This window comes from Diospyros lotus, chromosome 14 (assembly GCF_014633365.1).
Source record: "Diospyros lotus cultivar Yz01 chromosome 14, ASM1463336v1, whole genome shotgun sequence".
NCBI classification, from domain to species: domain Eukaryota; kingdom Viridiplantae; phylum Streptophyta; class Magnoliopsida; order Ericales; family Ebenaceae; genus Diospyros; species Diospyros lotus.
Genome location: NC_068351.1, coordinates 23,641,682 through 23,785,860, shown reverse-complemented (window position 1 = coordinate 23,785,860; position 144,179 = coordinate 23,641,682). Strand labels below are relative to the sequence as shown.

General features: G+C 36.2%; 6 protein-coding genes across 11 annotated transcripts in view; 5 read left to right on the top strand and 1 right to left on the bottom strand.

Annotated features, from left to right (window-relative positions):
- Window positions 1-2,987, top strand: part of LOC127790469 (3-isopropylmalate dehydrogenase 2, chloroplastic-like) — a 19,435-nt gene extending 16,448 nt beyond the window's left edge. Inside the window, exons 7-11 of the mRNA XM_052319998.1 lie at window positions 1,427-1,543; window positions 1,662-1,769; window positions 1,914-1,967; window positions 2,066-2,218; window positions 2,714-2,987. Coding sequence (XP_052175958.1) covers window positions 1,427-1,543; window positions 1,662-1,769; window positions 1,914-1,967; window positions 2,066-2,218; window positions 2,714-2,788 — 507 coding nt within the window. The 3' untranslated portion in view covers window positions 2,789-2,987. The remainder of the gene's footprint in view (window positions 1-1,426; window positions 1,544-1,661; window positions 1,770-1,913; window positions 1,968-2,065; window positions 2,219-2,713) is intronic.
- Window positions 2,988-27,814: 24,827 nt separating this feature from the next.
- Window positions 27,815-28,357, bottom strand: LOC127790951 (uncharacterized). The gene has a single exon (XM_052320687.1). It carries the CDS (start codon window positions 28,355-28,357, stop codon window positions 27,815-27,817), a length of 543 nt encoding a protein of 180 aa, XP_052176647.1.
- A 6,967-nt stretch (window positions 28,358-35,324) lies between these two features.
- On the top strand, window positions 35,325-51,007 carry LOC127790802 (BRAP2 RING ZnF UBP domain-containing protein 2). Its single transcript, XM_052320492.1, has 12 exons — window positions 35,325-35,608; window positions 40,479-40,594; window positions 40,695-40,803; window positions 40,915-41,029; window positions 44,516-44,613; window positions 47,844-47,950; window positions 48,033-48,279; window positions 48,372-48,425; window positions 48,673-48,822; window positions 49,566-49,630; window positions 50,272-50,326; window positions 50,428-51,007. The coding sequence occupies exons 1-12, from the start codon at window positions 35,372-35,374 to the stop codon at window positions 50,575-50,577; spliced, it is 1,503 nt and encodes a 500-aa protein (XP_052176452.1). The 5' UTR covers window positions 35,325-35,371; the 3' UTR covers window positions 50,578-51,007.
- Window positions 51,008-74,073: 23,066 nt separating this feature from the next.
- Window positions 74,074-90,070, top strand: LOC127790016 (F-box/LRR-repeat protein 14). 6 transcript variants are annotated; one of them, XM_052319222.1, is made up of 3 exons: window positions 74,074-74,378; window positions 74,547-74,621; window positions 88,332-90,070. In XM_052319222.1, exon 3 carries the CDS (start codon window positions 88,380-88,382, stop codon window positions 89,781-89,783), a length of 1,404 nt encoding a protein of 467 aa, XP_052175182.1. In that variant the 5' UTR covers window positions 74,074-74,378; window positions 74,547-74,621; window positions 88,332-88,379; the 3' UTR covers window positions 89,784-90,070. The 6 variants fall into 6 exon arrangements, with proteins under 6 accessions (XP_052175182.1, XP_052175180.1, XP_052175181.1 ...); XM_052319220.1 differs by having other exon boundaries at window positions 74,547-74,730; XM_052319221.1 differs by having other exon boundaries at window positions 74,074-74,621; window positions 88,335-90,070.
- A 34,938-nt stretch (window positions 90,071-125,008) lies between these two features.
- Window positions 125,009-131,122, top strand: LOC127790639 (acetylornithine aminotransferase, mitochondrial). The gene is made up of 3 exons (XM_052320223.1): window positions 125,009-125,728; window positions 126,091-126,525; window positions 130,362-131,122. Exons 1-3 carry the CDS (start codon window positions 125,327-125,329, stop codon window positions 130,884-130,886), a joined length of 1,362 nt encoding a protein of 453 aa, XP_052176183.1. The 5' UTR covers window positions 125,009-125,326; the 3' UTR covers window positions 130,887-131,122.
- A 10,327-nt stretch (window positions 131,123-141,449) lies between these two features.
- On the top strand, window positions 141,450-142,253 carry LOC127791069 (ethylene-responsive transcription factor ERF084). The gene has a single exon (XM_052320815.1). It carries the CDS (start codon window positions 141,468-141,470, stop codon window positions 142,158-142,160), a length of 693 nt encoding a protein of 230 aa, XP_052176775.1. The 5' UTR covers window positions 141,450-141,467; the 3' UTR covers window positions 142,161-142,253.
- Window positions 142,254-144,179: the final 1,926 nt, after the last annotated feature.

Sequence of the window (144,179 nt, the reverse complement as noted above, 5' to 3'; positions counted from 1 at the left end):
AAGGGAAATTTGGTTTTCATGTACTAAGCCCTCATCAGAGAGAAGCAAGGAGCTCTAAAAGATAGCGGTATAACAATTTTAGCTCATCTATGAGAATACCATTTATAATCCTTCAAATAACATGTAGTTAGTATGTCTACAGGCACGGGTCTACCTTTTTATTACTCAGGGATGCTTAATATCTTTGAGACATTAACAAATGACAAGTGGCTAACTGACCCTGGTTTTCTTGGAACCTATTTCTATGAGTTTCTCAAAGTAGATAAAATGGAGCCGTTGCACTCTGTCTATGATCCATTGTTTTATACTGGTTTAGCTTTGCATTAAAGAATCAAAGTCTCTCCTTACCTCCCTCTCAGCATCCAGTCAAACCAAAAGTCCTCAAGGAGAGCAGGTGAGCTCCTTGACAATACTATTGGCTCCATTGCTTCTGCACATCTCTATGGGGGAGAGGACATTCCTAGGCTTCTTCCCTTCTACTAGGTTGTCAGAGTGGTCACGTAATTGGAGATTCTGGTGGTCATGGTTGTGAGTTTTGGGTTGATAGCCCTGCAGAGCAGATCTCAAGAACTTAGAATAGCTCAAGGCAGGCAGGCTCAGGCTAGTGGGGAACTTGGATGAAGATTTTCATTTGCTTGGCAAAGGTGATGCAACCCTTAATTGTAGTGTGCACAATAGAAGAGCACTTGGGCATAGAGTCTATAGGCTTAGAGAAAGTAGTTGAATGAATGTTTGAAAGAGCTTTCAACAGGAAATTTCCATTAGTAGGAGAGGCAGAGATGCTGCAAGGAACTTTGTAGTGCTGGCTGATTAGTGGGCCATAGTGTGGCATCATCTGTAGTACTGTCATTCACAATTAAGTTGGGGGATAATTATGGAGACTGCATTTGGTCCTTGTGTCATATCACAAGATTGGATTGTGGAGCCAAACATTGGTGCCGTGGTGATATTTAAATGGGCATGATGAGGTATGCCATTTGGCTAGAGGGAAACATTTATGCACAGGTACCATCCAGTCTGTGACTCTGTGGTACTGACCAATCTACAGGGACGCTTGAGAGAATAGTATAATCCCTCTATGGAGACATAATCCCTGTGTGGAGCATAGAAATGCCTTTTATGGTGTTTCTATGCTCTTATTTGTATTTCTAAATATTAGATGTTACTTATTTCGACGTGCAATACCATATTCTCAGAATAATTTTGCCAAATACACACTAGATTTTTGTCCTTATAAAGAAGGGGGGAGACATGAGTTTTTGACTGCGCAAAATGCAACTGCATAATCCTATTTGTGCATTAATGATAATGTTCTTCAACTCTGCTTCTTTGGAATGTTTCACCTTACCATGAAGGTAAATGCAAAAGGCCAAATTTTAAAGTACATTGCCTTCTTGAAGTTCTTTACTTTTGTGATATTGACCAGGCATCAATGCTTTGGAGGAAAAGAGTGACAGCAATAGCCTCAGAGTACCCTGATGTTGAACTCTCTCACATGTATGTTGACAATGCTGCAATGCAGCTTGTTCGTAATCCAAAACAGGTTTGGCTTGTCTCTAGAAAAAAATTGTCCACAAGTTCTTCCCTCTATTTGTGGCTAATCACCAGCCCTGCAAAAAGTTTTTTGAGGCCTTATCTCCCTAAACTAAAAAATATTGCAGTTTGACACAATCGTGACAAACAACATATTTGGTGACATTTTATCAGACGAGGCTTCAATGATTACAGGAAGTATTGGCATGCTTCCATCTGCTAGTCTCAGCAAATCGGTATTGGAAATTTGTTTTCTGGATATTAGTTCTGGACGTTTGTCTCAAATGAATTCTTTGTGGAATTAGTCTTTTTGTCTTATTGGGACTTGTCATGTAGTTGAGTGATTGATTATTCTTTCCTGGTAAATTATTCATGTGAAGGGACCTGGACTGTTCGAGCCCATACATGGTTCTGCACCTGACATTGCTGGACAGGTTAATTCCTGATAGTTCCTGTTCTCTTCCTCTCAATTAGTGTGGCATTGTTGTTTATATATGTAAATACTTATAGAGCACATGGATCTGATGACCAGGATAAAGCAAACCCTTTAGCAACAGTTCTTAGTGCTGCTATGCTTTTGAGGTATGGTTTAGGAGAAGAGAAGGCTGCTCAGAGAATTGAGGCAGCAGTCTTGGATACTCTGGATAGGGGCTTCCGAACTGGTGACATATACTCAGGAGGAGAAGTACGTAGATTTTCTACATTTTTCTACATTAAATTTTCCTCATTTCCCTCTGGACTCTTTACTTGCCAAAGGTTTTTGGCCTTGATCTTGTTCAAGCCCCCATCACGCTACAACAAAAGATGCCTGGTGGTGTTATAACTTTGTTATTGAGGTGATTGATAAAGACCGTAAAACTTAATATTGAACAGTTGAACTTGAACAGAACAGTTGGGAGGTTCTATTTTTCTTTACTATTCGAGCATGACTTATTGATGATGGGGTGTCGGGTTGCTGTGAACCATATGACACCTTGATTGGTCCATTTGCTTGCCTTTTTGCATAAAGTTTCTTTTTTTAACCAGTAGAAGATAAAGCGCCATTTTTATTCCCCTCTGCTATAGTTTCATTTGAGTTTTTTCATCATCAAGACTTTGATGTTGCAGGGCAGTTCTTCATGCTCGCTGGTTATTGATTTGTTACTTCATTTGCTTTTCTTTTTTTTTTTTTTTTTATCAGAAACTGGTGGGATGCAAGGAGATGGGCTATGAGGTGGTGAAGTCGATAGATCCTAAAATTGCTGCTCCAGTATGAGTAACAAGAGAAGAAGATGATCCTTTAGCAAAAAAAAAAAAATTTGCCGATTTTGTACTTAGGATGAGTAAAATTGTTCTCCAAACTGTTGTATTTGCCGCATATGAATTTGATGATGACGTTAGGAAGGGGATGTTGACTGACTGTTGTTGTGTTAAAGTGGTGGTTGCAATAATATTTCTAATTTATTGGGAATAAAGTGGATCTTGTCTTATTGTGGGAATGTTAGATATCCCAATAGTTAAAGCGTGCAGTGGCAGGGATGAAAGGAGGGTTGATTTCTTACACAGCTTTTAACTGTTACTGCTACTTTTCCCCTTTTTAATAAAATTCCTTTTGTAATTTAAATTCAGGACAGGACCTATTAGATTTAAAGGAATTTTACCCTTATTATCATGACATAGTCACTTATTCCATGCCACTCTAATTGCTACAAGAATGTAATTTTTTAAGGGATAATAATTGAAGTGTTAACCAAATACCTATGACTGGGATTGATTCACCGTTTCACCCACTTTTATGCACCTTACCTTTTTAGACATCAGTACACTCTATCAGTGTATTGACCTTTTTTAAAAGTAGTTTATTTTAGGAGTTTACATAGTTTCCAGTATAAAAGTAAGTAAAAGAATTAATTTGACTTTCAAAATGAAATATATGGGCTAATTTGCCACCCTACCTTTTTTATATATAACATATTAAAAAGTACATTAGACACCACATTGACTCCACTTATGTGATTAACATGCCCTTAGTTTAAAAATAGGACTTAGTTGGCTCTTTTGAAATTAGAAAGAGCAATTATAGAGGTCATTTGACACTTGGCCCATAAAATAAATTTACCTGCCTTTGTGCTTGTGCATGTGCATAGTATTACTTATTTAAAGGAAAATGGCTTATTTCTACAAATTATCAAGTTCAAGATAATTATAATAAACATTAATCACTCTTGATAATTTGCATAATTACATGGATTTTTCTTCTAATTGAAAATTAAAAAAGAAAAAAAAAAACTTCCTATGTCTTTAAAAATCAAGGTAAAATTATTATTTTACCCCAAAATTTTTCTCTCATCTCTCTATTATTTCAATAAAATTCAAAAATGGAAACTAATTACCATTGGTTAGCCACCAATGGTCATTGCATCGATGGGTGAACCAGAATGATGTTAGGGATTTAAATCGAATACTGAAATTTGTTGGGGTTCTAGGGATAAAGAAATAGAGAAAATAGGAAGAAATACAAAAAAATAGATGAAGATGATTGGGTTCTTGTGTACAAAAAAATGAGGGGGAGAAAGAGAGGGGAGGGGGGATGAGAAGTTAGGTTCTTTGATTCGAATACTCAAAATTAGACTTGAGAGATTGCTTAGCAATAATTGGACAATTATCGGGACTAGAGGGAAATTTACAAGGATCAAAAGTTAATTTATAAAGAAATAGGGTTTTTGAGTACAATTGTCTAAAATTGTTTAAACAGGTGATACTAAGATAAGAAACCAACTTTGAGTTTTAAATGTTTTATCATTCATATTTTGATATACAATCTGATTGTTTGTTTTTTTTATAGAAATTGAGTTTCATTTATATTTATTTGAATTGAATTTAAATACTGTATATATTCTGTGGATTATCGTGTGGGTCAAGTTTATGTGGGTTGAGTTATGGGTCAAGCCCATATCCATATGTTCCATACGTGTTGTGCTAGCTGCTAGCCCAGCCCATTTCCAATCCCTTGACGCTGCTATAAAAGGGCTTTGTTGCTGACCTAATCTCCAGATTGTTCTCTCTCGCTCATTTTCTGAAACCTTAATCAACGCTTGAAAAGGGACACTTTTTCGTGAATCCTTCTCTTAATCGATCAGTGTTTTTCGGTACTACAGTAAGATCTTCTGGTAAGTAAGGTATTTTGTAATCTCTATTGAGTTTTAATCGCTTAAGGCGTGTGAGATTGGTAGAAATATGATAGAATGGATACTTGACTTGATCGCAAGATCGGTCTGAACAGAACTAGCACTTGTTCTTGTTTTGTATTCTGTTTCAGTTTTCTTTGTTTTACAATATTGTTTTTACTTCAAGTGAGATCTTGTAATCTGATTGTAATCTTGAGATATTAGTGGATTGACTAGAGGCAGGGCCTCTGCCATGAGTAGGATCTATTTTGAACCGAACACGTAACTCATTGTGTTGCTATTTTGTGTGTGAGTTGTGGTTGTACTCTTTCAATTTCTGTTTTCGTTTATTATGCTTGATCTGTTTTTTGGTCAAGAAGTAGGTTGAGTTATTAAACCTACAAGTGGTATTAGAGCCACGGGGATTCAAGATCTCAGTCAAGCAATATACGATTCGAAAGGTAAAACGAAGATCGAGTTAGATCTTCGATATAGTAAGGGTTTCTTTCTCAAGTCCTACTTTTTTCCCTAATTCCTGTTGAGAATATACCTATCTGTTCTAATCTGTTTTATGTTTGCTGCATGCTCTAATCTTTCGTAAGTTCTTGATCTTGATTTAATATTGTGTAGTTTATACTATCCTGTTAACTCTATATTATCTTGAGTTTTTGTTTGTTTTGAAAACCTAATTTAGGTTTAACTAATTTCTCAATTATAATTTTCAAATTTTTGGCCTCGTATACAAAATCTAAAATAAGATTTATATCTTATTTGTATCCTCAAAAGTTTCTGTTCATATTTCTACATTGAAATTTTTCTTGTTAGTCTCAGTTAAACTAAGTATCACTTGTGTTTATCATTCTGTTTTATAATTCATAATAAAATGGCTCCATCTAAATATGAATTAGAAACATTTGATGGTAGTGGTGATTTCTCTTTATGGCAAAAGAAAATTAGAGCCATCTTGGTTCAAAACTAGTGCTCTGAGCCACTGGATGAACCTCCTAAAACTAAGAAGGATAAAGCAGAACTTTCTCCTACCCCTGAAATGCGTAAGATAAATCAATTAACTTATAGCTTTATTATTTTAAATATTTCTGATAAAATACTTAGGCAAGTAAATAAGAAGGATACTGCCTTAAAGGTTTGGACCAAACTTGAATATCTTTATATGACTAGATCCTTGACTAGTAAGATTTATTTAAAAGGAAAACTATTTGATTTTAAAATGAATACTTCTAAATCTTTAGAAGAGAACTTAGATGACTTTAATGTTATCGTAATAGGCCTAGAAAATATTGATGAGAGTATTTCAGAAGAAAACCAGGCTGTAATCATTTTAAATGCTTTGCCCGAATCCTATAGAGATCTAAGGACAACCATGCAATATGGTAGATGTGACACCTATAACTTAAAAACATGCTTAATAACAATAATAATCATATGAACTTCAAGGTTTAGCGTAGACAAAAACTTGAGAAACAAAACTTCTGTAAACTTAAGTGAAGTTTCAAACATAATAAAATTCAGAGCATGTTTTGTGTAAATATAAAGTTTGATACCGAAAACATAGCTTCAATAGAAGAAAGAAAGACTTAGCAAATATGCTCTGTAATAACAGCATCCATACCGAGAAATCCAGAACTTAAAACGAGGCTCGGTAATTTCATAAACTTATATAAGCTTTAAGGACATACGATGCAGCAATAGTGTACATATATCATAAGAGTTTAACACTTAAAATCTTTCTAAAACAAAAAGAGAGAAAATAAGATTTCAATTATTGAAAATTCCTTTTAAAGAGCCACCACGCCTCGATCTCCTCATTCACGATCACTTGGGGGGGGGGGAAACATAAGGGGTGAGATTATGCAAATATTAGTAAGTACAAGAGAACTATTAAACGTATTTAAACATGACATGACATGAACGTATAACATGAGGGGACACGATAGGTTCTACCAATTTGTAGGGGTAAGAACCTCCGTGCGTAGCGCTACTAAACCCCGGTCCCGTAACTTGCTTGAAACATAACATGAGGGACCGCATAAACATGATTCATGAGCGTGCTTAAACATCATAGATGATTCATAGTGTACTTACCTCAACTTGGTTGGACGAGATTTGAATGTCTAAGGCTTCACACCTTACTGGGTTTTCTTTTTTGTAGAAAATATGTATTTTTGTGAACTAAACCTAAAATAATTTTACATAAGATTATAGGGAATTAAATAAGGCATTTATATGTGAAATTTCAGGGGAATAGGGTCTGTCACGCACCATCATGCGCCTAAGGAAGTGGAATCGCTCGCCTTCACGCGTAGCCCCTTCCCGGCACGTGAACTGCACGTTTCGCGATAGCTTTGCATGTTTTTGGTTTTTCGACCATATCTCCCTCGTTTTAACTCCGATTCTACCTTCATTTTTTCCTACGTACTCCTCTTTCATTCCTCTATAGGAATATAAAAAAATGGACTTACCTCATTGTTTTCCAGTGATTCAATCCCAAATTCTAGCGACGCTTTATTTCTCCAGCGAGCCTCGTATCTCCTTCGTTCCTTGGCCGATTTCCCTCATTTTTCTTGCAGAATCTCTCCCTCTCTCTCAAGAACACACTCTTCACCTTCACACCTCTCAATATGGTATAAACTTGGCTTCGAATGATTTGGAATGCCCAAAACTCGATCCAAATGTCCTATTTATAAAATTACCCGACAAATCATAACCTGCCATGTGTCACCGTAATTAGTTGGGACTCATCATGACTTTCATGTGTTCCCATCCAAGTGGTGCCATGTATCCTATATAATCATTTCTATCCATGTGTTCTTATCAAATGGTGTCATGTGTCCCATATAATCATTTCTATCCATGTGTTCTTATCAAATGGTGTCATATGTCCCATATAATCATGAGATCTCATTATTACCTTCCATGTGTGGCAAATAAAAGCTTGCCACATGTCCCAACCTTGGAGGCTAAGTAATCTTGGAGGCTAAGCAAAAGACTTGGACTTGGACTTTAAAATGATCCAAAGTTAGATTTGAAATCCATTTTAAATCCAAAGTTATATTTAATAAGATTTAAAATCCAAATCTAGATTTAAAATCTATTTAAAATCCAAAGCTAAAATGGATTGTTATTTGAGATTAGCAATCATGACTTTCAAATGGTTTGGTTGGCCCAATTCATTACCCCAATGGTCTAGCTACAAGATTCAAAAATACCACATTGGCCCAATTTTAAAATTTACTATTTTGCCCCTAGTTCAAAACTAAGCTCTTATCACAGGACTTTCATAATTCTTTGAAATATCTTATTTCCTCAAGTATTTGAATCTAAAAATCTTGACTATTACATCATATTTGAGTCTAAAAATCTCAGGTGTTACAATCTACCCTCCTAAAGAATTTTCGTCCTAAAAAATTTTACCTTTCTTCTCGTTATCAAACAGTTGGGGATATTTGGATCGCATCTCCTTCTTGCGCTCCCAAGTTGCTTCTTGGACTGAATGATGTTGCCATAATACCTTGACCAACGGTATTTCTTTATTGCAAAGTTTTTGTACCTCCCAAGTAATAATGCTTATTAGTACCTCTTTATATTTCAAGTCTTGCTGGATCTCTAATGGTTGATGTTTTATTACATGGGCTGGGTCAAGGATGTAGTTTTTGAGCATTGATACATGAAATACATCGTATACTATTGAAAGTTCTGGTGGTAAGGCTAGCTGGTAAGCAACACTCCCAACCCGTTTCAGGATCTCAAATGGGCCTATATACCTAGTTCTAAGCTTACCTTTCTTCCCAAATCGTAGTATTCCTTTTATGGGTGTAACTTTTAAGAATACCTTATGACCAATGGCGAACTCCAAATCCTTTCTCCTTTTATCAGCATAACTTTTCTGTTTATTTTGAGCCTTTTTCATACTATCCTTGATCTTTTCAATGGCTTGTACAATTTGTTCCACAACCCAAAATCTTTCGCTCACCAACTTCATTCCAATGAACAGGTGATCTGCATTAATGTTTCACCTTTTTGTACATTAGTTTTGATGATAAAAAACATTTATTGACTAAATCCCTAATTCATGAGTTTAGGTTGTGGTTTTCAACATATATCAATTTCAATATCAAGTATTACTTTTTGAAAATGAAAACCAAATGAATTCCAAGTATCGAGGTTTGCAAAACCTTATTTTTTCTAAGTTTGGAAGGTTAGCACCTTATAAGGAGACATATAAGAAAATGTTTTCTTTTTGAAAAACTATCTCCCAGTATTTTGATATCTAATATCCATTGGTATTAAAACAATTTTTAATGAATTTTTCATGAAATAGAAAGTATATATTTTGGAGGTAGTAATATTGCTAAATCTTGAGTTTGTACTAAAACCAAAATTCTACTTATTGTTTTGGATTTTGATTTTCTAGACATTTTTATTGAATTCAAATAGGGGGTACTTGCTTATTTATATTTATGTATTAAAGTAAATGAAAGATAAAATATAAATAAAAGAAAATGTGGACATTTACTTAAACTAAATAAATGTAAATATGTTCCAATGTATACATGCTGTGGATTGTGCTTTCAAGTAAATCCTTTTGAAACTCTGTCACGTTTCTGTGCATGTTCTGAAACCCCTTTGAAAAGGTTTTCAATATTTTCTAGTGTATATGCTATTTCGAAACATCTATGTAATGCATATGTTTTCAAAACAGGTTTTGGACTATGTTTCGAAACCTGCATTCTATGTTTCGAAACATCTAACATTTCTGTCAACAGAGATTTAAAATCCGAGATGCTTTTTTGTTTTGCATTTTAATATTTATCTAAAGGTTTCTCAAAACATTTTTTAATGCATTCTCCATGATTTGCAAAATTCAAATTCAAATTTGAAGTGGAGAAAATTTTTAATCATAGTGGGGAATAGATTATGTCTCCCAGTCATTGCTGTCTCTAAGTGCAAGACCAGTTGTAAAGGTTGTATGTTTCGAAACATGAGGAGTATGTTTCAAAACCTTAGTGTAAATTTGTGATGTTTCGAAACCTATTTTTCTGTCTTGTTTCTAACGGCTATAAAATGGCTAGATTTCTATCTCTTGATATAAATAGCAGGTGTTTGAAGATATGAATGATATACAACAAGAGAGCACACACTAGAGACACATACATAAGCACAAGTGATAATCTAAATCATTTTGACAAGCTTTCAAATAAGATCCATACATGCAATCCTTGATGTGCATTGTGGTGTAAAAAGGAAAAGCAAACTGAAATCCAAAATATCATTTTTCTAGCTCTCCTAACCTCAAACCAAGAGGTTTGTGTAGCCATTGGTAAGGCATTTCATTGCTATAAATTTCATTGGGCTGTAAAGATAAGTTTTATTTATCTTGTTAATGTTGTAAAGATTGAGTTTAACCTAAAACTCACTTGTTGTAAGGTTTGTGTTAAGCCCATAAAAACTCACTTGGTGAAAGGTTTGAGTTGAACCTTAAAAACTCATTATACCAGATTTTGGGGTGAACTATGGTAAAACCCTTATTGTGGTTGATCACTAAGTAAAAGTGATTGGGATTGAAAAATCCTTCAAGTGGGTAAGGTAGAAGTTAGTGGACTAGGCGGAGTGCCGAACCACTATATATCTTGTGTGCAATTGTTCTTTTGCTTTTGCCTATCGTTATTGCCTACTGCACATGCGAAAGTTTTGTTATCAAAGTCTAAAACAAAGTTTTCTTAAGCTTAATCATTTACATACATACAAACATATCTTTGATATACAAACTTCTTTGGTATACTCTTACCCAAGTAAATCATCTTTGCCAAAGATCATTTTTGGAAATACAAGTTTAGAGATTTCGAAACAAGCTAAAATAGAAAAGTATATTTTGAAACAAATGTAGTAGGTTTCGAAACCTACTTAACAGAAAGGTTTATTTCGAAACATATACCCTATTTTTTGAAACATAGTGTTTTGCTATCAATCAAAGTTTTAAATTGTCGAAAATCTATACGAATCCCAATTCATCACTCCCCTCTTGGGATATATTTTTCATCATTAGGACAAACATGCATTTCCTTCCATACAGCGCCTCATAGGGCGCCATGCCAATAGATGCATGGTGACTATTGTTGTATGTTAATTCAATTAATGGTAGATGTTCCTCCCAATGTCCACCAAATTCTAGGGCACAAATATGAAGCATATCTTCTAAAGTCTGAATTGTCCTTTCAGATTACCCATCTGTCTGAGGATGAAAAGCTGTACTAAAACTTAATTTGGTTCCCATGGCTCTATGTAAGCTCTTCCAAAAGTTTGATGTGAATCTCGGGTCCCTATCCGATACAATGGAAACTAGAACACCGTGCAGTCTTACTATTTCCTTAACATATAGTCGTGCAAACTGGTCCATTGTAAATGTCATCTGAATAGGTAAGAAGTGAGTTGATTTGGTAAGTCGGTCCATGATGATCCAAATAGCCTTGTGTCCCATTATTGATTTTGGAAAACCTACTACAAAATCCATCGTCACATGTTCCCATTTCCACTCTAGAACCTCCAATGATTGCAGCAACCCTAATTCGCTGATGCTCGACTTTCACCTACTGACATATCAAACACTTCTCAAAAAATTTAGCTATGTCTTCCTTCATATTCCTCCACCAAAACATTGCCTTTAGGTCACGATACATTTTTGTACTTCCAGGATGTACGGAATAAGGAGTGGAGTGGGCTTCTTCCAGAATTTCTTGCCTTAGTTCCTCAAAGTTTGGCACACACAGTCGCCCTTAGTAGAAGAGCATGTTATCGTTGACTATTGTGAAGTCCTTGCGCTTCTTAGTGTTAATCTCAGCTTTGATGTACTCAAAGAGTTGGTCTCTCTTTTGATGGCTCTTAATCCGATCATGGAGAGTTGGTCGAATAAAGAATGCTATCATTCGAGCATTAGATGGCGTAGCAACAATCTCGAGACTTAACCTCTCAAATTCTGTCCACAAAAGTTTCTGTGTTGTTAAAGATACTACTTGGGCCATTTTCTTTCTACTCAAGGCGTCAGCCACCACGTTTGCTTTGCCGAGGTGGTAGTGGATTTTGCAATCATAATCCTTTACCAATTTTAGCCATCTCATTTGCCTCATATTCAACTTTTTTTGTGTGAAGATGAACTTAAGACTCTTATGATCAGTATAGATATCGCATTTACCTCCGTACAGATAGTGTCTCCAGATCTTCAAAGCATGCACTACTGCTGCAAGTTCTAGGTCATGTGTAGGATAGTTTTGCTCATAAGGCTTCAACTACCTTGATGCATTAATACGCATCCAATTTCTTGCTTAGATGCATCACTATAAATAACAAAACCTTATGATCCTTCAGGAATAGTTAGTACTGACGCATTAACCAGCCTCTTCTTTAATTCTTCAAAACTAATTTCACATTTCTTTGTCCATTCAAACTTAGTACCTTTATGAGTCAGCTGCATCAAAGGCCTTGCCAGTTTGGAGAACCCTTTGATGAACCTCCTGTAATATCCAGCTAAACCCAAAAAGCTGTAGACCTCATTTACATTAGTTGGTCTTGACCAATTCAATATTGCTTCTACCTTGTTAGGGTCCACTTCTATTCCTTCAGCTGTGATGACATGCCCAAGCGGTGCCATGTGTCCTATATAATCATTTCTATCCATGTGTTCTTATCAAATGGTGTCATGTGTCCCATATAATCATTTCTATCCATGTGTTCTTATCAAATGGTGCCATGTGTTGAAATCAAAATTTAGATTTAAAATCTATTTAAAATCAAAAGTTGAAATGGATTGTTATTTGAGATCCGCAATCATGACTCTCAAATTGTTTAGTTAGCCTAGTTCATTACTCCAATGGTCTGGCTACAGGATTCAAGAATACCACCCTGGCCCAACTTTAATATTTACTATTTTGCCCCTAGTTCAAAACTGAGCTTTTATCACAAGACTTTCATAATCTTTTGAAATATCTTATTTCCTCAAGTATCTAAATTTAAAAATCTTGAGTATTACATCATATTTGAGTCTAAAAATCCTAGGTGTTACAGTAAAACTTAGCTATCCTTAGAGGATGTAGTATTTGCCCTAAGATCAAGAGATTTTGAAGACGATAAGAAAGATAAGAAAATAAATAATGCAGAAGGCTTAAGTGTAAAGGGTAATTGGGAGCAAAAATCAAAGCCTAAAGGAAAAGGCAATTCTAGGGGAAGAAGTAAGACGAGGTCTAATTCAAAATCTAGAGGAACAAGTAGAGGATCCTCAAAGACAAGAACATGCTGGTATTGTAAGAAATAGGGGCACTTAAAAAATAACTGTTTTAAAAGAAAGAAAGACTTAGAAAATGAGAATAATAATAATCAAGATGCAATAAATTTAACTGATGGGTATGATAGTGCAAAGGGTTTAATACTTTGAACATGCTTCAGGAGATGAGTGGATATTAGATTTAGGTTGCACATTTCACATGACACCTAGGAAAGACTGGTTGCTTAATTTTCAGCATATAGAGGGTGGGAAAGTCCTTATCAGTAATAACCAATCCTGTAACATAACTAGAATAGAGTCCATTAAATTTAAGATATGGGATGGAATGTATAGGACTTTAGATAATGTGAGATATGAGCCCAACCTTAGAAGAAATCTTATTTCCCTAGGTATGTTAGATTCAAATGGAGGGTCTTATAAGTTTGAAAATGGTATTCTTAGGGTTATGAAAGGATCCAAAGGAATCCTTAAGCAAGGGTTATATGTTCTGCAAGCAGAGTCTATCTTTGGTAATGCTGCAGTTTTATCTTCAGAAAATGATGACACTGCATTATGTCATAGGAGGCTAGGTTACATAGGAATGAAAGGTTTACAAGAATTAGGTAAACAGGGCATCCTAGATCCTAAGAGGATTAATGATTTAAACTTTTGTGAGACATGTGCCTGGGTAAGTCTCACAGGTTGCAGCTTGCACCTGCAACACATAAGTCCAAAGGTGTCCTAGATTATATTCATTCTGATCTTTAGGGAACTCCCCAAGTTCCTAGTTCCCTATTAGGTGCCTAGTATTTCCTTTCTCTTATAGATGACTATTCTAAGAAGGTATGGATTTATTTCCTTAGGCATAAAAATGAAGCCTTTGCAAAATTTAAGGAATGGAAGACCTATGTAGAACTCCAAACAGGCAAGAAAATAAAGACCCTAAGAACAAATAATGACCTGGAATTCTGTAATCATGAATTCACAAATTTGTATAAACAAGTAGGCATTGCAAGACATAGAACTTGCAGTGAAACACCTCAGCAAAATGGTGCTGCTGAGCGAATGAATAGGACAATCCTAAACAAGATTAGATGTCTTCTAAAAGACTCTAACTTGCCTAAGAAATTTTGGGCTGAAGCAGTTTCAACTACTTGCTATCAAATAAATAAATCCCTTTCCTTTGCCATAAACTTTAGGACTCCTAAACAATTGTGGAGTGGGAAATTACCTACATTAAGCCACCTTAGACCATTTGGATGTATTGCATATGTCCATAAGAAATAAGGGAAGTTAGACCCCAGAGCCAAAAAGGTTGTATTCTTAGGATACCCTCAAGGGGTAAAAGGATACAAGCTATGGCTCAGTGATGAAAAGAAGACATTCATCAGCTGGGATGTAGTATTCAAAGAATCAGAATACTATATACCCAATAAGGTGGAAAATGCCAAGGCAGACCAAACTAAAACTTTTCAGTTTAAGGTGGAAAGGAATAGTCCAAATGATATGATAGTGGAGCCTAATTTAGAAAGTTCTCAGCTTTCTAATCCTCCAAAAAATGCTGAATCTGAAATAGAGATTGAAGAGAATGAGGGTTCAGCTGAAGCTATTCCTGAGTTGGATGATTATATCCTATCTAGGGATAGAGTGAGGAGAGAAATAAAACCACCTGCTAGGTATGCCCATGCAGATGTTATTTCCTATGCTCTTAACATTGGAGATTCAATTGAGCATAATGAACCTGTTAGCTATCAAGAAGCTTGCTCTAGCAAGTATAGAGCTAACCGGCTAAGGGCAATGAAGGAAGAGATGGAATCTCTTGAAAAGAATAATACCTGGATACTTGTAAATAAACCTAAGGACCAAAAGGTTATAGGCTGCAAGTGGATATGTAGAAGGAAGCCAGGTATTCTAAGAGTAGAACCAATCAGATTTAAGGCAAGGGTAGTAGCTAAGGGGTTTTCCCAAAGAAAGGGCATAAACTACCATGAAGTGTTATCCCCTGTAGTAAAGCATACCTCAATAAGATTAGTCTTGGCCTTAGTAGCCTTACATGACTTAGAGCTTGAGCAATTAGATGTCAAGACTATCTTTCTACATGGAAACCTAGAAGAAAAGATATATATGGACCAACCTGTAGGTTTCATAGAAAAGGGAAAGGAGAACAAAGTTTGTTTGTTGCAAAGGTCCCTCTATAGTCTAAAGCAGTCTCCTAAACAATGGTATAGGAGGTTTGATGAGCTTATGCTCAAAGAAAATTACACACAATGTAATTTTGACCATTGTGTTTACTTTAAACAACTTAGAGGGAAGTTGTTTATATACCTCCTTATATATGTAGATGATATGCTTATAGCATGTAAGGAAATGGAGAAATAAATAAGTTGACTCAAGCTCTAAAATTAGAGTTTGAAATGAAAACTCTAAGTGTAGCTAGACGTATTTTGGGAATAGACATTAATAGAGATAGAAAAAGAGGTACTTTAACCTTATCCCAATCTAGTTATCTAAAGAAAGTAATAAATCTCTAAGATATGAAAGGCTGCAAAGCTGCCTCGACTCCTATTCCCCCACACTTTAAGCTTCATACTGTAAAAGATGGTTTACCTAAGGAAGAAGCTGAATATATGAAGAAGGTTCCCTACTCTAATGTAGTGGGAAGCCTAATGTATGCCATGATAGAAACTAGACCTGACATAGCCTATGGAGTCAGTCTAGTAAGTAGATTCATGAGCAATTCTTCTAAAGAGCATTGGTCAGCAATTAAGTGGATTCTTAGGTATCTAAAGGGGTCTATGGATAAGGGTTTAGTGTTTAGTTCTAACATTGAAAATTCCAACTGCATTCAAGGTTATTGTGATTCTGATTTTACAGTTGATTTAGATAAAAGAATGTCCTTATCAGGATATGATTTCACCGTAGGTGGAAATGTGATAAGCTAGATGTAACATCCCGCATTGAGCAATAGGAAGGACCGAAACAACTTACCCTGATAAGCCGACGCGAACTTCCTAGGGGTCACCCATCCTTAAGCTTCCCCAACTCAAGCATGCTTAACCTGAGAGTTCTTTGCCTACATTCAGCCCAAAAGGTATACACCTGGTGTTGTTTCCTTCCTTACTTATCCTCGATATATACTACCCTTCTTTGGGCTCTTGGGGTATTACATTCTCCCCCCCTCCCCTTTAAGCACATGACGTTCTCGTCATGCGACCTTACAACTAGTCTCGGATCTTCTCCCATTTGGGGGCTACCATCCTAGAACCTTTCCAGAAGTCATTCCTTATATAGGCCCTCGAGCCCCGACGCTACTCCCCGCCCTCATCGGACTGCCTTCACCAAGGGTTAGCTCTGATACCACCTGTAACATCGTGCATTGAGTGATAGGAAGGACCGAAACAACTTACCATAATGGCCCTACGTGAACTTTCCAGGGGTCACCCATCCTTAAGCTTCCCCATCTCAAGTACGCTTAACCCGAGAGTTTTTTGCCTACATTCATCCCAAAAGATATCTAGTTGGTGTGATATTTTACTCTTGTATTTGGTTGTGATGAGGAAAAACAAAATCAATTTATTCCCTAAGATGGAGACTTGCACAAACAAGCTTTAAGATCTAAAAGAATCTCCTAAATGATTTCACCAAATTGGTTTTGAATAATTGGATAGTGGATGTCTTTGCCTTTAATATAATTTTTCTAAGTCTGGAAAATTAGTGCATTATAAGGAGACATATAAGAAAATATTTTCATTTTGAAAATCTATCTCCCGGTATTTGGATAGCTAGTATTCATTGTTGTCAAAACGATTTTTATTAAATTTTTCAAAAAATATAAGATATGTATTTTGAGAGTGGCAAATTTGCTAAATCCCGAGTTTGTACTAAAACAAAAATTCTATTTTCTTAGGTTATGGATTTTGATTTTTTAGATATTTTTATTAAATCCAAATAGGGGGTACTTTTTTATTTACATTTATATAGTAAAGTAAATGGAAGGTAAAATATAAATTAAAGAAAATGAGGACATTTAAAGTAAATATGTTGTAATATTTTGTATCAATCAAGTGTTCTTTTACATGTTATCAGTTTAGTGTTAAGTTTTTCCAAGCGAATAGTCTACTATGCATGTTTGATTTATCGACTATGCCTAATATCTGTCAACTATGTACCGTGAAGCTGTCGACTATGCATAGGCATCTGTCGACTATCTTTTGTTCTGTCGACTATTCTTGTGTATGATGATAGAAATTTTCTTCATATTTTTTATGTCTTGACTATGTGGAAGTGTTTATCGACTATCAGTAGTTTTGGTTGGTCATCTATTAACTATGCTTACATGTCTGTCAACTATGCCTTAGTTTTATTTGAAAATATAGTGGCTGCACTCCCACCCTGCAATTAAAACACAAAACAAAACACAATAAAAATTTTATATTTTTTTCTTTATTTAGGTGAGAGGTTTATACTCGTCAGTGTACGAGTGCAGTTGTAGTCCAAATTTAAATTTATATTTTCTGAACGAGTCCAGGTCGTCCACTGAGAGATTTATTTATGGCAAAATAAAAAGAATGTCACACATAAGCACACACGCATTTGGACAAATTGGCAACAAGGTTTTTTTATGGTTTTTTAAACAACAGATACTAGGAAATAAATTAAGACAGTAATTGAAATAAATACTTAAAGTGAGAATATAAAATTGGATAGTACTTGAGTTAAGACAATTTCAGTGCCAACCCGTTGATTCCCAAATTTTAGCATAAAAGATTAGCAACATTAATTTAATTTCAGATATGAGGGTTTGTTATTAAATGCAATTAGAGATGATGATAGTTCTAGGTTAAGCAATCCCCATACATGATATGCAGGATTCTAATTTAAGAAACCACCATAAATCCAATTGCAATTAATACACAAAACAACTAAATTAATCATCCAGGTTTGGGTATGATAGCGTTTCCAGTTCTAGTAACTCTCATGCATGGCATGAAAGCTCTAAGTTAGGCTTACGCTCCAATCCAAACCTAGTGATTTTTCAATAATTAATACACACTCATACTGAAATTTAAATTAATGTTACTTATTTAAAGCGCAGCTTTCTTTGGGAATCATTGGCGTTGGACACTGTTCTTGCCTTAACCCAAGATTAGATTTAGCTACTCATTTCCATTTAAAAGTTAATTGACATGAATTTAAACGACGTAATTTAAATAACAGAATTTAAATGACAAGAAATTTAAAGGCATAAACTAACCGTCCATTTAGGCGGTGAATAATTAAATGACAAGAATTAAAATTGCAGAAATTTAAAAGCATAAACTAACCGGCCATTTAGGCGGTGAATAATAAAGTAATAATAAATGACATAAGAATTTAAAAGAAGAAAGGAAGGAAGTAAGATCACAAGAGAGAATACTAAAGAAAAGGGAAAAGAACAAGAACAATTCTCAAAGAGAGAATTATAAGAAAACAACTAAACTTTGATTCAAGAATAATAATCACACTTACAAATGCAATCAAGTGAGCTATTTATAGGCCACAAGATGCAATACAAACCACACAATTTCAATTATTCAATTAGACATAATTATATCTAATGGGCACTCACACACTTAAAGTTAAATGGATTTTAGCTATAATACACACCTAATATTAAATGGATTTTAACTAAAATACATACCTAATAAAGCACTCATAAAGTTAAATAGATTTTAGTTATAATATCCACCTAATAGTTAAATGGATTTTAGCTAAAAAACACACCTAATAAAGCTCTCACATAAAAAATAAAAATAGATTTCTATAAATTGGTTTTTTTAATCTTCATTAGGATTAAAAATAATCCTTGGGCCTTCTCCAAATAATATCTTCCATGGATTGCTCAAATTGGGCCTTAATTCTTCATGGGCTTGAATTCTTCATGGGTTTGAATTCTTCATGGACTTTAATTTTTCATGGGCTTGATTTCTTCATGGGTTTGATTTCTTCATGGACTTGATTTCTTCATGGACTTTAAGTCTTCATGGGCTTAAATTCTTCATGCCTAAAAAAAATAATTTAATGTTATTAATAAATTATATATTATATATATATATTACACATGGCACATATATATATATTAGATTATATTATATATATATATTACATGCATGCATATAATTATGTATATATATTATATATAATTTTATATATTATTATTATTTACTTTAGAACTTCATTTCATTCATCTTTCAATTTAAACTTGCATATAACCATAAAATATATATTAATATCTAATTTAAGCCATTTTTAAGATCAAAAGAAGGGTATAATTATAACAAATTTTTTACAAAATTAACCACTAATCATATAGTCGACTAACCTCTTTAGTTTGTTGACAGTTTGTGTCTCTGACAGTCTCTAACGGCTAGTTTCTCATTTTCCAATGGCTCAAAAACGGCTAGATTCAGGAAAAGCTTTTGGGAAGCCTATAAATACAAATCAAGGAGATCAAGAAGAGGCTAATGGACGAGAATGAATTAAATTGAGCTTACATTTATACTCATTTACACTTACATCGATTGCACTTTATTTTTCACTCTTCAAGGCTCTGATCTTCATTTGTAATTATTTACTTCAAGCCTTGTATCTTTATTGAGAGACATTATAACCAAAAATGTATACTCTTAGAAACTCTCTTTTGTATCTTTCTTGTATTTCCTAACTTGTTGTATTAGAAGACTTGCTCTTCGAAGCAAGGGGTTGTAATACCTAGCTAGGTACTAGAGGGCTTGCTTGCATAAACAAGACGATTGTAATTTTCTAGTCTTGTACTAGAGGGCCTACTTAGTTAAGTATGAGGATTTTTAGTGGATTGTTTGCAAAATCCTTAGTAAGGAGCTAAGGTAGTGGATTAGGCTTGGGTTAAACTGAACCACTATATATCTTGGTGTTCTTGTGTGCTTGTGTTCTTTAAATTCTCTTTACTGTCAAGCACCTATCCATTCTTCACTTGGTTCACATATTTATCTTTGTAAATTTATCTTTTTCATTTATATGCTTTACATTTTAAATCACTATAGCCTCAATTTGTATCAAAAAGTTTTTTGAGTCCTATCAAGTTTTTAAATTACCCAATTCATCCCCCCTCTTGGGTGTGTGCCATAGGATTTCAAACCTATCATGGTGTTATTTCCTTCCTTACTTATCCTCGATATATACTATTCTTTTCTAGGCTCTTGGGGTACTACATTGGAAATCAAATCTCCAACACATAGTGGCTTTATCAACCACTAAGGCAGAATATGTTGCCTTAACAGAAGCCATGAAATAGGCAATTTAGTTGCAGGATATAGTTAGAGACTTAGGTCTAGGTGACCAAATCCCTAAGGTATTTTGTGATTCTCAAAGTGTCATTCATCTCTCAAAGAACAGTGCGTTTCATGAGAGAACCAAGCACATAGATGTGCATCTCTACTTTGTTAGGGATATTATATCCAAAGGGCAGGTTAAGGTAGAAAAGATTTCTACAACAATAAATCCAGCGGATATGTTAACCAAATCTATTCCTGTAGCTAAATTTGAGAAAGCCTTAGATTTGGTCAATGTTCTTCCAATGTAGCTGTAGAAGACATGCAGAGGTCTCTAGTCATAAATCCACTATTTAATCCATTCTTGAATCAAGGTTAAATTTGTTGATTAATGTGATTCAAAATTGAATTAAATGTTTTATCATTCATATTTTGATATACAATCTGATTGTTTGTTTTTTTTTATAGAAATTGAGTTTCATTTATATTCATTTGAATTGAATTTAAATACTGTATATATTATGTGGATTATCGTGTGGGTCAAGTTTATGTGGGCTGAGTTATGGGCTAAGCCCATACCCATATGTTCCATACGTGTTGTGCTAGCTACTGGCTCAACCCAGTCCCTTGACGCTGCTATAAAAGGGCTTTGTTACTGCCCTAATCTCCAGATTGTTCTCTCTCGCTCATTTTCTAAAACCCTAATCAGCACTTAAAGCGAGACACTTTTCTCATGAATCATTCTCTTAATCAATCAGTGTTTTTCAGTACTACAGTAAGATCTTCCGGTAAGTAAGGTATTGTGTAATCTCTATTGAGTTTTAATCGCCTAAGGCGTGTGAGATTGGTAGAAATCTGATAGAATGGATACTTGACTTGATCACAAGATCGGTCTGAACAGAACTAGCACTTGTTCTTGTTTTGTATTCTGTTTCAGTTTTCTTTGTTTTGTAATACTATTTTTATTTCAAGTGAGATTGATGCAGTCACCAATCAAGACTCGGCCCAAGGCTGACCCAATCAAATCGAAACAGTATCACCAAAATAGTAGTACCATAATGTTATTTTAATACTTCTTTAAGTTTTAGAATTCTACTTGATTTAGGATTCTACGTTATATTTCTACTTGATTTAGGATTCTATTTCATGTTTCTACTTGATTTAGGATTCTACTTCATGTTTGATTAGGGTTTTATTTTTATTAGGATTCTAGTTGACTTTTATCTAGGATTTATTTCTATTAGAATTCTAGTTGGATTTTGTTTACAAATATTAGATGGATTTGGATTAGCCAAATACTATAAATATGCCTAGGATCTAGAGTTTGTAATCAAGTTTTTCTCAATCAAATTTCAGCAATCTATTTGGGTTTTCTTAGCAAAACAGTCTTGTTTTTGCGTCTTCTTGAAAGCCAAGCTTCGGCCATTGAAGTTTGCTCTTTTAAGGGTTTATTTTGGTGTGATTTTTCACACATGCGCTACACGTTGCGTCAGGTTGTATCAAAGACCTCAACGTCTACAGACTCAGGTCTGATTTATGCTGTAACATGATAGAAACTCTAAGGTTATTAACTCATACTGGGGTATTTTTCAATCCCGAGGGCTCAGGTATTGCTTCGCAACCCAATGATGGTGGCGTTTCTTCTGATCGACTTGCGACTGTAAAGGAGATGGAGGTCATGGTAGCAAATCCTTCTACAATTTATTCAAGCTCTGGTATGGTTGAATCTAAGGCAATAAGAACATATTCACCTTCGCAATTGCAAAAGCAAGATGGTCACATGGGTCTCTTTGTGGATAGGGATGTTGGATCTCCTAGGCTAGTTAACTCAACTGCTGCTATAGCTGATCAAGTGCTTAAATCAAAGGAGGATTCAAGCATCAATATTTTAAGTGATGGAGAGACTGCTGGTAGTCATGGAATAAGCTTTTATTCAAAACAGTTACAAAAGAATGCTTCTCGTGGCAAGAAAAATCTACGAATGAATTCGAAGCCGGAGTCAAAATCAAGAAAGCTAATGAGAGGAGAAAGACTTGTGATAAGATCTACCAAATTAGAGAAGCGCTCAAGATGGAGCTTGATTTCGAAGATTATGTTGTTCCAACAACCTCAACGTCTACAAACTCAGGTCTGATTTATGCTGCTAACATGACAAAAACTCCAAGGTTATTGACTCATATTACGGTATTTTCCAGTCCCGAGGGCTCAGGCATTGCTTCGCAACCCAATGATGGTGGCGTTTCTTCTGATCGACTTGCGACTGTAAAGGAGATGGAGGTCATGATAGCAAATCCTTCTACAGTTTATTCAAGCTCTGGCATGGTTGAATCTAAGGCAATAAGAACATATTCACCTTCGCAATTGCAAAAGCAAGATGGTCACATGGGTTTCTTTGTGGATAGGGGTGTTGGATCTCCTAGGCTAGTTAACTCAACTGCTGTTATAGCTGATCAAGTGCTTAGACCAAATGAGGATTCAAGCATCAATATTTTAAGTGATGAAGAGACTGCTGGTAGTCATGGAATAAGCTTTTATTCGAAACAGTTGCAAAAGAATGCTTCTCCTGGCAAGAAAAATCTACGAATGAATTCAGAAGCCGTTGAGGAGTCAAAATCAAGAAAGCTAATGAGAGGAGAAAGACTTGTGATAAGATCTACCAAATTAGAGAAGCGCTCAAGATGGAATGTTCAACATCCTCAATCTAACAGTAATAATACAATGGAGGTAGAGGGCAACAAACATGGCAATGGTTGGACCCATGCCAATGCAGATATGGATAAGAAGGGGAGGAATGTCTTTGCTCATGTTCCCTTAGCAGAAAAGTTCAAGCAGTTCAGGAAGGTGTCAAGCAAAGGTTGCACAAATAAGAAGTACAAGGCAACAGCTGACAAGCATAGAAAACACAAGGTATTTGAGATTGGAGATAAAGTCATGATATTCTTGAAGAAGGAACGGATTCCAGCAGGACAACAAAACAAGCTCAAGCCAAAGAAAAATGATCCTTACAAGATTACAAAGAAGATAAATGATAATACTTATGTTATGAAATTGCCTAATCATATGGGTATTTCCAAACATTCAATGTGGCTAATCTCTCTTCGTACTTACCGAATGTGGATTTGTCCAAACAGAATAAAAATTCGAGGTCGAATTTTTTCGCAAGTAAAGGTGAATGATGTGATCACCAATCAAGACTCGACCCAAGGCCAACCCAATCAAACTGAAACAGTATCACCAAAATAGTAGTGCCATAATGTTATTTTAATACTTCTTTAAGTTTTAGAATTCTACTTGATTTAGGATTCTACTTTATATTTCTACTTGATTTAGGATTTTATTTTATGTTTCTACTTGATTTAGGATTCTACTTCATGTTTGATTAGGGTTTTATTTTTATTAGGATTCTAGTTGACTTTTATTTAACATTTATTTCTATTAGAATTCTAGTTGGATTTTGTTTACAAATATTAGATGGATTTGGATTAGCCAACTACTATAAATATGCCTAGGATCTAGAGTTTGTAATCAAGTTTTTCTCAATCAAAATTCAACAACCTATTTGAGTTTTCTTAGCAAAACAGTCTTATTTTTGTGTTTTCTTAAAAGCCAAACTTCGGCCATTGAAGTTTGCTCTTTCAAAGGTTTATTTTGGTGTGTTTTTTCACACACGCGCTACACCTTGCGTCAGAGATGTTGTAATCCGATTGTAATCTTGAGATATTAGTGGATTGACTAGAGGCGGAGCCTCTGTCGTGAGTAAGATCTATTTTAATCTGAACACGTAACTCGTTGTGTTGCTATTTTGCGTGTGTGAGTTGTGGTTGTACTCTTTCGATTTCTGTTTTCGTTTATTACGCTTGATCTGTTGTTTGGCCGAGAAGTAGGTTGAGTTATTAAACCTATAGCCTTTAAATTTCATTATCAATAGTTAGATAAAAATTTATTGAGTCTAGAAGATTGTAAAAATAATTGCTCAAGATACGACAAGCAATTTGGATAAACAATTTTAAACTCAAATTCAAAATAAATGATTTTGGATCAGATTAAACCGTTTGATGAGTCTTATAGAACCGTTTGGATAGACAATTCTATAACTTGTTGCAATCTCTAATTAGAGGAGCCAAATCTAGAAATTGAGATGTAGATAGGAATCGGGACTAGAATGTCACTAGATATTGGAGGATTTCACTAAAAGTCCAAGGAAGAAATTAGCTAAAACTTGGGTTGATGTGCGTAGCAGATCTGAGACTGAAATGGAAGTCTTTTAATTATAATAAGGGGAACCATTCTTCGATTCTAAGCATCAAAGCAAGAAGAGAATAGCAATAAGAGGGTGAGTTTGAGGGACATTTCGGTGGCTGGAGGGGTATGCAGTTTCTGGCAACGTAGCGGCAAACAGCAATTGTTCAGCTGTGATTCCCAGCGATCCAACTACGTTTTCCAGAACGCGGGGTAGTCGGTGGTGGGGTCGGGGTGAAAAGAGTGTAAGATTTATTGTTTTAATTAATATGGATTAGCATTATCAACATTTTAGAATAAAATTAGATTAATTAAGAGCATAATTATAGTTCAGCCCATTATAGTGGGCTTATAACACTTAAGACCAATTAAAAGAGATCCTGTTATGGGCCTTGCGAGGGGACTAGACTATCCATGACCCAACAACAAGGAGAGGCCCCTGCCTTCACCCTAATATATTATTGTGTCTGTCCCATTGAAACCACTCTACGTGATATTTTTGGCACAATGGGGGAAGAAGGCAGTTTTTTCTCCAACGTATACAGTTATTTTTCAGGTTTTCTTCTTTAGCAATGGATCCTACTTTGATGCTAGACTAGACTAGACTAGATACACACGTCTGCTTACATGTTTAATTTTATACACAAGATAATGTTATATGGCGTGATTAGGACTGGTGTATGTATGATTTATTGTCAATTTTCCAATAACTGGTATCAAAGCTAGTGTTCAATTACGTTTTATGGCTTTATGTATGCGTATCTATATATATATATAATTTTTCGGATGTCGTGAATAATTCACGCAAATGGGTGTGTGTGTGTGTATATATAATCTAACTTTGGATGTCAATGTCTTGATTTAAGCAAATGGATGTCAAATTTGTGCAAAATTGTTAAGGAAATCTGCATTTCACGATTTGGGTTGAAACTAGGTCTATTTTCTTTGTGAGAACCTACTTTTATTATTTGAATTTGATTTTGTAAAAGTTTTCCAAAATGCTTAATTTGTATAATTCACTTATTTTGTTATAGTTAGTGATTGAGCCCATAAAAAACACAATCTAAGAGAGCTTACAACTACTCCTTATAAAACCTGTTTGTATTAGGTTATTGTTGATTCATTAAAAAACAGAGGATACAACTGCACTTGTAACACCCCAAATCTCTACCCAATTATCATTTACAATATCGGGAGCAATTTAATTACAATTACACATCTCAAGGGTTTATCATACGCAAAAAATCATTAGCCAATCAAAGTTAACCCGTTACAACATCTGGCCCCCATTGCTACAACTCACTGCCAGAGATCTTCTCAATCAGAAATGCTCCGTACACGTAGCCATCTAAGCCCAACACTTCACAAGTCTACTCTGAACGTCAGCTTCCACACCTTGAATGATGTCAAAAAAAAAGTGAGCCACAAGTCTCAACAAGTATATTTGAAATAAAATGGCACAGTTTAAACTTGATATGGGGTGGAATAACCCTACCCATCCTAGGAGAGATGGTTAGGTTATGACTTACATTCCCCATGCGCTCAACACGTTACACCCACCATTACCATGCAATCCAGCATGTCATGCATAGTCATGTTATGTCATTTCACATAATGCCCATGTCATGTTGCATGTCACAAATTGTGTCACCATGTGCTCATGTTCTACTTTATGATGTCACGCATCTACGTACGTTATATACATCCATGCCATGTAATGTTATGTTTTGCCTGGGCTATGTCTCAAACACATTATACACAATGCTATGTCTTACCACATTTAGCACCTATGCAAAGGTATGTCCATTTGCTCACATAACATGCACCAATGTGTACAACACACGCTAAATATATGTATATATATTTATGGATGTCGCGACATACACGTTTATTCACATCACACACATTAACGTGCACCTCACATATCAAACACCGTTATGTATGTATATACACATGCCATGACAGTGTTCAGCTAGGAGGCGGTCTCTGCTACTAACATTGGTCCTAGTACGCTGCTTGTGTCACAGGTGACTTATTCTGGGCAGGAGTTTGGCTCTTCGAGGTAGGGTTCTGTGCGTTGGTCATTTGTTGATTGGTTTGTTCTTCCAATTCTGTCATGTGTACGCCGGAGTGCAAGGTTTGCCCATTCGTTCTTGCCGCTTGGTCATTGTTCACGAGAGCGCTGCTTCCCTTGCCGTCCTTACGGGGCCCTAGGCTTCAAATCCTGAGACTGTCGTGGTAGCATTGTCGAGCCTCTTTTTGGTCGACGTGAATGGTTCCGACCTCGGTTTCAATTACTGGGAATTTCATGGCCAGATGGGGGGTAGACACTACTGCGCCTAACTTGTTGAGTGAAGGGCGACCAAGCATCGCATTGTATGGTGTTTGATAATTGATGACTAAGTATCGAATGCAGATTGTCTTAACAAGGGGGGAATTCCAAATGAAGTCAGCAAGTCGATGTAGCCCTTGACCCATACCTGTTCCCCTGAGAAACCAATCAGGTTTCTGTCGAATAGTCTTAGTCCTTATTCGGGGATTCCTATCTTATTTAGGGTTGACAGGTACAATAAGTCAACCGAGTTGCCCTGATCCACGAGGACCTTTTTCACCAAGAAGTTGGCGGCAACGACCGAGATTACCATGGGATCGTCAAGGTTTTTATTGATGCCTTCAAAGTCCTCCTCGATAAAGAAGATTGCGGGGTGGCGGGGAATTTTCCTTGATCTTTTTTTGGTGTTGCCATTGTCATTATCGCTTGGAGATGTCGCTTTCTTGTAGAGCTGGACTCTCCTCTGCCTATGAAGCCTCCAGAGATGGTGTCGATAACCCTTGCTACCTGGTTTCCCGAATGTGGTTTGGCGTTTTGTCTACCGCCTACTTGGTGCCACCTCTGAGGGCTGTGGCTCATTTGCCTTTTCGGGTTACCCTGGGGGGATCATCTCCGGTCAAGTTGGTAGACGTATTGGCGGAGATAACCCTCTCTAACCAATCGCTCTATCTGGTCTTTCAGGGCGACGCACTCTTCGGTTGTGTGTCAGAACATACGGTGGTAATCACATCGTTTGTTGGTGTCAGTGTTTCCACGAGGGGGTCGTTGCTCGTTGATATCCGAGAGAGGGATGACCCTGGTGTTGTAAACTTCTCAAAAAAATTTGATCTCGCCTTATCGTGAGGGGAATGTACGCATTGTAGTGCAATCGGGGTGGTTCGAGGGCCCGAGGTGGTTCCCTTTGCCCTTTGTTGTGATCTTGACCTTCCTGGTTTCGGTAGGGGTCCCTCATGTGGCTGTGTTGATGTTGGGGAGAAGGCCCCGATTGGGGGGGCGGTTGCATTCATGATTCTATCTTCGCGCGTTGGATGGTCGAGGCTTCCTCTATGTTAATGTATCCTGCCAACCATGTCCTAAGGTCGACCAGGGTAGCTGGGGGCTTTCGAGCCAGTGAATCGACGAAGGGACCCACTCTTAATCCAGCCATAATGGCGTGTAGGGATATCGCGAGGTTGAGATCTTTGATCTGGAGAGCTTCTTGAAAGAACCTGTTCATGAATGCCCGTAATGGCTCGTGTTCACCTTGTTTCAGGTTGATAAGACTGGTTAAGGTCTGGCGATGGTCTCGACTAGTGGAGAAGTGAGTGAGGAAGTGGGTGGCTAGCTCGGAGAAGTCGTGGATGGAATTTGGCTCCAAGGATGAGAACCATAACATGGCCGACTTTCTCAATGTGCTGGGGAAGGTTCGGCACATGATCGGGTCCGAGCTTTCGCTTATCAACATGGCAGCGCTGAAGGTGGTAAGGTGATCCTGGGGGTCAGTGGTGCCATCATAGGGTTCTAAGGCGTAGGGAGGGCAAAAACCGTCAGGCAAGGGAACGGTCATGATGAACTTGGAGAAGGGATGGCTATGAGAGTACAGGGACGTGGAAAGCAAGGGAACTGGAGTGCGAGTAGCCTGATGGTGTTAGTGGCGACTGCCCTCGGCATCGCAATCAACTCATTCGTTGGGCTGGTCACGCTACTAGTTTTGTGTTAATTCGTCTATTCGATTGTGCAGCCGCTCGACTGTCTGGAAAAGGACCTCTATGACAGCTGGATTCTGCAGAGGGTGATTGGGGTTGTTTAGCTCTTAAGTGGGGCGCTTCTGGTTCGCACCATGGTGTGGTTGCGGGAAGATTGGTTCGAAAGGCTTCGGTGAGCTTATGGGCTAGGTAAGTTTTACCGAGCCCTATGGTGGGCGCCAAATGTTCCTTCCTGGCTAAAAGGAGGATGATCGGAGGCGGGGCGCGGGTTCTAGCGATGGATCCATCCAAGGGGGGCGGCTGGCACCGCAAGCACTCCGACGGTCGAGTCAGCAAAAGAGTAAGATGAGGCAGTGAATTAGTAGGTCAGATGTCAGAACATATCTTGGCTCTGAAGATAGTTGGTTGATATAAAAAGAGAAGATGTCCCCCTACATGCATGAGACGTGCGTTTGTAGGTGATGGGACTGGCCATTCGGTGCTGGTGGTGGTTGCCAGGTGGTAGCATGGTGGCGACGGGACCCTCATTAATGTGGATGGGATCCGCCATTAATAAGGATGGGATCTAAGACGACTGCACGGATATCTAGTGGGTTTGCAATGATGTCGTGGCAGGCTGGTGCTGGGCCAAAGCTGGGTCCAGAAGAGAGATCAAGTTGGGTCGAGATTGAGCCTAAGGAGAGGGCCGAGATTGGGCCTAAGGAGAGGGCCGAGATTGGGCCCAAGGAGAGAGCCGAGATTGGGCCCGAACGGTCCAAAAGGTTAGTGAAAAAACTAATTTATTTGACTCTCACATGACCAAATATTACATATACAGTAAGTGTAATGAGTCAATTTATGCATTCACCCACTAGCAAACATCTTAATGCTACCTATTATATCCTAAGATATTTGAAAGGAACCCTTGGTAAGGAAATCTTATTCAAAAAGAATGAAGACTGAGAAATTCAGTGTTTTGTAGATGTTGATTGGGTAGGTTCTTTAGAGGACAGTAAATCCACTTTCGGGTTTTGCACCAAGGTATAAGGAAACTTGGTAACATGAAGGAGCAAGAAGTAGAGTGCAATGGCTAGAAATAGTGTTGAGGCAGAATATTGAGCCATAGTTTAAGGTATATGTGAGGTAATATGGCTGGAAAAATTTATAGAAGATTTGAAGATACAAAATGCTACTCCTATAAGGCTATATTGTGATAGCAAGTCTACTATAAGTATAGTAAATAATTTAGTCCAACATGATCAAATAAAACATGCAAGGATAAATAGACATTTTATCAAACAAATGATTGAAGATGGTGGTATCAATCTACTATATATTCCTGTAGGTATATAAGAAGCTAATATCCTAACTAAAGCAATGAACAAACAAGGATTTGAGATGATTAGAGATAAGCTGGGAATGAAAGACATTTATTTACCAATTTGAGGGGGAGTGTTGGGGAGGAATTCATGATAAAGAAGAATTTGGAAGACTAAATTGAATAGAGAAAAGATAAAGCCCCAGTCGTTCCAAAGAAATAGGAAAAGATAGGCTTCATCTATCCCTAACAAGTAGGAGAAAACTTAGCAAAAAATTTAGGAGAAAATTTCTCCCTTATCTATTGTTGTATTTGTAATTTAAACTCCTAGATTTTAGTTAGATTTTTTGTATTTAATAGGTTTCATGTATCATAGAAAAGATGTGAAGTAAAGATTTTTCGTTCACCCCCTATTTGCTTAGAGTTTATGCCTAATTTCTCTAGGCTTGTTTAAAGACATTTAATATACAAGTGTTGTTTGTGAAAGACATTTTAGTTCGTAGGAGAAGACCAGGGGACGTGGGTACAGTTAGGGGCAGAGCTACATACAACCAAGATTAGCCACCCTTCATTTTTAAAAAATAGTACTGTATATATGTAATTTAATTTTTTTTATTTTTTTCTAAGTACCGAGCAACCCACCCCCACCTCACCCTACCGGCCCAACCTTTATTTTCTCTCTCTCTCTTTCTTTTGATCTTACCTACTCTACTCGAATAGTTAGTTCGTCGGAAGGCGAACGCCTCTATTCCCACTGGTCGTCGGCATCTCCTCATCCACCTCACCCACTTGGCTATTCTCTTTATCTCTCTCTCAACCATTTCTCTATCTCTCCACCGCATCTCTTCCACTGAAGCAAGAACCAAGAACCCATCCCGCCACAAATCAACATCTGATCTTCAATCCGATCATATTTTCATAGTCAAAGTCACCTCGATCTACAGGGGGTAAGTCTTTTCATTACAGATCCATGATATAAACGTATATACGTAAGTGTTGGGTTTGGCTGAAAGTTTAAGCTTAGATCTATGAAGTTTCGACCGTTGGATTTTGTTGGTTTTTGGGTATGTTGGTCAATGGGGATAAGGGTGTCAGATTGTTACCTCTGATCGCTGGAAACCACGGGCCATAGTGCCTGACAACGACTGCCAGTACGTTTACGCGTTGGGTTTGGCCGGAAGTTTAAGCTTAGATTTACAAAGTTTTGGCCGTTGGATTTTGTTAGTTTTTTGGTCTGTTGGTCAATGGGGCTAAAGATGTTGGGTGCTTGCCTCTGATCATCGGAAACCACCGGCTACGGTGGTCGGTGGCGACTGCTAATGAGTTTACGCATTGGGTTTGGCCGAAAGTTTAAGCTTAGATCTAGGAAGATTTGACTGTTAGATTTTGCTGGATTTTGGGTATGTTGGTCGATAAGGATAAATATGTCTGGTGGTTGCCTCTGATCGCGAGAAACCACCAGCCACGGTGGCCGGTGGCAACTACCGGTGACTACCAGCACATTTATGCTTGTTGGGTTTAGCCGAAAGTTTAAGGTTAGATCTACGAAATTTAGCCATTAGATTTTGCTGGTTATTGCGTATGTTGGTCAATGGAAATAAGGGTGTTAGGTGGTTACTTTTGATTGTCAGAACCACCGATTATGGTGGCTGGTGGCGATTGTCAATGCGTTTTTCAGTTTTGGCAAAAAATTAAAAATAAAATATACAAAAATTGGGCCTACTTTTCTTTTGTATATGTTAACCTTCCTTATTCGTTTCTTTAACTGTGTTTTAATTAAAGAGATTAATTTTTTTCATTTTCTGTTATAGATTTGCCAATTATAGATTTAAAACTATGGCAAATCTACCGTGAAGCTTGTCAAGACTCAGTTACGCAATCAAATTGGAGATTAATGATTGAATGATAGTCTGTCATGAAGCTTGTCAAGACTCAACTATGCGATCGAATTAGAGATTAATGATTGAACGATAGTTTAGTTATACATATTAAAAAATAGATATTTAATAAAATTGATAATGATATTATTATGCGACGTTATGAGAATGATTGTATAATTTATTGATATATTTTTTAATATTATATATTTTAAAATTTTTTATGCTATTTAATTTTTGTCCATTTTGCCTAAAATTTATAGCTCCGCCACTAGGTACATTTTCGTGAAAATTCTAGTTTTTGTGAGGTGACTTTTTATACCAAAATTTTGGGTTATTGTACTTAAATTCTCTAAATTTTGCTATTTATGCATATATCCTTAGTTTTTGCTCAAATTTCTTGAGTATCCTATAATTTATTTGTAATTATACTTATGTCCACTAAAATTACAAAAAAAAACATTGTTGTCATTAAATTCATGTAGTAAAATGTTGAAAATTTCACTTTCTTTTATAAAAAACCATTTATCATATCTAGTAGAGGTGTCAAAAAATATCAAAAAATCGGTGAACTGGACCAAACCGAACCGAACCGAACCGAACTGTGCCTTTTGGATTGGTTCTATGGTTCAAATGTTAGGTTCTAGTTCTAAAAAATTAAGAACCGATATATTTGGTTTGGTTACTGATTTTTTTTTATTCAAACCGTGGTTTGAACCGAACCAGAACCAATATTATACTTATATATATTATAATTTTTTAGGTATATATATATACATACACATAAATAGTATCACTTCTTAGGAAACTAACGAGATTCATGAACTCTTTTATTTCTAGACTTTTATGCGTTATTGCTATACGAAATGGTCGATGTAATCTCATTTGATGAGGTAGTCTATGAATTATTTTGTTCTACTTTTACTTCAAGACTTGAAACATTAATGAAGTTGTAGGTTTATTTTAATTAATAAATTTGTTTGTAATTTCATATTTTGCGAAAATATTTAGAAGCTAAATGTTAATTGAATAGAACTAAAACCGATCTGCTATGACGGATTGGTCATAGTTTGGTTTTATATATGTAATAGTTCGATTACAATTTTTATTTTTTCAGAATCGTTAAAAATAGTCCAGTTATTGAATTCTTATATAACCGGACCAATTCGAATAATTGACACCTCTAATATCTAGTCATATCATCATTCTTTATGACTTGGTGAATAAGGAAGAAATACATTATTATCAAATGATGATTAGTGTTTTTTGCTGTACCAAATGAAATATATTTACTCAATAAACAATAAATAATAATTATCATCTCGAATTTATACATATCGTGTGTTTACGTGCATAAAAGAAAAACATTTTTAAAGGTGTTATTAAACCATTCATCACCTATTCAGTACATTGAAACGTGTCAACAGATGATCTGATCATGTTAAAGAAAAATAAGAAGATGGTAGACTAAAAAATTGCTCTTTAATTTTACTTTTCCCATGCCTTAAATTTTCAGCAATGCTCGGATCTGTCTTGGACATATAATTTTAATTTGACATTAATTTTTAGTTGTTGCATGTCAATTAAGTTCGATTAGATTATGTCCCATGTGATACTCTGTATGTATCACTTAGTTTCTAGAATTTCATTTAAATTGCTAGATTAGGGGGAAAAAAAGGGGATTTGTGAAGATAAAGTTTATTTTTGGGTTTAGGCATTCTTTTAAAAACAAAAATCCCCATTTTTTCAAGGGAAAACACACAAAAAGAAGAGGGGCACTACACTAGTGACCTAGGTCATTTGATTTCAAAGATATATGATGCCAGGTTCTTCATATTATGAGAGAAAGAAAAAAAAAAAAAAAAGTTAGAAAGAAAACACTGTTACATTCCTAAAGAAATAGATAAATAGAGAAAAAAAGAAAGATAAGGTCAAGAGAATATTGACAAAAATTAAAACATGAAGGTATTTTTATATTCTAAAAAATTTAATTACCATTTCAATTTAAATGGAGAGGTACTAGCTAATATAAGTTCTAAATATTACTAAAGTCTTGTAAATTTTTAAATTAGTGGTGAGGTCTTTTTATTATAAGGTAAAATTCACAAATTACTTTTGAGGTTTGCCTAAATTGCACTTACTTTCAAAAATGCCATACAACGTGTTTGTTGTTAACATATTAAATTAAACGATCATTTTGCCTTTACATTTAATGTATTTTCTCTCTTTTTATTTTGTATCTTTCTCTTTCTTCTCTCTCTCATTATCTCACTTTTTTTTTTTTTTTCTCTTTAGTATATCACCTCACTAATGACTCATCACCAATCACCAAACATCAACTATTGATATTCCATATTGTTAGCCACTAGAGTATAAGGATGAAAAAAATCAACAATGAGACTTGATGATGGCACTACAAGAGATTGAATAACGGATAAGACAAGAAGTCGACAAGAATAAAGAATAAGAGTACAATCAATAAATCTTTTTCTCTCTCTTTAAACACTAAAGAGGTTTATAGGGATCACAATGAGTTTAGTCAAAGACCCATAACTTTTGATAAATTTTTAGAGAAATCAATATCTAAAAACTCATAATGATTGGTGGGTTTTTAGCGCGGGCAATGGAATTTTGGAGAACCTAAGTTAAAAATTGAGGGAAGTTGAATCTTTTTTTTCTTTTTTTCTTCTTTCTTCAAAATTTTTAAAAAACCTAAATTTTTCTAACTTTGATCGAATCGAAAACAAAGAACCTAGGGTTCAAAAAGTTCAAAACCAAACCATATCTAGGTGGTTTGAACTTGACCTTGCATGGGTTTTGCTCTCTTTTCTCTCTTATTGATAGTTGATGAAGAAAATCATTGTTGATCATCCATAGTGATGCTTGTTATTCTATAATTTTGTTTTAATATTTTTTTTTATTTTTGTAAAACCTTAAGAGTTAATGTAGTTTATCCAAATGATTAAAGTTATATTTAGATAAGGTCATTTGATTGTATCATTTAAATTTTAAAATTCATTATTTGAATATACTTTATTGAAAGAATTTCAACATGAATTTAAATTTATCTTTAATTTGGAATTAAAAAATAAAAATATGAAAAAGACTTATCTATGAATATTATAAAATTTAAATGCCATTATAAAAAATTGGGCAAATTATAGATTTAATTTTATCTTTGACAACCTTAAAATTAAATTAAATAATTAATATATTAAACTATAGTTAAGTTATATTTAATTAACATAAAAAATTATAAAAAAGATCAAATAACCAGTAGCCAGTAAGGTTTTAATTGTTGGAACCATCGTTGACCAATGGCCCACTTTCTCTTTCTTTTTCTTTTTTTTTTTTTAAATTCACCTCTTTGATGAAACTTGAGGTTTTAATTGTTAGAAACCATTAACAATTGATGAGTTCATTAGTCAGTGATGTTTTTTTCTAATTTTTTTTATTAAATATAATTTAATATGTTAATTATTTAATTTAATTTTATTAAAAGTATTTAAGAGAAAATTATATAATTTTAAATCATAATAAATAACATTAACCCTTAAGATTTACGAAGAGGACTTGTGCATAAAAATTAAAAATATAAAAACTTTTAATAGTCAATTTTATAGTATAAGACGTATTCTCCAGCCGTTAAGCATCCATTTAGGCTGTGACGGTTCCCAGCAAGTTTCTTTATTCCGTTGGCCATGTTAGAGGAAACTTCAAGCAGCGCCGGGGCATCCGTCGGAGTGTCGTCGGAAGATGTATTCCGGCTTCCAACCGCCATGATTCCCGGCGACTCTACTTCCCCCTCCTCCTCCTCCTCCGTCCCCGACGTCACTCAGACATTACATTTCTCTTCTGGAAACCCTAGAATTGAAGAGACCAGAGGTGTCATGCGCCTCTTTCGCGACGACTTCGTATCTCCGTCTTCTCGACTACCTGTAAGTTTAGTTTTTGTTTCCTTGATCAAGTTTGGATCTTTCAATAAGTTTAGTTTTTGTTTCCGTCTTCGTGTCCGAACAAATTCTCATGAGAGTTGGAAATTCTCATGCGAACGCGAAAGTCGGTTAGTTTCGTTGATGAATTTTCTGATAAGAGTTGAATCACTGATCGGCCAGTGACCAGCCAAGAGAGTTGGAGAAAGGTTGAAAGTGAGTAAGAAGAGAACAATTCATGAGAGAGAATAGAGAGAAGAAAAGAATTCGCCATCTTTCTTATTCATCAGAGTGCTTCCTCTGTTTATTTATACGATTCACCCTACTTTGCGCTATATATGGAACTAGGATTTGTGGTTGGAAAACATATGGAAATGAACAAGTCGTAAAGAAAACAGAGAAATTGCAGCTCAATTTACTTATTTTTCTTTGGGGGAAGGGGGGGGGGGGGGGGGGGGGGGGGGGGGTTGGTTTGGTTTGGTTTAGAAAATAAGAAGAAAATGAATATATATTGCCATGAAACTCAAATCTTTCCCCCTTCGAATGATTCAGTGCTCTCAGAAACCGGATCAATTAGGTCTGGATCGGCTCACTTTACACTTTCCCAATTGAAATGAATTCGAAACACAAGACATCACATGATACAACACGACACGACATGACACTCACAACACAAGACTTGAATGAAGGATCAACCCCCTTCCTTGGATTACAGAGGCGTTATCTCAATTCATAGCCTTCTTTTATCTGTTCCTGTCAAGATGAAAAATGCAGCTAAAGGTGCAGGTTGTTTATTTGGCGCAAAGTTAACATTTTTCCATTTGTTATAACAACCCTTAATTTCACTTGGTAGGGTCAATTATCATTCCTATTTATGACCCTAGCATTTGCAAGGCTTTATAATCTGTCTTATGATTTTTTCACCACCACCACCACAAAAAAAAAAAAAAATATCAAGCCCTAATCCCACTACGTGGGGTTGGTTACATGAATTTTTGTTTCCCAATCATTTTTTCTCCAAGTTTTTATTTTTACTTCCCCCCCCCCCCCCCCCCCCCCCACACACACACAATTTCTCTCTCTCTCTCTCTACAGATGCCTTTTATTCCAACCACTTTTGTTGCATATTCAGTGGAAGTCCGACCCTGGTTCCTGAGGTCAGGTCCTGTGGTCCTGTGGTCCTGTTATGAGAAACTGCAAGGGACTCCCGAATTAGTGTTTAGAAGTTAAATAATAAGTAGGCATGGAGTGAAAATATCCTGTTATGATTTCCCAATGTTAAAATGTGATGCCAATTTTTTGATCACCTTACCTTATATCTGAGTGTTTGGGTTTACATTAATAAACAACCTTAAGTTGGTTTCTTTTTGTTGACAGTTTACCTAAATGGGTTAACTGTTCTCTGCCCAGTTTTCAGTTTCTGCTCAATTCCCTGGCATCAGTCAATGTTAGCCTCTGTGTTCCACATTTTTAGTTCTCTTACCTGTGAGATTGTTGACAGCTTCCATAAGACTGTCGACACTGTAGTGTAATGCTCTTGGTTCCTTGGCATTTTGTCATTCAGACTGTTGACAGACAATTTGGCCTTGTCATCAGTTTCCTTACGTCCTGCAACTTCAAAGTAGCACTAAAATATCTGTTGCTTATAATCTATCAGTTTACCGAGGATTAGAGACCATCTCACCCCTCCCCAAACCTTCATCTGAGACCACAAGATAAGTCAACTTATGCATTCTTGAGTCAACATGGTAATCATCATGTTCCCAACTACCCAAGGCTTGTAAACATTCAAACTTAACCTGATTATTCCAATTACCATACCACATTGCAAAGTAAGAGTGACTTTGAATCATAAACTGAATACAATTATATGATGCTCCTTGTTGTCTATCCTCAATATAATATTAATCATACTGCCAAAATGAATTACGTAAACATCTTCTGGCATACAGCATGTGGTCCTTCTAGAGATGGTTTAGCAAAACATTTCAATTTACTAAAGTACAAGCACTGTTGCATTGTATACACAATTAACCATAAACTAAACCCTTATTCAAAAATCTTCATGTCTCCGGCCTTTCGCAATTTGTGTGGTTAGCAAACACCACATGAGCAATTGCAGCCAGAAAGATACGCATGCCAATGGAGCACGTGTACATGCAACATTTTTCATGACTAATGCATATAAAATATTGTCATGCAATTTCTCAAATACTATGGCTAGCCTATGGCCCAAAACTGTAGTGTTGTATCCCCAACACTATAACGACTGATGTATAACAACAATGGCCATACTGGGATGAAATAAAACTATAATGCGCATAAACATGCAGTGTGTGCAATTAATAGAAATGTGCATGCAAGTGTCACAACCCCAAGGATATGGTAGTAATAGTATATTACATGTATTGTAGTTGGTTGTACCTTGCTGTATTGTAGCTGTTGTATCTTTCAGTTGTTATTGTAACTGAAAGATAGAAAAGCCTATAAATAGGCTAAATCAGTTGAGGATAGGCATTGTTGAATGATATCAGAATTCAAGTCATCTCTCTCTTCAACTCTCTCTTTAATTCCTCTCTGATTTCTCTCTATTCTTTCTCTCTTTCTCTGTTCTTCCGATCTTACTCTCTGTTCATCTGATTTCTCTCTTCCTTTCTATTCTCTCTCCCTTGATTTCTTCCAATTTCCAATCAAAACCCTAGATTAAGACCAGATCCCTCACAGCAAGATCTTACCCAAGTTCAGCCTTTCAGCTGGTTCTTTTCTGTGTTATGCACAATTAAAAGAATTCCTTTTATTCGTTGCAATCAACTACTAGCAATTATGCTCCAGAAAGACTTAACAGAATTCTACTTTTAACGGCAAGAAACTGGAGCTCAACACAGCAAAATAATATGAACAACTCTCTCTCTCTCTCTCTCTCTCTCTTTCTCACACACACACACACACATCAACATAAGAAGGAACCTTCCCATTCAGCTACATGTACTTATAATAATCCTCCTCTCCCAAGGAATATAAAAGGCTAGTATATTGGTGTCATGACCCTAGGAGCAATAGAGGGGCATTATTGTAATAGGGTTATAATAGTTGTCACATACCCAAGGGTAGCTATGTAATTGCGTCCCTATATTTTGTTGGGATATTTTCTCTCTTGTCTTTATTCCTTTTGTCTTGTAGCTAAGGCGGTTACATTGCTGTTAGAACCGCACATGATGGTAGCTGTGGGCCTATATATGGAGCCAAGCCTGAAGTTGGAATTTCATGAATGAATTGGCTGACTATTCTATAATTCCCTTTCTTTCTAATTCTCTCTCTCTCTATTCCTCTCGATTCTCTCTATTCCTCTCTCAGTTCTCTCTAATTTCTCTCTCTCTCTCTCTCTCTCTCTGCTAATTTCTCCCCCTCTTTCAATTCTCTTGTTCCGTTCTCCGCCTAATTCCAATCACAACCTTAGGTAACCCTAGGAATGTGACAATTGGCAACATAATAGCAGTGCAGAAACCCATGCATCTCTTAAGATGCCACATCCAGCTGCCCTTGTTAAACCTCCTCCTTAAATGAATGCAGATTTAGATGATATGCATAATATATATGTACATGCATGTGCTACCTCGTGAGAATGCACACAAGAAGCTTTCAACACCATGGAGATTAATTAGGACTGGATTAAGGCACCTTGAACATAGAAATGCGAGCCATGTTCAGGTCTGTGAGAAACAAAGCCCAAGCCAAATGTCAGCCCAGCCTAAGCACCCTATTGACAGTTCACTAAAACTGTCAGCTGTTCTAGCAACACTATCAACAGTTTAGTTTTCCTTGTGACAGTTTGCCCACTCCATCAACCACCAACTTCCTGTTGTCAGTCATTTGATCTTTTCAAATGTTCATTCTTCTTTTCCATTTGATAGTTTGAGCCCTTACCACACAGCAGTGACTTCCTCAATGTTATAGTTGTCCAAATTACCATTCTACCCTTCAAAAATCTCAAATTTCCTATTTTGGGCAGCTATTCTCTATTTACAATCCCAGATGTCATGAAGACACGAGGTGTCACATATGCCTGTACTGCTTCTTCTTGCATTTCTCAACCGTCTTAATTGTGTGATCACATCTTCAATATTTGCCACTCTAAACTTATTACAGATAATTTTATTTAAAATTTACTTTTGTTGTATAGCTGCAAATACATTTTTAACATCCTCATCTTAGTAACCTAATGAATATATATTTGTTGAAAAATTGTTTCTTCAGTTTACTTTATCAATCAGTAATATATTGCTATAATTAATTTACCTGTAAGAAAATGTTTTGCGTTTCTTTTTCTTTCCTTTTTTTTATCTTTCAAAGATAAATATGCATCCTTTTGTGTGAAATTTTTTTGGCTTTATATTACTGTCTTTTCTTAGACACTTCAGGGGATCTTGAAACCTGAAAACTTGATCTAGAATAAAGAACTTATTGCTCTTTGGTTGGAAGTGAATATTTTGGAAAAGAATTTGTTCCCTTACCATTGCTCTGCTTACTGAAAAAGATGACCAGAATTGTCTTTTAAACATCTGATCAGATTATCTTTTTGTGAAAAGTGTGTTCTGCAATTTGATGTAAAATTTACAAAATTTTGATTCATTATTGATGAAATCAAGGAATTTTTTATCTCTCACTTTAAGAACTAACCTTCTTGTATTAGGGTTTATTGCTTTCATAATGTGTATTAGCTTGGCAGGTCTGTGAAGTATGATTGGGGGTTCATATATGGTGTCTACAAATTTCTCATTATTTTTTTTTTTATTAATTCCAATCAAATCTTGGAGTATATGATCACCAGATCAAGTAATTTACTCATTGTCTTTATCTTTTTCCAATGCTATATAAGGTTGGAAGGAAAGCTCTAGTTTGTGTCCTAGGAGTGCCAAACCACATGACATATGCAGATTTCTGTCAGTTTTGTGGTTCATTCATTCAGCATATGTTGGAAATGCGAATTGTCAGGTCCAATTTAAAGCTTAATGCCTTTAACACAAAACTAGATGCATCTGGTTATTTGTCAAATCTGGTTTTGATTGTGTCCTATCACTTTTTGATGGTCTAGGAATGATGGGGTGGAGGATAAGTACAGCATTTTGATAAGGTTTGATGATCAGAGCTCAACCGATGCTTTCTACACTCATTTCAATGGGAGACGTTTTTCCTCCCTTGAGGTTTGCTATGCTTTTTTGTATATTATTTTCCATTAACTGCAAAAAGTTCTCTCCAGAATTTTAGTGTTCCTTTATTAGCCATCCCCATATTATATGTTCTCCTGAATACAGGTGGATGCTTGCCATGTACTTTACACAGTTGATGTGCAGTACACGGGCTCAATTGAACATGCACAAACTTCCCCTATAAGCTCTACAGAGCAGCCCACATGTCCGGTCTGTCTTGGTATGTTTCTTGTTTTCATTTTGGCAAATTATGTTCTTATCTTTAGTTTCATAATGGTAATTAGAGCATCCTATATATGCAGCCTGTCTGGGACTGTTCCTAATCTTCAGATTGGCACATTGATAGTCTTCTTTTTAGTGCTATGATGTTGATGCATGCTAACAGAAATCTATTGCTTGGCAATAGGATTTGCTATGTTATGAACTCCAGTAGACTTCTTTGTTCTTTCATTGGGTCAAAATCATATTCTATATCTTTTTAGTGAGATTTTGTGATGTTTACATATGAAATAAGGAAATAAGAAAAAATGAAAAGCTGCTCATCAAATTGCAAATAACAGACCTGACTAAGTATGTTCCTCATTTTTTTTTTTTTTTTTTTGGGGGGGGGGGGGGGGGGGCGCTTCTCGGGAAAAGTCATGACTTCACTTAGGGATCTGCCTTCAGATTGATAGCGTTCTCTGTTGGATCGTTCAGTGTTTAAAAAACTGCGCTTAACACAAAGCGCAGCATGCTTAGAGCTTTTTGTGTGTGAAGCTGAATAACTTTAGCTGACCGCAATTAAGGCGGGCTTAAGTTGCTCTTCTAGCTGAACTTTGAAGCTCAAAAAGCACGCTTCAGAGATATGCTTTTTTTTTTTTTTTTTTTATATCAGACAATATAAATGGTTGAATTTATGTAAATCTTTCCAATGATGTGGTTGCTTGAATGGATAAAATCACGTATACATTTAAAAAAAAAAAAAGACTCGACTATATTTACCAAGCAAAAAATATTGACGGAAACATGTAATTAAATGTAAATTAGGGATGGCTAATGTATTCTTGATCGTTGTAAATTAGGGGATAGATGATTAATTTCTGATTGCTATAAATTATGGATTGTTGATTGATTGTAAATTAAGGATTGATTGTTTTGTTTGGGGATTGCTCTAAATTAGGGGTTGATTGATTGGGATAGGTGTAAATTGGGGATAATTTTTTACCTTATGCTTTTTTTTTTTTATGGTTGTATGGACTTGTAAACGGGTATAAAATATAAATGAATCATTTTTCAAATTCACAACCCTCATTCTTATTTAGTTTTTGGATAGTTTATATTTTGTATATTTATAAAAGTTTATACCCTATCTCGTTTATGTGTGCTTTACTTTGATTAAGTGTGTGCTTTGCGCTGAAGCTCCATAGGCCTTTTGTGCTTAGGGCTTTTGAAAACACTGGGATGGTTGAGTTAGTAATGTTTTTACGGTGTTTGTATTGTCTCCTTAGGAACTTAGGAGGTGATAATGGTTCTAGAATCGACATTTTATTGACATTTTTTAAGTATTATGATGCAGTTGGGCCAAACCTGAAACACTCCTAGTAAAGAGATCTAAAAGTACTGCTCAATCTTTTTCCCCTGCATTAACTGCAGCCAGTTCTCTCATACACACTCACGAACTTTTTCTCTTTCTTATGAAACACATGTTTGGCACCCTCAAGTTTCTTAGAGTTTCAAAATTCAATGGAGATAATTGTCTGAGCACCCTTTTTGTAATCAGCATTAGGCACATGTCATATTTATTGTCTAGTGTGTTTGATTTTTTTATTAATAATTTCTTTTGGCCAGACATGCCACTGGTACGCTGTGGATACATTGTTAATCTGCTAGGGGCATGCTTATTCGGAAAATAGGACATGCACACTACTTTGGGGGTTATAATGCAATTTTAAGAACTTTTGGGTTGTCATTATGTATAATTATGATTTTCTTTGCTTTATTCTCTCGTCTAACATTTTTTTTCTTTTCTCCACTCTGTTTCTCTCTCATTTTTTATAGCATGTGATTGTTGTGTGAAAGTTATGTTGGATATTTAAGATCTTCCATAAAAAAAAATGTTTGAGAATTAAGGCATGGGAATTATGGTTTTCTTAGTAGTGCTATATTGCTTTTTCATTATATTTAAGTAATTTTTTATGTATATGTGATATAGATATAGTTATTTCATATTTTTATATTTTATATTCTTAGCCTGCCATGTCCTGCATTTTTTTTAACATAAACATATATGGGTGTTTATATGGCATTCATGCTATGTTCACATCCTGGCTGCTTCATATTGTAAAGAACTCCAAACTTAATAAAACTTCTGCTTACAACAAACTCATATAGGTGCATATCTGATGGCATTCAGAAATCTAAAACTCACATTAAGTCCATGTAGATCCCGTGAAACATGAGCCTAATTGCATTCCGTAATATAAAATACAGTCTCATATAAGTGCATGTAGCCATGTGTAGATCCCACAAAACATGAACATATCTAAGAATTCTAAGCATATTAACTCTTTTAATTATGGATAAACTGACCGGACACCTCCTGAACTTTGGTCATTTGGCCTTGGACACCCTTTAATTTTAAATATTGTCCTATCAATTCCTGAACTTTCCAAAATCACCCATAGCACCCTTGAATTAGCCACAACACCCGCTGAACTTTGGCCCCTTTGAGGAAGTGTCATGGCTAACTTTAGAAAGCTCAGGGACTGATTGGGCAAATTTTAAAGTTCACCGGGTGTCTAGGCTAAAGGGCCAAAGTTCAGAGGGTGTATGGTCAGTTTATTCTTTAATTATTGGCCTACTTGTGTAATTCAATTTCTATAATTTCAAATGAATCCTCCAACCTGTCCCCCTACTTCTTTGTGTGTCCCAACCCTTCTTTTTTTGTCAGGCTGCTAGGTCTATGATTCTATGAACAACTCCCCCTCCAACAGGGTATGGTAGGTCTCAGCCTCATTTTGCAGCTGCTATCAAGTGGGAAAAATGCTGTTGATTGTTGGTGTTTGGATGTGTGCTTCTGTTTCAGGTGCTGGTTGTTATCTCTACAATGGCAGCTGCTGATTGGCTGTTTTGCTATCCCAACATTATTTGCAGCTTGTGTTATGGTCTTGTTTCTTAGTATGCTTTGTGTAATGTCTCCTGGTTTTCTTTTTCCTTGGATGGCTCTCATCCAGCTTGGCTGAGATGATCCCCATCCTTTTTTGTTTTTTTTTGTTATTCCTTGTTTATGCCTGATATATTTTGTTTTCCTTCCCTTCTGGTAATGCAGTAATGAATTCTCTCTCTCTCTCTACACACCCCCCCCCCCCACCACCACACACACACACCAAAAAATAAAAAATAATAGTAATAAATAAAAGAAAGAAATCTCATATGAAGCCAATAACCACGTTGAGACAATTCATTTAACAATTGCTATACAATGACTTCGATAAGTAAATTAATTAATTATTTGCAATGAGGACATTATTTTCTTCAATAATTTTGGGTAACTAAGTAATTTAACCATTATCTTTACTTTTTATAATCTCTCTCTCTCTCTCTCTCTCTCTCACACACACACACACACACACAAGCACGTGTGTGCACACACACCAATTAGCCATATCTATTTTATGATAGGGAAATATTTAATTTGGTACACATCTATTTCTGTCCTTTGCTGCAGAGAAGCTGGATCAAGACATGAGTGGAATTCTCACAACCATCTGCAATCATTCTTTTCACTGCTCTTGTATTTCTAAGTGGACGGATTCTTCTTGTCCAGTAAGCAATTTGATGGTTATTCTATAGAGTTGATGTGTTTGGACTTCCTTCTTTGCTGCCTATCATCATTCGTGCATACATGTATGCTATATATTTGGAAGACAACTTTCTGTTCAATACACGTGTCAAGAACCTGAGCTTGACTGTAATTCCTTTGATAAGAGAATTGAAAGAGAGGGAGAAAAAGAGAGGAAAAAGGGAAAGAAATAGACTGATTAAGAGGGAGAACTGAGAGAGAGAAAGGAGAATTTAGACAAGGAGTATGGAGAAATAGAGAGACCCAAGAGAGACAAAGAGAGAATTTTAGAGAGAGAGAATTAACTTTCAATTAATCAAAACCTAAAAAACGTACAAGAGTGGTATAGCCTTATATAGAGGCTATTCCACTACTTTAACAAAGCAATTTCCACTTCCTCCACTAGAGTAATTGCTCCTAAACACTACACAACCGTCATTAATTTGTAAATAACTAACTAATACTATTTTGTAGAAATAAAAATAAAATATAACTAACCTAAATTGTGATATTCCTTCCCCCTCTAAGATTTCTTGTCCTCAAGAAATCTCAGCGGCTAGTCCTTCATCCCACCCCTGCATCATCTTTGCCTTCTTCTCCTTCCTCCAATCCCTCCATAGACAACAATTGCCTATTGCATTGGTGGCTTGGACTGAATTTTTCTCCACACCTGTAGCACAACCCAAATTGCCTCCTCTGGTCCATGGATGGCCAGGGATTTTGCTAAAGTATTAACCCTTGGATTCCATCCTGATGTTCTAGTCCCCAGATTTTCATCCGACTATTGATCTGTTGAAGGTTGAATTCCCGTTGGGATGTAGTGCCTTTTAAAGATTGCTTCCAAGTCCATTTCTTGTAATCTTGCCTTCTCAGGAGCCTGCTTGACAATTGCAAGCTGCATCATCTTAACCACTACCCTTAATTCATCATTAGGTCCGCTAATGAAACTAAAAACAAAATAATCTTCAGTCAAGGTAGGATGTGCATTCATCATTAGAGACCTTAATTCTTCAAAATGGGCTTGTTAGTCTATCACCGACCCTTCTTGCTTAAACTTATCGAACTCCTCGATTGTGTCTGTTATAGGTTTCTCACCAAACCTTATACGAAAGTCCTCCACAAAGTCTGCCCAATTTGTCTCATCTCTCACTTTGGTCTACCCTTGGAACCATGCATCAGCCATGTCATTGAAGTAGGCTGTTGCAAGGTTTATCCTCTGACTTCCAGCCACTTGATAATATTGGAAAAACCTCTCACACCTCCTAACCCACCACCTGGGTTTAGCACCCTCAAACATGGGAATTTCCAACCTAGGTAAGGGCATGTGTTGGTGATTTAGGTGGGGTCCCCTTACTTGGATGGTGTGGTCTATTACTGGTTGTTCTTCATCTTCTTGTGACATGGAAGCATGAGGGGGGATGCCTGCTTGTGTCGAGATAGGTTCTGACGCAACTCTTGAAAGGAAAGCTTGCTACATCCTTCTCCAGCAATTGCACAGCCTCTCTAGTGGCAGCATTGGTCGCTATGTTCTCCTCCTGGCAACGACCTAACTCTTCCTGAGTTTGTCGCTAACCCATCTCCATAGCCTCCAATCTTGTCTCTATTTGCTTCGTGCGGGTTTCCTCTGCCATTTCCTCAATCGATTTCTTCCAACTTCACCCTGAACAACAACTGAAATTGCTTCCAATAATTGGTAACTGTCTCTGAAACCGCTTCTAGAAATTGCCTTGTACTGCTTGCCTTCAAAATCTAATTGGAAACACCTAGATCCAGTCAAGAACCAGACTGCTCTGATACCAATTTGTCAGGAACCCGAGCTTGATTGTAATTCCTTTGATGAGAGAATTGAAAGAGAGATAAATAGAGAGGGAAAGGGGGAAGAATCAGACTGATTAAGAGAGAGAACTGAGAATTGAGAGAGAGGAGAATTTAGACAGGGAGTAGGGAGAAATAGAGAGACCTGAGAGAGACAAAGAGAAAATTTCAGAGAGAGAATTAACTTTCAATTAATCAAAACCTAAAAAAAGTACAAGAGTGGTATAGCCTTATATTGAGGCTATTCCACTAATTTAACAAAGCAATTTCCACTTCCTCCACTAAAGTAACTGCTCCTAAACATTACAAAACTGTCACTAATCTGTAAATAACTAACTAATACAATTTTGCTAAAATAAAAATAAAATATAACTAGCCTAAATCGTGACAACATGCTTCGAAGTGCATTGACACTAAAATGTACTTGGGTTGAAAGGTGGCATGAAGGTGGTGGGTCTTCTTTCCTAGCTGAGCTCTAGCCTTTTTATGAAAGATCCTTCTCTTCTTCTCTTGCCTATGTGATGCAAGATTATTCCTTGCAAAAAATCAACTTCATCCAACAATTTAAGCCAAGTTGCTTCTCCACATATCCTTAACGATTGAAAACTAAGCGAATAATTTTTGAACTGAGATTATACATCATTGAATGAACATGTTTAACTTTATCTGCATATCATGTAAATAGTTATCATTTGTCGGATCTCAATTCCAGTTGAATTGCTTAACCATATTATGAAAAGGGAAAAAAGATAATTTGAACATTGGTAGCCAAAACTATGTATCATGCTTTGTTTAAGATATGAATAAATTATTGTAAGAAGTTTGTTTCTTCTCCTTCAAAAGTTAAGGTCAGCTAATGAAAGCTTTGTTTTTATGTCAAGATTTTTATAGTAAATCAAGATTGCTGGAGTATAGGAAGCCACCATGCTTTGGCATCTCTCAAACCTTTAAAAGTACCATGGAAATGATATTATCCACATTGAGGGCAATGGTAGAGAAAGAGGGAGGGCAAATAGGTTTGTGATATTATATGCTGTGGTTTAACTCAAGTTATGGCACTTTATAGAGGGTACTTAAGGAAGAAGATCCATTTAGCTGGCCCCAAGTGGTGGGAAAGGCTTAGTTTTAGTCAATCTAATAAAGTATGTTGGATTCATGAAAATGGGCACTTCTGTTTTATATTTTGGATGTTATACATTTTAGAGTCCAACTTGTTCAAAAATCTGCTGATTGTGTGGAAAAGAAATTGAGAGTTGACTTGGCCTCTGTGTGCATATTGAATTGTATCGCCTGATGAGCCCTTTTGTTTTGTTCTGGACATTATTTTTTGATTGATCATCCAAAATTTCTTAAACTAGTGAATTCCATGGAAAATGACTCATCTCTACATGTTATCCAGGTATGCCGATATTGCCAGCAGCAACCTGAAAAGTCAATTTGTTTTGTTTGTCAAACTTCAGAGAATCTCTGGATTTGTGTTATTTGTGGTTTTGTTGGTTGTGGAAGGTAAAAATTAACAATTAATTTTTCTTTGGACAAGTGAAGTTATTTTCCCAGGAAGGAAAGATGAGAATTGTATATTCTGCAGGTATAAAGAAGGACATGCTATAAGGCACTGGAAAGATACACAGCACTGCTACTCCCTTGAATTGGAAACACGAAGAGTGTGGGATTATGCTGGAGACAATTATGTTCACCGTTTGATTCAATCTAAAACAGATGGGAAGTTGGTTGAGTTGAACCACTATTGTACTGATGCTGATGATAGCTGTGGTAATTGCTGCACTACAGATCCTGGATATAATGAGGCTCTCTTGAACAGTAAAGTTGAAACTGTAATTTTCATACTTTGTGATTACTTGATTATCAGTTTTTTCAGTGCCATTTTATGACTCCTAATACATGTGGCTCCAAACTGTATCTGCAGATTGTTAATGAGTACAATGACCTTCTGACAAGCCAACTTGAGAACCAAAAGATAGTAAGTTCACTCTTCCATTCTCAGAACCTAGTGGTACGAGATTTAAATTTATGCCTGAGCCTCATAGTCATTTGGCTTACCAACTTAAAAGACATCAGATTTCCCTGGAGTTGGACCAGGGCCTTTTGATATTAGCTATAGGTACCTAGTCTATTATGATTTCTTTATTGGCAGAGATTGTTAAATATTTAGGAGAACTTTGTTTTTGCTTGTTGAATTACCAGCCTCTTATTTCTGTTCCCCCCAGTATTTTGAGTCCTTACTGAGAGGAGTTGAAGAAGAAACTGAAAGGGAAATATCTGAAGCTGTTAAGAAGGCTGTGAGTGGCAATCAGAAACTTCAGAAGATGCAAGCCAAGTTGGATAAATGTGTTAAAGAGAAGAAGTTTCTTGATGAGGTATTATTTATTTTTATATTTTGACTTCTCTGAGATTGAATGGGTTGTAATCTCTGCAATTTCTTGTTATGAGAGTGCTGACAAGTAGAATTAACCCACCTCCCTCCTCAGATTGGTGCTTCTAGAATTGATCATATCTATATGAATTCCAGTGACCCTTAGATCCTCACAGTTGTGTATCCAATTCCTCCAATTCCTTCAAGTGTGTCCGCAATTAGAAATTTTGAATAACTATCAGATACTAGTGGGATGCTTTTTGACTTTTAGTATGGTAGTACCCATCCTATTTTAAGGTTAAGATATTTCATTATTATTGTTTCTAGAACCAATGTTTTGAACTTTAGATTATAGTTCCTAAAATCAATGTCAAAACAGTTTTTGATATTTTAGATCTTTCTTATACATGAAAAATTGGGATATCAAGCATTTTAAATGTAGTCCAAGTTCGGATCCAGGTAACATGGCCCTTCTTATGTGAATATTATAAGTTGGAACTGAAAATACTTGGTGGATAATTAAAGGTAACTATTTTGTTATAAATCACGCTTCTTAATTTGTTAATGGATATGCATATATCATTATGCTCAATTTTTCCACCTCTTGCTTAGAATTTGTTATTGGTGCTTCCTTTGATCCTGCATTTTGTTGAATACTGCCATATCCACACTGAAACCTGGGTGGAATTCCTTCTTGTTAGTGAATAATCTAGTTGTTTTTGTAATCTTTTGTTGTTTTGCATGTAGATCAATGAAAATCTCCTGAAAAACCAGGAGATATGGAAAGTACAGATGGTGGAAATTGAAACAAGGTACCACATGCCTGCTCTATTTTTCTTTAGTTTTTGAAGTTTTCACAGGATGATGCCTGATGGATTAATAAATAGAAACTAGGTGTGTAGGCTTCTTCTGGTTTATCTTCAGCTATTTTTCTTCCATTCTGAAGTTTACAGAGGATGTAACTACATACATGAAATCCTTTTTAATTACACATACAGTTCCCCCTGCTATGTTAGTTAACTTCACATTCCCGATTAATAATGGTCGGAATTTGGGCTGTTCTAACCATTTCACTTGCATGTGGCTATAACTGAATTTGGCCAACTGATGAATTCTTTAGTGCCACATTGGAACATAGGATCTGTGGAATGAGAAGAAAAGAAAATTGACGTGTAGGTAAAGATGCATGTATATATATATATATATATATATATTTCTTTTCCTTTCCAATGAAAGAATTGTCTTGTTCCAGACACAGCCTAAAGAAATTAACTTCCGTGACTTTATCATAGAGGAGAAAGGGAAAACGGCTTCATCTGCTCTATGATTCATAGTATTGTGTGTTGATGTAGGGAGACTGAGGGCAACATATTAGCCTTATTTGACACACTGGCAGTTGTGACTATTTATTCAATTCTTCCATTTCCACCCTATCTAATTAGTATTATTCCAGGGAGAAGAAGGCTATAAAGCTCAAGGATGATAAAATACGAGAACTGGAGGAGCAGGTAATTGGTCAGAACACATTAGCTTTCGAACTTCCACTGTTTTTCACTGTGACGATGCCTACTTGAAGCCCCTTACAAGAATTGTGATCGTGCTTATGCAGCTTAGCAATTTGATGGCATCCCTTGAATTCAAAGCAGGGAACGGGGAAGGAGAGCCACCGGAATCAGGGGAAACCAAGGAAAGGGATGTATCCCCAGTTCGCGTGGAGTCCTCGCAAAGCAGCAGCACTGCAGAAGCTGCCTCGAGGTAATAGTGCTCCAAAAAGGTAGGAAAGGGTGCATTATTCTGGTTCCTGCTCAACTCAACAAAAGGATCAAGTAAGATGGCCTGTATGTGAATCGGATTAGAGAAAAAGGTTACCCTAACCCCATTGATTGGTTTTAGGTTTTAGTGATGGCTAACATGGTAAGATTGGCATTGCCTTCATTTGTTGTAAAGCAAAAGAACCATGGCCTCCTCCCTTGTGTGAAAGAGGATTTTAAGTTTTTGTTGCCATCCTTTAAAGGCCTAGATATAGTCTTCCAGTATACGAAAATTTGTGAATAAAGAGGAGATGGGTTTGAAGCTAGATCGGAGATGAAATGAGTATTGGACCATGAGGTCAATTTTTGAGTATTTGGAGGGCTTAACCCCCAACCCCTAGTTCTCACAATTAATAAGAAATAGTTTCTAACTCTTTAGACTCTTGCGCATCATCTCTCTCAAGTACACCCATTCTCCGAGAGCTAACTATGTTTGGATTGGGAAATTGGAAGTTAATAAAAATATGTTATAGCTCTCCATTTCTCTTTCATTTTCTTTTAACTACCAAATCAGAGAAGATAATTCCTTTCTTTTTCCTCGTTAAAATCTAATCAAGGGAAAAAGAAAAAATAAAAACTCCCTCTCATTGCTTTTCCTTTCCTTTCCTTCCCTGTTTTTTTTAAGTCTAAAATTCATTAAATTCCCTTAAAGCCTATATAAATTACAACACTTGGTCCCTTAGGTTCTAAAAATCTCATTTCAGTAGTTTTCTAGATTAAGTTCAATTTTGCAAAATCACATTTTCTAAATCTCAATTTTCTCTTTGAAAATTTGTTGCATTTGCACAAATTTCTAGTTTTTCATTTTTATAAAGTAATTTTTTTTTTTTTAAGAAACTAAAACAATTTTCAACAACTAAACAACCTTAGTTCAAATTACAAATTTAAAATATAATAATAAATTTTAATTTTTTTAATAAACAATTCCTTCGTTTCTCACCAAGAACTGCCAAACATAATATTTGAGATTCTTAAATCAATCTCAAGTATTTGTAATATGGTCCTCAGTGGTGTGCAATTATTTTCAATTTTATAGGATCCTTGCTCTTCAACATCTAATGCCAATGAGGCATCAATATCTTATATAATGCCAATGATATTCATACACAAGGTAACACGAACACATCGGATAAGGGAAGAAGGTGTCTATGCTGTCTCAGCCACAAACGTGGCAGCACAGCTCTAAGCATGAAGCATGTTTTACACGTAATTTTATTAAAACAATTCTAAAAAAATATTTATGAACATGCATGTCTAATACTCCAAATAAGTGAGTCGAACATTTATGAACACAACTTAGGATGTTTTTTAAAAAAAATACAAAAAAATTGAGATAATTTTTGAAAACAACAATTAGGTTTCCAAATCTAAATTCAATTTCTCACTTCTCAACAGCCGTGTAAAGGAATTTCTCATTTCATTTCTAATTTCTAAATAGTTCGTGAACAATCAACAATCGCTAGTCAGTCACTACTCCCTCCTTGTCTTTTCTGGACGATTGTGCCAAACATCAAAGGCATTTTAATAGAATCAACAAATACCCTTTGACTGTAGCTGTGTGGGGGAAGAAAAAACCAAATGATTTATAATAATGAAACTAACCTAGTTACATTTTAATAGAATTGTATCTTGTTTTTCACACAGAGAAATGAAGTTTGTGCTAAGCACATCACATATTTCTAATGCAAATTCAATAGTGTGGACTAAAGGTTCATCTTGGATGTTAATTAACCATCCAAATAGAAGACAGTTGCAAACTCTCATTAAACCGAAAACACAAACAAATAAATGAAAAGAGCCAAAGGTTCTATTGAAATCAATACCTAAATCTACAAGTAATTTATCTTCTAATATAAAATGCAAACAACAACATCCATAAGATTGCTCTATGTTGTAATGACGAAAAGGCTGCTCTATGTTATAACCAAAATGGAGTTCGACTTGTACAAACAGTCTCTTTCCATAGCAAAGGGTAAATTGAAGCCTCTATTCCAAATACTACTGCCTCTAAGATTAAATGACAAAAAATGAATCAAAACAAGATACAAATCATGCAAATCAACAACAAAATATTTTATTTCAGTTCACATACAAAAAAGTTTTTGTTGCTGCCATCTTTAGAGTTTGACAATATATCAAAGCCAACTAAACATAAAAAACACAAAATACATACATTCATTGACATATCAAAGCCAACTAAACATATCCAACAAAATACATACATTGACATATATTGTTTCCTGTTTCTACAATTGTTCAGTGAGGCATATCTTGGAAGGTGAGACGATTAACGATTTCACAAACTGCTCATTCAAATTAATTTAAAATAATTTCACATCTGAAAATGGTTGAAGAGCAATGTTATTAGCTAAGTGGACATTTACTGATTTACAGAATATAAAATATATACAACTAGAAAGTAGAAAACATATATACTTACAAATGCACGAGATCTTCAAAATCAAGAATCTAAATTTCCATATTGGACGTTGAGCTGCTACTGTTTATGATAACCTTTGACAATTCTAAAATCAATATGCAAAATAAATTAATTAATATCAAAGTAACATGTATTAAACTAACTCTTGAGTAAATTTAAAAAAGAGTAAAATTGAGTTTACCTTCTTCAAGTTGTTCAACATGTTCCAAATCTTCTTCAACACTTATTGGAGTGGTAGATGATCGAAGCTAATCTTGCGTACAAATCAACATTTTAACCACTTTAAGAGATAGAGAGCTCCTAAATGGATCAAGTACTCAACCCCCAGTGCTGAATGTAGACTCAGACGCAACAGTAGAAACTAGAATTGCCAATACATCTCGAGCCATCGAAAATAAAATAAGAAATCTATGACAATTTGTTTTCCACCATTTTAAAATGTTGAATTCTTTAGCTGGAGGCTCACACACTTCACTAAAATACTTATTCAATTCCGAAGGAACAATTGTAGGTCCACTACCATCGCCACACTTATGTTTTTTAAGCGAGAAAAAAATGGGTTTTCAGAGTCATCCTCGTCATCCGCTACAACAGTTGGAATAGACACTTCAGATGGCTCTCTAGCATCACCTCAAGGTCCCAACTTTTTTTATATTCCTCATATAAAGCATGTAGGGAATTTTTTAATAACAAAACTATGTCAACTCCTCTCTCACCTTGATACATCTCTTTCAATACATATTCCATATATTCTAACTTGTACCTCGGATCATGCACCATAACAATATAAATTAAGTGATTTGTTTTGTGCGGATTCCCCCAATATTTATCAAATTTTTCTTTCATTTTTATTATCATTTCTACCATTTCAAAATCGTCACTCTCCAACCACCCCTGTAAGAGACAATGCATCTTACCAAGCTCATGAAATAATATGTTTGAGGTGACATATGATAAATCCGATACTCGCAAAGTTAGCTCATAAAAATGTTTCAACACTTTGACAAAAAAGTCTAACCTTATTCCAATCCTCTAGCTTCGGTCTTCCATCTATAGTAATAACTTAGTTCAAATTAGTATTTCAATTACTTGTATTAAGATCAAGTTTAAAACAAGGATCTTATTCATCAAATCTCTCAAAAGCCCTCTCAAACTTTTGAGTGGTCTCTAACATCAAGTAGGTCAAGTTTCATCAAGTTGTAATGTCCAACAATAACAAACCCTTACATTCAATTTTTTCCATTTCAACATATTGTTTGAATTTTCTCAATCTTGTTGGGGATTGTCTAACATATCTCACTGCATCCCTAACTCTTGTTACCAATTCATTTTGGTCTTTCAATCCATTTTGTATAACTAGATTTATAATGTGAGCCACACACCTCATATGTAAATATTGCCCATTCATAATGTTAGTATCCCATTTTGCCATTTTTTTTCGTGAAATTAGCCACAGCAACATCATTTCAACTAATATTATCCATTGTCAAAATAAAAACTCTATCAAGTTCCCATCCCATGAGACATTTCTCAATTGTCATACCAATGACACTACCCTTATGACTAGATATTGGACAAAAGTTTAAGATTTTTTTCTTCAAAATCCAAGTATTGTCAATATAATGCACTGTCAAGCACATATAATTCATCCTTTGAATTGAAGTCCAAATGTCAGTGGTTAAGCAAACTCTTTGACAAGAATTTTTTAACTCATTTATCATGCTCAACCTCTCTTCATTGAATAACTCAAAACAATCACGTGCCATAGTTCAATGTGAAGGTTACCAAAATTTTGGCCAAATAACAATCACAAAGTGTCTAAACCCCTCACGTTCAACAAACTTGAAAGGTAGGTCATCTATCATCAGCATACGACCTAAAGCCTTTCTTGCGAGCACTTGATGAAATTTCCAATTAACCACTATAGCAACATTATTACCACCCTCTTTCTCACCTCTCTGTTGCAGTTGATTAAAAATGTAATTCCATCTGATGAGATTTTACAACATGAGAGTGTTTCTTATAAGTTCCCATATGATTCCTTAAAGCTGTAGTCCCATTTTTTTTTTTATCATAGTGGAACTCCCTAGAACAATAGTTATATTTCCCTTTAATCTCACCCTTTGAATTTGTAAACTTGGTAAAATGATCCCAAACCTTTGACCTAGCTTTTATTGGTTTTCTCTTGGCCTTCCCAAGTGATATTGCACCTCTATCATTTTCTAGTTGGCTATGTTGGGTTGGTGCTATTAATGCAGGCCTTGAACTATCATCCACACTAGGGATATTCGTGGTATGAGTCATGTTTTCTTTTCTTGCCATCTAAAATTATATTATTAATACAATTGACAATTGTAATTTTAATTTAAATGTTTTTAAAGACTAAAGACTATAGTTGGAAAGGGCATCTATGTACATAAATTAGAAAACCCAACACATGAAAACAATGATCAATTACAAAAATACCATATAATATAGCAATAACAGTATGACTTAACGTGCATTGCAAGAGGAGAATGTTGAGGCTATCATTTAGAATCAAGTACCAGTGTAATAACACTTATACTCCTTGTTACACTACAATAATATTATCAAAATTAGTCTCTTTTAAATAATAGTAATGTTGTCATTATTATTATTTGAATGGCCTTGGAAGGATAACCTTAATGGGGTTTAAATAATACCACCACTAGTATCCATAGAAACCTATGTTCATAAGCATTGTTTTGTGCAACTGTGCAAGCATAACGGTTGATTATAAATGAAGTCAGGAGCTAAATCCTAGTTTGGAAACAAAGAACAAATTAGGAATGCAGACTTTTTTCATCAATAATGAACCTCAAGAGAACACAAAACAAAATAAAGAAATAAACCTTTAATTCTACCCAATCAAACACAAAAATTCCACAACTACAGGCTACAACACATTTTCATCGTTTAGTCAGCATAAATGGCTCGCAACAGTGTACACAAAGTTGAGTAGCATATCAAAACCAAAACAGAAAACACAAGACCAAAATAAATCAAAAAATACCTAGGAGTGGACAAACGATAGTCGAAAGGCGAACAAATGATGGACAAATAGCAGACGGTCGGTGCTAATATCTGCATAACAAAAAACAAAGTTAAATATCGAAGAGAGAGAGAGAGAGAGAGTAAGACGCAATGAGACTCACCTATGTGACTATGTCGATGTCTAACAGCAAAGGGAAAGGCGACGGACGACGGAGGCAACAAAGGAACCGAGGACGACGGACAACAGCAACAACGACAGTCAGGGTTTAGAAAGGGGTTACTAGGTCAGGATTTCGCTCTCTCTCTCTGAACTTGGGAAGTCTCTCGAATGAATGGCAATGGCGCACGCAAACAGAACTAAGGCTGGGGTATACAGTATACAGGTTCTAAACACAAAATGACGTCGTTTTAAGAAACACAATTGAACTAAACTTCTTCGGGTAATCAGTCAAAACTAATTGAACTGAACTCCTACCAACTCTCTAACCGAACCGCTAACCGATAAGCTAAATAATCGAACCAAATCGGCCGGTTCGATTTGGTGGGTTCGGTTTAATCAAAAAAATGCATAAGCCTATGTATGCTATATTTCGAAATATCTATGTAGTGCACATGTTTCGAAATAAAGCCTTAGCTTATGTTTCGAAACATCCATGCTATGTTTCGAAATCTCTATTAGTTCTGACAACAAGAGCAATCAAAAATGGAAATGCATTTTTTTGTTTAAATTATGTCTAAAAGATTCTCAAATTTTTAAATTCCATCTTCTAAGAAAGCAAATTCAAATTTGAATTTGAGATCTTTAAAATATTCTTAGTGGACGAGATTTTGTCTACCACTAAATATTGTCTCAATGCAAGTCTAGTTGTAAAGGTTGAATGTTTCGAAACATGGAGTATATGTTTCGAAATCTTAGTGTAAATTTAGGATGTTTCGAAACCCATGAGCTATGTTTCGAAACATGGATTTAAATCTTGTTTATAACGGCTAGAAATGGTCAAATTTCTATGCCTTTATATAAATAACAGGTGTTTGAAGACAACACAATATATAGAAGCACAAGTGGTGGACAAAAGAAGTTTTTGAGCTCTCAAAAAGATTCATATACATTTCTTGTTGTGCATTGAATGTGTAAAGGAGAAGCAAGTGGAAACAATAAATCTTATCTTCTCTAGCTCTCCTCATTTCAAGCTGATATAAAAGGTTTGTACAGCCACTGGTAAGATATTCATTGTTACCAATTCATTAGGTTGTAAGTGTAAACTTCATTTACTTTGTCATTTGTTGTAAGGTTTGAATTGAGTCTCAAAACACGTTGTGCACAAAAGTTTTAGGGTGAACCGTGATAAAATCTTTGTGGTATTTTCACTAGTGAAAGTGATTGGGATTGAAAAAATCCTTCAAGTGGGAAGTGTAATACCCGATATTACATGGTGATGAAAAGATATGATTTTCGGTTATTTTGAAAGGATCTCGGGTGGTCCGGGAAGCCAAAGGTCGATTTCGATAAATTAATTAATAAAAACTATCGAATCGATGGCAGGGGATACCTCGGGACTTGGATATCCAGGGAAAAAGGCATGATATTGGTGAGCATCTCGAGGTGAGACTAATGATGCTGGAAGCAGTTCAATCGAGAATAATTTTTGAAATAAATTATGTATAAGCCAGAATGGGTGCTGGTACCGAATGATAGTAGGGGACCTCTGGGAAGCTGAGAGGACCCTAGAGGAGGTTTGGTTTTGCAAATAAGGCAACCCTGAGATGTTTTCGGGTGGAGTGAAGGTCCCTTGTAGGCACAAGGATGAAATTAGCTTTTATCAAGTAAGCGCTGATAATTAATTTTTGATAATTCAAGATTTTATGTAGCTTGATGTAATTAATTAAATCATTGGAGTGTCCAAGTGTATTTATAAAAGTTCCCAAGTAAAATTAAAGAAAGTAAAAGAGGTAAATGTGTATATATATTTGTGTGACTTGTTGCCCAAGTGTGCTATAGTGTATCATTTAAAAATCTGAAATGGGTTTCTCCCATTTGCAGAGAAGGGCCAAAAAAGCAGAGGGAGAAAGAGAGAGCTTGTGAGAGCATGGCCGAGTGAGATGGGAGCAATGAGATCGAGGAAGAAAGATGATCGACGGAGGTGGTTGATCGTGGCTGGCTAGAGGCGCGAGCAGCGGTCGGCGGCAATGGCAAGGGAAGCTGGAGCAGCGGCGACCATGGCTGGTTACGGCTTCCAGAGGCAGCGATGGTGGCCGACGAAGTTGGAGCGCAAAGTGGCACGGAGGCGACTAGTAGTGGCTGTGGTGACCTGCGGCTTCGGGGGTAGCCGGCAATGGTTAAGGCGAGCATAGGCAGGGGTCAGCCATGGCAACGATGGTCATGCACAAAGAGGCTGGCCATGGTAGAGGCAGTTGAACGCGATGGAGTTGGGGCGACGGGGGGGCTGGTCGTGGTAGCGGCCGGCGGCGACAGAGGCTAAGCATGGTGGCCAGTGGCTGGTACATGCGCAAGTGCTATGCGCGCCATGGAAGAAGAATGAGGTTGAAGAAGGTGAAGAAAAAAATAAAGAAAAATAAATAAATAATAAAAGAAAAAAAAAAACCATTTTTAGTTAAAAATGGGTTTCTTCTTCTAATGGTAAATATTTTAAATTTTTCTTGTAAAATGGTGGAGTGGTGGAGTCTCCTTGTTGCCTCATTGGGGTTTAAATCACTCCCAAATACCTTCTCGAGAATGGCATTTTTATTGGTTAGATTGAAGCGAAATGAGTTTTGGTCGCTTGTTTTGGATTCTGTCCGTCTGTAATTTTTTTTTCATGTCTGTTCTTCAAAACGTCGACCCTTCCCAACTCAGAACTGTCTTTCTACCCAAAATGTTGGAAATTGAGTTATAAATAAATCATAAATTATAAGCACCCCCACCCGGATATCCCAACCACCCGGTCTATCCGAACGAAAGCGCTTACATAAGGGAAGAGAAATAGACATAAGACAAAAATAATCTGGCATGCATACATACGAAAAATATAACAGCGGAAGCAAAACAATATACATGCACGCCCACAAGTACCCTGCTGGAACAGCGGTCAAAAAGTATATAAAAATATACAGACACCTGTGCCAACAAATAAAAGATACAAGGAACAACCGGGCACAGTAAAAAATGAGAGCCAGAACTCCTAACAAAACATCAGAGAAGACGGGGGTAACTAACTGTACACCCTACCGACACGGCTGGCTGCTAGGTGGCACGGTCCTCGCCCTCGACTTTTGCTTTACCCTTACCTGAAATGATGGAAAGCAAGGTGAGTCGCAAGACTCAGCAAGTTTATATGAAAATGAAGGTTATAACATGAATAAAAGAGGGGATCATCCCAAATATAGACCCACATGAACACACAAGCCATGTGACGTAACAATACAATAGTGCTGCATAATAAAAGCACATACCGGTCCTTGGGGCCCACATAAAACACCTGGCACCCAAATCCCATACCAACATGTCGCTGCCCTGAAAGGCAACATAGATTTCCAACAAACCTGTGTGCACTGTCCCGGGTCGGTACTCCCGTCACCCGTCCATGTCGGTACTCCCGACACCCGAGCCATAGGCTCTCTCGGAACAATACTCCCGTCCGAGAACTAAACACTACCAGTAACCATACAATGCATATAAAATGCAATGGCGTAATGAGCATCGACGTGATACAAGGCGCCCATACATCCAGGCATCAGGCTATGCTCCGCCCATATAGTAAATCACATGCGATGCATATGCTCGTGCTAGATGCAGCATAACCAAACTAGGATGTCCGTGACCAAGCATAACCAAATCATGATAATCCCAACATGCAGCCCGTACCCATGTGCATACCAAACCATGCTAAAAGAATAAAATATAACTAGGCATGCTATAATCACATAACGGCAGAGCTAGTCAGCAGTGCCTGGCACTGGTCAGCGGTCAGTGATCAGGAGAGACCATCTGACAGCCTAAGATAGACCGTACAACAGTCATACCATCACCGAACGGCCGATCCTTGCCCCCACTGCACAACCACTCTAATCGATACACAACCAAAATCCAATAATAATACCCGAACAGCTAAGAATCTAGCCCCGGGTGAGTACGACATCATTCCCATAGGCTTGGGGATGGTACAAACCCCCGCAGGCAACCAACAAATAAAACTCTCGAAATCAGTTTAATAAATTAAATTTTAAAACAAATCGTTTAAAATTTCATAATTTATTAACAGCCGAAACCAACGAAGGGAGGTCAAATAAATTGACAACGAAAGAATTGACAATGAGGGTATAAAGAACTTGTCGTTCCGAAGATATCCTTAGGCTGGTTTTGACCAAACGCGGTCAAAATTATACAAACTGTAATATCCCAATTATTCACCAAAATTAATAAAATTGGACCCTAAACAAAGTTTCGACAGCACAGAATATTAATTACTAGCTTAGCTACATACCTGGCAATTTAACTCTTGAATTAAACCGTGAATTAATCCAAATTTAGCCCCAAAATCTCTCAACTATCAAGCTCACGCACGCACGGATTTTCTCCAAAATGTTTGCTGCTCAATTGCACAAAAGCATGCCCGAAATCGGGCTTAAATTCAGCCAAAAAAACGAGCATAAGGGGGCGCCACGTGGCAGCGCTGGAGCGGCCGCTAGGGAGGTCACCGCCTCACCGAAACGATGTCGTTTCGGATGCCCATAGCTGATTAAAAATCAGCAAAATCCCCTGCCTCGCGCGCGCACCCACGGCCACTCGAACCCACGACTGCCCTTGCTCGTCTCGCGCGCGAACCACCCGCGCCGCACGCCTCATTCAACATATATGTGACTTACATTATATTTGAAGTGATTTTTCGGACTTTTCCACAACTCACGCCAGCACCCCCAAACTTCCATAAATTACACTCATACCCCCTATACTAATTACAGTAATGCCCAAAACTTCTAAAAATCACACAATTTAATTTATTTTAATTTTTCTCTAATTTCAAAAATTCCTAAAATAATTAATCAATTACCTTAATTTTTTATTTTCTTAAAATCTCATAATTTATTTTTATTTAATCACAACAAATTATTTTGATATTTTTTTTAAATCAAATTATCCCAAAATTAAATTAAATTATCATTTTCGGGGCGTTACATAAATGGTTTGGTAGTCTCTTTTTTGAGTCTTAAACTAATAAATAGGTGAATGAATGAGTTATATGCGTTGCCATGCATTTAAATTGTGATGTTGAACCTAAAATGTCATCACGTGGTATCATATAATTGAGTTGATTATGCATCCATGACAGTTATGATGTGGGAAGTTCCATAAGTTATCTATTACAAGCATGATGTTGGATTTGCATGAGTAATGCACGTTATTGTTATTGTTATTGTTATTATTATTGTTATTATTATTTTAGCACACTTATTATTTTGTGTGGTAGCTTGTCTGCGAGTGAGAAAGAATATCCTATGTACACCTAACACGGGTTAAGGTAGCCATAAACCCGATAGACTCGGCTCGTATTTGAATTGATTGTTGATCATCTTGGTAATCCAGTTATTTGTATAAATAAAATTTTTTAAATAACAAACCTACTTTATATTTTAACTCATAGCTATTTATATATTTTATATTATATTATGATAGATTGTACATATATTTATATTTATATATACACGTATATAACATTGAATCTTTGGAGCCTTGGAGATTAAGTCTCCAATTTGTGACTTCCCAGGCGCAGTCAATCACGCGGCTTGTCGATCTCTCTTCCCATCGCATCTGCTAGTTAATTTCCCTCAGCTAAAATTGTTGACTTTGCACAACCTTTATCTACACATATATATGCATTTATTGATTTTGCATGACATAAGATATTAATATCACCTTTATACACATTACATACTTGTACATATATGCATGCATGCAGCTAGCTAGCTAGCTAGGCACCCTCAAATTCCAATTGCCGACACCCATTACCTATCTTGTATTATATTCTTATATATATATAATATACTCATACCAAATGGGCAGCATTTGCACGGAAGAGAGGAGAAGAATGAAGAAGAATTTTGGAGGAAGAAGAATGCACACACTGCTCTGCCGACCTGTTTTTCTTCGTCTAAATAATAATAATAAGTTATTTCAAATATTATACATTACCTTTTATTTATTCATGTACAACTTACTATATTATAATATAGCATATAATTAATATATATACACTTACAACATTGTAATTTTGGTGGCCTTCGAGTCGGTCAGGGTGGATCTAAAACTTTATGTAAGGGGAGGTTAATTTTTTTTTTTTTTTTTGAAGATATAAAATTGTATATCATAGATTTTGGGGTGGATTGTAATTTTTTTATTGATTTATTATTAATTTTTTATAATATTAAAAATTATTTTTTAAAAAAAAATATTTTTAATTGTGGGCTTTACACACATGGATACGCCCCTGCCTTGGAGAACATTTCTCCAATTTATTTATTACCCCTTGAATGCACAACACACTAGAAACTTTCAGCAGTTTCCTCCATCTTCTAATTCCCTTGGTGCTAATATAATGTATAATAATATATCTTAGGAGATAATAATATATTTATATGTTTGTGTGTATGCCAAGACAAATCAGCAATTGAAAGAGAGAGAATAAAATAAAGGTGAGGAAGAAAACCCATTGCACGTGCTCGTGAATTCTGCCAGCTTCTCAAATCTTCCCATTTCCTTTTTAGTATATCATGTAATATATATATATTAATATAATCTAATATATATATATTATATTTATACCTCACACCTAATCTAAATGAACAGCATGTAATTGTGGAGAAATTCTACCAACTTCCATATTCTTCTAATATTCTTGATATATATTGTTATAAAATATAGGTTAACATGGCATATATTTTATATATATTTATGGCAGCCAATTCCTTTCTCTTAGTTGTAGTTAATATAATGTATAATATATTTCACTACACGATATAAAATCCATATGGCTAATGTAATATACTATTAGCATAATTTGTGTTAACCCAACTCATATATTTTATATATATATATATATTCATATACCTATGCATGGCTGCACCCTCCAATTTTCTAATTTGGTTTATTAATTTTCACTTTTTTTAATATAATTTATGGTGTACACCAAGTATTATAATCATGTGCTCTTCTATCTTTTAACCTGTAATGATAATTTAATTTCCATTAATTTTGAATATCGACACATTCATTCACATAACAATCTCAAAATAACCATTCTAACCTCTAATTATATAAATATTATTAATGTGTCCTAACTTTTTACCGATTGTTACATAAACTGAGTGGACCTTGGTTGTGGCCACCCAGAGCCGGCTCAATAGCATTAGGAGCCTTAGGCAAAAAAAATTGTCGAGGCCTTTTTAGAGAGTATTAATTTTTTGTAAAAAAAATAAATCATATACCTTCTTATGAGAAAATTTCGTTAAATTAAAAAAAATTAAAATTCAATCAACTACAAAATACGATAATCTCTTATCGACAATAAATTTTTAATTAAAATATAATGTCTCATAGATCAAAAAGAAAAACCAAACAACCTATTATAATAAATAAAGAAAGAACAAAACTAATTTTTCTTGAAACTCTAAGAAAATCGATACAAGTCGAGCAAAAAATTATATATTCTTAATTCTCCTATAGAAAGAAACAAAACGAAACATTAAATTCATAGCATTAAAAAGATAAAATTCACTAATAAAGAACAAATTTTAATTCTACAAACATGTGTTGATCTATGTTCAACTTTATATAAAATTAATTTTTCTTACCTTTTGAGATGCAAAATTATTTATTAAATCTCCATAATCAAGTTTATCTAATAAATCATGTTCAATGAATAATATACCTAATCCATTCAATATTTCTTGTGACATAGTTGACCTCAAATATGATTTTATCAACTTCAATTTTGAAAAACTTCTTTCTGCAGAAGCTATTGAAACTGGAATTGTGAACAATATTCTATAAGCAATATATGCATTTGGAAAATAATCGACTCTTTTGATGTATTGAAGAATTTCCATTGGACTACTTTTTTCCTCTTTAAACGTTTCTCTGAACACTCTTTATTCTAAAAATAAATCTAAACCATCTATAGCAGAAAGTTCATCAAATTTAAAAATGTTTTCAAGATTCAAACAATACTCTTTTAAAACATCTTCATTCATTGATTTTAATTTCTTAAAATTGCATAGAAATCCAAATTTTTTTCATATATTCCAAATTGCTCAAACCTATTTTGAAGTGAAGAAATGACTTGATCAATCATGTATATAAAACAATCAACTCTACAGGATTCTTCAGCAGATTGTGTTTTATCATCATCAACGTTTTCATCAAATTATTTTTTCCTACAAATCACACTTTTTTCACAAAATATGGGTTCTACTTCCATCTCATTTGCAAGTTTTTTGGCAGAAACCATAACAGATTGAAATCCGTTTTCCTTATGATGAGGGAATATTTATAGGGGGGCAATTTTACTGTGCTACCCCTAGAGGTTACTATTAACTTGAAGCCATGTGTGCTAGTAAAGGCCAATGGGCGATCGCCACGTGTCAAGACTTAGGAGCTCCGCTTATCTTTATAATCTTTATTATGATTTTGAAGTGGAAAGAGATAAAGAAGAAGATTAAGTCAACCAATGACATCTTTAAATATCCCAAGAATTATCTCTATTAGGGAAGATTATCTTTTCTCCCCATGGAAAGGGGATCAACCTCTCTTTTTGAAATATATCTTATCTCCTAAGAGAAAGGCCACGGGACATCTATAAATAGAGGGCAACCTCTACAGGTATGGAGATCTGACTCCTAAGGGACTCATATATTATTTTTCCATTACTATTATACTCCTCAAAAACCCTATGAACTGACTTGAGCGTCGGAGGGATCACGTGGAGCAAGTCCCCACCCTTTTTGCAGGTACTTGGTCCGAGACAGAAGAAGGTGATCGGCTCCGCATCATCAATTGGTGCCCACCGTGGGGCCCTCGTTTTTCTTTTTGTCTGCCAAGTATAATCTCAAGCCACTCGAAGCACAATCAGATTGAGTGGGAAAGAAAAGGTTTCACGTATGTGGCCTCATTAACGGTATGCTCCCTGGTTTAATATTTATACATCGATCACTGTTACATGAAAAGAAAAAAAATAGCTGGAGGCACTATGCGTATCAACTATTAATTTATGTGTGTAAAGATCAATTTTTGTATGTGTCAATTTTCGCTGTTTTCCCATAAGTTTGGCTCTTATGTGACCTCGTTAACGGCTTCCGAAAAAATGGGGGAAGAAATTGGGAGCGGTAATCCAGGAGAAAGAAGAGGTTCATCTTATTTTATAGATCCTATGAGGCTTGATTTTGCCATCATATGCGGCTTTATGTTAAAATAAAACCTTTTAGAGGCTGGGAAAAAAGACAAGCAGAATCAATGGATGAAGTTTCACGGCAGCAAGGTACTGCTAATTTTTCTAATCCATTGAGTCTATGTGTTTGTTTATCATTGTTGCTTATTAATTGCACTTGTTGAGGTCAAAAACCTCAAGATGATGAAGCTTGATTTTGTTCATGCTGTATACATTATATTTTTCTGGCCTATCTTTTGGGCTACAACGTCAATAAAGGGCTTTTCCAATAAGCATAGCATCTTTTTCTACCCATGGGGGTTTTATTCCATGACGGCAGCAAGGGCCAAATTGGGCTAGCTCCGAACCCTCAAAGAGATGGCCAATGGTTAGTAGGATGCATCTTTGCATGACAAGACGGTAGAGATGGCTATCGCGGACGTAGGCATCAAGACCGAACCGCGAAGGCAAAATATGAACATTATCTCTTATTGCAGACGTAGGCATCAAGCCGAACCGTGAAAACAAAATATGGATGTTATTTCGGATTGTGGAAGTAGGCATTTCGCCGAAAATAAAATATGGATATTTTTTAAAATCTCGTCATCAACTACAATTCAAGCCAGCATGTGCACATGAAGACCGAGGGTCTGAAATGCCTCGACAACGCAAGAGTAAAGGATCAAATATGATCCTCGGGGGGCCTCGAACCCCCGAACACTCAAAAACAAAGGATCAGATATGATCCTCGGGGGGCCTCGAACCCCTGAACACTCAAAAACAAAGGATCAGATATGATCCTCGGGGGGCCCCGAACCCCTGAACACTCAAAAACAAATGATCACTTATGATCCTCGAACTCTTGACAACTCAAAACCGAAGGTTCAAAGGGGACCACCCCTACTAATTAAGGCACCAGTTCGGAGGCTACGAACCTCAGCCAAATGAAGACCAAAGGGGACCGCCCCTACTAATTAAGGCACCAGTTCGGAGGCTACGAACCTCTGCCAAATGAAGACCAAAAGGCATCAGTTCGGAGGCTACGAACCTTCACCAAACGAAGACTAAAGGGGACCATAGCCTCAGCCAACGGCCCCGAAGGCAAGGTGCGCAGCCTCAACCAACACAGCTTCGACTAACGGCCCTCGAAGACGAGGCACGCAGCCTCGGCCAGCAACCCCGAAGGTCAGGCACGTGGCCTCGGCCACCACAGCCTCGGCCAGTGGCCCCCGAAGACAAGGCACACAGCCTCGGCCAGCGGCCTCGAAGATAAGGCAAGCGACCTCGGCCACCACAACCTCGGCCAGCGGCCCCCGAAGATGAGGAATGCGGCCTCGACTAGCATAGCCTCGGCCCTAGGCCAAAAATAACAATAAAAATATATATATGTACTAATTTAAGAGATGACCCCTTTTCTACTATAGGAAAATCCCCGAACGTCTCTATCACCTCGAGCGACCTAATCACATTCTGCATGGGAAGAGTGAAAGGGCACTGGGAGACTTGAAAAGTGAATTCAGCATTCGAGATTGCTAACCCAACTTTTAGTAGAACTTTTTTACAGAGGCTCAAAAAAACAATGATGACTACTCCTTCAGCTACTCAAACTCCTCGCTCGATCAGCTCAAGGAGTTGGGGGCAAGTGATGAGGGAATATTTATAGGGGGCAATTTTACTGTGCTACCTCTAGAGGTTACTATTAACTTGGAGCCATGTGTGCTAGTAAAGGCCAATGGGCGATCGCCACGTGTCAAGACTTAGGAGCTCCGCTTATCTTTATAATCTTTATTATGATTTTGAACTGGAAAGAGATAAAGAAGAAGATTAAGTCAACCAATGATATCTTTAAATATCCCAAGAATTATCTCTATTAGGGAAGATTATCTTTTCTCCCCATGGAAAGGGGATCAACCTCTCTTTTTGAAATATATCTTATCTCCTAAGGGAAAGGTCACGGGACATCTATAAATAGAGGGCAACCTCTACAGGTATGGAGATCTGACTCCTAAGGGACTCATATATTATTTTTCCATTACTATTATACTCCTCAAAAACCCTATGAACTTACTTGAGCGTCGGAGGGATCACGGGGAGCAAGTCCCCACCTTTTTTGCAGGTACTTGGTCCGAGATAGAAGAAGGTGATCGGCTCCGCATCATCACCTTATAAGTTTCAAAAACAGAAAGAAGACCTTTTAATTGATCTATAGCAATATCAATATGTATATCTTCACTTTGAAAGCTCTTACTAACTAAATTAACTGCGTACAAAATATCATACCAAATAGTCATGCCCAACAAAAATTCAAAATTCTCTAATTCATACATTGCAAGACATTTAGCTTCACTCTTTATTTTAGGATCATCACTACTTTCTGCTAATTCAAATAAAGCATCTCGTATTTTTGGAGCTTGAAATCTAATTGCCTTAACACTTTCAATACGACTTTCCCAACGAGTTTGTGACAATGATTTGACAGTTAAATTAGATATGTTATCCTTTAATATTTTCCATCTTTTGGGTGAAAAAGAGAATAATGAATATATACGTTGTAGAACTCTGAAAAAAGATACAGCTCTAACACAAGAGGCGGCAACATCAGAAATTACTAAATTAAGACTATGACAACCACATGGCGTATATAATGCTCTAGAATTTATCTCTAATAGTCTTTTCTGCACACCTTGTTGCTTTCCTTTCATGTTAGACCCATTATCATATCCTTACCCTCTTATATCATTGATATCGAGATTCAAATTTTTAATTTCTCTTATAAGTTCACTAAAAATGCCTTTTCCAGAAGTGTCATCCACTTTTAAAAATTCTACAAAGTATTCTTCAATTATTATTGGACTAGTTGAAATATCCACACACCTTAATATGAAAGACATTTGTTATTGGTGACTTAAATCTGGAGTACAATCAAGTATAATAGAAAAATATTTTGTCTCTTTAATTTTCTTCAAAATCATACTCTTGACTTCATGTGATAACATCTGTATCAATTCATTTTGAATATTATGTCCCAAGTAATGATTATGAATTTCACCATTTTGAATACGCCGAACATGTTCTTGTAATATTGAATCAAATTCAGCTATCATCTCAATAAGACTTAAAAAATTTCCATTATTTGCATGATAAATCTTTTCATTAATTCCACGAAATGCCAAATTATTTTTAGCTAGAGCTTTTACCACAAGAATGATTCTTTTTAAAACATTTCTCCAATGTTCTTTTTCTTTACTAATTCTTACTTGAACATCCCTGTCAATTTCTTTACTCTTAGAAAATTTCAATTCAAAATCAAACCGAGCATTCATATTAAGTAAGTGTTCTTTACATGTTTCATGACTTTTCAACTTAGTACTAAGATTTTTCCAATCTTTAGTCCCTTCATTGTCAAATTGGTTCCCACTAGGTTTTGTACCAAACAGTTTGCAACAAAAGCAATAAACTTTGTCAAAATCCTTTGAATATACCAACCATCTTCTATCACGAGTTTCCTCATTTGATAGTCTCCTCGTATAATAAAAAGTGAAGAAATGTCTAGAAGTTTCATCTTTCGAAAAATCTATATCACTTTCTCTAATTGGACCTTTTTCGACTAACAAGTCTCTTAATTTAATATCAATATTTTCCCATCTTCCTGGATTAAAAATATTAATAGAAACATTACTTAGGTTATTGTTAATATCCTTAGTTTTCACGTTAATTTCCTCATTTTCTGTATTTTCTTGACATTTTCCACCAACCATATTACTATAATAGTTTTTATCGTTATAATTCTCTATAGTTTGATCTACCATCATCTCATTATCTCCTATTTCATTTAAAGTTGTGTGTTTAGTTGTTTCATTATTTTGGTTATTTCGATCTCTCTTATTACTCGTAATAAATTTTTCAAGAGCACCTTTTTGAGATTGAATCAAACTATCTATTCTCTTCTTTTTTTTTAAGTTTCTCATACCCTGATGCATATTTTCTATTGGATATATTAACTTGGAGATAAAAATTAAGCAATTGAGTAAAAAGAAAGGTATCACCTAGAAAATCTTATAAACTCCAAGTATATAGCAATCTTACTCTCATCAAGTGATTTTCCCCAATGAAGATCAAATCAATTGAATCCTAACATGAACAAAAATAAATTTTTGAGTGTTAATTGAATGAAATCAATTGAATCATAACATTCAATTTTATAGAAGAATATAAATACAAATTGGATTTCAAAAAAATAAATTGACAATATACAAAAAGGGTTGATGATACCATTACACTCTTCCAAAGTTCTTAAATTTAAATCACAATAGTATAATAGCCACTTTTTAACAAATATCAAATCCTAGATTTAAACCATAGTAGACAGAGTCTTTATAACATAAAAGTTAAATCATAGATTATTTGATTTACACACAATAGACAGATCTTACCTATGAGCTCTTTATGTATATGACTATTTCAACTATGTTTTTTTAGGGATGATGAGTATCACACGAGGAGGATATTCCTCTATTATTTATGTTAGAATTATTTAAAAAAAATAATTGATTAAATAGTTTGAACCACTATTTAAAAAAAAATAGTTTGAGCCATTATTATTTAAAGAGACTTTACATAACAACTTCAAATCAAAAAAATGCCACTATTAGATCACTTTTTGATGATATTTGTCTAAGGATTCTGCACAAATATCAGTTTCCTACTCGATAGGGGCAAAAAAAACCACAAATGTCAATGACTAAATTGAGAAGCAGAATTCAGTGCTAGAAGTAGTTGATAAATGCACAATTCAATCCAAACTTTAGTGTTTATTGAGCATATATACATTATATATATATATATATTCCCATTATAATGTCCCATTGTTCCACTTCATTTTTATTTGCTTAGAGCTTGCTGCTTGCCCTATTGAAAAAATATGGATAATTAATTGAAAGAAATTAGATTTTGGTTCCCTTAAAAATTATATATGAATGGTCCTGAGAATAAAAAATATACAACATTAATTATATTATATATGCTATTTTTGTTTTTTATCATCCATAAGCAAACCTATTCAACTTTAATATCATATATAATGCCATATATTTTTGCCTTTAAATGCTAGATAATAATTACCTCCCAAATTTGCTATACCAAATGGCAATGAGTATGTAAAAGTATAAAGCAAAAATACTTAAAATTGGATAACATCTAATTAAAACAGTAAACTCCTAAAACTTCTCCACCCAAAACTGAAAATTTCTCCTTTCATTCTCATTTCTTAAAGTAGTTCTCATAGCCAGAACATAAATAGAGCAGACATACACTAACAACTCAAAATTAGTGAATCACATAGCCAAAATAAAACACAACTAATGACAAGTTCACAACAAATCAAACCCAAAAAAATACCCACACAAGAACACGAACACCTAGAAAGTCTCAAAAAATAACAAACCCATAAACAAAAATTAAAGTAAAAAATAATCAAAAACTCAAAGTGCGTACAGAACAAGCAACATAGATGCTGATTATTATTGTTGTTGCTAAATCAGTGAAGTCTGAAGGCTGAAGCGAGCGAGAAGAACAGAAGTGACTCTCGCGTCGTCGACAGCTGACTCAATAGTCACAGACTCACTGTAAGCGAGAGAGAGACAGAGGGGCTGAGACTGAGAGCAAGAAGAACAAAAGTTACAGAAGAGATTACAGAAATGTTGTTGAACTTGAGCGTAGTGTTGATTTTGCCGAATTTGAAGTGAGCAAGAGAGAAGGAAAAGGAAGTGAGAGAAGAGAGGGAAGTGAAAATGGGTTTAGTGGTGGGAAATTGGGAATTGGGAAGTGCGAAAGCAACGATACAAAAATTGGGCAGAGAGTCTCTGTGAGAGAGAAAGAGAGAGAGAGGGGGGTGGAGGGGAGGGAAGTGTACTGGAACAACAAGATTTTTTTATAGATTTAGTGTTTTATATTTAATTTTTTTAATAAAATATTTATTATTAAAAATATAAATATATATAAATTATAAATTTTTTAAATTGGGACCTATCAAAAATTGAGGCCCTAGGCAGCCGCCTATTTTGCCTTATACTTGGGTCGGCTCTATGGCCACCCAATAGTGGCCACAATTTAAACCGAGCGGGGGCCTCTCGGCTGCATGCTCTTCACTTTTGCCTCTAGGATGATTTTCTTGCACTTCACGGATTGCATTTGTCGCCACTTAATTAAATATTCCAAGATTAGGCTTAATTATTTAATTCTCATGCTTGCTTCAATCAACCTTCACGTGTATGGCTCAACTTCAATTGCCAACCTCCTCATCATTTAATCATTTAATTAATATCAAGCCTCAATTGCCAAGCTTCTTCCAATTCTCTCCTATTCCCCTTCACTTTCGATTTTATTAATATCCTTGCAAGCTCCAATTGTGGTCACCTCTAATTTAATATGCAACCATTTTAATTATGTCTTCAATTATTTAATTGATTTATTCCATTACTTTAATTAATTCTCCAATCTCGATAGCTTTTCTCATTAATTTAGTTTTTTTGACTCTTAATTTGTAGATTTTAGCTCCTCTAAATATACACTTGAACTAGATGTTGAATCGTAGATTTTGAATCGAACCTATTGCATGGGTTCGTTCCTTATCCAAACTGTTTGTTATTTGCAGGGCATATCACCAGTATAAAAGAAGAATAAATAAAAGTTACAGTCTTATAGAACAACGAAATTTTGCCCTCCCTTTTGCTTGGCCCTTTCCCTTCCCTTTCGTCTCCTATCATTGTCTTCGAGACTCTAATCGATCCCATCGCTCCCTCCGATGTCGACGCCAACGCCAACCTTCTTCTTTATCTCCGATGTCGATAATGGCTAATTTTGTTCGAATCAACCATCGCTACTAGCAATTCTGTTCCCATTGACCACCTCTGTTTCCTTCAGCAATTCACATCATATAGGCTTCGACCCCTTCGATGAGTTTTCCGGTAACATTTTTGTGGGTGAGTATTTTATATTAAAATCTAGATTTAGTAAAATCTAACCATTAGATCATTTTGATTTTTGAATATGTGGATTACTGAACCAAGACTAATTTGATGGTCAATTTCGATCGTAGGAATCCATTGTTGATGGTAGCCAACAACGTTTTTTTAGAAACGAGTTTTGTGTTTTTTTTTATAATAAAATTGATTTTTAAATCTACAAAAAATTAACCGTCAGATCAAACTCATTTTTGGATACATAACCATCTCGATTGGGGAATTCGATTACCAATTTCGATAATTGGAATCACTGGTTGGCTGGCAGCAATAGTAAGGCTGGAAATTAGTTCGATTTGTTCAGTTATTTTAGGGTTTTTTTTGTGAGTTTGCTTGGTTTATTTGATCAATTTAGTTTTTATGAATTTTGTTTGGTTCTTTCGATTTTCAGTTAGTTCAATTTTTGGGTTTACTCGGTAGGTATGGTATGGTTTTATATAGTGGTTCGATTTTTTTGGTTATTGAAATCGATCGTTTACACACCCTTATATACGAAAAAAAAAAATTAAGAACACACAAAATCCAATTTAAGTTCATAAATTAAACAAAAAGGCTAGAATCTAAATTTATCCCAATTCAACTAAACTGATAGTTTCAATTTCACGCGCACTCGTGTATGAAGGTAGACTATGCAAGAAAGGAGAGGGAGTGGCAAATAAAGCAGCTTAGCGAAGGAACTGGCGTAATAGAAAGGAATTTTTCACTGTTTTGGGGAAGAAGAGTTTTATTTAGGGTGCATTTGATTATAAGGGTGAAATTTGAGTGGAAAGAAAATGAATTCTAGAGAATTGAATTTTAGGGAAAATGAATTCTTGGAAATCAAAAATTTAAGCTATTTGATTGGTATAATTTTCTACCTAGAAAATGATGTTATTTTCTATCTCTTTGGTGTTTGATTGATAATATTTTTCATAAAATTAGATAATTTCCTAGCATTTCGTGTTTGATAGGCATTATTTTTCATGTAAAATAACACATTTTCCATGGAATTCAATGGTGAAAATGTATTAAAAAATATTAAATCTTGTATAGAAAAATTAAAATAATAACGTATTTTAAATTAATTAAATTATTTTCTCAAAAAATGAAACTACAAAATTAATTTTTTTTGTTTTCTAAAGAAATAATTTATATATAATTTTTGACATATTCACTTTTTATATATTTATATTTATTAATTATTAAATTTTTGACATATTTACTTTTTATACATATATTTATATTTATTAAATAACACCATCCCCAAACCAAACCCCCCGTTTGCTCTGCTTGTCCCAGCAGCTGCTCATTTCTATTTTTTAATTGTCAGGAAAATTTCATCTCCTCTCCTAAGGAATTTGATTTCGAAAATATTCTTACGTGACCATTAATAGAAAAATGAGTTTTCTGAAAAAAAAAAAATACTATCAAACAATGTAAAAGTTGAAAAATGGGTGAAAAAATTACTTTTATTTCTTGAAAAATTTGAGTTATCGAAACACGCGCTTAGTGATGTGAGAGACAAAAGAGAAAAGAGAAAAAAAAGAAATACTTAAATCAAAGTCACCGGAGGAGGAGCGGGGGCACAGGCGGGCGGAGGAGCTGAGGCGCAGGGGCATAGGAGGAGAAGCGGCAGGGGGCGGAGGAGGGGGCGGGGGAGACGGACGAAGCAGCGACGGGCGGAAGAGACGAGTGGAGGCGCAGGCATAGCGGAGGAGCAGCGACGGGCGGAGATAGGCGGAGGCGACAGGCAAAATAGCGACGGGCGGAGGCATGGGGGAATGAAGACGAGCGAAGAAGCAAGGATGGGAGGGAAAAGGGTTATTTTTGAAATAGAAGAAAAAGAAAAAAGAAAAAGAATTTTATACACACACATACTGGTAGGTAGAGGAGGGATTGAACAAATAGTAGAATCCCTTTTCCCAGTATATTTATATTACACATCTATTTATGTTAAACCCAATATACTTTCCATGATATAACAGTCCCCTGATCGACTGCCCAAATCTAATATGATATCGATTGAGATATTCTGATGGTTGTGACAGCAACTGACCTCGTCGGATGGATGGATAGATATTTGATTCGCACGCATGGAACTGCCATATCTTCCTCCTATTTAGGTATTTAATTTAATTTTCCATTCTCTTTCCGTCAAAAGGAAAAGAAATCTCTGGCAACATCGTCGTCGTCATTGCCCTTTTGGGTCTCACCAGTCACCGCAAAATAAAGGTCCAATTTCGTTCCTCTATTTTCAATTCTGTCATCGTGTATGCCTGTATCTTGTTCTTCTCAAGTTAAAGCTAAGATCTTCGCTTTGTTCTGTTTATTCTTTCAAAAACTTTTGCAAGGGAAGAGCTATCTGTCCGCAACCTAGTAGATTTTTCAATTTAGATGATCTTTTGAACTGAATTACCATCTGGGTCTTTCTCGTGTTGATGTAAGATTCTGTCGGTGGGCAGTTTCTGCATTCGAAGTATTGAATTGTATGATCCTTGCAAGGGTTCTCTTGATGTGGGTGTTATCGTCGTATTCTTTTCTTCATCATTTTGATCCAAAAATTCTGAAGCAGGATATTTATCTGAATGCCGACAATTAACCTTTTTCTTTTGGAAATTTTGTTTCAGATAATAGAACTTCTCTCTCTTTTGCGTCGAGAGTGTTTCGTGTAATTTGTTTTGCAATTGATCTCTTTGTGTGTCTCTCTTGGTGGTCTTTCTAAGCTGCAACTAACTTGAATACGAGCTATGAAATGCATCTGGTTTTGCTCTAAGGAAAGGAGTAATTTTTTTTTTTCAAATTTAGGCCTATTCATAAAAAAATTACAATATCAGGCGATATGTCAAAGGGGCATCACTGCTAATGTGGTTCCAATTTTGTTGAAGAACTGCCAAAGGGGGTTTCTGCTTTAAATAAAAAAATGCCTTGGCAGTCTATGCCTTAGTCAGAAACCAAGGTTTCTAAAAATGCATAGACCAAGCAAGAGGGTTTCTTTTTCTAAAGCATAAATTGCTCAGAAACGGCCTTGGTGGTTTCTTCTTTGGTCAAGGGGGTTTCTGCCTAGGCAGAAACTGTCTTGGCAGAGGGGCTTATGGGCAAGGGGGTTTCTGCCTAGGCAGAAACCAATGGAAGGAGCGTTGATTTCTGCCTAAAGGCATAAACCAAGATGGTTTCTTCAACAAATTTGGAACTGCATTAGTGGTTATACCCATTTTACATATCTCCTGCCATTTTGCATATGAATTGAATGGTGAGATGTGACTGATGTGATGGAGATCTTATTTTGGGAATAAATTTTGTTGGGGTCTTAGTTTGTAATTTTTTTTTGTAAATAGGCTTAAATTTTTAATGAAAAAAAATCTCTGTTGAAGTCTTAAATTCAGTTCTTCATATAGTGGTTCAACTCATCTGGGTCATTAGTTTATACTGCAATTGAGTCGCTTCTTGGGTTCATCATGAGCATCCAGTGTGATGTATTCTCGAAGCGTCTTATAGTTTTCTACTATCTATTTGGAGGGGAAAATTACAATTTTGAGGGTGTGGCTTGCATTAGGCAGAGATGAGTTCTTCTTGCTGATTTGATTTTTTGTTCAATATAAATTTACCTTCTGCATGAGTTTAAATTTCTTTCTTTTCTTGTAACCTTTTAAGATGTGGATGTTCATTAATGGTGGGGCATCGGATGAGATGCTGTTATTGAAGTAATCTTTTGCTTTTAGGTTGCAATTTAGTTCAACAGATTAGGCTTCTGCTGACACTTGAATGTCTCTATGATTTTATCCTTATTTAGATGGAAACAAGTGAAGATTTTTTTTTCTCAACTGGTATATTATAGTTCATGGATTTCTTTGATCTGACTGGGTTTGAAGAAACCTGTTAAATTAGCTTTCTTTTTGTTCGCATATGGTTAAGACAAAAAGGAACAAGAATCAATTTGAGCTGGCTTAAATGGTGTCTATCCCTGCTGCAACAGTTAAAAGATTTGGTTTTTTCTTTGATATTTTTACTTACAAAAGAAATTCACTTAGTTGTTCATGAGTATTAAAGAATGGAGATGAGTGTCACGCACCTAGGGCTTAGAATTGGAATTTGGAATGATAGGGGAAGAGAGGATATAAAGGAAGGGAGAAATCAAAAGAATGGAGGGAGAAATCAAAAGAACATAGGGAGAGAGAGAATTCGAGAAGGAAGAACTCAGATTTCATTCATCAACTGTATTCTCTAACTAATCCAGCCGATTTAGAGGCTGTTCTCTCCTTTTAGTTAATAATAAACTGAAAGGTACAATACTACAACAGCCTACAATGCAATAAAGAAGAATGACATGTAATCCCACGGGGTGGCCTCAGCGGTCAGCTGGGGGAGGTGGGCTAGCCTGGTCTCTAGGTTCGAATTCTACCCCAGCGCAGCCGCTGGTGGATAATACTTGGGTTTACCTCCGCGTCACTAAAGGGGTGCGGTGATGGGGCGCTCGCAAGGGGACATCATCCCAAGAATAATGACATGTATTGAGCTCTCAGGGTATAGGTCAAGTGGTGGGCAAGTGATACGCTGGGGTTAGTACCAGTAGGTTACGAGTCCGATACTCGACCTACACTAGGGCCAAAGGTCCGCCTGCGATTTACCTACTCTGTCGAAATCGAGAGCACAAGCGGCGGTAATCCCAAGAAGAATTACATGCATTGAACAATTATTTCTGACAATTACTTCTATACCCTTGGCTTGTGACAATCCCCCCTTCTTCAGAGGTTTCTTGTCCCTAAGAAACTATTACAATTGAGCTGTTGTTCTTCATCCAATTCTCGTTGGCTCGCCTTCGTTTTCTTCCTCTAAGCCTTCCGTATTTAGTAACTTTCTTCTACGCTGATGGTCGGGACTAAATTTATCTCCATATTTATAGCACAATCCTAACTTCCTTCTCTGCTCTATAGTAGATGATTTACCTGAAATAGGGTTAGGATAAACCCTAGAATTCAAATTGTCTTGATTTTCTTCCAACTGTTTGGTGAATGAAGGCTGAATTTCCATTAAGATAGTGTACTTTTTGAGAATCGCTTCCAATGCAAGCTCCTGTAGCCTTGCCTTCTCATCAGCCTACTTAACAGTAGTAGGTTGCATCATTTTTACAATTGGCCTTAGTTTATCCTTAAGGCCACTTATGAAGCTGGAAACGAAATATAGCTCTGTAACTCTGTTAAAGCAAGTTGAGAATTCAGCATTGAAGACCTTAATTCTTCAAACTGGATTCGATACTCCATCACAGATCCATTTGTTAGGACCCTAGTCCTAATTAAGGTTATCTTTGAAGATAGAATTGGAATTGAGGGAGAAATAGAAAGAAATGAGGGAGAGGCAAACAGAATAATAGGGGGGAAATTGAGAGAGATGAGGGAGAAATAGATAGAAAATAGGGAGAAACAGAGAAATGAGGGAGAAACTAGAATTCTGAAATATTCATTCAATTTTGATGTAATGAAAATTGGCATTGTGGTAGCTTTATATATAAAGATATCCAATAGTTTTACAGAGTGGTTACCACTACGATCACTACTTCATAATTGCTCCACTACAATTAACTGCTCCTAACTGTAAATAATAACTGCAACTAAACTACAATTACTATTATATTTACTATTATATCCTTGGGATCATAACATTCCCTCCCCCTTAAAAGATTTCTTATCCCCAAGAAATCTTAGTAGCTTGACCAATATGCTTTAATACCAAACCTCAGGACCCTAGACTTAACTAATGTTTCCTTTGAAGATAGAAATGGAATTAAGGGAGAAATAAGAAGAATAATAGGGTGAATCAGACAGAATAATAGGGAAAATCAGATAGAAATGAGGGAGAAGCTGACATAAAGTAAGGAGAAATAAAGAGAACAATAGGGGGAAAAGAGAGACTTCAATAACTTATTGACAATTCATTCATGATCCCAGCATTGTGGGGTTACAACTTTATATATAAAACTAGCCAATAGTTATTTGTGGCGGTTATAGCAGTTATCACTTCCATTTTCACCACTCCACTACACCTGACTACCCTAATACATAATTATAAATAATAATTGAATAAAGATATAAGAACTGAAAAAAGAAACTTCCTAATTAATGGTCATGACATTCCCTCCCCCTTACAGATTTCTTGTCCATAAGAAATCACAACAATTGGCTACTTCATCCAATTTTTGCTTTCACTACCTGATTCATCCTTTGCCTTTTCTTGTTTCTTTCTCTTTTCTTTTGCCTCTTTTTCTCTCTCCTTCTTGGCTTTATCTTATGGATGAAAGAGGAAATAACATCTCTTGAAGTACCTTCTTTACTTATCTCTGCTAAAACCAACACCAAAAATTGGTCTACACCATCTGAAATGACAACAAGATTGTCATATTGTTCAAGATCAAAAACATTTAGAAGTTAGAATAATAGTAAGATATTCTCCTACTGGAATTGTCTTAAACTTTTTGATGCCTGATTTAACCAAAGCTATGGACTCCTCAGCCTTCTTTGGAGCCAAAGGCAAAGGAACAATATTCTTAGGACCTTCTTTCTCAATCTCAAGAAATTCTCTGTTAACTTCTTTCAATCCTGATGATTGATTGTCTGAATCAATCATCTCATAGTCAAAACTTTTGAGATAGTCATCTTGAGTATCTTTTTCGAAAACTTCTTTTTTTATTAAGGAATCAGGTTGTTCCTTTAGATCTACTTTCTGAATAATTGGATTAGAATATTCCTTAGAAAGTAATTTCTTTGGAAGATTAACCTGATACCTTTTGGCCGTCATGATCATGAGTTTGTCCAATTTCCTTTCAAATCTGTCCATAGAAGCTTTGAGCGACTAGTAATCCTCAGCCATTGAGAAAATTTGAAAAAAAAAAAAAAAAAACTAGATTTGAGGTTGAGAAATTGTTGCTCTGATACCAAATGTTAGGACCCTAGTCCTAGCTAAGGTTATCTTTGAAGATAGAATTGGAATTGAGGGAGAAATAAAAAGAAATGAGGAAGAGAGATGAAATAATAGGAGGAAATTGAGAGAGATGAGAGAGAAATGGACTTAATATTCATTCAATTGTGATGTGATGAAAATTGGCACTGTGGGTTATAGCTTTATATATAAAGATGTCCGATTGTTTTACAGAGCGGTTACCACTACGTCCACTACTTCAGTACTTCATAATTGCTCCACTATAAATAATTGATCCTAATTGTAAATAATAACTACAATTAAACTATAGTTACTATTATATTTACTATTTTATCCTTGGGATCATGACATCGTCTTGCTTTAATTTGTTAAATTCTTCAACCCCATTGGTCATTGACTTCTCTCCAAATCGGTCACATAGATCCTCCATGAACTTAGTCCAATTGGCTGCAAATCTCCTCATCTTATTCTAAACTTGATACCACGAGTTAGCCGTATTGTTGAGATAGGTTGTTGCAAGGTTAACCTTATGTCCTTCTAGTATATTATAATGTTGAAAAAATCTCTCGCATCTACGAATCCACCATCTCGATTTTGATTCGTAAAAAACCGGTATCTCTAACCTTGGCGTGGGAGTATAATGCGTGGTTTGAGAAGAACCTCTTGCTTGGACTGTTGCCTCTTGCATTCTTGAAACTAGAGGAAGAATCCCATCACCAGGCAAGATTGGATCAGAAGTGGATCTCGGTGGAAACTCCAATCCTAAAACTCGAGAAAGAATTCCATCACCAGGCAGGATTGGATTGGAAGTGGATCTCGGTGGAAATTCCTAATTAAGGCAAAAACGCCAACAACATGTTGAACATGTTATCTATTCCCTGGCCAAAATGATCTAATGTTCTCATAATTTCTTCTCTGCTTTTCTCCAATTCTCTCCGCACACTCTCTTGAGTTGCAGTGAGGTCTCTCTGCACACTTTCTAGTATTGCAAAGCTCTCTTCCTTGCTGTGATTCACTGCCTACTGAGTCTGTAGCAGTCCTAATTCCATTGCCTCCATCCTCGCCTCAAGCTATTTCATCCTTGTTCCTTCAGCCATTTCTTCACTTTGATTGCTTCACAGCTTGTCTCTGATCAATTCCAGTGATCGCTTAGATCTAAATCAACAACCTGGATTGGATGTTCTGAATCTGCCTCCTATATTGATTGGCTTTGATGCAGCTAATTGAATTTGTGGGAATTCTTCCAGAAACCACCTAAATCTGCTTCGCCTTTCAATTCCGAAGAAGAAGTATGAGAATTCACAGCCGAGAATCAACCTATTGCTTCCCCTTCAAACCTGAGCTGAGAAGTGATTGGAAATCACTCGACTTGGCTTCGTTGGATTTGTTAATGGAATTCGCCTGGATTGCCAAAAATCATAGCCAAGAATCGTTGGCTGGCATCGCCTCCAACTTCAAACCTTGATTAGCTGCTAGGAATTGATAGAATCACAGCCGAGAATCATCTAGCTTTGATACCAAATGTCACACACCTAGGATTTACCTAGGGTTTAGAATTGGAATTTGGAAGCAATAAGGGAAGAGAGAATAGAAAGGAAGGGAGGAAAATTGGAAGAATGGAGGGAGAAATCAGAAAAACAGAGGGAGAGAGAATTCGAGAAGGAAGAATTCAGATTTCATTCATCAACTGCATTCTCTAACTAATCTAGCCTATTTATAGGCTGTTCTCTCCTTTTAGTTAGTAATAAACTGAAAGGTACAATATTACAGTAGCCTACAGTGCACAATCACAAGATACAATGAAAACACCTAACTACTTATAGATCGCAGAGGTGGGAGTTACAAGGAGGAAATACCTAACTAACCGATAGTTACCTTATTTGGTAGTTACTGTTACAAACACCTAACTACTCCTTGAAACCAGTCTTCAACGGCTTATTCTTTTTTGTCATTTATATTCTTTCGAACTATAAGACTAATCTTAGGCAAACTCTAACAAATTCTCCACCATTTGCATAACATTGGTCTTCATTAAAGTAGATACCTGCCCTCTTCAACACCTATCTTGATCTTCTGTTCAAGTATCTTGGACTACTTGAAGTAGCTCCAAATAGGGCTTCAGTTTTACCATAAGGACTACCTTTGTGAACATATCTGCAACATTCTCATCACCTGCAACTTTTATTAGTTTTACCTCTTTTTTATGTAATATTTCCCTAATAAAATGGTGACCAACATCAATGTACTTAGTCCTTTCATGGTGTGCTTGGTTCTTGGACAAGTGTATGACACTTTGACTATCACACATCAAAATGGCATCCACTGGTGTCCCAAGGAGCTCACTGGCCAATCCTTTTAGCCATATAGCTTCCTTAATAGCCTCTAAAACAGTTATGTGTTCTGCCTCAGTTGTTGATAGAGCCATCACATGTTGGAGGCTTGCTTTCCAACTGACTGTGAAGTTTCACAACTTAAAAACACAATCGGTTGTGGACCTTCTCTTGTCCAGATCAGCTGCATAATCAACATCTGAATACCCTATAATACTTGTTGTTTCTCCTATTTTAGCTCCACCAGAAGACAAAACCATGCCACTAGATCCCTTTAGATACCTAAATACCCATTTAATAACATTCTAGTGTGTTTTGCTTGGATTTTCCATAAATCTACTCACAACACTCTTTGCATGGGCCAAATCAAGTCTTGTGCACGCCATATTGTACATTAGGCTGCCCACAACACTAGAGAAGGGTATGACACTCATCTCCTTTGAACTTTCCTCATCCTTAGGTGATTGATCTGAGGATAACTTATAGTGTTGGGTAAATGGCACAGTTACAGCCTTTGCATATGCCATATCAAACTTCCTAATCAGTTTCTCTAGGTAGGATTTCTAAGATAGGTACAGCTTCCTTTGTTGTTTATTTCTAATGATTTCAATCCCTAGTATTTTCCTAGCTTCCCCTAACTCCTTCATTTCAAACTCTGATTTTAGCTCCAGTTTTAATTGTTGAATTTCCTTATTAGATTGACTTGCTATTAGCATGCCATCCACATAAAGGAGAAGATAAACGGAAATACTAGATGAAACATGTTTGAAATATAAACAACAATCATATGAACTTCTAGCATATTCCTGTTTTAGCATAACTGTATCAAACTTCCCATACTATTGTCTTGGGGATTGCTTATGTCCATAAAGAGATTCCTAAGTAAACATACCTACTCCACCTTTCCTCTAGATTCAAAACCTTTAGGTTGTTCCATTAAGATCCTTTCATCTAAGTTACCATGAAGAAATGCTGTGGTTACATCCATTTGTTCCAAATTTAGGTTTAGGTGTACTGTCATGGCAAGTAGCACTCGGATAGAGGTATGTCTCACAACTGGTGAGAATACCTCATTGAAATCTATACTCGAGACTTGAGTGAACCCTCTAGCCACTAACTTGGCCTTATACCTAGGTTTGGGGTTACTTCCAGCCCCTTCTTTTATCTTATATAGCCATTTACAACCAACAATTTGCTATCCTTGAGTCCTATCAATCAACACCCAAGTTTGATTCTTTCTCAACGACTCAATTTCAGACTTCATGGCATCTATCCATTTTTGGGATTCTTTTGATTTCACTGCTTCTTCGAATGACATTGGTTCTTCCCCTATAACCTCTAATGCACTTGTTAGTGCATAAGAAACAAGGTCTGAAAACCCATATCTAAGTGGTGGTCTACAACTCCTTCTTTGCCTATCCCTAGCCACATTATACCTTTGGGTATTCGGCTGGTCACCTGCATTGGAGTCACCATCACTCTCCTCCTCACTCTCCCCTTGATGGGCATAATCCTGTTCATGAGGAGTTTCTAAGTCATTTTCAGGAATTACACCTTGAACCTCAATATCTATTGACTTAGATTTTTCTTCTGTCTGGATGCTCATCTACATTAACCCCCTTTATTGTAGACCCTTCATCAAATGTCATATCCCTTGTAACAATGGTCCTCGGCCCTTCAGTTTCTAGGTTCCATAGTTTATAACCTTTTACACTGGTGGGATAACCTATAAACAAACACTTCTTTGCCCTAGGTTCTAGCTTGCCTTGCTTCACATGAGCATAGGATAAGCAACCAAATACTCTAAGGTGATCTAGGTTTGGCTTATGACTTGTCCATTTTTCATAGGGTGTTTTAAACTCAATTGCAGTAGATGGGGATCTATTGATCACATGTGCTATAGTTGATACTGCTTTCCCCCAAAATGACTTAGGTAAATTTGCATGGAATAGCATGCATGTCACTCTTTCTAATAGTCATATTCATTCTCTCAGCCAAACCATTTTGTTTTGGATTTCCAGGGGCAGTTCAATGTCTCACTATCCCACTCTCATTACACATTTGAGCAAATTCCTTATTGTAGAATTCTAGGCCATTATCGGTCCTAATGGTTTTAACGGTTCTCCCATTTTGGTTTTATATCATAATCTTCCATGTCTTACAGGCCTCAAATGTATGATCCTTTAACTTTAAGACATATACCCATACCATTCTTGAATAATCATCAATGATAGAAAGAAAATATCTAGAGCCTCCATTAGTTAGGGTTTGAGATGGTCCCCAAAAATCTGAGTGTACGTAATCTAATGGTGCCTAGGAGGAGTGAATAGCCTTCCTACTAAATTTGACTTTGGTAGCTTTGCCATAATTGCAGGATTCACATTTATCGAGTCCTGCAGCTTGACCTTGACCTAGGATGCCTTGTTTTTGCCAGCTCTTTTAGCCCTTGTTCACTAATGTGTGACATCCTTAGATGCCACAATCTAGCTTGCATGTGAACTTTGTTTCCTGCCACCGCAGCTTCCCCACTTAAGGTGGTGGCTTGCAGAATGTGTATACCATTCTACAGCATGGCTCTCATGCATATTAGGGATCCTCTAGAAACTTTCAAAACTCCACAATCACCCTTAAAGTTATAGCCATTCTTGTCCAGTTCACCAAGAGAAATTAAATTTCTCTTTAATTCTAGAATGTGCCTAACATCTGACAGTGTTCTACATGAGCCATCATGCATCTTTAGTCTTATATACATTCATGGTCATTTCCTAGCAGGACTTTTCCTCCATTGATTTCTTGATAGTTTAGGATTCAATGCCTCTTTGGTGTCATGTAGTATGAACAACCAGAATCCATTATCCATACCTCATTTTCAGCCTTCTCTAAAACCACAATAGCATCAACACTATCATATCCGAACTCACATATACTAACTCCACGATCAGAATTACACCTATCTTGAAAATCCTTTTTCTTCTTGGGACAATTTTTCTTAGTGTGACCCTCCTCATGACAATAATAACATTTAATTGATTTCTTTCTAGATCTAGACCTAGATCTTGACTTGCCCCTTCCCTTAGGATCTCTTATATCATTTCTGAATTTTGCTGTAAGGGCATCTCTTGGAAAGCTTTTCCCTTCTACCTTGTTCTACAATTCTTTGGAATTAAGGGCCCCTATTCCAATCTAATGATAGGGTGTCTCTTCCATATTTTAGGAGGCAAGACCAATGCCTTGTCTTCATCTTTATATTTTACCTCTATGTTTTCAAGATCTAGGCAGAGTTTGTTAAATTCATCTATATGATCATGAAGTTTTTGACCATCATTCATTTTGAAAGTGAAAAATCTTGCCTTTTAAGTCGGCTGGACATTGACTTTGTCATGTACAGGCTTTCCAACTTAAGCCAAATCTCCGCAGCCATCTTCATTTTGGAAATCTCCCCTCAACACCTTGTCACCAAGACTAAGGATCAGCGTGTTGTAGGCCTTTTTTAGGATCTCCTTCTATTCTGTTGTATACGTCTTAGGCATCTTGGCTTCTCCCCCTAGTGCTTCCTCAAGGTCAAGATTGTCGAGGAGGGCACGCATCTTCATCTTCCAGAGGGTAAAGTCATTTTGCTCCTCAAACTTCTCAATGTCATGTCTTGAGGCAGATGAAGATGAAGCCATAATTCTGAGTTGCTGAGTCATGTCTCTTCATCTTGAGTAAATTCTTGACTTCTTGAGTGTGGAGAACAAGGCTCTAATACCAGATTGTTGAACAAACTCACTCCACACACTTGCACTCAACTCTCAAGAAAGACACCAAACACTCACAGTAAGGACATAACAAGAATAAGAATAGAAATTACAACAACACACACAAGGGACACCGGATTTATCCTAGTTCGGATCACCTTTGAATTGGTGAATCCTACATCCAAATAGATTAGAGGGCTTATGGCTTCCACTATCTTGAAACAGTAGAAACGATATAATGCATTGCACTCATAGCTCTATGACCGAGCTATCCTCACCGAAATTACAAAGACTAAGGCTTTTCTCTCTAGTAGTACACAATCACAAGATACAATGAAAGCAGGAGAAAAAAAAAAACTCACCCTGACCCTCTATTTATGGATCATAGAGACGGGAATTACAAGGAGAAAATACCTAACTAATCGGTAGTTACCGTTACAAACACCTAACTACTCCTAGAAACCGGTCTTCAATGGCTTATTCTCGTCTGTCCTTTATATTCTTCCAAGCCATAAGACTAATCTTAGGCAAACTCTAACACATAAATTATTTAATAAAATAACCAGCAATTTACTTACTAGTCATTTACTCTAGTCTTTTCATTTTGTTTTAATTAATTATTTCTAAACAATTTTATAGATGATTGAACCATGATGGAACTATAGAACACCAGTATTTCAGCTGGTTCAATGACTAGTCCAGCTATGATAAGTTGATAACCATGGTTAAAAGTTTCAAGCAGAAACACCACTTCTTCAAGCTTTGGATAATCCATCTTGCTTCTAGTTGTTGTGGAGAACCTTGGGCCTGTTCAGCTGTGGAAAATGATTTCTAGGCTTTTATCTCTAATTTTCTATAAAATTTTTATTTTTCATTTTCGATAGAAAAATTGGAAAATACGTCCAAAATGTTGGAAGTACTAACAACTAATTTCCAATCTAGAAAATTGGAACATATGTTCAGAAAACTGGGAGATGTTTTTCTTTAGTGTAACTCATAGTTCTGAAAGGCGCGAGGCGCAAAGGGTCCTGGAGCCTGAGGCGCGAGGCGCACGAGGCGAGGCGTGCCTTTGCTAAGCGAGGCACATCTTTTAGAAAAAAAACTCAAAATCTTGTAAAATCATAAAAAACTATCAAATTATTAATAATAACACATGCATATCATTAATGATTCATTATCTTCAAATTCTAAACTAACATCATCAAAGTTGATTTATTCATCATGCAAATTCTAAACTAGAAACATCATCAAAGTTCAAACTTAAAATCTCAAACTCAAACAAGTACCAATCATTATGCAAAGTTCTAAACAAACATATAAATACTACAAGTCCACAATCAATAAAGAACTTTTAATCAATCATCATCAAGGAGATCATCAACATTAAGGTCAATATCTTCATCCTCTCCTTCAATCAAGAAAATGTTTTCATTTTGAAAAATGTTATTTTTCTAAATCTGGAAGATTAGCGCATTATAAGGAGATATATAAGAAAACGTTTTCATTTTGAAAAACTATCTTCCACTATTTTGATAACTAATATTCATTATTGTTAAAATGATTTTTAATGAATTTTTCAAGAAATAAGATATGTATTTTGGGGGTGGTAAAATCGTTAAATCCTGAGTTTGTACTAAAATTAAAATTTTATTTTTTTATTCTTATGGATTTTGATTTTTTAGATATTTTTATTAAATCCAAATGGAGAGTACTTTCTTATTTATATTCATCTATTAAAGTAAATGTCCACATTTTTTTTTATTTATATTTTACCTTCCATTTACTTAAACTAAAGAAATATAAATATGTTGTAATGTATACATGTTCGAACTGAGAAGAGGGGAGGATTTGAGCTGCCTAGATTTTAATTAAAACCTAGGTTTCATACCTAGGTTTCATGAGGCGCGCCTCTCGCCTCACCGTGCAAGGCACGCGCCTCACTAAAATCGCCTTGCCTCGGCCCAAGCGAGGCGCTGAACTGGCGCCTTAAGGCACCTTGCGCCTAGGCGCGCCTTTAACAACTATGGTGTAACTTGTATTGGAAATGGAGATGGAGATGTTTTTCTTTAGTGTAACTTGTATTAGAAATGGAGATGGAGATGATTTGGAGCAAATTTTGTGGAGAACCTGCATCAAATCTCTAAATTGGCAAGGACAATTTAAAAAAGTTATATTACAAGTTCAATTCATTTTTGTAAAACCACATTTTCCTAATCTCCATTTTCCATTTGGAAAAAGGGCCTGTTCAGTTGTTGAAAACATTTTCAACCTTTCCAACTCTAATTTTTCTATTGAATGATTTAATCTCTAATTAGAAAACACAAAATTCAATTTTCTAATTTTTCAACTTTATACTATGAATAGGAAAATATCAAAAAGGTGTTTTCTAAATTTTCTGGAAATGAATGCTATTATTTTTTTAAACATAAATTGTTAAGGGTATGTTTAGTTGTAAAATTGGAATTGAAAAAGTTATAAAATATTTTTTACAACTGAACAGGCTGTATTTGAACAACTTTTCTAATTTTCCATTTTATGTAGAGTAATAACTGGGACTGTTTACCACAACTAAACAGCCCCCTAGTCTTGTCTATTACCTGCTTACATAGTATTGAAGCATTTTTTACTGTTCTCCACTTTTGCAGCTCGCTTATATGGATATCTGCTACTCTCAACCTGTTTTATTTTGTGGAATTCCTACTCAATGGAGTCCAACCTTATTGCTAGTTATGTTTTCACAATAGTCAAATGTTCAAGTGGTGTCTAGACACCACTCCATAGACTGGGTATTTTCCATGTTTGGTATGCTTTTAACAGGATATGGCTGATTTTGCAGCAGTTTCAGGTTGCTGGCAGTCATTTTCATCTTGAAAAAGAAAGTCTTATGGATGATTTGCCAGATCAGCTAGTATGGGAGATTTTGAGCAGGATTAAGAAAACCATAGATAGAAACTCTCTATCTTTGGCATGTAAGCGTCTCTATCATTTGGACAATGAAGAAAGAAAATCACTTCGAGTTGGTTGTGGACTAGACCCAGCGAATGAAGCTTTGATTTCCCTCTGCAACAGGTTTCCGAACTTGACAAGAGTAGAAATAATTTATTCAGGTTGGATGTCTAAATTAGGGAAACAGTTGGATGACCAAGGACTTCTTGTCCTTTCAAACAATTGCTCTTCTCTGAGTGATCTCACTTTAAGTTACTGCACCTTCATCACTGATGTGGGTCTTGGCTACCTGGCTTCTTGCTCCAAACTTTCTTCCTTAAAGTTGAATTTTGCCCCAAGAATCAGTGGTTGTGGCATATTGTCTCTTGTTGTGGGTTGCAAGAACCTCAGAAATCTACACCTTATTCGATGCCTAAATGTGAGCAGTGTTGAGTGGCTAGAATACCTTGGCAAGCTTGAAATACTAGAAGATCTCTCCATTAAGAATTGCCGGGCAATTGGGGAAGGTGATTTAATTAAGCTTGGACCTAGTTGGCGGAAATTAAAGCGATTGCAGTTTGAGGTGGACGCTAATTATCGTTATATGAAGGTTTATGATCGGTTAGCCGTAGATAGATGGCAGAAGCAGTGGGTTCCATGTGAAAGTATGCAAGAGCTTAGCCTGGTGAATTGCATCATCAGTCCAGGGAGGGGCCTTGCTTGTGTTTTGGGCAAGTGCAAGAACTTGGAGAAGATTCACTTGGACATGTGTGTTGGGGTGAGGGACTGTGATATTATAGGCTTAGCTCGAAAATCAGCTAATCTTCAGTCCATTTCTCTCAGAGTCCCATCAGACTTCTCACTTCCTCTTCTGGTTAATAATCCATTAAGATTAACAGATGAAAGTTTAAAAGCAGTAGCAGAAAACTGTTCTCATCTGGAATCAGTTAGATTATCCTTTTCTGATGGAGAGTTCCCTTCATTTTCTTCATTTACTCTACATGGAATCTTGATGTTAATAAAAATGTGCCCAATTCGAGAACTTGCTCTTGATCATGTCTATTCTTTTAATGATGTTGGGATGGAAGCACTCTGTTCAGCTGAGCACCTGCAAATCCTAGAGCTTGTGAGATGCCAAGAGATGACCGATGAAGGACTGCAGCTTGTGAGCCAGTTTCCTCAGTTGTGTGTCTTGCGACTTAGCAAGTGTTTAGGAATCACCGATGACGGGTTAAAGCCACTTGTAGGATCATATAAACTGGAACTGTTGGCTGTTGATGACTGCCCGCAAATATCTGAGCGGGGTGTTCATGGAGCTGCAAAATCTGTAAGTTTTAAGCAAGACTTGTCATGGATGTACTGAATTTCCAATGCAAAGACATGGAAGTGACTTTATGATCTTTGCACAACCTTTCTTTTCTTTTCTTTTCCCCTCCCCAACCGTGTTGACAGCAATGTGTGAATCTTGTAATTAACTCTTGTTTGTTGTATAAATTCATCATTCATATCGTCCTTGCTTTTTATTGTGTCATCTTGATTTGTGAATGTAGCCAACCCCATATAGTGGGATAAATATTTGATATGCCTTGTTACTTTGAGTTGTGAATGATAAAGAAGTGCACTAGTGCCGTGTTCTTGGAGAACAGCCAACGACATTGTTTTTGTATTGTCTTTACAGCAATTGTTTTTGTATTGTCTTTACAGCAAGAAGTTTCAATGCTGTCATTTTCTGGTCTCTTTAGGAACCCTATGTAGGCCAATGATGTCCCTGTTTAGTGCAGTCCAAATACCCTATGCATGATTATAATGAGAAGTAGTACTGATTCAGCATTCCCTTAGCTGCTGCTGAATGGATATGCACTCAAGAATGTGCCATTAATGGATAAAAACCAACAATTCTGGCTTTTCCCAGAGGTGATCATATTTTGTCCCTTAAATATTTTTTTCTCCCATTTACTCCTAGTGACAAATTTGCCCTCTGTACCAAAAGGCTAAGGATATAATATAAAGTCCGTTCTTAGTGTATGAGATTTCCAATTTTGTTTCTGGTAAAGAAAGAGTCGTTTTTGTCTGTGGCTATATTCTTTCTTAAAAAAGATGTTATGGAAAGTGATATTGAGTTTGAAATCAAATTAAATATCTCATCCCACTTGAGCCCTTGCTGTGTGTAAGGCAGGGACCAAATGGGGTTTTTACCCCATTTAGCCTAGGTTTTTCAGCTTGAAGATGATTTTCCCTATTTTATAAGTTCAACCTGTAACTTTATGGTCACAAATGAATATCTTTATTATTACTATTAAAACTTATGTTCAATACTATGGTATACGAAAATTATTTTATACCAAATTATCCACCCAGGGAAGATCTAAAATCTAAATGGCTTCACCCTTTTCAAATGGTTAGTGATGGGCTGACTTCCTGTGGAATCCAAGAGGCATTTCAGCTGTTTAAGAAATAGGCAATTTTGCTCTTAAATAATGCATTTGGAAGTGAGTGAGACTGGGCCTTTGAGCAGCTGATTTTGTATGCTGCTAATAATGCAAATTGGAGTTGCCCTCTGCAGCTCTGATCAGTCACGCAATATGACCTTTCTAGCCTCAAGAAGGTAATCAAAACAGTAAAGCCAGTGAGTGAGTTTTGGACGTATTTGACTAATTTATTTAAAAGAATACAAAAAGCATCTTTGATTATTACTATTGTCGCCTAAACAAAACAATTTATTTATTGTTGGGGAAAGTCATTTCCAAGCTCTTAAGGACTCTTCAAAAAAAAAATGATCAAAAGGCATAGGGTATTTCTTATGCAAACACTCCAATGTTAAAGTCAGATTCCTAGGTTAAATTATAGAAATCTTAGCAAACTTGAAGTGTTTTACTTGAAAAAATAAGCATTCAACTATTTATAGCTGTGTTAATGGGATAGTGATAGTAACTCTTGATTTCTCAAGATCGACACTGATCCTGTTGATCATAATCTATTACACTATTATTGGAAAAGATTAGGAGATATGTTTGCACGTTTCTATTGTAGAAAATGCCTTGCAGGTGGATCTTCAAAAGACCCTAAAAACTATACTAGAGACCTTGGTCCTCTGTTGGAGGGGTGTCTTATCTATTCTTGCTAGAAACTTCTAGCAGAGGGAACCCTTTATTCGAGTGGGGTCTCCCAAAGCCCTTCCCCCGCATAAGGCTTCCTTTTCATTGATAGGCCCACGTTTTAGGGTTGGCCTTCATGGGCCTCCTTAATGAGCTCAGGACTATGCGCATTAATAGCTTCCCCATTTTTCTCTCAAGGTCTCTTGGAGGAAATAGTATCATTAAATTGCCAAACTATCCTCTTCCTAGAGACTCTCCCGAAGTCATGGTATGACTTTTTGATGGGGTTTTTCTTCATGAACTTGTTCGTCTCCTAACTGTCATGCGGGAAAGTTAATTGCCTAGGGTTAATACCATCACGCGGGTTTTGCTTCTCTTTCTCTCTCTTAGTGATTTGACAATTTTAGTCTCCCAAAGGCTCCCCATTGGACAATTTAGATTTCTTTTTTTGGAACTTCCACATCCCTTGGTGTTTCATTTTTCGAGGTGTTCCATTGTATAAGATGACCTTAGTTATTTTTTATTTTTCACTCAAATTTAAAATTTTCCAAGTTCCTAAAGACTTAATTCCTTGTGCCTAGACTCTCTCGCTTTCTCGTAAGTCTCTTGCAGATTCTCTCATGTGCCACCAAGTCTCGCTCAAACTCTCCCACATCTTTTTATGGATTTTTGGTAAGTTCCTCTAAGTTTAGTATTTAGGAGAATTTTCCAATTTTTAGTGATATTGAGTGTAAAGCAAACACGGAGACTTGCCACTCTTGAGGAGATAAACATAATTCTAGGTAGTAGGTCCCAATTCTAGATGATGAATCTTATAAGGATTCGTATGCTACACCCTTTCCTAAAGAATTATGAGCTAAAACTTCTTTGGGAGGAGGGGGAGAATACGTGCACTTCTTATGTTGATGATGATTGTATAGGGGTGTTCATGAGGCTTCATTGGTAGCTAGTCTTTGTTTCCCTATTCTTGAGTTTGGGGTGAACTTCTTAAGGGAGAGTTGTTTGGTCCTAACCCAACTTCACCCAAAAGGATAAGCCTAATTGGTGGAATTCTCAATCTTGTGCCATTAGAGAGATGTAGTGCCCATTCTTGAACTATTTAGCTATTTCTACTGAGAGAAATATATCATTGAATTGGGTTTTTCACTCTTTAGAGATCACTGGGGATTGGGAAATTATTTGCTGACATCTCAAGTAAGATCAATAACTTTAAATCTAGCTGGTTCATGTCGAAGTGGCCAACAAGTTAGAATGCACCACTGAAGTGGTGTTGGGACAGTATATGTGAGGCTTATGCTATTCCTGCATCCCCTCTTAAGGATGTTCATGCATGCCATCTCAAAGTTGTTGAGAAATTAATCTCATAGGATCCTCTCTTGCTTCGTGATGTGTTGACCCCTAGAAATATAAGTGTTATTGGATGAGGACTTCCAGTTATATAGCCATGACATCAATGAGTAGAAGCTCAAGCTCCTGTTAATCTTCCAATACCCCAAGCTATGGAGGAAGGTTCACCAGTTAATCCTCTAATTAAAAGAGGCAACTCTTCGTATGTTGAGGAAGAAAAACAAGAAAAAATGTTCCTTTCTAAGCACGTTAAGACCCCCCCTCTCATGGATGACACTCTACTAATGCCCTCTGATTCTTCTTCTACCCAATGCTTTCTCTTTTGACGATGAATTAAAGAAAGAAGAAGTAAGAGAAGTGCGAAGGATCAATCACACACTACCAAGCACCCTACAAGAGCAAGCTCCTCTTAAGGATATTTCCTTTTTCATTTTGTATTCCATAGTCTTGAGATGATCTAATATTGATGTCTTCCTGCTCGTGTTTTTAGATATGTGTCACTTTAAAGAAGCTATGCAGAAGAGGAGCAAAGATGATGAGGCGAGGAAGTGCAAGGTCGCTCAAGTTGTTGAGATGAATGAGTAACCTTGCCTATCTTAGGAGACATTTACTTTGAATGCTTGAGTTGAGGTGGCTAGGGGTCTTACACCTCCCTCTACTTTTCAATCTCAAACCAGGTAGATTCCTTCTACTGCTCCCATAGAGGTCGTGAAGGGTTCCCCTACTCTTGCCATGCCTAGAGCTAGCCAAACTCCTCTAGCTAGGTAATATCCTTGAGACTCCAACAAAGACAAAGGCAAGGGCATCATGACTTCTAACCCTTCTTTTGATTAGGTCACCCTAAATGGCATCACTCAAGTAGGGTACGTATGAAAGATCATCCAAGACGGGGTGAATTTGATGTTTTGAATTATTTTCAATAATATTTGAAATATGATGCAGTAAAGTTATTTAAAAATAACATCTTCATAAACTAAAAGGAGTTGCAGTAGAAAATAATTTATATGCACTATAGATGATTTTTATAAAGATAATTTTGTAATACTTCAAACATATGATATAAGAATTTATACAAATAAAGATGAATGGATTTAAAGAAGTATATTGAGAAACCTTTTTGGATTATAAAAGAATTATTTTGAATTTCTAATATACAAAACACATGAGTTTAAATATATGCATTGAAAAGTAAGAATGTAGATAGAATTACATATGCAAAGTTCTGTATGAAAAATGAAATCGATAAATTTTTTTAAGATGATTTCAACTAAGAAAATGTTTGAATGACAATTTAAAAGTAATACTATGAACTGTGATTATGTATGAAAATATTAGCATAACAGATGAAGAATTATGTTGTAAGAAGAATGAAAAACAAGTAACATGAACACAACAATTTTAGAGTGCTTCAGCCAACATGCCTAGTCCACTACCTTAGCTTTTCACTAAGGATTTTGAAAACATTCACTTAAGGGATTTTAGTTTTTAGGGCTCAATTATAACCCATTCATAATTTTAACAGGTTCAACTATAATCTCTACTTTTAATGTAACGCCCACCTCCCTGAGATCCCGCTACCCGGAGAAATCGAGGTGAGGGTCGCTAAAGGAAATGGTACAGACAAAAACTTCAAATACAAACATCCATGCTCATTCATATAATGGCAAGGGCAACAAAAATTAATTACAACCTTGGCCATATAACATGCTCATTGGGGCGTAGACGCCCATACATTTCAAAATGAAAAGGCAACATGAGTACAAATACAAAATAAAACTCTTCTCTCATGAACTCAAACAACCGCCATGGATCTTTGGCTGGGACGTCTCTGTACACATACTACCCAAGGCCCAAGCTCCACCGGATTTGGCCCTTTCCTTAGCTATTTTCCTTACTTGGAATGATGCAAAACAAATATGAACCACAAAGCCCAATAAGTATATGACAAACAATTAAAGACATTAAAAATTAGAGGCATGAACAACAAGAATATAGTAGAATAAACTTCCCACCACAATTACACAATAGCAAATCACGCCTCACCACATCATGTCACATATCAAATCATAGAATTTCTATAACATCGTATTGTGGATCGCTGTCCACCCACGCTCTAGTTTTCTACCAGGTGAGCATTGTGAGCCAAGGCTCCCATGGTTATGCAAGTAAGAAGTAACGTGAATTACAAGCATGAATTGGACATTGGAAACACGATAAATAAGAATCACCCACAACATTCACATAACCTCTCTTTATACTTTGTTGCATCATATATCAATAGTTTTATCATATCATTATAAGGACCAATGTCCTTCCATGCATTGGATTTATTCCAGGTAAGCATCAAGAGCCGGAACCCATACACACCAACCATCTCAAGCGAGCATGTAACATCCCGATAATTTGGAAAAATAATAATATGTAATTTTGAGTATAAAAAATAATTTATTAGGGATTTATGATTTTAAGAAGTTTGATTGAGGAATTCTTGATAGCTCATCAAGGTGTTTTAGGGCCGATAAATTTACACTAGAAAATGACGACATGGCATGTCAATTTATAATTTTGTGAAATTGAGTGCTAAGTAAAGAATTGGGCAATTAAGATAATTAAATTGTTTTAGTTGGGGGTAGATGAGGAATTGCAAATATGTGGTGTTTAATTTACGAAATTATTGTATTTATGGAGAGGGATGTGACTAGAGGTTAGTGGAATTTGTGGGGTACAGGTGGTATTAAGAGTTGGGGGGTATATGTTGAATTCAGGAAAATGCGAAGTCTAGATGTAGTTTTTGAAAGTGGGGTTGAGTCTCCTTAAAATTAAAAACACACATATTATAATTGAAGGAAACGAGTAGCATGGGCGATATGCAAGCGAGAGGGCTAACCGGGGAAACTCGGCTTTGATCCCGTGGGTGTGTCGTGCACTAAGGGAAAAAATGGATGCATTTTCCAGCCATACCTTGTCATTTTGGACAAGGCAATGGGTAGCTACTAGCGGCCACGCGACCAACAGTGGGCCACCCATTTTTTGCCTTTTTAATCTTTGTTTATAATAGGCTTTGGGGTAATTCAAACAACATAATGAATAAGGGAAATAAGAGAACAAAAAGATGCGAAGGTTGGGGAAAAATCCAAGAAATCCAAGAAAAGTAAAGGAAAATTACGGGAATTTGAAGTTTAAAGAGGCTAGGTATGTAGGCAAATGTATCTTAAGAATTTTTTACAGATCGAATATGAGTTTTAGGCCATGATTTAATTATTTGGGGGCCATGGTCTCATTATTGTATGTAAAAACATTACTTTGCAACGGGAGTGCAGGTAAGGTAGGGATCAGCTATTTAAAGGCAAGTTTTAAACCCCCTTGACATGTTCCTTATTTCTCATGAGAGCCCTGCTGTTTTGTGTAACCTAATCCCTCTCTTTCCTTGATTCGGCTCTAAATATTAAATGTGTGAATATGCGTAGTTGTTATTTTATAAATTGTGAGTGTTGGTGAATTGTTGACGGTGGTTTTAAATTCAAATATGAGACTCTCCACGATATTCATTTTTAAATCCCACCGGGCTTCGTATCGCCCCGTTTCCTTGGGAATGATGCCCAACCGATGTGGGGCTAGGTTTCTAGAGAGTCGGGGAGACTTGGTGTGGTTAAGGAAATAATGGTGTGTCCACATAATTATCGCATATGGTAATGGCGGTCAACCGACCAACCTCCTTTTAATCTTTAGTATTATCGAATAATCTAGACTAGCTAATACTGTGCGTGGTGATGGGCATTGCCCTTAATCCTGGATATGAAGTGGCATAAACCCTTACGCCACATAGGGGCTCATAACCTAACCCTAGAGTTATATGGATTAATAACATGTTGACCTACAAGTGTTAGGCCAGAGGTTGAGGTCTTAAGTGTGTCGGGTTCATATAAATATGGGTTTAATGATGTATACCCTCAATTGTGCATGTCAAATGGTATGTGTAGTTGCATAAAATGTATGGAATCATGTGTTCATGTATGACATGATATTTATGTGCTTGTATGTGTATCGATTAAGTTGCTTTTACATGACGGTTGATAAGGGTTATGGGATTTGATGTGATGCATGATATGGTTATTGTGTGTGATATGGTTGAACATATTAACATGTGCGAGCTTGAGGGCCATTTGCATTCCATGAGCATAAGCAGGGGTTATACATGAAATGAATCATGACATGGGGTATACCACGTGAAAAATAATGTGAATGAAAAACATGTTTTGTTGAAGTGACATAATGTGATCATAGGCCTGTTGTGTGTGTGCATGATATATTAATACTGACATTAGCACACCTATTATTTTGCACGGTGGTGTGACTGCAAAACAGGAATATCCGACTTTCCATATGCTTGGTGGATGACCGAGGGAGCTACGGCTAACCAGACTCACCTGAGTGGGAGCCAGAATGAGGAATGCTTAGTGGGTAACTGAAGGAGCTTCGGCTTGACAGGCTCACCTGGGTTGGAGACATGATAAGGGTGGATGATAGTCCATAGTGCTGGCATGGCATCCTTATATATGCATGTATGCGTACATGGCATATGGAGTGCACATTGTTGCATGTTGTATGAGCAAGTGATTATGTCTCGTCGTCTTTATGTATACATGCATAGCATGTGGTGTATGAGCAAATGATTATGTCATGGCATATTTATGTGGGTATACCTTTGGCGTGTGGGGCGCACATTAGTGTCTGCAGTTTGAACATCTGTTCCATTTGTGAAAGTCTGTATCATAGCATGAGTGTTAGGTGTGGAAAAGCATAACATTATGCATGATGAGACATGAAACATGACATGGGGGAATTATGTGATATAACATAGCATGACATACTTGATTGCATGATGTCAGTGGGTATAGCATGAGCATAGGGTATTGTAAGTCATAGCATAGTCGTTTCTTAGGTGTGGGGTAGGGTAATTCCATTTCACTATGATTTTGTACTGTACCCCTTTTATTTCAAATATACTTGTTAAGCCTTGTGGCTCACCTTGTTTTGACATCATTTCAGGTGTGAGAGTTGACGTCGAGGATAGGCTTATAGTGTGTCAAGCTTATATGGCTACGTATACAGGGAAATCCCAATCGAGAAGATCTCTAGGGGTAAGTTGTAAGTCAGGAGTCAGGTGTTGTGAGTGGTTAGCTTTAATTGGTTGTGCATGATAAACCCTTGAGATGTGTAATTATAATTAAATTGCTATCGATGTTGTAAATATAAGTTGAGGAAATATTTGGGGTGTTATAGAGCATCTCAAACTAAAGCCCACATGCACTAACTTCCTCAGACGAGCATCACATTTCATAGTTCCCCAGGGTGTTACAGAGCATCTCAAACCGAAGCCCACACACAATAACTTCCTTAAGTGAGCATCACATTTCATAGTTCCCCATGCACTAGATTGTGCTAGGCAAACATTATGAACCAACGCTCCCCATGCACCAAATTACTCTAGGCAAGCATCATGAGTATACTCTATATACAAAAATAACCATATGTCCCCAATACTTCCCAAGCATCAACTTTCTCATGGCTACACAATAACCTACTAACGTGCTATACATGCACCAATGTGGATATACATATATATATATATAGTTCCCCCACAATTTTCCCTTAACATTACTCAACATAGCTATATGTTAATTCTTCATCATACACATATACATATGTTAGTTTGATTTATGGAAAATTATATCCCAAGAGGAGGGGGGTGAATTGGATTGTAATAAAAAATTTGCTTCTTTAAGTACTGTGTAATGAAAGAATCATAGGTTTCGAAATATGCCGGTTATGTTTTGAAATCAAAATCTCTGTTTGATCAAGTTTCGAAATATAGTATATAGATTTCGAAATATAAGTTTTTGATTTTAATTTTTAACTTATTTCAAAATTTCACTTTTGTAAAGAAGATAATCTTCTTAAAGATGAGTAAACAAGAATTCTTATAAACAATTATGCTTGTTTGTTTTGATAAAAAATAGTGCTTTTAAAATTATGTCAAAAATCATTTTGAGGGTTTGAGTAAAAACAATAACATAGCAGAAAGTAAATAAATGTACACAAGTATTTTATAGTTGTCCACTACCTTCAAGTTTTTCCACTTGAAAGATTTTCAATCTCAATCACTAAATGATAACAAGGGTTTTACCAAGGTTCACCCTAAAACCTTTACATATAATGAGTTTTTAAGGCTAAATTCAAACCTCACAACAAATGGTAAATAAAGGAAATGAAATTTATAGTCCAAATAAATATGATATCAATAAATGTCTTACCAATGGCTGTGCAAACCTCTTATAACCACTTGAGATAAGAAGAGCTAAAGGTAATGAGACTTGTTTGTTCCACTTGCTTATCCTTTATACATTCAATGCACAATAAATGTATATGAATTTTCTTTGAGGGCTCACTAAATGCCTTTTGTCCACTTTTGTGTTGCTTCATCTTCAAACACCTACTATTTACATGAAGATACAAAATTTTGCTCGTTTTTAGCCGTTAGAGACAAGATTTCACGAAATTTTAAAATAAGTTTTGAAACACAACTAATCGGGTTTCAAAACATCCCAATTTGTACTAAGGTTTCGAAACATACTCCATGTTTTGAAACATCTGACCATTACAGTTGGCTTCGCAGACTAGGATAGCATTTAATGCAAAGCAACAACATTTACCTACCAAGATTTGCAATGATTACAATTTTAAATTTGAATTTGCTTTCACAAAAATGGAATTAAGAGTTTGAATTGCTTTTAGATACAAAAAGAAATTTCCTTAAAAAAAATATATTTCAAATTTTCTTGCTCTTGCTGTTAGAAACGACTGATGGTTTCAAAATCTAGCATACATATTTTAAAACATGAGAACTTAGAAACATTTATTTTGGACCAAAGCCTTATTTCGAAATACATGCATTTCATAGATGTTTCGAAACATAATATTCAAGTTTCAAAACATGACATACATACTCATAACACATTTGAAATCTTATCAAGCTAGTTTCAAAACAAGTATAAAAACATGATTAAGATAAGTTTCGAAATATAGAACATAAGTTTTGAAACATAATGCACAAACTTTAAATTTTTCACACTTTTGAATTTTCGTACCAAAATCACATTTGGGTTTTCCATAGGTTTCGAAACATGATTTTAGCACATTGAATTTTCGGTTCTAATTATGGTTTTTCATAAAACACATTATCTCATTAATCAAAAAATATGTCTCAACAACATAGGCCATTCCCAGTACAGTTGATACAATCATGCCACACCATAATTTATGCACACTTATATAGGTAATTTCCAACACATTTATAAAATCATGTCACATCATCATTTACGCTCAACATATCACTCACTATGCATTTAATCCCCCAATGATCAGCAATCAACTTTATAATTAATGAAGGAACTTTTTAATAGTTATCATGATGATTTTTGGGGGAAAATAAAAGCATAAAAAGGAAAATCGGGCAACCATAGGGGCAGAACAGTCGATAGCTTAGAGGCATATGTTGGCTGCCAGAAGCCTATTGCCACTAACAGTCGACAGCCTCATCCCCATCTGTGGACTGTCGAAGGCCATTTCACATAAATAATTGACAGTTAAGAAGGAACGGTCATCAGACAAGGCCAAATTCCCCACAACGATTGACAGCCTCAAGTCGAACTGTTGATCGATAGAATGCCAAAAACTTGTGAACAATACAAATTCAACCAACGGTAGACAGCTTAGACAAGGTGGTTGACAGATAGCAACAAAAATGACACGCACGAAGCAAAAATACATGGAAACACATTAAATTCTTGCACGTAACTTAACTCTAACAATAAACACGTCATTCTTTTGAAAAGATGGGGTGAATCCAAAGCCCCACTTAGACTTTTAATGTGATTTTCCATGAATCCAAGAAAAACTACATGAGTCGCAAACAACCGGGTTGAAACCCTCTTTACCAAAAATAAAGGGGTTTTAAGAATTCAACAAGCAAGATGGGAGAACCAAGGCTTCCCAACTGAAGAAGAAGTTTACGCACTGCTTCTGAAATAAAAAGAAAGAGAGAACTTGCAACAACAACAAACATACAAAGAGGGCTTACAAGATATGAAAGAAAAAGTTGGGAACTTGCCTTGCTTTGGTTAGCTAGACTGAAGAGAAGAAACAATCCACTAGAAACTTGGAAATCTTACCTTCATGAAGCTCCAAAATCAAATGAAGAAGAAAGAAAGAAAAGGGAAAAAGAACAGGAGAAGAACAAGAAGAAAAAAGAGAAAATGAAGAAGAGAAAATTTACACACCAAGCTCCCGCTTTTGCTAACTCCTCGTGTAATACCCCAAGAGCTTAGAGAAATGTAGTATATATCGAGGATAAGTAAGGAAGTAAACAACACCAGCTGGATACCTTTTGGGATGAATATAGGCAAAAAACTCCCGGATTAAGCATGCTTAAGCTGGGGAAGTTTAAGGATGGGTGACCCCCTAGGAAGTTCGCATAGGCTCATCAGGGTAAGTTGTTTCGGTCATTCCTATCACTCGATGTGGGATGTTACATGTGATATTAGAGCCGACCCGGGCTATGTGTTGGAACCGTGTACTAGCTAAGGGTTGGGGATACTAGACCAGGAACCGTGTACTAGCCCAAGGCTAGGGGTACTGGATCGGGGACACTAAATGGGGGAGAGGTGGGACCAGTTGTAAGGTAGCATGACCAGGACGTCATATGCTCAAGGGGGGAGAATGTAATAACCCAAGAGCCCAGGGAATGGTAGTATATATCGAGGATAAGTAAGGAATGAAATAACACCAGCTGGATACCTTTTAGGCTGAATGTAGGCAAAGAACTCCTAGGTTAAGCGTGCTTGAGCTGAGGAAGTTTAAGAATGGGTGACCCCCTAGAAAATTTACGTAGGCCCATCAAGGAAGTTCACATAGGTCTATAGGAAGGATCAGAACAACTTACCCTGATGGGCCTACGTGAACTTTCCAGGGGGTCACCCATCCTTAAGCTTCCCCAGCTTAAGCACACTTAACTGGGAGTTCTTTGTCTACATTCAGCCCAAAAGGTATCCAACTGGTGTTGTTTCATTCTTTACTTATCCTCGATATATACTACCCTTCTCTAGTCTCTTGGGGTATTACAATTAGCTAGGTATTCATGGCATGTTGCTAGATGTTAACCATGATATGTAGGGATTGTAGAATTAATTTGATTAATTATAAAACTATTAATTAAAAAGTTTAATTAAGAAGCTCATGGTATGTGTTTCATTAAACCAATGAGTTGGGCCCTAATTGTAACACTCCACTTCTCTAGAGCGTTAAGTAACTAAGATTCTGGGGATATAAATTTTTTTCTAATCAAGGGAAACTCAACACAAAAATCGTTCCTCGAGATCCCATTACACCTTCTTAGTATATCAATTATGAACCATCAATAAACTAAAACAGATACAATATCTCAAATGCGGAAGTTAGATCGAAACCTTAACAGGTCATAACCGAAACCACTTTATTCATATTATAAAGTCGAACCAACATTTACATGACGTCATCAAAACAAACAACATAACTGAATACGACAAAATATAAACTATCACTACTCGCCATCATTCCTCGGTAATTCCCTTTCCTTTTGCACCGTTGCTTTCACCTGGAACATTGAATATTCCAGGGACAAAGTCCATATTAGATGATGAATCATCTAAGTGAGAGTTCAAAAACACATTTTTCATGTATGTATGTAAGACATGAAGTAAACAATACACCCGATAAGCCTTAGCCAAAGAGGATCTCAAGCGCTTAACCCTACCACAGAAAAAGAGCAATCTCTCTAAAAGTTATGCCATCATACTGACTCGACGACACGACGCGACTCTAGCTTCAAAGGGGCAAGCCAACACATCTCTCCAGATTACGCTTCTACTCTAAGCATCTGAGAACCACCATACAATCCCAACTCTAAAATTTCACATGGACCACCTAGTCATCCTAGTACAACTTCCCTGGCCAAACGGCCTGGCACGGAAACCAAGGCGACTATCCTAACATGCACACTAGCATTAGATACCCCTATTATTCCATCACGCCCTTGGAGAATTACGGCTACACTATCCAGATAACATCCTGGGGTGACATCCGACATGAACAATACAATATGGACCACCTAGTCATCCTAGTGCAACTTTCCTAGTCAAACGAGCTGGCACGGAAACCAAGGCGGCTATCCTGACATGCACACCAGCATCAGATACCCCTTATTATTCTGTCATGCCCTTGGAGAATTACGACTACACTATCCAGACAACATCTTAGGCTGACATTCCATACGAACATACAAAACGCAAGATAATGCCACATTTCACAATTCAATGCACCCCATATAAACCAAATTTTATAAAATGCAATGCACAAGTTCAAAACGTTTAGGGACGAACCTCCCTCATAAGACCAACTGTCACCGATTACCATTTGCATACAACAAAACCATTTGCATGAACAAGTCAAGTTTGATAGTGAACAACTCATAGTAAACAAATTTTGGGGGCGAACACTCACAAGTAAAAACCAACTTTTGGAATAGAACCACTTACCTTGAATGTATTCGGATCGCCTCAATCCTCGTGTACTGCCTCGATTTGCATGCCAAATCACAAACACTTGAATTTATTCTCAACCTCAAGCCAAGATATTCCCTAAACACCATATTTAATTAAGAAAGCATCAAAATCCATTTTCCTTAATTTTTCTATAATTTCCTCTATTTTCTCCCAATTTTCACCTCGATAATTCCAAAATAATTATTTCCTCAACCATTTCCCCAAATATTTCAACACAATAAATCCTAAAATAATTAAAGGAAAATTCTGGAAGAAGAAATACCAAATTTTCCCTTGTCACGTGCCTTCACTCGCTCAGCACGTGACTGTGCGTGAAAGCTGGCGCGTGCAGCCACGCACCATCGTCTTCTTCGTTGAATCGGTCACCGGCAGTTGCTCCGATGGACACGAAAGTGGTACCCCCTTGAAGCCCACTTAAATTTGATCCTATTGGCACTAGTTTCAGGCCGAAAAGCCAACGAAAAATGCCTCGAAAGTTGAGTTACAGGTCACGGTAGGTGGACCATCTTGCTTTTTCTGGTGAAGCTCGAACAGCCTCTAAATGCAATGAAAAACCTCCCCAAAAGTCCAGAATTGATCCTTGATGCCTCGAGATCAAAAGCCCCTTAACCAATATCTTTGATTCACACCAAAACGCGAGCAATTTGTATCTTCATTTTCAGCCAAAAACCTAGCTATTTATAGCCAAATTCTGACTAATCAGCGGCCAAGGCTTGGCCCCCAAGTCAGCCCACGCCGTATATGACCTCCCCCATGTCCTTCCCGACCGTCCCATTGCCGAGATTAGTCTCCACGTGGGATGGATTTGCGGCGGTCATTTTTGGCTGTTGCATTCACATTGCCAAATTTTCATAAATTGCACTCCAGCCCCCTAGTATCTTCAAATGCCATTTCTACCCTCTCCACAATACCCCTGATAAATTCAACTATACCACTAAAGCCCACAAGATTATCACTCTTCATTTGATCCTCAAAACTCCAAAAAAATTACAGTTTTGATCTCCCTCGGGCAAATTTAGAAAATTACACTTAGGCCTGATTGATTGTTTTAACCTTAAATCCATCTGTTTTAACCCGGAATCACTTAAGGGTTGTTTTATACATAAAATATTGGTCCTCAACATACTCCGTTGACCTTCTGGATGATCCCTAAATCGATTCAATTTTCTCAATCCGGTCAACCGCTGTACCGTAAACTATTCCCAATCCCACTTCTTTTGATTCCTAAAATCATAACTTGTATTACTTGTCCTTAATATACCATTTTCCTTAATCATCTAGGGTCCAGGGTACTCCCTTCGTCTAATTCGATCGCCTAAAGCTGCGTTAGTGTACCTTATATTCTCATTTGTTTTTTTGAAAATTCCATTTATGCCCTTCATTTAATACCGTTTATATCCTCAAATCAATCCTAAGTATTACACTAATGTAGCTTAATAGAGTTGGCTCCTACATCTAGTCTAATAGTAGACCTAAGGGGTCACATACTTAAATCGAGTCAATTCCAGAATTAAAATAAAAATGAGAAAGAGCCGACCCAATGTGATTAGGGGTCGGGCCTAAAGTGTTTAGGATTTTCTATGTCGTGATTAGGGTTTTTGAACTCTATATATATGCCGCTTAAGAAGCTGAAAATGAAGAAGAAAATTTTTGATTTCTCTCAAAACGTCTAGGGTTGCTAGCATGACCAAGGATGTTGTGGAATGATCGATCGTGTGGACTAACTTGGAGGAGATCTCATTTGTGTCTTTGCGGATAGAAATCAGGTGGAATCAAAGGTTGCACGGTCGCGATTCCTAACACTAACTATTTTCATTACTTCAACTTGTTGAACAAATAAATTTTCTAAATATGTAAGCTAATATGTAGAGAGCAATTCTTGAAACTATATTGATTTTATTCATTAAAGTATTACAACAATTGTCATATCTATTTGCAAGCCCTAAATTTCTAAGGTGGTGTTTCCAAACCGATCCACGTATTGCCTAAGGGTCTCCTTGGTCCCCTATCTAACACTAAGCAAGTATGTGGCATTAGTCTTTCTTTAGCTATTAATGATAAAGGCTTTGATAAATTTCCTCCTTAGTTGTTCAAAAGATGAAATGGAGCCTTCAGTCATATTATTAAATCAAGTTCAAGCCTGATTTGTCAGAGTCAAAGAAAAACCTTAACACATTGTTACATCTTCCCATCTATATATGGAGCAACATCACTGACTCATAATTCTGAATGTGATCATGGGGGTTCCCCTTTGCCTAAGTACGTAGCAAGATGAGGCATTTTAAACTTGGATAGGAGAGGTTTTTCCATAACCCTGGGAGTGAAGGGGATTCTTCTCCTCTATTGGTCTTTTTCTACTAACCTTAGTTTTTTTTTCTCCAACGCTTGTCTGATTATTGTTTTCATATCAGTAACCTCTTACGCACTGAAAGTAGTCTGATTATTAGCTGCTAACTCCTTCTTGGGTTGATTTTTTAACATGACACTTACATTTGTACTCTCAACCACCTCATTATACCTATCCTTGCGTGGCTCAGCAATCTTAACTTCATATTGGCCTTCACCTATGTTAGCCTTTGCTACTTCAATGCCCCTCTTTCCCTATCAAACTTGGTCTGGGAAGGTCTCCTAGACGTCCCTTTCTCGGTGGCTTTTTGGGAGGGATGGATCCTTCTACTACCCATCCCAAAGACCCTCTTGCAAGATCTTCCATGGTCTTGTGTGCTAGGTCATTCTACCCACTTCTTGCATAGTTTGTACAGTTGACAGTAGTAGGGTGCGAGGCAAGACACTTTGTAGAAAGATTGCCATCTCTAGCCCTCGTGTTTTCTTCATGCTGCTTTCAAAGTGCTTTATACTCACTAAAGGGATAGTCTATGAAGTAGTCTCAGAAAACATGGGAACCCTTATTGAGAGAGTTTCCTAGTGCCTTAGTGGATTCAAGGTGCAATACTCGAGATTTTTAGATTCAGATACTTGAGAAAATAGGACATTTCAAGGGATTGTCAAAGTTTTGAGACAAAAGTTCACTTCTTGAGCCATGGGAAAAAGTGCAATTTACCTAAAAATCTGGGGTATTAGCTTAATTAATCCTTTTTCCATAGGCGTAAAAGAAATTTTAGGATGGCCCAGGGGCCAAGCCACAGGAGGTCTAAGTGCAATTAGCTGAAAAGTTTGAGCCAATGTATAATTCTTGAAAACCCGTAACTAGACCGTTGGAGAAGATCATAGAAGATTTGGAATGATTGAAGAAAATTTTAGAAATTTTGAAATGATTGTAGAAAATCTTAGAAGATTTGGAATGATTGGAGAAAATTTGAGAAGATTTGAAATGATTATAGAAAATCTTAGAAGATTTGGAATGATTGGAGAAAATTTTAGAAGATTTGCAATGATTATAAAAGATTATGGAAGATTTGAGAAAATCTAAAAATGATTAGAACATCTTAGAAGATTTGAAAAGATTTGGGAAGATCTTAAATGATTGGAACATTTTTGAAGATTTGGAAAAGATTTGAAATGATTAAGAAATATTATAATATAATATAACATACTTGGTGGCCAAGTTTCAAGGCCTATAAATAGGAGGTACCATTTGGATAAGGAGAAGAAGAAATGTGAAGAAGGAGACTCAGCGGTAACAAGGAGATTGGGAGGAAATTGAAGGGAAATTAGAAGAAAATTCTGTTTAATCGAGGTTTAAGTGGTCAAGTAAGTGGGTAAAATTATTAGAAGTATCGTATGTTTTAATTATAATTTTTACACAGTTAAATCAAGTTATTTTAGAGCCGTAATCTCCTTATTTTTTGTAAAACATACTACTTTGCAGCGGGAGTGCTGATTAGTGGTTAATTTTATAAAAATTTTGTTATAATTATACCCTTCTTTTGATCTTAAAAATAGTTTAAATTAGATATTAATATATATTTTATGGTTATATGCAAGTTTAAATTGAAAAATGAATGAAATGACATTTTAAAGTAAAATTTAATAATAATAATAATAATATATAAAATTATATATAATACATATACATCATTATATGCATTCATGTAATATATATATAATATAATATAATATATATATATATGTGCCATGTGTAATACATATATATAATATATAATTTATTAATAACATTAAATTATTTTTATTTTTTTTTAGGCATGAAGAATTAAAGTCCATGAAGACTTAAAGTCCATGAAGAATTCAAGTCCATGAAGAAATCAAACCCATGGAGAAATCAAGCCCATGAAGAATTCAAGTCCATGAAGAAATCAAGCACATGAAAAATTAAAGTCCATGAAGAATTCAAGCCCATGAAGAATTAAGGCCCAATTTGAGCAACCCATGGAAGATATTATTTGGAGAAGGCCCAAGGATTATTTTTAATCCTAATGAAGATTAAAAACCAATTTATAGAAATCTATTCTTATTTTTTATGTGAGAGCTTTATTAGGTGTGTTTTTTAGCTAAAATCCATTTAACTATTAGGTGGATATTATAGCTAAAATCCATTTAACTTTATGAATGCTTTATTAGGTATGTATTTTAGCTAAAATCCATTTAATATTAGGTGTGTATTATAGCTAAAATCCATTTAACTTTAAGTGTGTAAGTGCCCATTAGATATAATTATGTCTAGTTGAATAATTGAAATTGTGTGGTTTGTATTGCATCTTGTGGCCTATAAATAGATCACTTGATTGCATTTGTAAGTGTGATTATTATTCTTGAATCAAAGTTTAGTTGTTTCCTTATAATTCTCTCTTTGAGAATTGTTCTTGTTCTTTCTCCTTTTCTTTAGTATTCTCTCTTGTGATTTTACTTCCTTCCTTTCTTCTTTTAAATTCTTATGTCATTTATTATTACTTTATTATTCATCGCCTAAATGGCCGGTTAATTTGTGCCTTTAAATTTCTTGTCATTTTAATTCTTGTTATTTAATTATTCACCGCCTAAATGGACGGTTAGTTTATACCTTTAAATTTCTTGTCATTTTAATTCTTGTTATTTAATTATTCACCGCCTAAATGGCCGGTTAGTTTATGCCTTTAAAATTTCTTGTCATTTAAATTCTGTTATTTAAATTACGTCGTTTAAATTCATGTCAATTAACTTTTAAATGGAAATGAGTAGCTAAATCTAATCTTGGGTTAAGGCAAGGACAGTGTCCAACGCCAATGATTCCCAAAGAAAGCTGCGCTTTAAATAAGTAACATTAATTTAAATTTCAGTATGAGTGTATCTTAATTATTGAGAAATCACTAGGTTTGGATTGGAGCGTAAGCCTAACTTAGAGCTTTCATGCCATGTATGAGAGTTACTAGAACTGGAAACGCCATCATACCCAAACCCGGATGATTAATTTAGTTGTTTTGTGTATTAATTGCAATTGAATTTATGGTGGTTGCTTAAATTAGAATCCCGCATATCATGTATGGGGATTGCTTAACCTAGAACTATCATCATCTCTAATTGCATTTAATAACAAACCCTCATATCTGAAATTAAATTAATGTTGCTAATCTTTTATGCTAAAATTTGGGAATCAACGGGTTGGCACTGAAATTGTCTTAACTCAAGTACTATCCAATTTTATATTCTCACTTAAAGTATTTATTTCAATTACTGCCTTAATTTATTTTCTAGTATCTGTTGTTTAAAAAACCATAAAAAACCTTGTTGCCAATTTATCCAAATGCGTGTGTGCTTGTGTGACATTCTTTTTATTTTTCCATAAATAAATCTCTCAGTGGACGACCTGGACTCATTCAGAAAATATAAATTTAAATTTGGACTACAACTGCACTCGTACACTGACGAGTATAAACCTCTCACCTAAACAAAGAAAAAAATATAAAATTTTTATTGTGTTTTGTTTTGTGTTTTAATTGCAGGGTGGGAGTGCAGCCAAGTTTTGGCGCCGTTGCCGGGGAGATTGAGGCAAAAACAAAAAGGAAAAATATATATATATATAAGAAGAAGCATCTCCTGATAAATTCGGTAACTCTGTTTCTTTTTACTTTATTTTTATTTGTGCATAGTGTATGATACTTAGGTCAGGTAAAACTGTAGAAAATCAGTCACTCGTGTCTCAACACAATGAGAACATGCCACTTCCACAGAACATGTCTACACGTGGTAGTGACCACGGTGACCCTGATCCCATTGATCAGGAGATGATCAGACCCCTTAGGGAGTATCTTCATCCTCCTAGGCAGACAACCCCCTCATGCATTATTCTTCCCATCAATCATCATAGGTTTAACTTCAAACCTGGCATAATCCAATTGTTGCCAACTTTTCATGGCATGGATTCTGAAAATCCATATACTCATATGAAAGAATTTGAGGAAGTATGTAGCACTTGCATGGACCATACAGCAAATGAGGATGTCATAAGATTAAAACTCTTTCCATTCTCACTGAAAGATAAGGCAAAAATATGGTTAAGCACTCTCCCACCTAGATCTATAGGAACTTGGAGAGAAATGCAAACAACTTTCTTAAAAAAATACTTCCCTGCCAACAGAACTGCTACTCTTCAAAGACAAATCATGAACTTTGCCTGTAAACCAAATGAGAATTTTGCGCAAGCGTGGGAAAGGTTTAAAGACCTTCTTCACACTTGTCCGCACCATGCTTTTGAGCAATGGAGAGTGGTCAGTTTCTTTCATGATTCACTCACTCCCCAATTGAAAATGCTAGTTTCTACAATGTGCAATGGAGAATTCTATGAGAAGACTCCAGAAGAAGCTTTCCACTTCTTTGACACATTGGCTGAGAATACAAAGAACTGGGAAGTTGGTCCAACATCTGCTCTTGATTCAAGAGAAAATCCACAACCTAGAGGGAGATACCAACTGAGTGAGAGTGACGATTTAAATGCAAGACTAACTGCTTTAATAAAGAAAGTTGAAAACATGCAACCCAAAAAGGTGCAATATGTTAATCAAGTGGAAGTAAAGTGTGTTGTGTGTGATGCAACAGATCATTCAACTGAAGAATGTCCTACCCTACCTGCTTTCAAGGAGGTATTGTATGGGCAGACTAATAACAATCATTCACACAACTTTGAGGGGAGACAAAATCAAAATCAGAGTGGAGCCTATTATGGGAATAATCAGAACTACAATTCATACCATCCCAATAATAGAAATCACCCCAATTTTTCTTGGAGAAATGATTCTGGAAATCATTCTCAACCTCCCTTCCCTACACAACAACATACCTTCCAACAAAATCAAGGTTCTTCATCCAATACTTACCAACCTCCTCATAGGAGATCTTTGGAAGATACCTTGCACCAGTTCATCCAAAGTCAAACAGGTATCAATAATCAGGTTGCTCAGCTTGTCAAAAATCAAGACCAAACAAACAGAGCCATAGAAGACATTAGGAGCCAGTTGACCAAGATAACACAAACATTGAGTGTGAGAGAACCCAGGAGGTTTCCATCCCAAACTAATCCTAACCCAATTAGGCAAACCAACCAGGTAGAAGCTTCAAATAGTGAAACCAACACTCATGAACAAGTGCAAGCAGTGACTGCCCTAAGAAGTGGAAGAATAATTGAGAAACCAACTGATCCTAGGATAAACCAACATGTTGATGAAGAAAAAGAACCAAAAGATCATGAATCCACCGTGGAAAAAAATGAAAAAAATGAGAAAAATGAAAAAAATGAGAAAAATGAAAAACAAAAAGAAGATGAGAAAGAAATTCAATACAGGTCCAAACCACATTTTCCACAAAGGTTGAATCATTTGAAAAAAGAGTAACAAAATGCAGATATATATGAAGTGTTTAAGCAAGTGAGAATCAGCATCCCGCTGTTGGATGCAATCAAACAAACACCTTCATATGCAAAGTTTTTGAAAGATCTGTGCACTGTCAAAAGGAAAACAAATGTGCATGAAAAGGCATTCTTGACTGAACAAGTCAGCGCCATTCTCCAATTGAAAACTCCTCCCAAATACAAAGATCCAGGCTGTCCAACCATTACATGCATCATAGGAAGTCAAAAGGTTGATCGGGCACTCTTGGATTTAGGAGCTAGTGTCAATTTGTTGCCATACAGTGTGTATCAACAGTTGGGATTAGGTGAGCTTAAACCCACTAGAGTGACCCTTCAGCTGGCTGATCGATCAGTCAAAGTTCCACGAGGAATTGTGGAGGATGTTCTAGTACAAATCGATAAGTTCTACTTTCCAGTGGACTTCATCGTTTTGGACACCCAGCCGCATCAGGGGCCTCAACCTCCTGTGCCAGTCATCTTAGGTCGACCATTCCTTGCCACATCAAATGCCATCATCAACTGTAGGAATGGTGTGTTAAAGCTATCTTTTGGGAACATGACTGTAGAAATGAATATCTTCAGGGTAGCCAAACATCAGGACACTGAGAGTGAAGTGGAGGAGGTAGACTTGATCCAAACACTGACCAATGACTGTTTTGAAGAGTTCATGAGAAGACCCAAAGAAGGAAATCAAGATCTTGAAGAAATAAAAGAAGTGGAAGTCATAAGCAAAGAAAGTGAGAAGCCTACATGGATGCCTGGTTTAGAGCCATTAAGGAACTTGGACAGTAAGCTCATGGCTCCTGATAGCCATCAGTCCACGCCTGAGAGAAAGCCATTGCCCAGTGATTTGAAGTATGTCTTTCTAGGAGAAGGGGAAGCATTCCCAGTGGTGATCTCTTCAAGTTTGACACCTCAGCAAGAGCAACAACTGATAGAAGTTCTAAAAGCACACAGGAAGTCATTAGGATGGACCATTTCAGATTTGCAAGGTATTAGCCCTTTGATCTGTACTCATAAGATATTCTTGGAAGAAGGAGCAAAACCAGTTAGGCAAATGCAAATGAGATTAAATCCCAACATGAAAGAAGTTGTCAGAAAAGAAGTGCTTAAGCTATTGGATGCTGAAATAATTTACCCAATCTCTGATTCTAAGTGGGTAAGTCCAACACAGGTAGTACCCAAAAAGTCTGGAGTCACTGTTGTAAAAAATGAGAACAATGAACTGATTCCCACGCGCATCCAGACAGGATGGCGTATGTGCATTGATTATAGAAAGCTCAATTCTGTGACAAGGAAATATCATTTTCCTTTGCCTTTCTTGGATCAAGTTCTGGAGAGAATAGCAGGCCAAGCCTACTATTGTTTCTTAGATGGCTACTCAGGGTACAATCAGATAGAAATTACACTAGAAGATCAAGAGAAGACAACTTTCACATGTCCATTTGGGACATTTGCATACAGGCGCATGCCATTTAGGTTATGCAATGCTCCAGCCACCTTTCAAAGGTGTATGATGAGCATTTTCAGTGAAATGGTTGAGCAGATTGTTGAAGTATTTATGGATGACTTTTCTGTTTATGGAAGTAACTTTGAGGCCTGTTTGGAGAATCTGAAAAAGGTTTTAGCAAGATGTGAGGAAACAAATCTGATACTCAATTGGGAAAAATGTCACTTCATGGTGAAACAGGGCATAGTCTTGGGGCACATCGTTTCATCTAGGGGGATGGAGGTAGACATGTCAAAAATTGAAACAATTCAAAAACTCCCCATCCCTAGGAATGTGAAAGACATCAGAAGTTTTTTGGGACATGCAGGGTTTTATAGGAGATTCATTGCTTCCTTTAGCACCATAACAAGACCCTTGTGCCATTTGTTGTCTCAAGATGTTCCGTTTGAATGGAGTCCTGCCTGTCAAAATGCTTTTGATAAATTGAAAGATGCACTCATTTCAGCACCTATCATTCAGTCCCCTGATTGGTCCCTCCCGTTTGAACTTATGTGCGATGCTAGTGATTACGCGGTAGGAGCTGTGTTAGGGCAGAGGAAGGATAAGAAACCTTATGTGATATATTATGCTAGCAAAACTCTTAATGAGGCACAAAAGAATTACACCACTACAGAGAAAGAGTTACTAGCAGTTGTCTTTGCCCTGGACAAGTTTCGATCTTACCTCGTAGGGTCACTAGTGATCATTTTTACTGATCACGCTGCTCTGAAGTATTTGTTCACAAAGCAAGATGCAAAACCCCGTCTGCTCCGATGGATCTTACTCCTACAAGAGTTCAACATTGAAATCAGAGACAAGAAGGGAGTAGAAAATGTGGTGGCTGACCATTTGTCAAGGATTCCAAGTCAAGATCTCACACAATTTGATGAACCAATTCATGACAATTTCCCTGATGAGCAACTATTTAAAGTAAATGTTATTCGTGCATCATCTGTTGTCCCTTGGTATGCCGACATTGCGAACTACCTGGCAACTGGTCTGATCCCAGACCATTGGAGTAAGCAAGATAGGCATAAATTCTTCAGAAAAGTCAGAACCTTCTTTTGGGATGAGCCCTACCTCTTCAAGTATTGTCCTGACCAAATCATTCGTAGATGCATACCCGATCATGAGCAACAAAGTGTCATCAATTTCAGTCATACTCTTGCATGTGGAGGCCATTTTTCTGTCAAGAAAACAGTTGCAAAAATTTTTCAGAGTGGATTTTATTGGCCGACACTGTTCAAGGATGTGTACAAGTTCTGTTCAAATTGCGATCGATGTCAAAGGTTAGGAAGTCTGTCAAGGAGAAACATGATGCCATTACATCCGATCCAAGTGTTAGAAGTTTTTGACTGTTGGGGTATGGATTTTATGGGCCCATTTGTCAATTCATTTGGTCATGAATATATCTTACTTGCTGTTGACTATGTGTCCAAATGGGTAGAAGCAATCCCGGCCAGAACAAATGACCATAGGACTGTCGTGAAATTTTTGAAAGAAAACATATTCAGTCGATTTGGGATGCCACGAGCAATCATCAGTGATGGGGGTTCCCATTTTTGTAATAAAGTTGTAGCAGGATTAATGAAGAAATATGGTGTACTGCATAAGGTTGCAACACCATACCATCCCCAAACCAATGGTCAAGCCGAGCTAGCCAATAGGGAGATTAAGCGCATATTGGAAAAGACTATTGCTGCTAATCGTAAGGATTGGTCCTTAAGACTAGTAGACGCTCTTTGGGCGTACAGGACAACTTACAAAACAATTTTGGGAATGTCTCCCTATAGGCTAGTATACGGTAAATCTTGTCATCTGCCGGTGGAAATTGAGCATAAAGCATATTGGGCAATTCATAAGATCAACAAGAGTCTAACTGAAGCAGGCTTATCCAGGAAGCTCCAATTGAATGAACTTGAGGAAATTCGGAATGAAGCATTTGAAAATGCACGATTGGCCAAGGTTCGCATGAAAGAGTTACATGATCGGCACATCATTCGAAAAAGCTTTTAGGTAGGGCAACGGGTACTCTTGTATGATTCTCGATTGCATCTATTCCCAGGAAAATTGAAGTCTCGATGGGTCGGCCCCTTTATAATCAAGTCCATCTCAGGATATGGGGCATTTGAGATAGAAAATCCGGAGTCAGGACAGCTTCTAACAGTCAATGGTCATAGGTTGAAACCATACCAGGGTAGTGTTGAGGAGAATGAAGGAGTTGTGGATTTAGATGATCCATCATCATCTGATGAGTAGGAAAAGTTTCCTATCGTCTGGGAATCTGACGTTAAAAGACCACATTTCCATTTAGGTTAAATGGATGTTTATAGATCTGAAAAAAAATAATAAAAAAAATAAAAAAATTAAATAAAAAAAATTAAAAAATAAAATAAAATAAAATAAAATAATAAAGAATTATATATATAAGTTGTTCATTTTCTGCATTACTTAATTAACTTTGATTCAAATAGTGTTTCTCTGTGTGCAGTCTAAATAAATTTTTTTTGCATACGAGTTCATGCATTGAAGACCACCAGGTATGCCTATCTTCTATCCTTTTATTGTCGATTGAGGACAATGTAAGGTGTACTTGATTTTATTGGTGTTTGAAACTGATCCATTGTGCAAATAATTTTGTTAGACTCGATAATATTGTCTTGTGTGGTATGTATGATTTTATTGGGCCTCTAAAACAAAACATTTATTAAAAAAAAATCAAAAAAAATAAAAATAAAATAATTAATAATAATAATAAGAATAAGAATAAAAAAATTAAAAAAAAAACAATAAAATAATAATATAAAAAAAAATTTGAATTGAGAGAGACAGAATTGACGCTGGTGGTAGCTATCTTTTCTTGGGCAGTGCAATCACACTGCCCTATAAAGGATAAGACACACTGCCAAATGTTGAAAAATGAGGCACCAAGCGTTGAAAAAGAGACGCCAAGCCTGACCCTGTAATTATGGCATGCCTCGAGCCGAGTGTAAAATAGTGATGGTCATTGCTCTATAAGAGACTCCATATCTGTATAAGGCAAGCCACCCTTCTTGAGCTCAGTCTTCTCTCCTTTGTGTTATTCTCCGATCAGGTACTCTCATCCCTTTTGTAAAGTTTATAGTTCTTTACTTTCTTCTTAGTATAGTTAAAAAAAAAAAAAAAATGGATCTTTATCTCTCAAAAATTCACAAGTACTATCCATCTCTCCCGCAGAATGATTTGAAAAAAATTTATATTGCTAAGTGTGAAAGACTTAGGTTGTTGATGCTTAATAACATCCCTGAAGATATTCGTTGGCTGATCGAAGCAAAAGTTATATTAGCTGGTGAAACTTCACCTAGTTTTAAGCATTTTCCAGGCTTAGGGAAGAGTAGTTTTGCGAAGAAAAGAAGAGCGAAAAGAGTGAATGGTTGTTACAAATGTGCTCGATGGACCTGTAACACACGATGCAAATCTGTGGGGTTTACGTCCATAAATCGAGAAGATAAAATTAGTTTCATAAAGGATGGACTGAGTAAGGAGTCTCTGGATGATATCCGATTGACTCTTGAGACGCATCCATGTGGAATAGTGCAAAGAGAACTTCTTGCTTTATGGACCCAGTTCAGAAGTGACCACCAACGCTATAGTCTTGGGAATCTGACTAAAAACGACCCTGTTTGCCAATCTATAAGAAAATTGGATGGGAAGCTTATCCCCGCTTCATAGAAAGTGTTTAAGCCGTTTCTGGACGTAAAACCAGAGGAAGATGTGAGCCACAATCACAACTACTTATACATACGCATGATTTTTGTTTGTATTTATTTCTTGTTGAATTGTTGTATAGCTACTTTTGATCGCCAAACTTCTTTTCAGGACATACAAAAGGAACAAACATGGAAGGCCAGTTAGTTCGTCGAATCAATACCATATGTGTACTTTGTGGCTCTCAACTTGGGAGCGATATTTGTTACGCACTTGCAGCGAGCGAACTTGGTAAAAAATTAGGAGAGAAAAAAATTAATTTGGTATATGGAGGGGGAAGTCGTGGATTGAATGGTTATGTTTCACAAGCTGTACATCTTGGAAATTCATCTGTGGTAGGTATAATGCCAATCCCTTTAGCTGAACCATATATTTCCGGGATTACACGCGGTCAACTTATAGAAACGACTTCTATGTCTGAGCGCATGGCTTGTAAGATTTATCAGTCAGATGCCTTCATTGCTTTACCGGGAGGTTTTGGAACACTTGAAGAAATCTTTTGTATAATCTCCTGGGCCAAGAGTAATCTCCATACCAAACCTATTGGACTTTTAAATGTTAACCATTTTTTCGATGGGTTACTCTCTTTTCTTGATCAGGCTGTGGACCAACAGTTCATTTCTCGTTCAGCAAGAAAGATTCTCATTTCTGCATCCACCATTGATAAGTTGCTAGAGAAATTACATGCTTATGTTCCACAGTACGATCCTCATGAGCCTCGGATAGACTGGTCTAAGGCAATTAGTAACAAGCGCCAAAGGGGTCCGATTAATTTAGATTTATCACTGTGAGAAATGCTCTTTGATAAGATGGCTAAGTAAGGAGTACTTTTTGTACTCTTGAGACGCATTTTGCTTATCTTATGACTTGCATGAAATTTTTATTTTGGTGTGAAAATATAAATATATATATATATGGTGTGCTCATTTGTTGTTTAAATTTTAGCAGTTCACAGCAAATCTATGGACTTGTGGAGTTACAGGTATTCCTAACAACCCTGATTTATTACTGCAATTCAAGTTGGGGGGTGTAAGGTCTAGTCATGAATCATCTGGTTTATATTTAACTGTGAGTTTGTAATTACTAGTTTGTAGTCTTGTGGGAATTGATTGTCTTTATCTGCTCTTATAAAAAAAAAAAAATTATTATGTGTTTTAAATAATTCTATTCCTAAAGCTTTAAAGTTATGCACTGATAGCCGGTTAAGTTTGCAATACGAAACATGAATGCATTGATTTCTCATTTGAAAACGTTTATGCATGAGAATAAGTAATTTACATTCATCAGGGATTCAAAATTTAGAAATTGGTTATCGGTCATAAAGTCAAAGGTAACAGTAATTAGCTGATTAGTACACTGTATGATCCCTCAACAGAAGTGGAGACTATTACCCAAGTGAGTGTTTGAGCCTAATAACCGTTAATTCTGAGTGAAATAACACTTACTCTAAATATGCTCTCTTATTTATCTTATCTTTTCAATGGCTTCAAAATATCAATTCGCTTTGAATGTCTAGTATGATAGCGGATGAATTTGACTGGTTTCAAACTATGAATTAGATGACTGAGAAGCATGATAGGGGGATCAATTTCTTTTATTTTGAGCCTATTTTTTTTTCTTTAAATCAACCTCTTGTTAGCCCATTTGAGCCATTTGTAGTACAACTTCTTTCGTTACCCTCGTTTAACCCATAACCATATGAATTTTATCCAACCTGGTGTGATTTTGGGAATTAGTCTGTTTATCTATTTTCATATTTAAAAAGAAAAAGAAAAAAAAGAGAAAAAAAAAAAAGAAGAAAAAAAAAGTGAAAAAAAGGGGGCAACTTCTCTTAGTTATTCAGCATAACTGTTTCAAAATGAATGCTAAAAAAAAAAAAAAAATCCCGACACACCCTTTGCACACTCTACCTTTTCTTTGACAACCCGTATTAACCTTATAGCCCCATTACAACCCAGTCTGGTCCATTTTGATGCTATAAATCATGTGATCTCAGAATTCGAGTTTGGAGTAGGGAATCATGTTTAAATTCAGAAGTTACTCATCTAGAGCATTATTCCAATCATGAAGCTATGTCAATTTCCTTGTTCTTTCATAAAAATACGTTCCTTGTATTTGGGATGGCACCGAGTTTTGAACTTGTTCTGCATTTACTCTTATAACGGTGCACCCCCTTGTGTGTACACCTGAGGAATCCTTTTTATTGGAGAGAAAATCCATAGTAAGATTTGAAGTCAAAACTTCGAGGGAGTAAGTCTGTGTGTTGGTTATCCTAATTTCCATTCCTGAGATTGTATGACCTTTAACCAAAAATCTGATTTAAAATGCTAAATTATTTATTTAATTTTATGCATTTCGGTTTCGAATTTGAAATTTTTACATTCATACAGTTATTGTGAATAAAGTTTGGCAGGTGTATAATCTGATTGCTAAGGGACTAGCAATGTTTAAGTTGGGGGGTATGATTAGTGGTTAATTTTATAAAAATTTTGTTATAATTATACCATTCTTTTGATCTTAAAAATAGTTTAAATTAGATATTAATATATATTTTATGGTTATATGCAAGTTTAAATTGAAAAATGAATGAAATGAAATTTTAAAGTAAAATTTAATAATAATAATAATATATAAAATTATATATAATACATATACATCATTATATGCATTCATGTAATATATATATAATATAATATAATATATATATATGTGCCATGTGTAATACATATATATAATATATAATTTATTAATAACATTAAATTATTTTTATTTTTTTTTAGGCATGAAGAATTAAAGCCCATGAAGACTTAAAGTCCATGAAGAATTTAAGTCCATGAAGAAATCAAACCCATGGAGAAATCAAGTCCATGAAGAATTCAAGTCCATGAAGAAATCAAGCACATGAAAAATTAAAGTCCATGAAGAATTCAAGCCCATGAAGAATTAAGGCTCAATTTGAGCAACCCATGGAAGATATTATTTGGAGAAGGCCCAAGGATTATTTTTAATCCTAATGAAGATTAAAAACCAATTTATAGAAATCTATTCTTATTTTTTATGTGAGAGCTTTATTAGGTGTGTTTTTTAGCTAAAATCCATTTAACTATTAGATGGATATTATAGCTAAAATCCATTTAACTTTATGAATGCTTTATTAGGTATGTATTTTAGCTAAAATCCATTTAATATTAGGTGTGTATTATAGCTAAAATCCATTTAACTTTAAGTGTGTGAGTGCCCATTAGATATAATTATGTCTAGTTGAATAATTGAAATTGTGTGGTTTGTATTGCATCTTGTGGCCTATAAATAGATCACTTGATTGCATTTGTAAGTGTGATTATTATTCTTGAATCAAAGTTTAGTTGTTTCCTTATAATTCTCTCTTTGAGAATTGTTCTTGTTCTTTCTCATTTTCTTTAGTATTCTCTCTTGTGATCTTACTTCCTTCATTTCTTCTTTTAAATTCTTATGTCATTTATTATTACTTTATTATTCATCGCCTAAATGGCCGGTTAATTTGTGCCTTTAAATTTCTTGTCATTTTAATTCTTGTTATTTAATTATTCATCGCCTAAATGGACGGTTAGTTTATACCTTTAAATTTCTTGTCATTTTAATTCTTGTTATTTAATTATTCACCGCCTAAATGGCCGGTTAGTTTATGCCTTTAAAATTTCTTGTCATTTAAATTCTGTTATTTAAATTACGTCGTTTAAATTCATGTCAATTAACTTTTAAATGGAAATGAGTAGCTAAATCTAATCTTGGGTTAAGGCAAGGACAGTGTCCAACGCCAATGATTCCCAAAGAAAGCTGCGCTTTAAATAAGTAACATTAATTTAAATTTCAGTATGAGTGTATCTTAATTATTGAGAAATCACTAGGTTTGGATTGGAGCGTAAGCCTAACTTAGAGCTTTCATGCCATGTATGAGAGTTACTAGAACTGGAAACGCCATCATACCCAAACCCGGATGATTAATTTAGTTGTTTTGTGTATTAATTGCAATTGAATTTATGGTGGTTGCTTAAATTAGAATCCCGCATATCATGTATGGGGATTGCTTAACCTAGAACTATCATCATCTCTAATTGCATTTAATAACAAACCCTCATATCTGAAATTAAATTAATGTTGCTAATCTTTTATGCTAAAATTTGGGAATCAACGGGTTGGCACTGAAATTGTCTTAACTCAAGTACTATCCAATTTTATATTCTCACTTAAAGTATTTATTTCAATTACTGCCTTAATTTATTTCCTAGTATCTGTTGTTTAAAAAACCATAAAAAACCTTGTTGCCAATTTATCCAAATGCGTGTGTGCTTGTGTGACATTCTTTTTATTTTTCCATAAATAAATCTCTCAGTGGACGACCTAGACTCATTCAGAAAATATAAATTTAAATTTGGACTACAACTGCACTCGTACACTGACGAGTATAAACCTCTCACCTAAACAAAGAAAAAAATATAAAATTTTTATTGTGTTTTGTTTTGTGTTTTAATTGCAGGGTGGGAGTGCAGCCAAGTGCCGGAAAAACAAGAAACGATCGTTTGAAGGCAAGTTCTTGTATCTTAACTCTCCAATTTGCAGGTTTTCTTCCTATTTTTGCAAGTTCCCTTCTTTTGTTCTTGTTAATGTAAGCTCCTAACCCTCTCCTTACATTCTTAAGTTCCTATGCAAGTTTCCATTATTTTTCATATTTTATTCCCTTTCTTACCATGGTTCAGTTCCACGCATTAATAATATAAATCCACGTGGCAACCATTCTATGACTTGTGCGTTATTGATGGGTTTATTGTCAATGGAATAAGTTAAGTAAAAGATTCATCGGTGATGTTGATTACGTCCGTTACAGGGCTTTGTATTGCTATGCTTCATTAGGAATGATGCCAAATCAATATGGGGCTAGGTTCTTAAAGAGTCGGGGAGACTTGGTGTGGATATGAAAATACTAATGTGTCTGCCTGGTTATCCTATAGGGCCGTGGTAGTCAACTGACCAGCCTCCGTTTAATATTTAATATTATCAAATATGGACTAGTCAATAATGTGAGTAACAACGGGCAGTATCCCTAATCTTGAAGGTGAGGTGGTACAAATAATTACCCATATGAGGGATCCATAATTGTATGTTAGAATCATATCAAATATCAATGTGTTAACTTACAAATATTGGGTTAAAGCCTTATGCCATAAATGTGTTCGAGAAAGTACTAATATGAGATCAATGATGTGATTTGCATAACGCGAAACATGTGGATTTTTGCCTTTGAACTACTTGAATAAATACTCCCATAACAATTGTGTAAAGATCCTTGCATAGACATGATGATGTGAGTTGCATATGATCATGCATGACATTGTATATATGATCATGCATGACATTGTATATATAATTATCAAATGAGGTTTATGATGGATATTTGTTCCCTTGGTCTCTGAGTGAGGGCACTACTATCGTTGTGCCTGTGATATTCGAGCAGGTTAGGCGTGTACTGCCATGCCAAAGAGGGTGACATATGGTTGATGAGAATTATGGGCTTTGATGTTATATATGATAGTATTGAGCATGTGCATGTGTTGCATTATGACGTGAAACCTTTCATGAGGGTACATGATGTAAAAAGTAATGTGAATATGAACGTACATAACGGTGCATGGTATACAATATGAACTCGGCCCAAATGACCATCTACATAATTATGAATATGTGCTATACAAACCTGTAGAACTTGACATGGGCATATAATATAAAGCATAATGAGTATATGCTACTTGTGACATGACATGAGAACGAATGTGGAAAGCCTTGTTAATTCTAGTCATGGTGATTCCTTCATAATACAATTTCCTATGATGCCCCATTTATTTCAGATATGCTTGCTGAACCTTGTGACTCGCTTTGTTTTAACATCATTCCTGGTTAAGGAAGAGAAAGTTTGAGGTTGAGTTTAGTGGTGTCAAATCCTTGCCGATAGCTATATTTACAAGGCTCTCTCGACCAACGAGATCATTGGAGGTGAGTATGGGCAAGGGCTCAAATGGTGTGTTTTGTTAAATTTGAATTGTTGATGCTATGATGTGCATGTAAGAGCCCCTAAAAAGTGTAAATTTAATCAATTTGCTTCTGCCGTGTTAAATAAAAGAATTGAAGTGAAAATCTTGGTCGTTACACAAGGGACTAGTGATGTCATATCTTTCTTTTCTTTTTCATGTTCCGAACTGCTTGTGATCTTGTTCAAACCATTCTAAAGATTGATTTAACCAGGGTTTGACATGTTTGGCTTTTCAATCGAGTTTCCACATACATCACTAATTGTTGTCACCTGAACACAATAATGTATTTATTGCTAGAGAAAGTTGTCTCCAAACTCCAAGAACTATAAAAAAAAAAAAAAATAAAGGGCACAAGGCATTCCTTGTGCAAACACTACGATGCCAAAATTGGATTCGCATACAAAGTAGTAGAAATCTTAGCGGGCTAAAGTGTCTTACTTGAAAAAATAAGCACTCAACTATTTATGGCTATGTTAAAGAGGTAGTGATAATAATTCTTGATTTTTTGAGATTGACACTAATCTTGTTGATCATAATTTGTTAAAGTATTATCAGAGAATATTACAGAGATATATTGCCAAGAGACCCTAAAAGTGAGACCTTAATTAATCTTCCCTCAGAGAGGTATCTTACCTCTTTTTGTTAGAGCATTCGAAGAGAGTCTTTTGAGAACTCTTTACTGGAGTGAGTCTTTCGGTGTCCTTCCCCTGCCCCCTGCGTGAGGCTTCCCCTTTGTTGGTGAGCCTTCCTTGTAAACTGGGCCAATGAGTTTGTACCTATGTGCGCATCAATTACAACACGCATGTAGTGGATCTTTCTGTTCATTTGTTGCCACTTCGATCTCATTTATTAAACTTTTATCTTATTTTGATGGATGTGATAATGACGTGTTATTTATTTATTTATTTTCTTGCTCTACCGATGTTTGATCCAACCTAAGAAAGGGTGTATGCATTAGGAAGCAATAAATTACCTTAAACTTTGGGAGATTAAATATCCTTAGATATTACAGTAAATCGTGGAGACAGTATTCTCAGAACATGTATTAATTGGGTGGCCAAAGGTTATTATTAGGTAATAATAGAGATGTCCGAAGTTACTTTCAGTCGAATTCAAGGGTCAACTGTCATCACTATTACCATTATTCTTGAAGTATGTAACTTTTTTTTTTATAATTTTAATACCAAAATAATACGAGAAGGTTTGAATCAATAAATGAATATTTAGTCAACAATAAGGTAAGTTAAGTGGTCTGTTGAATTTGGGGTCTCATGTTCATCAATGAATGAATGAATAAGATTAAAGGGGTGTTTTGCAATTAAAACCTGAGGTAAAATTAAAGTGACAAACCCGGCTTCTTTTCGATAGTAGCTGAACGTTCTCTAGCAAACAATATCCTTTTTAATCAAGTTAAAGAAAAAAGATAACAACACTTGTGAATATGCAAATAGTCGATTCGGTAAATCACTACCCAAAATAACAGAATTGCATGCAATAACTAAATCCAATCGACCAATTAACCTCAGTTAATCAAAACCTAAACTGTGGTAATCGAATCGAATCGAAAATCGAATTAACCCATAAAATAACTAAAGAGACCAAATATTAGTTTGGCCTTATTGTTATCATTGACCAATGATTCTAATAATTGGAATCGATCATCAGATTTTCCCAACAGCGATGATTTATATATTCAAAAATGAGTTTGATATAACAATTGATTTTTTATAAATCTAAAAATTAATTTTATAGTCAAAACACTTAAAACACATTTCTAGAAAGACCACCATCCACGGTAGATTCTGATGATCAAAATCGACCATCAGATTCACTTTGGCTCAGTGACTCACATACCAAAAAATTAAAAGTATTTAATGGTTAAATTTTAATAGATCTAAATTTTAATGTAAAATAGAAATTATTGAAAAATTTATTAAAAGGGCATCGATATCAATGGACGAGTACGGTCGTGCAAATCGAAATGAGAGAGATATGCTAGGTCAACGTCAATGTTGGAGGGAGATGAAGGGCCAAGTGAGAGACGAAGATGAAGGGCCAGCCCTTCCACTTCAACCCATTGCTCAGCCAACCAACCCTTTGTCTTCCTCTTCGTCTCTCGTTGGTAAGCTTAGAGAAAAGGGATTGTGGTGATGACGGGGGCAAATTAAAGGTGTCAAACTTCTACTCGCTCCTAACTACACTGATCGTTCAATCTTTTTCTGTTATTTAATAAATGAATTGTAAACTAAAAACTAACACTACTTAGTCTATAATCAATTGAGAATGATGCAAATGAATTATTGGAAGGGAAAGTAAGGGCATAATTTTTTCGCACAAAGCACAATCTTTTAAACATGGGAAATACCAAAACGAAGAAATACTGTCTTCAATTCCATCCAGCCAGCCAGCAGAGCTGAGGCAGTTCCCATTTCCACGTTGGCTTCCTCCTCCCGGTTCCAATTCCCATTCCAATTCCAACATATCTGTCGCTTTCCAAAGCCCTCTGTCTGTTTCAATTAATAATTCGATTCATCGAAGACTTGCATAGAAAGTTTCAAACTTTGCATTCGATTCCCGTTCTGAGTTCGGAGAATCTATAAACTTTCTCTTCCCCGTTCCCTTTCGAATCATTCAAGCACAGAGCTTTATTAATCCTTCTTCCCCCGCAAAGTCCTTCAATCACTGCAGTTTCTTCAGTCCCATTGCCATGACCTCCATCCACTTGTTCCTCGCCAACTCGATTTCTCCGGCGGCGGCAGGCCTCCACCGGGGAGGCTTCTCTGCTAGATCCAACGGCGGGAGAGCGATGGCTTGCGCGACGCTGGACCTGCGGGCCGTGGAGCCTGCGACTCAGGGGAGGTTGGGGACCCAGGAGGTGATGGCCGAGGAGGCTAGGGTTCTGGTCGGGACCTACGCCAGAGCTCCGGTGGTGCTCTCGAGTGGCAAGGGCTGTAAATTGTTTGATCCTGAGGGGCGAGAGTACTTGGACTTGACGTCCGGGATCGCTGTCAATGCGCTCGGCCATGGCGATCCCGATTGGGTGCGGGCTGTTACAGAGCAGGCCGGTGTTCTCGCCCATGTCAGCAACGTCTTCTATTCCATTCCCCAGGTAACACTTAGTTTCCTTTGCTCGTTCTTTTTTAATTTGGGATTCCTTTTTTCTGTGTGTTCTAGTTGTTGTTTGGTTTTAGCTTGTTCCAGTTAGTTTTGGGTGTAATGTTATTAACTTTTTTGTAATTGTCTATGAAGAAGCAGGACTGTTTTGAGGATTATAGACAAAGAAGCCAATACAATTGATTCATCTGAATTTTGTCTGTATTTTGATTTGTTGAATGATAAAACATTCAGAAGAATTCTTAGCAGATAATTGTCTGATTCAACAATGAGTTTTGGTTTCCAAAATCATATGTTATCTCTCTGTAGCCTTCTTTTGGAATATATTACTGAGAAGCAGTGGTTTTCTTGTTGCAGGTTGAGCTTGCAAAACGTCTAATTGCTCGCTCTTTTGCTGATCGGGTCTTCTTCACGAACAGCGGAACAGAAGCCAATGAGGCTGCCATTAAATTTGCAAGAAAGTTTCAAAGATTTTCACATCCTGATGAGGAGCAGCCACCAACAGAGTTCCTTTCATTTAGTAATAGCTTCCATGGGAGGACTATTGGTGCTCTTGCTTTGACTAGCAAAGAGCATTACAGAACACCTTTTCAACCTGTCATGCCCGGTGTTACTTTCTTGGAGTATGGAAATATTCAAGCTGCAGAAGAACTGATTCGGTCTGGCAAGATTGCTGCAGTATTTGTGGAACCTATTCAAGGTGAAGGGGGCATACTCAGTGCCTCCAAGGAATTCTTACAAGCCCTTCGTCGTGCTTGTGATAATGTTGGCTCTCTCCTGGTTTTTGATGAGGTAAGTTGCTACTGTTTGATAAATTTTTCATTCAAATGATATTTGGTTCTTCAATATGTTTTATCATGATGCTGACACATTTAACCATATAGATTACAAATATAATGAACTTTTTCCTATTTCACAAATTCTAGAATGTTTTACATAAATTTTGAGGCAAGTATATTCAAGCACTACTGCAATGAGCTTCGTCAAATAACTCTTGTAGAGGACTCCCTTGCAAGAAAGTGAAAGGAAATATATCATTACATTTTTGTCACATTGGTGTCCATATTTTCTTTTTCTTCCTTTCCTCTTTCCCCCGCAATTGTATTACTAAAATCCAAGGCTGGATGGTCAAAGTGATACATTGAAGATTATATAAGCTAAATGGATTATGTATGGGCTTCCAAGAAAAAAAGCTGCATTATTTTAACTTGGCATGTTTTGAATTCTTTGTTTCCTGTAATTTTTTTAAAAAATGTTAGGATTAGGTTCATATAATCATATTTATGATTTAGTTTGCATAGAGCCTTTTTTATTTTATTGGATGTTGACTTGGGGTTGATGAGATTTGATCTTTATTTTGAGACTTTTGATTTAATCAAATGATTTTATTTAATATTGGAGATAGGAATTTTTCCTTAGTTCAACTGATTTCCATATTAGGAATTTTTATTTGGCTGCCTTGGATGCCATAGCTTGTGGATTTAAAGCTGGTGGGTGCTGAAAGTTGCTGCAATATGAGCAAACTCCAGCTTTGTGCATGGTGCAGCATAACTTGGATCAATTTTGGTCCATCTTACATAACACATGAAGGAATACTGAGCTATTGGCATCACATAGTATTAGTGCCTATTTTGCTCAATCTGATCTCCATATGATATAGAAAGTTATCAACGAATTACTTTGTCCAATTTCTAGTCCTTTGCTGTTGAGTATTATTATTATATATTTGTCAGAACAGTAGGGGCATGTCTGGCACAGGCGTACCTTTTTATGACATCGTTTCTCCATTCTTAGATATGCTGAAGTGTGTTCTTGAAGGGAAATCTGCTTTTCATTAGGTCAGCCCTGCTTTATTTCCTTGAAATTCTAAGATTTTGGTCTGATGAATTTTAGGTTTATAGGCAGATTGGTTTTGCAAAATTGCTGCTAGATGTTTTTTTAAGAACTGATACAATATACTGGTGAAGAAAGTGAAGTCTTAGGATCCAAGAAATTATATGAACTTTTCGGAGATGCAGGGATTTTGGTGCCCTAATGGGGATTGGTCACATGAATGTCCCAAGGCCAGACCAGCATGGCAGTTTTTGTTTCGCTGCCCTCATTTTTAAATATCTAATACTACTTAGCCAGAATATCTAATTTACCATCTGAAATTTTTCTTTCCGTTTTTTCCTCGGTAGCTTTTTCTTTATAGTTCAAGGTAAGAATTGAACAGAGGAAAACTGTTCCCAAGAAAAGGCCACTCTAGGAGGAGCTTTAGACCTCCAGAAAGACTTCTGAGGTAGGTTCACTCAGCCTTTATTCACCAAGGACTCCATAAAATGAGCAAAGAAAAAAAAAAAAAGGCTCCATCACTTAGTGGACACCAAATCCATTGTGTACTCTCCTTATCTCACACTTTGATCATGCAAGATGTCAAACAAAGCTGGTAAGAAATTAACTTTCCAGGTTTTTGAACAGAGGGTACCAAGTTATGTTACCCAATTAAAAGAGAAACATTCCCCAAAAGAGATGTTCTTGTCCCTCCCTACATAAAATAAGTAGGAAAACTACTCACAAAGTGGTTTATGGCCTTACCAGCCATCAAAGCCTAAAACAAACCCTAACACTACTACCAACCCCAAAACAGACAAATTTAGAAAGAAAAAAAAAATCCCATAATATTCATAATTCCAGTGTTCTAAAAATCGGGCTAGGCGCCCGCCTAGGCGTCGCCTAGCCGCTAGGCGGCTGCTGGCCGCCCCGAAATTGCCCTAGTTGGGCCTTCTAGGCGCCGGCCTGAGTAAACGTCCGGCTTGGGCGCCCAGGCGGCGCCTAGTCGGCCAGCGCGCCTAGGGCTTTTTTTGCTAAATCATAAATCGAACCTGTTAGCGTCTCCCCCTCTTCACTCTCTTCTCACCTCAACGCTGCTGCCTCAACGTTGCCAAGCTTCATCGGCTCGCCAGTAGCTCACCGTCGTTGCTGCGTCCAGCTCCATCCTCATCGCCTCTTTATCTGTCGCGTCCTCCTCGTCCTCGTTGCCTCAGCGTCTTTGCCCCCGCCCCCGTCCTCGCCGTCAAGCTCCATCTCCGTCGACTCGTAACCTCTCTCTCTCCCTCTCTCTCTCTCTCTCTCTGTGTGTGGGTTGTGCGTTTTTGCTGCGTTTCTGGTTTGTTTTTTATGTTTTTTATTTTTTATTTTATTTCATTTTCTTTTCTATTTATATATAATTATTAGATTTATATTTAATTTTTATTATTAATTATATATATTCTATAATATTTGCAAAAAATCTGCTACTTGCTTATAGTATATTGATGTTTTTATTATTGGTTTATGTTGCATTATTAATGCTTTTCAACTTTGATTTAATTAAAAATAATATCAAATTACATTACAAAATTTAAAAAATAAAAAAAAATAGCAGTTTTCTAGGCTCCGCCTAGGCCCCGCCTAGGCGCCCTAGGCGCTAGGCCCCAGCTTGGCGCCCGACTAGCGCCTAGCGCTTTTTAGAACACTGAATAATTCCCTTCCAAACCCAACTCAGTGAGGCTCACACTCATCACTGGACAACCAACTAGCCCTCCTGAAAGCCATATTTTCAATGGTGATCCTCTTCCACAAGCTATCCTTGCCTTCTGCAACCACTTATCTGTTAGAAGCTCTCAAATTCCTATTACCCAAACTTCCACTAGCAGTCTATGGATTATTGGTGGCAATTCTGAAAATGATTTCTTTATTTTTTGGTTCCTAAATTGAATAAACTCAACCTCACGCACATAGTGAATCAGTTCAAAATTCCTTTCCAAGAAATATCTCTCATAACATCCTATAATTGGGAATCAAATAAAAGTTCTTCCAATTCTAAAACCATTCTTATTATATATATATATATATATAAAAGCTATATAAATGTTCTGGTGTTTCCAGAGTTTTGAAAATGAAATAGAAAACAGAAATATAGAGACAACAAAGAAATGGAATCATGGATATTCTTTTTAGTCTTTTCCCCTTCTTCTTTTGAGGGGAAGGACAAGGTGTTGTTTACTACCAAAAAAAAAAAAAAACCAGTTGAAAGCTGTCGGGTAGTAACACAGTCATTTCAAAATTGTTGCAGGTTGGCTGTTTCATGTAGTGTGAATCACTTATGAGTTAAGGATGGATATGCTGAGAATAATTTATTACTGGTTATTTATCAGGCTTTTATGTTCCTCTAATTTTTTTTGACATTTTTAATTGCTATGCTAGAAAATATTGGTTGTGGCACGTGGAGGAAAAACAAATCTCTGCAACAGAAACCAAAGGAAAGTGGAAAGTAGTGGGTGGTTTATTGACAACTCTGATGTGGTTGTGTGGTTGGTTAAATGGTGAATGAGTTGTGTGACAATTAAAGTAGTTGTTGGGTGAGGAGTCACTCAGTCACATGGCGACTGTTAGGTTAACTTAGTTACACAATCGAAGTGAATAGTTACACAATCAAAGTGAATAATTCCTAGCAAATATGAAGAGATCTTAAAGAAAAAAAAGAAAAAGACACCGTGATTATTACAAATTGATAAAATCAGCTACAATTTTCAACTCTTGTTTGATGTGCTTGCTTTTGATCACTATTCTGATGAGGGTATATGCACCATTGATTTGTATGCTAGGTTCAATGCGGCTTAGGACGGACTGGCTATCTCTGGGCACACGAAGCCTATGGTGTATTCCCCGATATGATGACGCTTGCTAAGCCTCTCGCTGGAGGTCTACCCATTGGTGCTGTATTAGTTGCAGAAAAGGTTGCCGCTTCCATCAACTTTGGAGATCACGGAAGCACCTTTGCCGGCGCACCTCTCGTCTGCAATGCAGCCATTACTGTTCTAGACAAGATCTCAAACCCAGAATTGTTGGCGAGCGTCTCCAAGAAGGGTACGTATCTCAAGGAAATGTTAATCCAGAAGCTGGGAGGGAACTCCCATGTGAAAGAGGTACGAGGAATGGGGCTTATCATTGGAATAGAGCTGGATGTGGCTGCCTCGCCGCTCGTCGATGCCTGCCGCAATGCTGGGCTTCTCGTATTGACCGCAGGGAAAGGGAATGTTGTCAGGCTTGTGCCGCCATTGATCATCTCCGAGCAGGAACTGAGCCGGGCTGTCGATATACTGCTCGAGTGCTTGCCGGCACTTGGGTAAACTCTTTTAACTCAAGTCAAATTCAATGCAGGGCGGGGCAGGCGTTGCCTAAAAGGAATTGTAATTGTATGGATGGTTACGAACTTGCAATGCTTTTATGGGGCTTCTGTTCAGTGTTCACTACTTTCTTTCTTTGAAGGATGATGAAGTTGGGAGATAAGGTTGTAGTAAATCTGGATTTGGTCCAGGGACTGATTGTAAATAATTAAATTTGCTCAATCAGCTTGGCATGGGAATTTGGCATTCTTGGAATGTGGATGTGGATGTGGATGTGGATGTGGATGAGATGGAAGAGTGGATTGATGAGAGCACAATGAAAAAGATAACAAAAGATATGAAAGTGTTTTGGATTTGGGAAGTTGGGAATGAATTGATGCAGCAACTAAGAATGGCAGTGGGAGTGACGCTCACACATTCCCCAGACTACACAACCCTACTATTGAAGCTTGCTGTCTTCTTTCTCATTTTCTCTCCCCTCTATTGTTTTTTATACCTATACCTATTCCTATAGTAATTGTCAAAAATACCATTTAAAAAAAAAAATCAAAATACCATCTCTTTAGCAGCTAGAATTTACTGGGCTTTTGATAAACAGATTCGTAGGATTAAGTTAAGAATGAGATAAATTAGTAATGAAATTAGATAACAATAGATCATATTTGTTATAAGAAATATTGCTTGAGGTAATACCTATCACTCATTTAGTTTGTAGTTTGAAGAGGTAAATGTGGAATTACATTGAAATATATCATAATACTCTTCATTTATAAATGAAAGAGCATTTTAATCATTAGAACTAGTGGGACTAATTTGTCCTAAAGGGAGGGATGGGACAAATTTATCACTCCCTCTTGAGATTAACTTATTCCAAGGATTTTGCTAAGCTTAATCATTAGGGAACACCAAATAAGGGATTAGACTTCGATTAATTAAACCAATTCCCTACCAAACATGTTAGGGTCTTAAAAATGGCCTTCCACATAACAGTTGGTGCAAGTGTCAATCAGGTGGTAGTTTAAAGAAAGTGGTAAACTCAATTAATAGTTATTTTATTTTTTACTTTGTAAAAGGTTGTTTCTAAAACCACCTTTTGTGAGTGCTAACGAAGTACTCTCAGGAGTGTGGTTGGCTAGGCTTTTATATGAATTTAGACTAAACTTGATTATGATTTTAGATTTAAAATTGTTGTTTTTAAAATACAATAATAAATTTATAGTGCGAAAAAAAGCGATCTCAAGGTGTGATCTTAAGAGTTCCAAGTCTGAGTGCTAATGATCAGGAGACTTGGAGGTCTAAATGCAAATAATCCGAAGACTTAGGGCCTTGTTGCAATAATTAGGAGACTTGGAAGTCTTGTGGATTAGATGCCCTGACGAACGAGTGGCTTGCTGATGAATGGATGGCTTGTTGATGAACGAGTGACCTCTGATGACGGAGAGACTCTTGATGATCAACAAACCTATCAAGACGAACAATCAGTTAGGGGCACAATGGATGTCCCAGCGCAAATCATTTGATGCTTAAATTAGTGTTTGAGTGCTTGAGCGCAAAGAGTGGACTCTGAGAGGCAGAGTGAACTTACTTGAAAAATGAGGTGGTCCTCATATTTATAGAGGAAGAAGAAAGGGACACATGGCAGCCATCTCATGTTTCTCGGGTGGTTGAGCATATTCCTAGCATATTCTTAGCATATTCTGTGAAATTTAGGAATATTCTTGTTGATCTGAGGAAGGGTCTTGGAAAGAAGTTCACAAGTTCGATTTGAGGAACGCTCTTGGAGGGTCTTTTGACTATAAGATAAACTCCTAAGGGTGAAGGAAGGAAACGACTAGGCTTTGAAATGAAATGAATGAATTGTATGTAGCCATGACTGAGTGGGGGGTTCCCCACTCAATCATAGTCGAGTGGTAGGATTTCCTTGGTTCCCCTTGGTTTTTTGCTTTTCTCTTTGTTTGATTTGTTTTTCTTTTTTCTAGTTGTTCTTCATTTGCGAACCATCTTCATAGCCTTGATCCTTCTTGACCAAGTGAGGGAGGGGGGTATCCACTGGGTCATGACCGAGTGATGAAGCCCTATGGTTCTTTTGTTTTTGAAGGATTACCCAAGAGGGATGTGAATTTGGTATTTTGACTATTTTTACAAATAATGAAAATATCTTGAGAAATATGATGCAATAAAGTCATTTGAATAAAATATATTTTTTAAACTACAAACATATGCAACAACGGATGGAATAAGCATTAATGAGTATGCAGCATATAAGATCTGTCATAAACATGATTTAAGAAAACTTTAGGCATTTGATAAGTTTATATATGAAAATATTAATATGAAGATGTATGCATTTAAGAAAGAGTGCAAGAGACATTTTTGAAAATATAGAAATTAGTTTCAAACATATGAAATAAAAGAATGTAATGAGAAATGACTATGCAGTTAAAAAATTTCAAAGAAGTTCTTATATATAGAGAAACTAATGCTTGAAAAACTTTTTATGAAATTTGTTAAAAGCTGAAACATAAATGTTTTATAAAAACTAAATGTAAGATAAACATTACACACATAGTTTTGATATAAAGATAAAGAATTATATTTAAAATGAGGAGTTTATAAAATAGTTATGAAAATGCAAAAGTATATGACTTTTAAGATAATTCCAACCAAGATAACATTTTAATGACAATTAGAAAAACAATGCATTAAGCTATATTTATGTATGAAAAGCATATGCATAGCAGATTAAGAATAATGCTATTAAAATGAAAGTAATAAAATGAGAGCAACATGAACAAAGCAATTTAGAATGGTTCAGCCAACATATCTAATCCACTACCTTAACTCCTTACTAAAGATTTGAAAACATCCATTGAGAATATTAGCTTTTAGGCCTTAACTATAACCCATATACAACTTTTACAAGTTAAGTAGGAACCCTAATTTTTATAGACTGAGCAATAACCTTCACTTTTAATTGGGCTAAGTTGGAACCCTTGCTTTTTACAGGCTCAGCAGTAACCTTTACATGAGGCTTTTTAACACTTAGCTTAGCTATAACCAAGACATTGTTTTCCAAAGGCGCAAGCATAACCTTTTATAAGTTTACACAAAACATGTGTAAGGATTTCTCAAGAGAAAAATATAAGATATTACAATTATATCAACTATTCTCTTGAACAAAAAAGAGTTCAAAAGATATGAATGAATAAACCACTCAACTCTCTTATAACCTATCTAGTCAATAAAGATATACAAATAATCTCACCAGATAATAGTTTGGAAGTGAAAAAGAATAATTATGAAGAACACTCACTCCAAGCTTTTGCTATAGGCCTGAAAAAAATATAGCTAGTTGAGTTTGTAACAACACTAGTAGCTTAGGATGATTCCTCAATAGCAACTTCATTACTTGTTGTTCTTGATCTTTTATAGAAACTTGAGAGCAAGATTCAACATTGAGACCTGCGCAACTCACAGCTTCTTTGATTTGACCATTAACGGTCAAATTCATTATAAAGCATATGCAAATTATATAAATAACCATTAAGCACACTTGCGTAAATATAATTTATCAATATTTTACAAGAGAATACAGTTAGACGTATTGGGATAAGCAAATAAAGCTATAATGGTCAAAACTGTTATCTTTTTGCTTTTTGAGGAACGACTATAAATTTTGAAATCAAATGTTATTCACTCGACTAAGTCCTAGAGATACTCGACTAATGATGAGCACACTCAATTAGACAATTCACGTAATTGATTATAGATAAGTCTCACTCGAGTAATACTAAGTCATTACTCGACTGACTCACAAGTTACAGAGAATTTGCATTAAGCACTCAACAGCTTGAGTATTTAAGTAACACGCATATTCAACAATTGAATATAAATAAATCTCATACTTGCTGTCTGATGTAAGGTTGGCGTATAGAAACAATTTATGTACTAAGACCGTATCCATCTCACGTTGTGATGATCCTAGTCTGTCCACACCTAAAATGCAGTAACATACCATTTTGGTCACCTTTTCCCGTGCTAGACACAAAGGATCTGCATATCACCGGTGCTCACGTCTTAAAATTTTATGCGTAACAATTACATATAAAATATTGATGAAAGTAGAAGAGTTTTAGAGGAAGCATAAAGAAGAAGAAGAAGAATAAGAAAAAGAAAAAGAAGAGAGTAGCGTGGGAAAGAGTGAGAGAAAAGGTAGAGGGCTTTGCCTTTATTATTAAAAGAATCCCCTCCTTAATAATGCACTTTACTATACACTATACGCTATACATTATGCATTATGTATTTCAACTACGCACTATGCATTTCAACTATACATTATGCACTATTAGCAGGGGGCAAGGGTTAACTTTTGATCAATCACTCTTAGAGACATTTTGGCCACACGATGGCAATACTAAACGCAACATTATATGTTGTGTGACTTTCTAGATTCACTACTTGTTAACAATTAGATAACACCCAAACTCTTTTTGGTATTAGTCAACCCCCTTGACCCATCACCAGAACTTTTTCAAATCCCAACAAAGTTCCAAAAGTTCCTAAATAGCGCCTAGCAACGGTTGATAATAGTATAGGTAGTAGTGAAGTCTCAATTCAAGTGAATCTATTACAGTTGACGATTACTGAGTGTTATAATCCTTCCATCACCTAACGTCTTGACTGAGAGAGAGTCACGGAATGAAAAAATCACAAACTCAATAACTATGTGTCAAACCTCATTAATGTGACTAAATGACACCTCAGGAAACACTTTTCCTGACTTTCAATCTGCCCTGCTTAGGGACTGTCCCGTCACATTAATAGTTGATCACATAGGACATTAACCTCATCAAATACCGACGAGGGCGACGAATCATATTCCCAACACCTATCTCCATATACCAGCAATACAAAACTATATAGATGAATATTCCCACCTCCTAATTGAATGGTTCGGCTCATTAGCAAATCCCACACACCAATACATAAAACAACCATGTCGATTCAAGTCCAAGGATCAACACACTATCACAACCTGATAACATGACCATTATTTACCATGCCATGTGGTCATTCATCAGTGTCACATTTGGCTGATCGTTCCCCAACGACCACCTATAGGTCTACTATAGACATCTCGTGTCATTTGACACATAACACGCTATCCTCGTATCGGTATCCCTATACCAAACAAGGTAGTAGTCCATACTCGATTAATTGGAGTCCCCTTCTAAAGAATCTAAAGACTAGGAATAGTTTAAGAAGTTCTATTACCGGATAATCTTGTCACACAGTCTCAACACCTTGAGATCAAGATTCTAACATAAAAGATTTAGGGATTCATTCATATAATTGATTAGAGAAAATAAGAATGAAGAAAACCTTGCATTTTATAGATTTATACAAAAATATAATTAATGCATTACAAACAAGCCAGCTAAATGTCATTCAAATCTAGCATCAAGGCACATAACACTAACACTTGTGGGACACCAGGTCTCATTTTCGCTTGTTGTCGGACTACGTGAAGAACAACTATTTTATTTTTCCTCCATTGAAGAGCTACATGAAGGACATTGGGCTTGTTTTCCCTCATTGTCAGGCTACGTGCAGGACAATTTGCTTGTTTTTTTCCTCTCGTTATAGGGCTATAAGTAGGGTAACATGCCTTTTGTTTTTACCTAGTTGTGAAGCTATTAGCGAGACAACGAGCCTTTTGTTATACCTCATTGTCAGGCTATTAGCGGGATAATAGGCATTTTTTTTACTTTATTGTCTGGTTGTTAGCAGGACAATGGGCATTTTGATTGATCTTTCCTTTTATCTTGAGAAATGAAACAAACAAATTATAATGGTTACATAATGATAATGTAGTGCACAAGAAAACATAAGCATTTTTTTATGTGGTTCAACCAAATGTGCCTACGTTTATGGTCCCGTATTGGGCTCATATCATTATTAACAATCATCATGTATACAATTCATATGAAAGGAACAATACAACTTGAGGTGGTTTGAGTTCCAAGTTTTTGCCCATAGTTTCGCCTCTTCTAGGAGCCGCAAGCCGACATATGCAAGTGCTTAGCCTCACTCAAACCGTATGGCTTCCAATTTTTCCACTAGTTAGGGTTTATGGGCAGTTAGTCCTGCAAAGCCTGCTTGGCAATGGATAAAGTCTCTTCACTTATCTTATCTTTTGTGGATGACACATAACAAGTGTATGACTTTCGTTAATCCCCTTGGACTTGTCTTACACCCTAAGGCATAGAAAACTTCATCAACAAATAGTGGGAAAAGATTATAACCCTCATGTCGTTGAGTAGTTAACAATGTGATGTTTTGCAATGACGGCTGAAATTACCATTGAATCATCATGCAGGACAATTATGTCTCCCCTGTGGGCCTATGTGAACGTAATGGGTTCTTCATTCTCTCTAGTCTCTATTATTGAGTTAACTTCATAGGTCAAATGGGTATAGGCCTTTCGGGAAGATGAGGTGTCACCAACCAAGGTTTCCTTACCAGAGATGACGTGTATGGCCTAGTGAGTTGGTTTGTTATCCAGAGAGGGATACTTTCTATAGTCCCTCATTCTTTCTTGCTGCCTTTGATTTTGTCTCTCATGTTCCTCAAGTGGCTCCATATCATTTCATTCTTCTCCTCGTACATATCTCTGTAAATACTCTTCCCGAACAAGTATTTCAATCTGATTTTTCAATTCTCGACATTAATGAATGGAATGGCCACAAGCTTTATGGTATCTACAATACTTATTTTGATTTTTTCCTATAGGTCGATCCACCTTTTTTGGAAGTCTAATGACCCCCAATCCTTTTATGATCACTAATATGGAAAACCGAGGTTGAGTAAGCTGGGCATCGTTATTAAATTGGGGCCTGGCTATATCCAGTTTTCGAGCCCTCTCTTGTTGCTAATTAGGGTCTTTTTCAACATCTCGCTTATTTCTTTTTCGCTTCCTATCTTCATTTATTCCCATAGTCCTCATTACTTCAGTATGGAATATGTATTTATTTGCCTTAACAAACAAATCTGCTAAGAACTTTAGTGATTCCAGCGATAACAATTCTTGTAGGGAAGTTAACTGCATCTCTTGTAATATAGTCGATTCTGCCATTTCAACTAGCAAGTCACAAATCTTGGGGGTGGTGTTACAGAACCTTTTCACATACTGGTGAAGGATCTCTTTGCCTTCTTGTCGAATACTGAGAAGATATGTCACATCTTTATTTTTCCAACTATTAATGATAAATGCTTTAAGAAATTCTACCCTTAGTTGCCCAAATGAAGAGATGGATGCTCTAGGAAAGCTATTGAACCAAGTTCGAACATGTCCTACCAGAGTCAGTGAGAATGCCCAACACATAATTTTATCATCCCAATCATGAAGTATCATCAATGACTCATAATTCTAAATGTGATTGTCAGGATCATCTTTGCCAGCATAAGGAGTAATTTGTGACATCTTGTATTTTCTTGGCAAAGGCTTCTCCAATATGTTCTTAGCAAATAGAGACCTCATTCTTGATTATTCATTTGTGATTGGGACCAATCTCTTCTGTTCAAAAAGCACTTCAACCACCCGAGTAGGGCATGTTCAAGAGCCTAAGTCATCCATGACCGAGTGGGGGGGGGGGGGGGTACCCGCTCGATCATGACCGATACTCACCCCCTCCTCCTACTCGATCTTGATTTGATTTGCAATTTTGCTTTGCCTTTTCATTGCTCTTTTGCCTTGGATTGTTGATTTCAACCCATTTATGTATGTATTTGACCTAAGTATCCATTTAAAGGTTTTGACCCAAATCAACAAGTTGGGTCTGCTCCACATCCAAATTATTTGTTGTTTGCAGGCATATCAAAAACTAATTTAACACAAAGATAAATTGAATATAAAATTAAATTAAATCAATTTTATTTTTTTTGTATACTAATCACACAAAAGTTTATCATTCAAATAATCACACTTGTCAATAAAAATATCCGTGCAATCAACTTATATAACTTGCCTGCCTAAACCCTAAAAGATTGGGGGGGGGGGGGGGGGGGGGGGGGGGACAATTATATAATTAACTCATTTGCAAACTTATATATATAATAAAACTCTATTGAGCAATTATCTGTAAATAATTAACAAATCATCAGACACAAATAAATCCACCTTCTCATATTAGGGTAATTTCACTAATTGCTATAAGGTTAAATAAAAATATTTGAGAGACCATGCAGTGTGTGGAGTTCACTATTACACTTATTAATAAGGGAAAAGTAGTTTTTCGAAATTTGCACTTATACCTTCAAATTTGATTTTTTTTATAAATTTCCCCCTCCCAAGTTTTCAAAAACTACATATAGGCTATAATATTTGAAAGACTTTTTAAAATTTCCCTGGTAGTTTGCAGACAGTATATATAAGCTACAATATATGAATAATCTTCAAAATTACCCCTTAAATATATATAATATATGGGTCAATTTGTTTTAAATAAAAAAAAAGAAAATTATGAGTAACGGTTAAATAAACAAATAATTATCTTTGAATTATACATATATTTTTAAGTTAAAAGTTTGGTTTTTAATCATACTAGACAAGTTTTTAAGTGAAAAATAATGTTAGATCAATATATGTATAATTTAAAGATAATCATATCTTATAAAAGAAATTTCAAAATAAGTGTTCCGTTCAGAAAAACTTAAGAGATCTTCCTAATAATAATTTATTAATTAAATTTGTAGATTATTATTTGAAATAAAAAAAAATATTACATGTAGAATATACTTGCTAAAAGACTATTATCAACCTCGCTATTATATATATTTTGTCAAAGAAAAATATAATGCAATAATTTAATAAATTTAACAATTATTATTTATAATATAATATAAGAAAAAAATGAATTACTCAATTAAAAATCTAGTATACTTTATATATATGCGCGTGCGTGTATGCATCCATGCACACGTGTGGTGTGGATGTGTGTATTATATGTATATATAAAGAGACCGACATTCTGTTTTGTTCCCACCGAATGTTTCTTTTTTTATCTAACCTTTGCTTCGCCACTTCCCACACTCGCTTCTAACTTTGCCCAAAATTACCTTGTAATAATTCTAATACCATGTTCATCGCTCACTGTCGCTGTGGGCTAATAAAATAGAATAGATGGGGGGTGTTTGGTGCCCCATTCATTGCTCCCATAACCAACCACCCTTAAGTTAAGGGCATATTAACTAATTTGGTTCCCAATCCTAACCGGTGCCTCCTCCTTCTCCTCCCTCAGAACAACAATCACACCCTCCACTCTATCGTTTTGAGTTTGGCCTAATGTATTTAGTATCACAATCAGTTTTCCTCCAACCCATCACAGGCGAGCCAAACGCGGCGCAATGAATCAGTTTTCCCAGCAATTTCCAAGTCCAACACACAAAAGTTTTGACCCCCCCTGCTGATTGATGTGATCACAACCTTTCATGTGGCCATGCACGCCACTGATCCGCCCTCTCAGGATCACTTCGATGAGTCCCACGGTTACTGCGGTGCACCGGCGCCCCACCCCCCCATTATGCCCCTCCGTGCAAAAGCATGTATAATCAAAGCTTTAGAGATTAGATACGCTCACGCTAGGGTTCTCGGCAGTCAAACCCATCTTGACGCCACCGTGACGCTCCGATCAGATCCGGACCCTTCTCTCTCGCTCTGTGTCTCTGATGGCCCCATCCGACGGATGAGATTCCATGGAAGCCCTCGAGATCACGCGCCCGCTCTTCCTCCCCATCATTTCACGCGTACTTAATTACCCATCGCTTCGGAGGAGAAGACGTTTTTGCCCCTGGGTTGAGCCCACGGGGAAGGGGTGTCGTATGTATGTATGTATGTATGTATGTATATCCCTCCTGCCTGCAACCCATGCAAAAGTACTACTAAGGGATTGCGGTCCCATCAGTAGTTTTGATAGAAAATCTTGGGCTGTATTTATAACTTGATTAAAGTCCTGACAAGACAGCAAGATCTAAATTTCTGATTTAATTAATTACTTTTTAATCCATTATTATTTTATCATTTTAAATTTTAAAATATGTTATTTATCATTTAAAAATGTGATACAAGAATTATTATTATTATTATTATTATTATTATACATCGATCAAATAAAATTAAAATAAAAAATCTTATACTATGATTCCATCTCGTATTAATCATTAAGTACATGTTATTATCATGTTAGACCCTAACTAAAGTAACACAATTAATTGAAGTTAATTATATATTAAAGTAACCCTAAAGTATATAGATGTATTAATTATTTAAAAACATTATAAACCTAGTAGTTAGGTTAAACCCTAAAGTAATACTGAACCAGAGGAGTATATTTTGCATTTTCAAGAAGTCCTGGGGTCAGTAGTGTATTTTAAATTAAAATTAGTTAACTAATTATTAATTAGTAAGCTTTAGATTTAGGGGATTATAAAATTGGATACATGGGGCGTATAAATTTGGACAAATGCAGGTAGGTTTCACCGTTCTCCATGAATTTGTCTGCCTCCACCTCCACCTCCACCTCCAACATGAACCACCACCACCATCTCCAACCCCTCCCGTTCTTCCCCATCTCTGATCACTTCCCCTTCAAACCCACCGGAGCTTTGCCACAACCCAGCAACAAATTCCCGCTGTTTCGCAGCCATCTCTCCGCTTCTGCTTCTTCTTCCTCGTCTCCGGTTGACCCACTAGCCCTATCTCGTGTGGAGCACGAAAGTCCGCCCGTTCTTGAAGGAATTGCGGCCGTAGTTGGCCAGCACGTCCTCTTCGGAGGAAATGCCGGCGCCGGCTCCGACAAGGAGGAGAAACCGGGCGGCGCATCGGCGGCGCAGAAGAGGTACAGAGGGGTGAGGAAGAGACCGTGGGGGAGGTGGTCGGCAGAGATAAGGGACCGCATAGGGCGGTGCCGCCACTGGCTCGGCACCTTCGACACGGCGGAGGAGGCCGCACGGGCCTACGATGCGGCAGCCCGGCGGCTGAGAGGCTCCAAGGCTCGCACGAACTTTGCAGTCCCGTCAATTTTGCCGCTCCCGTCGCCGGCATCGTCATCGTCGTCCTTGTCGGACACAAACAACAAGAAGAAGCAGAAGAGAGCCTCGCCGGAAAGAAGCAGAAAATGCGCCGTCGTAACCTCTCTGGATCAGCTCTTCAGCTCAAACAGTACTTCCGCCACTATTTCTTACACCGAACTGGACTTGAAGCTTTCAGCTGGAAGATAACCTAGCTAGCTAGCTAGTTAGTTGAAAACCCTTCTCAAATTTGTATCTTCCATATATATATATATATGTATGTATCTATGTTGCTGAAAACCCTTTCTGCTGAAAACCCTTCTCAAACTGTTCCAAATTAAAGCTCATGGGGTGTCCATTTCTGCTGCTGTTGCTGCATGAATTCACATGCATGCAATTAAAGCAGAAGTTTTTGTGGTCATCTACTTCAGGCACATGAGGCTTCAGGTATGTATATACATATATAGCATATATATATATATATGAAGTTTATTAATTTATAGAAGTTTTTGTGGTTGTCTTGATCTTGCTGTTTAATTAATACGACATTTAATAGATATGGAAATTGAGAGAGAATATATAGTTGCAGAGGGTTCGATGAGAGGGAAGGTTTCAAGGGTTGGAAAAGGCGCCCATGAAAGGCGGGTACAGAGATGGATCGCTCGGTGTTAAAAATAATTGAGAATTAATTAATAAATAATAATAAAGAGGAAGTTGACAGCTTCCTGTGATGACGATGGATGGATGGTACGGACTGGTAGACGAAGGAGCGAGCTCGCTGGCTGTTGGTGGATATTGCATTTAAGAAGCTGAATTATTAAAGATTGAGAGCTTCTACTGTTTGGGCATCAATCTCTCTGTCTCTCTCTCTCTCTCGACGATTTTTGAAGCTTTTCAACTTACAGGTACATATCTACACAGAGAGAGAGAGAGAGAGAGAGAGAGGTTGGTAGAGGAGATAGATAGATAGGGCCACATAAAGTAGCAAATCATTTCCCTGTTATTGCAGCAGCGTCACTGCCGGTACTTTTGTTTCCCTGTTCGAGAACTGGGAGTGGGAAGAACAAGATATGGGATTTTTTTTAGAATTATATCAAATATGGAAATGATTAATATAAATGGTAAATTTTTTAATAAGCATATTTTTAGTCTTTTTATAATTATGGTCTAAGTTTATGTTACTAAAATTAATTAGTATTTTAAATTTTTAATGGCCTTCAAGGGGTGTTGTGATCCTCCACAACACTTACACACAGTTTCAAGCATGTTTTGAAATTTATTTTTTTTTTTTAAATATTTCAATCTTTTCTGTTTTTTAAAGGGTTTGTTTCTATTTGAGGTTATACCAAGTGGAGGTTTGAGTGATATTTTTTTTATAAATAAAATTTATTAAACAACAACCCACAAAAGCGTTTACAGCAAATTGCTAGGGCATACTTGGCACAAATCCAGATTAAGATAAGGATAGCAAATATTTTAAGATTTTTATGTTTATTAAAATTTTTAGAATTTATTAAGATTTATATTTTTTATATATATATATTTGATAAATATATATGATAAACATTGAAATAAGAATTTTTTTATCAAAATATCTCTATTATTAAATTCATTCGAAATTATTTGTTAACATAAAAAATAAATTTATCATTAAAATTAATTACACGACTATTTGCAACCCAACTAGCCGAAAAATTTTTCAAGAATAAGTATCATACTCTATTATAATAATATAACAAAAATTAGCAATAAGCAAATAAAATCGATATATAAAATAAATTTGTGTATTAAAAATTTAATATTTAACAATAAATCAAAATAGTCATTATGTATCTTTACCAAATAGTTAATATCCCAATCCTATCACAAATAATTAAAAATATAATTAATCATATCAATCATCACAATATGAGCAATAATACATAAATGATTAAGTAACTCTCTTTCATCCAATTTCACTTGCACCTATGAACTTCTCATTTATGTTCACAAATGGGACAACATTCAAAAATTTGGCCAATTCTTTTCAATGTTGTGATCACTTTCCTAATATATCATTGATTGAACACAAATTTTTTTCCATTCTCTTTGACATCTTACTAATAGAATCACTGACAATTGAAAACTCATTTGAACTATCTGCTCCCATCCTCCTTTTCTTCTTACTCTCACTCTTGCGCATCCTCTTTTTCTTCTTACTCCCACTCTTGCTGGAATTAGAGACAATCT

What these genes read in the sequence shown, in the direction of transcription:
- LOC127791069 (XM_052320815.1), top strand. Translation starts at nt 141,468, where the DNA reads ATGAACCACCACCACCATCTCCAACCCCTCCCGTTCTTCCCCATCTCT.
- LOC127790639 (XM_052320223.1), top strand. Translation starts at nt 125,327, where the DNA reads ATGACCTCCATCCACTTGTTCCTCGCCAACTCGATTTCTCCGGCGGCG. An exon ending in TCTTCTATTCCATTCCCCAG is followed by an intron (nt 125,729 to 126,090) that starts GTAACACTTAGT and finishes TTCTTGTTGCAG; the next exon opens with GTTGAGCTTGCAAAACGTCT. An exon ending in CTCTCCTGGTTTTTGATGAG is followed by an intron (nt 126,526 to 130,361) that starts GTAAGTTGCTAC and finishes TTTGTATGCTAG; the next exon opens with GTTCAATGCGGCTTAGGACG.
- LOC127790802 (XM_052320492.1), top strand. Translation starts at nt 35,372, where the DNA reads ATGTTAGAGGAAACTTCAAGCAGCGCCGGGGCATCCGTCGGAGTGTCG. An exon ending in GACGTTTTTCCTCCCTTGAG is followed by an intron (nt 40,804 to 40,914) that starts GTTTGCTATGCT and finishes TCCTGAATACAG; the next exon opens with GTGGATGCTTGCCATGTACT. An exon ending in GGTTTTGTTGGTTGTGGAAG is followed by an intron (nt 47,951 to 48,032) that starts GTAAAAATTAAC and finishes TATATTCTGCAG; the next exon opens with GTATAAAGAAGGACATGCTA.
- LOC127790951 (XM_052320687.1), bottom strand. Translation starts at nt 28,357, where the DNA reads ATGACCGTTCCCTTGCCTGACGGTTTTTGCCCTCCCTACGCCTTAGAA.
- LOC127790016 (XM_052319222.1), top strand. Translation starts at nt 88,380, where the DNA reads ATGGATGATTTGCCAGATCAGCTAGTATGGGAGATTTTGAGCAGGATT.